Consider the following 136228-nt stretch of genomic DNA (forward strand, 5'->3'; position numbering starts at 1 on the left):
CTCCTGCGGCCCAGGCACTGCCCTTGGTCCTGCTCTCTCTCGGGGCCACCTGGGACAGGCTGCCAGAGGACACTGACGATAAGTGTGACTTGAGTGGGGCCCGGACACCACGTCCAACGACCTCGACCTTGGCAGTGCAGCCCTGCGGTGCGGCCCCCATCACCACGTCCCTGCCCTTCCCCCCTGGGGACAGCCTGCCAGGCTCTGCCCCAGCCCCCACCCCCAGGCTCAGAACAAGCTTCTAGGTGGCTGGGCCTGGCCTCCTCCCCTTCGTGCCAGCCGCCCCCCCAGCGCAGCTGTCCCCCCAGGCACCCGTTTGAGGTGCCCTCTGTACATTCCGGCGCCTGCAACGTCAGCCCGGGCCCAGAAGCGCCCAGGAATTCCCCAGCCTCCTCTGCAGGCATGAACTCACACACACAAGTACTCTGCACCGGGGCACAGACCTGCAGCAAACACCCGAGCCCCACAGACAGTGGGGCAGGGAGGCGGCCCCTTCCACAAATGACCAGCACCCAGGATGGGCAAGGACATCTTGTCAGCACACACGTGTGTGCAGGAGTGCCCTTGGCCAGCGTGGCTGCGGACAGCAGAGTCCTGGGCAAGGACGTCTTGTCAGCACACACGCGTGTGCCAGAGTGCCCTTGGCCAGCGTGGCTGCGGACAGCAGAGCTGGGAGCAGCTCCTGTCCTGCCTGGCGCTGCCACGGGGCCTCGGGTGGGTCCCTCGCTGGTGTCTCGGAGCTGGTGTGCTACAGGCTGTCTCTCCTGGGCAAACCGGGGAAAAGCGGTGATGCGGGGCGGATGCTGCGACGTGGCAGGGGGGTGGATGAGACAGCCCCAGGAGCTCAGCTAGGGGGCCAGGCCACGGTGCAGCCGACCCAGATCATGAAGCCACAGCCACCACTGGGAACAGCATTTGCAAATGCAGGGGGTCGGGACCCCTGCCCTCCTGAGTTGTCTTCTGACTGCGCCCCAGCCAGGAGTACTTTACGGGAAGCATTTAAGGCCTGGTTCCAGGAGGCCTGAGGGCCCAGGCCAGGGCAGGGGGACTGACCGGGTCTCTCTACTGATGGGGTCCAAGCACGGCCCTTTCTGTCCACGTGAATGTGGCTACCGCCCCTCCCACCTCCCAGAGCCCCTTGGGTGTTGCCAGCTCAGCCCCAGATGGAGCTGTCACACTCATCCCATTTCACAGGTGAGAAAACCAGGGCCCTGAGGGTCACCCAACACACCTGGCATGAGCCAGGAACCAGGGCCTCCAGACTCCAAAACTGGTGGCTCCCCGCTCACGGAGCCCACTTGGGGTTGGGGTCCCGGCAGGGGCGTAGGGTGGGCATTTGGAGAGATCTACAGCCTCCTGCAGCTGCACAGCTCCCTCTGTGGAACCAGAGCTGGCTGGAGACCCCAGCCCAAACCCAGCCGGCCTTGGACCTCCTCGTGGCCAGCAAACCAGGCTCCCAGAGGCCCCCTCCCTGCCAGGCCAGAGCCCACCCTCCAAGGCCCTTGGGACCCTGCCCCAGGCTGTGCAGCTACCACCCAGCCACAGGACGGGCTCCCACCCCAAATGGACGCCCCGGCCCCTCCAAAGCCGTGGCTACTCGGAGGCTGGACCCCCTCCTCCCAGCAGCTGCCTTGGTCCCCAACCAGGAAGGGAAACACATCCGAACCAGGTGGAGGTCCAGGTGCTGCCAGGGTGCCGCACGGCCTCACCTCACCCCACGCAGTAGCACGACTTACACAAAAGCCCTAAACTCTGCCACTGGCCCCACAGAGGTACTTCCTGCTCTCTGCCTCTGAAGATGACAGCCTGGACCCCCTGCTGCAAATCTGGCCCTTTGAGCTTTTCTACATGGAAAGCGCAGGGCTTGGGGGTGTCGCACAGAACCTGCCTTGCCTCCCGGCTCGCTTAGGCGTGTGTTCTGGGCTAAGGCGGGGCTGGGGCACACACAGTCCATGTGCAGCTCCGATGCGGCCCTCCCAGCTCATCCAGCCCCCCTGCCCCCGCCAGCCCCGGGGCCACCTCCAGGCCAGCCCCTCCCAGACACGGGTGCTCCCTTCAGGTCACTGCCCCCCACCCCACCCCCTCATCACCTACCACGTCAATGAGCTGCGCGATAGACAGGCCAAAGTGGACAAGAACTACATCCGAGATGTTGGCCACGGGCCGGGACCACTTGTTGTAGCCAGAGAAGAGCTTCTTCAGCAGCCGCTCCTCCGCGTGAGCCCGGGTCTCCACGTGGCTGCTCACTGCGGGGACCAGCAGGTGCGCGGCTCAGGGGCAGGGGATGGTGGCCATCCAGGATGCCCCCTTGGGCCTCCTGCCAGGCCGTGCTCAGCACCTGGGCTCTCTTCCAGCTTCCCACAGCACGTCCCTCCTACCTCAGGACCTTTGCACGTGCTGCCCTACTTCCAGCCGCAGTTTCTCCCCTACCCCCTGGGTCTGTAAGGGGGTCTGTAACTTCCTCGGGGAAGCCTTCCTAGCATGGTGCCCCTCACCATGAAAGTAGATAACTGGTATGATAAGTGCTGATTTGGAAGCGTCCCCGTCAGGCTGTGACTGTGGGAGGGAGGGACTGTATCTCTAGCCACTAGCAGAGTCCTGAGAACCTTGTCTCAAAGTACAAGGTGGGGGTAACCACAGGACAGGAGGGGGAAGAGGGCAGCGGGGGCAGACCCAGGAAGGGAGATGGAGAAAGGAGAGTGAGGGTCCAGCTACCGAGAGCCTGTTTCCTTTGGCTGTGGCATCCGCAAGCAATCACCCAAGAAAAAAAACGTACTTTGACGTGTACGGGGTACTTTAAGTGCAAACCCCGACAATGAACCTGGCACCCTGTGTTCTTGGACGGACACACAGCCTGCCCTCGATGATCAGGTCTGGAGTGAGCCTGGGGAGGGGACCCCTCATTCAGCCCTGCCCATCAGCCACTCTGTGGTCTGAGGGCTTCCCTGCCACTCCCGGGCGACTTCGCTGGGACCACTGCATGGGGGGGCGGGGGTTTGAGGAGGGGGACAGGAGACCCCTGCCGCTCTGCTCCTCTCAGCTCGGTCCTGCTCACCTGTGAGTCACGGATGGACATTAGGAGGGCATTCACAAGCACCCCTGGGATCAGTCCTAGACCCCCAGGACCCTTCACTCCCAACCCAGAGCCCCAGCCTGGTCCCTCTGACAGTAAGGTGTAGCCTACTCCTCACTGGGGAGGCCAGAGAATTACACTCCACTCACCCCTGAAATAGCAAGGTGGCTTCCCAGGGAGCGGGGAGCAGGGGGGCTAGAACTTCCCCTGTCCCAGTGGGCCTGGGGAAGCAGAAGAGGTTTGGGTGGGGCCCTGCCAAGGGCAGAGGCCACCCCTCTGATTCCCTAAACCCCGGTGCAGGGGGGAGGTGGGCAGGCACCATGCAGTCTGCAAGGAAATTTGGCACAATGGATAACTGGGGGTGGGGGAGGGGGGAGATGGACCGCGCCTCTCTCCATCCAAGTTGGAGCTTCTGGGTCCAGCTCTTGAAACAGCATTCCCCCTCACCCACCCAAACCCTGCCTGGCTCAGCCCTCGCCGCAGGACAGCCTTTTGCGTCTGGAGGGGGGTGGGGTGGGGGTAGCCTCCGCGGCTGCCCCGTTGCGCACCCCCGCGGCTTGGGACCACAGCCAGGAGCCTCCCTTTCTCTAGTTCCGGAGGTCCGAGGCCGCCCTGAACCGGGCGAAAGGGGGTCCTTCTAGCGCCCCGAAACTTACCAGGCAAGAGGGCGGCCCCCAGCAGCAGCAGCAGCAGCGGCGGCAGCAGCTGCGGCGGCGGCGCCCCCGGGCCCCCGAGCTCCATGGCGCACCGAGCGGGCTCTAGATGCGGGCGGCTCCCGGCCCCGCCGCGCCCCTGCTCCGAGCTCCGCGCGAGCCCAACTTCATGTCCCCCGCGCCGCGCGGGCAGCTCCGTCCGCCGGGCCTGCTTCGGCCGCTTCTGCCGCGGGGCGCGGCGGCGGCTACCGCGCCGGGAGCGCGGGGCTGTGGTCTCAGCGGCGCGGCCCCGCCCGGACCTGCCCGCCTCCAGCCGGCGAGGAGGAGGGGGGGAGAGAGAGGAGGGACCTGGAAGGAGGGCGAGGATCGGAGGGGGAAGGAGGGGGAACGGACCGCGAGCCGAGAGGGGGCGCGGAGGCTGCGCTCTGCCCGCGCAGGGCCAAAGTTTCCTTCGACCTCCTGCGGCTGGGGACGTGCCCGAGCCACGAGTGGGGGCCCGGTAGTCACTGCGTGCGTCTGGGGAATCCCTGCGCGGTCTGGTTCGCGGACCACGAGACACTGACCCCCTCCAAGTCCCCAGCCCAGCGCCTCCAACGCCTGCCTGGAGGGAGGACGCGCACCCAGGGTCTCCGGGCGCCAGGAGGGGAGCCCCGCACGGTCTGGTTAACTTCATCACCCCCGCCCCGCTCTGCAGTTTGGAAATCACAGGTCTTCCCCAACCAGGCGTTCAGGACAGAGTCCACCCCCATCGGCCTGTCCCTGGCGGACCGGGAAGCGTCCAGGGGAGCCTCGGCCCCGCGGCCCGCCCTTCGGGGTCGGAGAGGACCCTAACGCCCCCGCCCCGGGCGAATCCTCCTCTTGCTGCCTCCAGGTCCGGCCTGGGCCGGGGTCCGCCGCCCCCAGCTCTGCGCGGCCTGCGAATGGGTGGCCTGCGCCGGCGTGAGGGCAGCCCCCATCCCACGCGCGGTGGGCAGCGGCTGAGGGGCGGCCGCGGAGCGCCTCGGGCCCAGGTGCCTGGAGAACACACCCTTGGCGCCCCCGGACTAGTCTTGAACAATGTCGGCCGCAACCGAGATGCCCGGGCAGCGCGCTGGACGACCCGGCAGGGGCTCCGCCCTCAGGTGGGTCGAGGTGGCCGCTGGCAGAGCAGCAGGTGCTCGGAGGAGGGGCCGGGAGGGGCCGCTTTGTGCGGCGGAACCACAGTCTGCGGCGCACACACTCGTCGCCGCTCCGCAGAAACGCGAGCCCCGTAGCCATCCCTGTTCGCCGTGCGCCGGGGGCTCTGCGGGGGCGGTGGGGGGAGAACCCAGCCTCCAAACCGAGACTTCGGGTCCCGGGATGGAGGCAGAGAAGGAGGGGCTGGAGCTGCCCCCGCGCTCCTCCTGAGTCGGCGCCCCGCCCCTGAGGGGGCTGAATGCGGGTCACGAGCCCCTCGTCCCCGCCCCTCACAGGCGATGCTCGGCAAGTAGCAGGCTTGGTCCCGAGGCAGCAGTTTCCGTCAGCGAAGGCCCCGCCCCTCCGCATCCCCCGACCCCGCCCCTCCCAGCTGGTCTCCTCATCTCCCTTCCCCCTCCCCCATCGCCTCTGCCCCTCCCCCATCGCCTCTGCCCCTCCCCCAGCTCTCACGCACTCTGGTCCCAGGTTTAGCTCATCACACCTCACAGAATTGCTCTGAGGCCTCCAGGGCTCCCCTCTCGGGAGCTGTCTATAGGCTGGTGCCTATAAATAGAGCTTTCCAAAAGCTTGGCCCTGAGCAGTGGCCAGTGTCAACAGTGACGGTCGCCCTCACCCTGTCCATGGGCTTCCTAGATGCTGGCCCAAGCCACTGAGGCACGGCTCTCACAGCATCCCTATGAGGCAGGCTCTTAGGTTACCTGTGTGTCCCAGTGAGGAAATGCGCAGACAGAGGAGTTACCCCGCGTGCCAAGGTGATGCAGTCACTACCGGGGTTCCAAGCGGGCCCTCTAGCTTCAGGGTCTGCACCCTGGCCTCCCCGGCCTCAGGCATAGCATGTCCCAGGGCTGGCCTGTGCCCCTACAGACTGGAGCTCCCCAGGGTCTACCCTGCCCTCTGGGCGACCTCCTGGGCTGCCAGCCCCAGCACACAGCCCGCCCCGGACCAGCCCACAGACTCGCTGGGAGCCTGCTCTGGTTTGTGGCCTATTCCTGCTGGCAAGCCCCCTCTTACCCTTTCCTCCCTCTCAGCCCCCACCCCCAGTGCAAACCCTGGGTTCCTCTCACACCCTTAGGCCCCTTCCCCGAGCCAGCTCTGCACCAGGAACCAGAAGGTTCTCTAAGGTGAAGAGTTGCACTGAACCAGGAGCTGGGGAACAGGCCCGGCCGACGGTTGACTGCGCGCAGGGGGGTGAGGAGGGCCAACCCCGACCCCCGCCTCTCCTGGACGGCTCCCCACACACAGCAGAGCACTCGGCCACACGAGGCTCAGAACCTGCGAAGCCCCCCCTCACAGAGAAGGGACGGTGGGCGTGGGGGATGAGCCCTGGTGACTCCCGGCGGGGTCCCTTGTCTGCCCCTGCTCTGTGCTGTCCCAGGACAGAAGGTACCTTGCTCAGCGACCTCTCCCGGTGGTAGAGGCCAACCACGCTCCAGGCCTCTCTGAAGTCTCCTCTAACCATCTCAGCACCTCTGGGAAGCAGGGCTTCCCTCACTTGGCAGCGCAGGAAGGTGAGGTATGGACGGGGTTTCTCTGGCTCAAAAGGCGAGATTGTCTTGTCCCGTTCCCCTGTGGCAGTCTGCACGCCTTTCGGGATGGGCATGCTTCCTCAAGCCTCTGCCTTTAGGCTCATCTCTCGGGACTTGTGAAATCTGGGTGCTCCTGAGAATGTTAGGCTGAAGTCAAGAGGAGAGAGGGTGATCTGGCCCAATCTGTGAAGGCTTCCTGGAGGAAGGGGCACCCAGGAATGCAGCCCTGGGGACTGTGGACATCCACTCATAGCCATGCACAGGGAATCACCTGGGAGTCTGCTTAAGTTCCAGACTCTGGCACCCCACCCTCAGAGGCTGCTCAGCCTGGGCCGAGGCCCCCATCTCCATCTGCTGACAGCCATCCCCAGGCAACCCTGATTCAGGAGGCCTCGGACTTTAAGAGCTGATTTGGCCCAAGCACTTGGGCAGAAGATCTGGCCAGGCCCCCACCCAACCTGGCATCCTGGCCTGGGCCGGGTGCTGGCGTCGCCCGGTGGCTGAGACTGAACAGGGAGAGAGGCCTGGGCTCTCGGCAGGAGCCTGCAGCTGCTCACAGCCAGGTCAGCTCTGCATCCCTTCCCTGCACCGGGGCCAGCTCACGCAGTTGAGAAGGTGGGCCTTAATGGCCATTCCCACGGGTGAGCGCAGCCAGAGAGCCCAGCAGGCCCATCCCTCCTGGCGCTCGAGGCCAGACTGGGGTCAGCACGGTGCTTGGGGCCCCGGTGGACCCAGGGGGGCGTCGCATGCACACGTTCACACACATCTGTCCAACCTTGTTTGCCTTTCCCCACAGACTTGCTAATGCAGCAAGACGAATCGGGCCTAACTCATTACTTTGCACAGCCCTCCCTCCCCACCTGTGCCCGGCTGGGAAGCACTCATTGCAGGAAGCTAGTCATCATCTAGTCCTGTCGTAGGAGCTGAATTAGTGCTTACTCCAGGCCGCCAGGCCCCTCCCTCCCGCTGCTCCTGAAACTGCTGTTTCAGAGGAAAGGAAAACCCCCAGTTCATACACGACTGAAAACGACTTTGGGGAACAGGTGCCTCCGTGCCCCTGCGTCCTGGAGCCTTTGTGGCAGTAATGGTGCCCTCTGAGCTGATCCCGGGTGGGGGCCGAGAGGAGGAAGGGTGTGGAGCAGGCCCCCGAAGACCCCTCCCCGCACGCTCCCCCCGGCCGGTGCCAGGCTGCTGGCCAGTGTGAAAAGTCTTCTCTGCGGAAACGGCCTTCCCCTCTCCCTCTGCTGCCCTCTCCAGCCTCCACCCTGTCCCAAGGACATTGCCATGGTAACCAGTTGTTGGCATAAACGGGGACTGGAATTAAAGGTGGGTCTTAGGTTGGGTCCGGGGCTGAGGGAGGCAGGAGGGCAGGCCTGGGAGGCGACGGGGGTTGGGAGGGTGGGGGGAAGGGGGGCGTCAGCAGCAGACCCCACGTGAGCCCAAGGGCAGCGCTGTGAGCTCAGCGGGCCAGGAGGAGGTGTCCTGCCTGCACACCCGCACCCCTGGGGGACTTCCTCCTCCAGCCCTTCAGCCAGGTCCAGCCACAGGGGAGGGGTGGCTGATGGACCCCCTCCCAGGCCCGCCCTCCTGCTTCCCTCAGCCCCGGACCCAGCCACGCAGGCCCTTTAAGACCCAAACACCCTTGAGAGGGGCCACGTGAAAAGCCCGGTGCTCCCACATGGACTGTGGGGATAAGCTTCTAGCCCCCCCACTTCTCGCCCCCCACTTCTGCCCCGTGGCCATGCTTTGCCTCTCTTCCTAGTACCCTTCACCCCCTTGATGTCACATCTGTCGGCCCCTCCCCTGCCCCCACCCCCCACCAATAATGGAGGATTCAGGCTTTGCACACATGCCCGGCACGTAGTAGGGCTGGTAAACGTGTTGAACGCGTGGGTGGATGGATGAGTGGGTGAGTGGGTGCCTGGCAAGAGGGCATAAGGGAGGCTGGGTCCAGAGGGGGCCCCTGTTGCGTCACACATCAACCCCACCCTGGCTGAACCCCACACACTCAGGCTGAGAGGATCCAGGTGTTTGGGGCTGGTGCTGGGCATCTGGGCAGGTGCTACCCAGGAGGGAGGGATGGTGGCCACGTTGGGCCAGGCAGGAGTAAGGATGCTGGGATCTGGGGAGGGTTCAGAGACTGTCTGTTCCTTCCGCATCCTTTCCCCATCATCCATCAGGATTGGATCTGAAGTGAACCTACTGGCCTCACCGCCCTGGGGCCTCGCAAGCCACCCTGCCCTCCCTCAGGTCGGAGATCGCGCCCACCCCCCGAAGCAGCCCCCGCAGCCCGTCCTGCAGTGGGACCTCCCCACACACACACAGGGGACCACGCCCCACCAGAGCCCCACGTGGGCCCTGGCACCATCTCTCGGGGGCTGTTAGGAAGATCCTGGCCTGACCTGGGATCGAATCTCTCAGTGGGAGCCCTGGTCCAGCACACACTACGGTGAGGCCCCGAGGAAGGGGCACTGTGTCCAGCCCCCAGGTCACTCTGACTGCTACATGAAAACACATATCCATCCTCCTGGGCCAGAGGCCTCGCCGTCAAGTCCCCCAGGCCCCTGCAGCCTCCCAGCTCTCAGCACCACGGACAGCGACACCCCCCAACCCCTCTGCCCCCCACACACACCCCCCTCCAGCCTCAGTCGTGACCAAGTGCCTTCCCTGGGGCTCCTGGGAGAAAGCCCATATTTGAGTCTCTCTCTTTGCCCATTTCTTTCAGCAAAAGTTTTGAAAGCCATCAAGTGCAGGAAGAATGTGAGAATCGGGGCCATTTCTCCAAAGGGGACGTGCCGTCATCTTCCCCCACTCGCAGGTGGGTCCAACCAGGCCTCTTAGAGAGATGCCCTTGCTGACCAGCCAGAGGCCACATCGACGCTGGGACCAGGGGTGGGAGAGAGGGGAGAGGGCAGCTGAGAGGCCTCGAAATCATTGAACGTTCTCCTTGCAAGGAGGAGTGGACAGTAGCGCAGAGGACCGAGACACCGGCCAGTCCTCCTCCAGGTTCTGGATTTCAGCCACGAGCCCAAGCTGTGCTGTGCCAGGATCAGGACCTGCTGCCCCAGCAAGTTTCCTCGTTGCCTGTGTCCCTGATGTCCCACAGCCCTGGTGGAGGATTGTGCTGTGCAGAGCCAGACATGCTGACAGGTGCCCTTCCTGCCAGCGCTCTGCAGGGCCCCTTCTTCCTCGGAGCCAATCTGGCAGGGACTCCGCCCCACTCCCCCACCTTCAGGGGCCCCGCTGCCGTAGCCGGGATTCCTGTGAGCTGGACTTTGTCCTACGACACTTTGCAGCATCTTTTCAGATGGTATCGATCCACCTTTGGCCAGCCTCCAGTTTCACAGCTCCACGTGCCTCTGCCTCCCACCCCACCCCCACCTGCCTCTCTGCTAAGTAGTTAATTATCTATAAACACACTCCAGAGGAGGGCGAAGCACTCCTCAGGGTGAGGAAGCAGCTGGGGATGAATGGGACCCCTGGCCCTCGCGTCTGCCCCCAAGTGTTATGTTGGGCCAGCAGGCGTGGCGGGGGGGTGGGGGTTGGCGACCCCTGCCGGCTGGCACCTCTCTGAAGCTCCGTTTCCCCAGCTGTTAAGTGGGGATGGTAACAGTCCCCGCTCATGGGGCCGTCGTGAGGGTGGAGGGGTCGGGTCGGCCGGGCACTTGGTACCTGGCTCCGCATCTGGCTGGTGCTGAATGGCTGCTGCTGCCGCTGAAATGACCCTTAAATAGGAGCCGCCTGGCCGTCGCCCTTTTGCTCTCAAGGGAGGCCCCTGCGCCGACGGCTAAGAGCTGGAAGCCGGATGCAACTCAAGTGCCTTCAGAGGCCAGGCGGGGCCCACGGGCCAGGCCAGGTGTGGCGCAGACCCAGGGCCTTCTCCTTGCCACCTGTGGGCCCTGCTGTGGGCTGCAGAGCATCCCAGGGGCCCTATGCCCAAGGACCCCCATGCAGGGCTTCGTGCCCCACGGCCTAACCCAGGACCGGAACAGCAGGTGTCTGGACGCCTGCCGGCCCTGTCACCCCTGAGGCAGCAAGTCCAACTCTTACTGAAGAATTACGTTCTGACAGCCCGCGGCACAGAAAAGCCCTTTGTCCCCACCAGCCGGCCACCTGCTAATGAGTCCCAGCCTGGAGGATCACGGGCTCCCGCCTGTGGGGCAGAGGGTCACAGCATCCCTCAGAGGAGGGGGCGGGGGCGGGCCATACTGAATGGCTGAGGGCAGGCCCAGTGGGGCTTCGTGACCCTCCGAGGGGAGCCCTGAGTCTGGAAGGTTCTCCTCTTTCTCCTTCGCCTCTGAGTCACCTTGTCCTCTCTCGGGTCCTGAACCCGGCCCTGCAGTTCCAGACGGCGCTCTGCCTGGGGTGGGAGACCCCACAGCCTGCCAGGCTCCCCTGGGCCAGTGCGAGTGCCATGTCGGGGCTCCTCCTGCACGTGAGGCCTGGACCCCAAGCTGCCGCTCCTGTGTGGGTTCCCACCATGTCTAGTGCGACCCCACACGTGTGTCCCCAGGGTCCCCCCGGGACCTGCCCTCTGTGAGCACAGCGGGGTGTGTGCTCTGGGCCTAGCCCCAAATCGCTGGTTAAGGGTGTCCATCACCCCGTCCAGATCCTGAGCCCCTTGAGGCAGGCAGCTGCCAGGTCGTCCTGGAAGAGGCACTGGGCAGGCCACGGGCACGTCCTGCCCAGACCAGTCTTGTCCACTGCCCAGGGACCTCCAAGGCGTGGAGGAGCCCCTCCTGGGGGTGGAAATCGGAACTTGGTCCTCAGAAACTGGCCCCGCCAGCCCCGAGGGTGGGGAGAACGGCCGCGTTCATGCCTCCTGCTGGCCCCCGGGCTTGACCAGCCAGGCCAGGTGAGGGGTCTGTTCCTTGTGGACCTGGGGCAGAGCGAAGGCCCCTCCCCCGATTGTCACCTCCACCCCTGGGCATGTGCCCTGGTGGCCCCATGTGTGTGATCCAGGAGACCCAGACCCAGGCCTGATCCCGCCCCTCTGGCCACAGGCCTCGGGCAACCCCCCGTCAACTCAGTCTCCCCACCTGTAAAGCAGGGCTCTGCCCCTCGTTTCCCAGGCTGTTCTTAACCGAGGGAAGCTCCCTGCTACAGTGGGCACCAGGCTGGGGTGTCAGCGTGTCTGTCCCGGATGCCAGCCCTGAGGTTGGCCCCCTGCCCGCCAGCTGAGACCGCCTGCACTTCGTCATCATCCCAGGTTCCTTGGGAAGCAACACAGTTGGGGCCCCTTGGGCCAGGGTGGACCCCCCCTGCTGGACCTTCTGGGCCAGTTTCCTGGAGGCCTGAGTTCCCACAAGCACAGGCTGGCAAAGGCGGCTGGCCTCCCCCACCAGCGATGAAAATAGAGTCGGCAGCAGAGACCTGGCGGAGGGTCCCGGGAAGGCTGCACAGCTCCTGCAGGGTGGGGCCTCTCTGTGGCCTGCTGGCTGAGGCCCAGCACAGAAGTCAGGAGAGGAAGCCCATGCATCTCCAATCAAAGCGCAGGATCAGCTGCAGACCCGGAGGCCAACGACCCTGGAGGCCACAGGCCGCTTCCTGGGCGAGTTTGCACAGGGAGCTTGTGTGAAAGCTGCATGCCATCTTCCCAGGCAGCCTTCTGTGGCCTGGGCCTGGCCGGCTCTGCCCACTTCCACCCCCATCTCTGTGCCCAGCCGTCCTGCCCAGGAGGGGACTCAGCAGGAAAGGCAGACCACCCACATGCACAGCCTGCCCAAATCGGGGGGCGGGGGTGGCGGGTGGGCGCCCACAATGGGAGCTCAGGTCCCCAGGCCCGGCAGCTGACTGCAGGGCACGGAAGCTTCCTCGGCCAGTGACTGGATTTTTCAATCAGCACATTCCCCGGGCAGCGGACAGCGGGCAGCGGACGGGCGGGCGGGGCCCTTGTCTTCAGCATCCTCTGTGTCCTCTGTGTCCTCCAACCAGCACTGGGCCCCTGAGATTCCGAGGCCGCTCACGCGCCACGGCCCGCAGCTCAGGAACCATCAGCAAGCCGAGGCGCTGCTCCCTGCCTGCACCCACCGTGGACCCCATCCTCAGTGGGACCCCTGAGTGGATGAGATACCCCCAAACTAGGTTCTGGGGGCCCCGCTGGACCCCAGGCCACAGTCCACCCCGCAGAGCCCAGCACCACCTGCTCTGTCCAGGTTCATGGACACAGGGAGGTCCAGCTGGGCCCTCAGGCTCTCAGCCTCCGTCCCTTCCTGGAAGGGAACGCTGGACGTTCAGCCTCAGGGAGCTGGGATCCAGGCCAGGGGAGGTGCTGTGGAGGGAGGAGAGGGGCCTTATTGATTTGTCCTTATTGATCCCGTGCCGGTATCTGTCCTTGGTCCTGCCTGGGGGCGGGGGTGGGGGGGGGAGTGCTACTCCTTTGGGTTTCTGAGCCCATCATTTTAGGGACGGGGATTGAGGGGGGAGAAAGGGGGCCCCTTTGCAGGGGGGGGTGCTTTTCTATTTCCGGCATGTTCTAACGTTTGTTGTACCAGATGGATGGTCACTGCATCTGGGGTGGCATTATTATTCTGCCACTCACACGATGACAACGCTGAGGTCATCTGGCCAAGGAAAGGGCCCAGCCGCAGGACCCCCGCATCACAGCTCCACGCCCCCACTTCCCAGCCCGACCCCCGGTCCCCAGAGCCTTGTGCTGCCCCCACCCACCTTCCTCCTGGAGATGAGATGCGCCCGGAGCCTGAGGCTCTGCTCCTGTTGACAAAGACACGTCTGCAAACAGCTCCTGGCGGCAGAGAACCAGGAGAGAGGAGCTAGCCCAGCCGAGCCGCGGGGCCTCAGCTACTTGGGCAAGGCTAGAGCTCCCCTCTCAGGCTCCCATCCCTCCGACTTCCTGCTCCCCTCCCCGGTTTTTTCCTCTTCCTTCCAGCCCAGCGAGATGGGGTGGGGATGGGGGGCTGCCTCGACCACTCCCAGCCTGGGGCGGCCAGTATCTGTGCAGGCTGTCCCAGAGCCACCACCCCACCCCGCTCCAGCTCGCTCGCTCTCCAAAGCGATTGACATGTCCCTGGCCTGTTCTCAGGGAGGCCCTGGACCTCGTCCCAGTCCCGGGTGGAGACGATTACCCAGACGTCCGTTGCAGAGTTTAAGTGCGTTCTCTTGGCACTGGAAACACAGATTTGGTGGTGGCGAGCTGGGGGTGGTGGTGAGCTGGGGGTGGTGGCGAGCTGGGGGTGGTGGCAAGATGGGGGTGGTGGGGGCACCGTCCCTTCCTTGGCTCGGCCCCCCGGAAGGGCCGTTTCCTCCACCGAGTGGCCAGGGGCTCCTCACCAGGTGGAACCTGCTGTTGCGAGCCCTTCCTGCTGCCACGGCTGCAGGCTCCCTGCGGGGCAGTGGGCTGGGACACGGGTTGGCGGCAGACAGGATGGGAAGGGGGTGCTGGGGAGCCCGCCCTGACACTCCCCACCTTTGCGGAGGTGCCGCAGAGCGTTTGCAAGTTTGGAAGCTGCCATGGTGAGCGCTGGGTCTCACTCAGAGCACGGCTCGCATCTCTGTAAAATCAGCGTCACAGGCACCGCAGAGCTGGCTGCACAGCCGGACGGATGGCAGGACCCTCTGAACAGGCTGCCCACTGGCCTCCAGGAACCAAGGTGGGGCCATGGCCCTGCAAACACCCCGTTCGACCCAGCAAACACCTCCCCAGACGTGGGCGGCCCCGCAGGAAACCGGAACAGGCAGGCCCATCACCCCTGCGCTCGGACGGAGCTTCAATCCAGGAGGATCTCGAGGACAGAGGGACAGGGGAACCTGGGACCACGTTGCCCCCGTTCCCGGGCCCAAGGGGACCCCAGGGATCTGGCAGGGTCCTCTCTCGCCTCCATGTGTACAGTGCGAGGTTCTAGAAGGTTCTAGCTGGGCCCTTCCCTGCTCGCCTGCCTGTGCCCCCGCCAACACCTAGCTCCTTCTTGTCATTCGGGTCCTGGATGAAAGGCCACCTACCAGAAGGCCTCCTGACGTCCCTCTCAGAGGATGGGGTCCCTGCCGACCCTCCCCCGGGACGAGGCCTGATGTGTGGTTCAGGGCGGAGGACTGGGGACGAGGGGTCTGTGGCAGCAGGACCCCAGCGGGCAGCTTTGGCCATGGCTCAGGCTAGGTTGGGGGGCGGCCTGGGCCGCCCAGGTCACGACGCACACCTTGGGGCCCTTCCAGCCCAGGAGGGCGGCCAGACAGCCGTCGTCCAACCTCCTCCGGCCGTGGGCCCACCCGGCAGCCCCCACTGCCATGGCGGTCACCTTCACGAAGTGACCAGGAGAGCAGGCCTCGGGGTGAAGGGAGCCCGGGAGCCTCCCCTCCAGGCTGCCCCCAGCCAGGCCTCCTCCGTCTCCACTTCTCCCACCTGCCTCTCCCCTGGGGTCCCTGCGTCCCAGGCCCGGCTCAGACAGATGGGTGGGCGGGCGCTGCAGGCCGCTATGTTTCCAGCACAGGACGGAAGGCCGGTTCCTGGGCCTCAGCCCGCAGACCACTCAGGGGCCGGAGGTGGAGCCCTGGAGACGCAGATTTAAAGAAAACTCCCAGGGTGGCACTAAGGGAGAGTCGCTGGTGCCACAGCCGAGAGCACCGTCTCCAGGGCCCAGGTTCGAGTCCAGCCCTCAGCAAACGGTAACCGGCCTGAGCCGCCCTTTCCTCTTCGGCAGCTGGGGCTGAAAGGTGTACTTATCCCTAGAATCACCGTGCACACTGCAGCCGGGGCCCCGCACGGGGTCCTGCTGTCTAGCCAGCACCACCCACGATGGGAACTGACCTCGGGGAGGCTGGACACAGGAGAAGGGCTTTCCCAGGAAAGGCACAGCAGAGGGACCTGGCGTCCTGGCTGGCCTGGGGGGTGTTTCTGCAGGGCCCCAGCCCCCAGAGCTTACAAACCATCGCCTGAGCACAAAGGGGCCCCTCCCCGTTCTCCGCAGACCACCATGGCCCTGACCAGGTACCTTCGCGGGCCTGCCCCTTTAAGCAGAGGAGAGCTGCCAAGGACACTTGCCTTCTGAAAGAGGGAGGTGGGCGGGCTGAGGGCAGGTGGCGGCGGTGTAGAGGGTCTCCACCGGCCCCATTCACCCACCCTCAGCCACACTCACCCACCGGCAATCCTGCAGGATGACACCAGGCTGTTCCTGAGGAGGTGGGTTCTCCGCTTGCGACCTGTGGGCTGAGCTGCCGTGGTGAGACCCTCCACCCGAGGGGCGTCCCTGTCCTAACCGCAGCAGGATGGCCACCTGCTCGCCGGGCGCTTGCCAGGGACTCGCCTGGACCAGGGTGAGCTGTGCCCGGGCAGGACCCCTCCCCACTGATCTCTTCAACTCTGGGACAAGCTGGTGGGGGCTTTGATGGGGGCAGATAAGCACCTTGAGGCCCAGCCAGTGGACCCTGGCCCATGACTTCGGCCCACGTAGCCCCCTGCGGGGGAGGGGGTGGAGCCTGGCTCCTGGACGGCCCAGTTCTTCTGCGCTGGGCCTGGCTGGCAAACAACGATACCCATGTGTTATCTCCCACGGCTTCCACGGCCGGGGGCTGAGAGCGTCACCTGCAAGGAGCGTTGGCACTAGCTGTCAGCCAGAACAACCCCACGTGGGTCCCTGGTGGCCTTGGCTGGATTCCAGAAGTGAGGGTCCCCTGAGAGAGGAGCCCGTGGGGTGTGTGCTGTGGCCACCACTAGAAGACACCCTACCTGGTTCATTTGTCCTGTGAACACCCATGACTCCTGCACCTTCCCCACTCTTGGCGTTTTCAGTACCGCGGGAGCCACGGGGATGCCGCCGGGGGTCCCTGGGCTCCGAGAGTCCTGGTGGGGAGCACCCGGGGTGGGGATCCCGGCCAGTCCCTGGATGGGTGAGAGGCCCTCTTCCTCTCCGACAGGGACCCCATCCCCACGGAGGCCACAGCCTGGGGTGCCCATCGGCAGCACCCGGGGATGCCGCTCGGGTTCCCTCCAGCCTGGGGGTGAGTCGCCCCCTCACAGAAGGAGGGCACAGGTGTCTGGCGTTTCTGCCTCCCGTCCTGTTTCTGGAGGGCCAGGCAGGGACCCCGGGGGTCTGAGGCCCCTCGCCGCCCCCCAGCTGGCTCACTCTGCTGTCCTCAATTCTGAGGCTTGCCGGGAACCAACCTCTCAGACCCCATGGACCCACTTCTTCCGGAAGCCAGCCTGTCCCACCCTCAGGGTGGCTCTCTGAGAGCTCAGGGGAGCTGTGCCCACGGGCAGAGGCACTCAGCCCACTCCGCCGTGTCCCCGTGGGGACCTCCTGTCCCCCCATCTCCCCCGGCACCTCCGGCCAGGCTGCCCAGCTTCTCTGAGCCTCAGGTTCTTCTCCTAAATAGGGAGGGGGCTCTGAACACAGGCCAAGCGGCAAATGGAGGACAAACTCCCGGCAGGGGTACTTGTCCTGGGAGAGGAGGGCCGGGCGCTGGGCCGGGCTCCCAGGTCAGCCTTGGGGTGGGAGGCACTGGGCTCTCAACAGGGGGCTCCGTCAGGCCCACTCCCCCCTGCAAAGCCGTCATCAGCCCTACTCTGCACGCCCACCTTCATCTCTCTCCTTAGGTAGCCCTCTCCCTCCCTGCCCCAACCCCCATCAGAAGCCTGGGGAGAGGCAAGGCTGGGGGTCACAGGCCCCATCCCCCTGGGCCCTTGTCTACAAGACAGGCGAGCCTTCCCGCCCGGGGTTGGCAGGCACCCATTCTCCGGGTGCAGGCACAGCAGAATCTGGGAGAGCGGGCAGGGATGGGGCACGTGAGGCACGGATGCTGCAGGGAAGGTGCACCTCGGCTGGTCGGGTGCCGAGGGGATGCCCACGAGTGCGGGCGCTGCGGTGGGAAGAACAGAGCCTCGCCCAACCTAAGGCAGGTGATGGGGACTTGGGAGGAGCAGGTGTGATGGGGCTCTGCCAGGGAAGACAGCACCAGGACCAGGGCCCACCGGGGACCCTTATGGGGGAGTCTGCCCTGGAGCGTGGCCTGGGGCAGGGTGGGCAGCCATGTCCTGAGGTCAAGGTGGGGGCAGAGGCAGGATGGAGGATGGGGGCCCCAGGTGCCCCACAGCACCAGGTCTGTGCCTAGGTGGCCGGGGCCCCCAGGGTGGGGCGGACAGCAGGCAGTGGTGCGGGCAGCCAGGAGGATTCAGTCTCTGCGCCAGCCACAGGGAGGAAGTTAACAGAAACTGATTCCAATGCAAATGTCAAACCCACCCTGTGATGAAAAATTAGCAGCTCTGAATGTCAAGGAGGGAGTCCCAGCTCTAGCTGTCTGGCTCCGGTGGGCGGGGCGGATGGGGCTGAGCTGTTTTCTCCAGCTCCTGGGCTGGGGGCCAAGGGAAGAGGCGGCTGGATCGGGGCCACTGTTGGGTGCAGACTGGCCACTGGACTGTCAGAGCGCCCATTGTCCCCTCAGCATCCCCCAGTCCAGTAGGTCTCTGAGGGGCTCAGGGGCGTGGCCGTGCCTTCTCCCCTGCCTCTCCACAGTGCAGAGAACAAAGGATGCATTCAGTAGGTGCTCCATGGTTGCTCTTGGCCACGTGGGCTCTGGCTCTAGTGAGCATGAGTCCTGCACCCAGCTCCCTCTCCGTCCACTGGCCTGTGGCAGCCCCGGGCAGGTCCCACCCAGGGTCTCTCCAGGCAGGAGGGGAGGGTCCCAAACTGCCTCTGGGCTCACTGCTCCCAGCTCGGCCCGGTCTCAAGGCTGTGCATGAAGACTGACAGGCATGTCTGAGAAGAACAAGCCACGTGCCGGCACCACCAGCTGGACCTCCCTCTGCACGTGCAGAAATAAAATGCCAATTGCTTGAGCTAAATCGTTTCATCTTAAATTGAAAAAGAAATGATAGTTTTGCATCTTATAAACGCAGATGACGGCTGCTACGGGGCAGGGTTTCCTGAGGACCCAGCTGAGCCTGGATCTGGGGACTTTCCTGGAGTCTAAGCCCAGCGGGTCTGCAGGGACTCGGGTCTGCAGGCTCAAGGAGCTGGCACTGGAGAGACGGGAGGGCCTCAGGAGAAGGGGCCTATGGAGGAAGATGGAGGGACGGAGGGGCTGAACGCCACCCCCGGGATGCAAGTCCACGCGAGGGAGGGGCGCTGGTGCAGGGCAGCGCACAGGCCACGAGGAGGAAGCAGGAGCGGAGGTGGCCCCCGGAAGGACCAGAGGGTCGGAGAATGGGAGGAGGGAGGGGTGGGGGCGTGCCCGGAGAGAAGCACGACCGTTGCGTGCTGCGGGCACGGACAGAGCCCCCCGGGGAAGGCCCCAGTGTGGGGAGGAAGGGTTTGGACTTTTCCCTGCAGGCACTGGGGAGCCATGGAAGGCTTCAGAGCAGGACGGTGCCCAGGGCAAAGGGAGCAGAGTACAGAAGCATGGAGGGAGGGGCCCGGGGCTGGGCTGCAGGAGGGGGCGAGGCCAGCCAGGCAGAGGGGCCGCAGGGGAGAAAAGCAGGACTCGGTGAGGTAGGAACGCCTCTGCTCACACACACAGAAGCTTCCAGGCCTGCCCTCTGCCGGGAGAAGCGTGAATGTGCGGTTTCTGGGCCGGCAGCGGGGTGGGCGGGTTTGGACAGCTGGTTTCCCATAAACCCCCATGCTTGCGTTTGAGGTGCGGTCTGGGGACTCCTGAAACACCAGGCAGTGACTCGGGCTGGGTTCCTGCTCAGTGAACCCTCTGTCCTGCCTGCGAAAGCTCCAAATTCCACGGCGGGGCTGCCGGTGGAGAGCTGGACGGGGCAGTGCCACCTCCTCCCTCCCCGGTCTCGCCAGAGCCCAGAGCCCTGACCTGCAGGGCCAGCCTCGCGGATGTAGTAAAGTTTGCAGACAAGCCCAGTGCCCCTGCCTGCCTCTTGCGCTCCTGGCACGGGTCTGAGCTGAGCTGTGTTAGGAGAAGGTCAGGGAGATTTGCTCCATCAGCTTCCGGAAAGGGAGACGGTAACAACAGAGACCTTGCTCCGGGCAGCAGTTCCAGTAACAGGAGATGGCTTCCACTGGACACCGGCCAGCCCTGTGCCCGAGCTCCCGCCCTGCGTTTCAGCTCCTTGCAGCGATGGTCCCCAGCACTGGACATCATTGGCTGGGACCCCAGAAGGGTCGAGGGTCAAGGCTTGCCCCAGGGCCCGCTGCACCCAGAGCCCATCAGGATTGCTAACCTGGGGCTGGACTGGGCTCCGCCTTGAGACAAATGTGCCCTACGAGCCAGTGGGGGCAGCCTGTGACCACCCCACTGAGCTGTCTGACCTCTGACCTCACGCGCACAGTGGCACTTCTGTCCGTAACACCTGTGCTCCAGCAACTGTCATGAAAGGTCAGGCTTCACAGGTGGTATCCACAGTCTGGCTTTCAGACTCCATGAGCCCAAGGCCTGTGTCTGCCTCCTTCTGGTCGCTGCTCCTGGGGACCGACACTAACCTGTTTAGCGAATGAATGAATGAGTGAATGAATGAAGGGCACCACTCCCAGAGAAGCCTTTGGGCCTGTCCTGGGCGGAGCCGGGGCCAATTCCGAGAACATCCCCCTCGTGGCCTTGGGACCCCGTGGGCTGCAGGCTTGAGGGTCCAGGCGGGGCTGGGGCTGCAGCCACCCCAGCTGCGTGAGCCCGCGGCTTGCAGAGCAGTAGAGGGAGCTGGAGCACAGGCACTGAGCAAGTGGACGGACGCGGGGACCCAGGCCGAGGGGGCCTGGAGGGAGGAGCACCTCCTACTGGCCTGAGGCCTGAGGGCCCAGCTAGCGTCCCAGCCCCTTCCCCGCCAGCCCACCCTCCACAGGAGCCCGCACAGCGGGAGCCCTCCTCTCACCCCTCAGGCCCTTCCTGGGGCACCATAGAGTCCAGGGCCAGGCCTGGGGACGTCCGTCAAGCAGAAGCCGCCAGGCAGCCTTTCCAAGCGAGCACCGACCTCAGAATTGATGGGTCCCTGGGAGCTGCAGGGCTGCCCCAGGTGGGCTCCAGGTCCCCGTCCTCCGGGTGAGTGCTGCCACCTAGTGGCATCTGGACGCGGTGGCCCTGGGGCCCAGGAAGGGCCAGAGGGGGCGTCCTTCCTGGAGGGGCTTAGAGGTGGGCAGCAGCCGAGCACACCTGGGGGTTGGCATTCCCCGCCAGCCTCCCAACAGCCCGCCCCTGCCCACAGCACCTCTCCACCATGTGTCCTGTCACTCCGTGACCACAGCCCCTTCTGATCCCCCCGGGCGCGCGCTCAACATGCTGGATCCCCTGCCCCGTTCACCCTTGGCACTCAGAGGCGCCCCACGAGCTCATCAGCCATCTGGGAATGCACCACGGCAGGGGGGACATCATCTTCCTGCCCCCAGGCAGGTGGAAGGGGCAGGACATGGCAGGGGTGGTGGGGAGATTTCAGGATGGGAGAGGGGCGAGCAGACGAGACATGCCCAAGTGGCCCTGTGGCAGCAGGCGCCCATCACACCCCTGAGCCAGCACCTCTGGGAGGGAGAGCTCAGCCTCCCGGGTCTGCCATGACACCTCATCTCTGGAAGCCTCCGCCCTTTGGCTCTATCAGACGGGCAAGGACGTGGCAGGACCCTGGTTGGTGCTCCGGGTGGACAGAGGTGAGCCCAGCAGACGACCCCGCGCCTGCAGGCAGGAGCCCAGCTCTCACCCAAGGACACCCCAGCCCAGAACTTTCTGGAAGCCTTGCAGCCCAGATGCCTCCGGTGGGTGGCCTGGGCCTGCCAGGCCCCCCGTAACCCGCCCTGCTGCAGGCCAGTTTGCCTGGGAAGCGGCTGTGGGGCAGCAGTCCAGGCCCGCTCACTGCCTCTCGGGGTCCTGGCCTGCTGAGCGATTCTTCCTACTCAGCTGACCCCCGGGAGGCCCAGGGAGGGTCCAGTGGGGTGGAAAGTTCCAGAAGGCAGTGGGCAGCAGAGCTGAAAACACAGAGGCTCAGCTCACGGCCGCATCTCAGACCCACCTGCAGCCGGGCCCTCGCTGCAACCCTCCGGGTGGGAGATGGGATGGCCTCTGGAGAGAAGGTACGGGCGCATGACCGAGCAGGTGCCACGCCCAGCAGGAGGGGCTCTGAGGACATCGGAGTCCAGGCCGGGCACCAGCAGAGAGTTCTGGGTCTCCACCCACCATGCAGACCCACGTGCGCGGAGCCCACGCCCGAGAACAGGGCCCTGCACACGGGCACCCACCCACCATTTCCTGAGGGCCCCAATGGTGGAGAGAAGGGCCAGGTGGGGATCTCGACGGACTCAGGCCCCAGGCCCAGGTTCGTGGGCGTGGCTTTCTGCTGTGTAAGCCACTGGCTTATGGTCCTTCATTAAGGCAGCGACAGGACCTCGGCAGTGCCCAGCGCCCTCACCCTGGAGGGCAGAACCCTGCGTGAGCCCTGCCACAGGCCAGCAGCCCCGAGACGCAAGGAAAGAGAGCACACACTGTCCAGGTTGAATCACTGTGTTTTACTAAGTGCACAGGTCCACTGGGCATCCGAACTCGTCCCCGTGGCGGTAGAGCTTTCCAGAACTTTCCACATGTGTCCCTGCCGCCAGATCCCACACCTGCAGTCCCCGGGCAGACCCGCACTGGGCCCTCCTGGCGGCACAAGTGTCAACCTGACAGTGAGTGGAGTGAGAATCTCGGCTGGTCCATAGAAAACTAGAGTTCTTTCCCTGGGCGTCTGTCCCTAGAAAACGGACAGCGCACACATCACCTGTCACGGGAGGGGTGTGTGTGACACACCCAGGAGAAGAGGCCCGGCTGTGCTGCAGGGACTTGAGTGAGACGGTGCTCATCAGTACTGAAGGCATCATGACATATTCTTTGGAGCGTGAACGTGAACAGAAGTGCAAAGACAGCCAAAGCAACAGCGCAGGTCGGGGACTGCAGCCGCCTTGCGGCCAGAGGGCGGGCGATGGCTGTGAGGACGGCGTGGGATGGGGGCACAGGGACCCCCGGGCGGGCGGGTGGGCTGGGCCCCTGCAGGAGTGATGCCGTGAGGCCCGCCGCCCACTCTGCACTTGCTATGGACATGGTCCTGCAGATCCTGAATGGAGACAGGCAGCGGGGTTCTGTGTCGGTGCCTGGAGGATGCCAAGGGGGCAGGGGGTGACCCTGGTGAATTTTCATCAACGTGCATTAAGGCAACAACTTTATGAAACCCAGTCAGAGCTGCACGTGCGGCATTTGGCAAAGTCCACTCGCCCACCTGGAAACCCCAGGACCGAGGACAACCCCCCATGAGGGTCCCCTCCTCTCCTGGCACCTGATCTGCCCATCCCGAGGGTGTCTCTGGACAGGGCCATCCAGCCACACCTCTGTCGGACGGGGGCACCCATGCAAGTGTCCAAGACAAGAGACCACCCAACTCCTCCTCCGACCCAGAGGGCATCTCTTTCTCATGCTCTCTACCGGCTTCCTAAGCTCCCCTCCCCCCAGCATCCCCTCCTCTGGCGCCTGCCGCCAGCCCCCACCCCTTACAAGACAGCAGAATCCAGCCAACTGTGGGACCCACTCGGGGGGGCAGGTTCCAGGGGCTACAGTGTCCGGGCCTGGGTAGCAGCTCTCCCAGATCCCTTGGAGAGAAGGCAGGCATGAGCCCCTGATCCCAGCACACCGCCTCCTTCAGGAAGCTCTCCCTAGTTGTCTCTCCCACTTGGCACTTGGTGGCGAGCGGCCCTAGTGGAGCCTGCCCCTGGGGGCGGGAACGCAGGAGGCAGCTGTCCTGGGACAGCCATGCACGCTCCCCTGGGCACCACAAGCAGGCAGCCCAGCCCCCCTGCCCCACACCGAACGTCCGTGTATCCAAGCAGGCGGCCTGGAGGTCTGCTCAGGGGTCTCAGAGAGCAGGGCTGTCCACACCACTGCTGAGGGCAGCTGAGGACCACGCAGGACAGCGCCGGCCAGGGAGGGAGTGTTTGATCGGGAACCAGTGTGCACTGGGGGTTACGGGGTCACGAAGCCCCTCCTGCTGCGCAGAACTCCCTGGGTGCAGGTGCACCAAACCCTCCAGGTGGGTCCTCACTGCCAAACCAGCCCTCTTCACACCTTGTTTATTCAAGGGTCTGACGTGGGGGGCAGATCCGATCTTGACTTCGCAGTGGGAAATCCAGGCCAGATGCCTCCACGAGCGCTCAGCACCTTCTTTACATTTGGGGTGAGTGTGAAATAGTACAAACAAGGTTCCTACAAAGGCCTCCCCACAGCCTCCACCCTTCAGGCCTTTGGAAGCATCCAGAGATGTCCCAGGGCCTCGTTCTGTCCACAAACAGCATGGACGGGGGCGTCTGCCTCACGGGGCGGGGAGCAGAAGAAAACAGGACGCTTCCCCCGTCTCTCCCGTGTTTACGTCTCAGATCAGTGGCCACTGGGGGACAAGCCCAGGGAATGGAGAAGTTAAAACCAACCAACATGTGAAAGCCGTGAGCGGCCGCCTGGCCGGTGCCTCTGCTCTGGGCTGCACGTGGCGATTACAGGCCCACCGGGGGGCCCTCGTGATGCAGACTCACAGGCAAGTACCCCCAAAGGAAGGTGGGGCCGCTGTGGTCTCCCACGGGGAAGGGCCGGGCAGGCAGGCCCGGAAGGGAGCCCCCTGCCACCTGACTGAGGTCCCTCCATCCTCCAGGACAGCCACAGCTCACGCTGTCACGCAGACAGAAGAAGGGGGTGTTGGGCCAGAGAAAGGAGAGGGGGCCGGGGCCGGGCCACATGGCTGAGGAGGGCAGACGGAGGCGCCAGAGCCCCCGCGTCACAGCTGGACGCCCGTGGACGCCAGGACCTCTTGGTCTCTGGCTGACCCGACGTCCTGGACGGCCTCCAGGGCAGCTGAGGGGGTGGGGGGGGCGGGGGGGACCTGAATGGGCTCGAGTGGACCGTGTCCGGTGCTGCCCGGAGGCCTGGGACAGCTGGAACCGCGACCCAGGGATCAATGTCCCAGGACTGTCTGCAACTCCAGAGTCGTTAATTCCTCTGGCTTAAAGCAGGCAGAGCCACAGAGCCAGATGAGGTGTCTGCGCACGTGGGTGTGTGAGCGTGCGTGGGGGGGGTGAGCGTGCGCGCGTGCACGCATGGGTGTGTGGGTGGGTGTGAGTGTGCGCACATGGGTGGTGTGTGTGCGCACGTGTGTGTGCGCGTGTGGGAGCGTGCACGCGTGGGGGTGTCTGCGCACGTGGGTGTGAGCGTGCGTGGGGGGTGTGAGCGTGCGCCCATGGGTGTGTGAGCGTGCATGCGTGGGTGTGTGCGCACGTGGGTGTGTGAGCGTGCGTGCATGTCTGCGCACGTGGGTGTGTGAGTGCACACGTGGGTGTGTGAGTGCGTGCGTGAGGGGGTGTGAGCGTGTGCCCATGGGTGTGTGAGCGTGCGTGCGTGGGGGTGTGCACGTGCGGCGGGGCGTGAGAACGCATGTGCATGGCTCTGTGTGCCGGCATGTGCGGTTTGTGTGCGTGTGTGTGTGCTGCACGTTCACAGGCGTGAGTGTCAGCACAGGCGTGTGTCAGGGGCTGGGGGGCGGCGCGTGCTCTAGTAACTAAAATGCTTGTCCTGGGAAACGTTCGCCACACCTGCTGAGGAGCAGGGCTGGTCCTCGGCAGTCACACGCGCGCCCAAGAAGCACGCCGACTTCCCAAAGCGCCCGGCCTCTTTCCTTCTACACTTCTTGAAGGTGGGGACCCCGGGGCAGTGGATGGACGCTGGGAGGATCACGCACTGTTTGGGCCGGGGTCTGGGGGCCCCTGAGAAGGAGCCTCTACTCCATCATCTCCCAAAACTGCCCCCCCAAACCGTCCCTCAAGCAGAGACATGGGTCTCCTGTCTTCCAAGGGGCCGCGATTTCACAGAGGAGACATCACAGCCCCCTTGCTAAGTGCAGCACGTCTGACAGTCTAGCCTCAACCCCTCCTGCTGCAACCTCGGAGACCCTCCCAGCAGTGGCCTTGGTGCCTGCGTCTGGCTCAGCAGCTCTGGGGACAAGAGGTATGTCTGGGCCGGCACCTCCCGTCACCAGGGGCCCACGGCACAGGGAGCGTGTGGGACAGGACACAAAACTCTCTCCAGTGGCCAAGGGCCCCTCCCAGTAGGGCCGAGCACCCACGGCCACCGAGATCCGACAGGGGAGGGTCCCTGCTGCTGGCGGCCTGAACCTGACTCTCCCAGGGCCAGAGAGCAGGGGCTGGGCTGGGCAGGATGTGGACGTGCTTGGCCCAGGGGCCTGCAGCTGGGGCCTCCCTCTCCCACGGCAGGAGGGCGAAGGGGGGCTCAGACCTCACGCAGAGGAGCGGCCACTTGCCGGGGCCCCTTCACGCCAGCCACACCGAGTACCACACTGGGAGGGGCTTTTCTCACCACTGAGGGTCTGAGGTGGAGAAACACTGCCTTTGAGAACAAGAGAGGGGGCACAGAGCAGACACGCCGGGCGGAGGGGGCCAGTGGGGCCACATGGAAGGTTCCACGACCAACCCCTCCCGGGAGGCTGGAAGAGAGGGGTATCCTCGTGCTGCGGCCCTGAGCACACACCACAGTTTCCGACTCCGAGCCTGGATCCTCCTGCACTAGGCCCAGCCCACCCTCCAGCCGCCTGGCCAGCAGCCCCAGCAGAGAGGTGCACACGGGTGGGACCCTGGGTGTCCTGGCAAGAGCGGGAGCCATGCACAGAGGCTACTGCAGACACTGCTCCCCAGAGATCTCAGAGCGTCAGGACCCTGACAGCCAGGGGCACATGATGCTGCTTTCAAAGTCCTTCCCAGAGAGCAAGCGGATTCCCTCACTGACCAGGACGGACACAAGCACCCTGAGGAGACAGCGAGGCTCTCCCTGAACCGTGTGTTCCGGGGGAAGCCGCTATGCAGTGGGCTTAGCGGGCCCAGCCCTGGTGCACAGGTCACTGCCTCAGAGGGCGCTAGGGGCCCAGGCTTGCTGTCCTGTCACCCCAAATGCCAGAGGCTCCCGCGCACTGACAGCTGGGGGCCCAGGACAGGGTCCACTCCGCCTCCTGGGGCTGGAATCCCAGCTCAAAGCTGCTGCCCCACAGACCCAGGTGCCCGGGATAGGAATGATGGGGGCCACTGCTTCCCAGGATACAGGGTGGGGATGGGCATCTCTGACTCCAAGACAGCAAGAGGTCACAGCCAAGGGGCCGGTCAGTGGAGGAGAGCAGGTGGGGGACGGTCAGCTCCGCAGGGACAGGAGAGACGCCTATGAGACAGAGCTGCCTTCGCCTCTGGACGGCGGGGGTTGCCCTACTGAAGATTTCCCCGATGGCTGCGGCACTGTCCGGCCCGGGCCCCGTCAGGGGCTGATGGGAGACAGGCGAGGCAGGGTCCCCAAGGGAGGACAGCGTGCACATCTGCTCACCACAATCAGCCCGGCCCAGGACCCCAGAGCACAAGCCCAGTGTGGGGCAGTGCCCCAGCCTCCCAGCACCTCTCCCCACAGGCAGGTCCATATAGCAGTGCTGGCCACAGCCTGATGACCAGCACCCGGCCAGGGCAGAGGGGAGAGGACACGGGGGCACACCCGCCATCTTCCACATCCGGAAGGGAGCCCCCAAGAGCCCCCTTCCAGGAGCCTGTGGAGCAGGCCCCTCCCCACAAGAGCCAGGTTCGGGAGGTCTGAGGGTTGCTCTGCTCTGGGGTGGTCCCCAGCCTCGCCACCCTGCCCCCTGCAAGCCAGGGTACTGGACTTGGGACCGACTCCCATCACAGGACACTCAGAACCCACGGGAAGGAGGGCGACACTGACCAGAAGCTCTGGGTGGGCACCCAAGACAGATGGGGCAGGACAGGAAGGGGGGGCGGAGACAAGCCACGCCCGAGGGGCCAGCCACTGCCCACCGAGGCCTCAAGGCCACTGATCCTCACAAGACAGGCCTGCCCCTCGCTGCCACCCTCACCCGGCCCCGCTCCCAGCCCACGCCTCGACCCAGCCGCCAGGGACCCGTCCTCAGCCTTGACCCTGGCCTCTGTCACGCCCAGGCCAGCAGTCTGCAGAGTCTGCAGAGTGGGCACGGCCAGCCGGGCTGCCCCTCGCTGGAGAAGAATTTCTGCCGACCTTCAGTGCGAGAGCAAGGGCCGCGCCTGCCCAGCACCACACACGGGCACCCGCGCTGCGCTGCTCTAAGCAAAGGGCCCTGGAGGGTCCGCCTCGAGCCCGGGAGGCCAGGAGTCACGGGCAGGCCGGCGGGCGGCCTCACTTCCGTGGCCCGGCCCAGCCCACATCGCCGAAGGGGCCCTCGCCCGTGGCAGAGCGCGGCGGGGGCCCGCACGGGGTGCAGAGGTCCGAGTCCGTGTCCGACTCGCCCTCCGCAATGTAGGGCCTGACTTTGGCGCACGGCGCGGCGGCAGCGGCGTAGGAGCTGTTGAGGGCGTCCAGGTTCTCCTTGGACTGGGAGATGCTGAAGCCGCTGAAGGAGCGTTCCAGCTCCTCGTGGTCTACGGACGGGATGGAGATGGACGTGTCGCTGTCCCGCAGGGCGCCCTCGTGGGGCCTGCAGGCCGGGCCATCCTCCGACCTCAGGAGCTCCGTGCTGGCCCGGTGGCCCCCGCTGTAGGCGGACAGGGACCGCTCGTGGGCGGGTGGTGGCGGGATGCGCACCAGCGAGCCGTGGTCCCCCACGGGTGAGGTGCCGTGGCCCTGGCGCGGGTGGCACTGCTGCTGCCACGAGGTGGAGGGCGGGCACGGGGCAGGGGGCGCGGCTGGGGGTGCCGAGAAGTTCTTCTGGCCCGTGGAGCTGGTGGAGCGGATGAGCTTGATGATGCAGCCGTTCCTGCCGCCGTGGTCCCGGCTGTCCTCGGGGCTGTGGTATGGCGGCGCCGGCTCTGGCTCCTTGGCCCCGAAGTAGGCCTCGGTCTCCGTCGGGGGGACACCCATGCGCTGTGTGTAGATGTTCACCAGGAAATCCAGCTTCTTCTCCATGGACAGGACCTGCAGGAGGGGCTGCTAGGCCATGCTGGGCTGCTCCCCGGGGGGGGGCCCTGCTGCTCCCCGGGGGCGGGAAACTGGGCTGCTCTCTGGAGGGGGGGGGAACTGGGCTGCTCCCCAGAAGGGGGGGAACTGGGCTGCTCCCGGGGGGGGGAGAAACTGGGCTGCTCCCCGGGGGTGGGGGGAAACTGGGCTGCTCCCCAGAAGGGGGGGAACTGGGCTGCTCCCCGGGGGTGGGGGGAAACTGGGCTGCTCCCCAGAAGGGGGGGCGGCCCAGGATGTTTCCCACAGAGGTGCAGAGGCAATGGAGGGCAGACCCCCCACAGCAGCTCAGCCTCTGACCCCACCCGTCAGTGTGTGTGGCCTCAGGACTTCAAACACGGACCCTCCTGCTTGTCTGGGCCGCCCTGTGTCCGCTGTGGGTTCACCCCTCAGAGCAAACTCTACAGAGGGTAAGAACTGGCCATTCCTTTCCTCAGCTCCCGTCAGGGAAGTGCCCCAGGCCCGGGGGGTGCTCCTGGGGGCCCAGGGTCCAAACACAGCAGCCCTTCCTCCCCCCAAAGCTTGAGCTCTCCCCCGCAGCATCTGTGCCGACACCCCAGGACCCCCAGACTCTCCCACCTGCTTCTCCACCTTCCCCAGCCGTCCCATCATGCTGGGGTCCTCGGGCAGCTCTGCCTCAGCCGGACCCTTGCCTCGGTCTTTGTCTGCTATGGCCGGGCCACGCCCCACGATTTGGTCCACTCTGCCGGGAAGAGACCCCGTCCCCAGCGTGAGTTCAGGTGGGAGCGGCGGAGCCCGTGGCCCTCTCCTCCTGGGCCAGGCCGCAGCCACCAGATCCAGGCTCCGGGCTGAATCCAGAGCCGACCGGGGGGCAGCGAGGAACCAGGACAGATGGACCCCGGGCGCCTGGCCCTCGTCCTGCCCTCCGCTGCCCTCGGGGCCTGTCCCCCGACCGTTCCATTCCAGTGGGGCTGGCACATTAGCAAGGGGTAAAGAGAAGGGAGTTGGGGCCAAGCACCCCTCGGCTCCCCCGCCCCCACCCCCGAGCTCTGCTCCTGGATAACGTGCCGCCGAGGCCCCTGCCCACCCGGGGTCTGGAGGGGACGGAGTTAAACGTCTGCAGCGGGAACCACAGAAGCAGGGGGGCGTGAGGACTTCGCGCCGTGCGCCAGACGGGGGAGGGGACACAGACCAACACAGGGAACCACCAACGCACAACCAGAGGAGGGGACAGACAGAGCCGCCGGCGACCAGAGAGGGGGTCCGTGCGTGCCCGTGCGTGCGCACGTGTGTGCTTACCGTGCATGCCTGTGCGTGCACTTGTGTGAGAGTGCGTGGGCCTGTGTGTGCGCACGCATGTGGGAGAAGCAGGACGCAGCTGAGGTGACCCCAAACGAGGCCATCAGTCACGAATGCCAACAAGAGGGGAAGGAGGCCTCCTTCAGGGAGGGGGCCTTCTGCTTGACCCATGCGGCATCCCCTGTCCCCTGTGCTGAACGGGAAGGGCCACTGAGGGGCTCGGAAGGGACCTTGGGAGTGGCAGGGTGGGCGCCCGACACCCTGAGCCCCAGAAGTGCAGCCACATGGACGCTGGGCAAATGCACCAGGGCCAGGGTGCAGCTGGGCGGGACAGCCACCCAGGCACAGGCCACACAGCCCCGCCGCTTCTCTGGAGCCTCATGCACGAAGTGCGCCACCCAAGCTCCCGAGTGGGGAGGGGCGCCAGCTCCTACTCCGCAAGCAGCGTCACGGGAGCTGCCAGCCTGCTCGGCTGCCGTCCTCACCCACAGCACGGCCCTAACTGCATGTCGGGGCTCAGGGTGCTCTGTCCTTGCTGTCGCAGAAAGCAGGCGGGGATCAGGCTTTGCGTCGGCCGCGGGGCAGCCTCTCATGCTCCGCGGGGCGTCATGCTCGATCATGCGGTGGCAGGGCGGACGTGGGGCCCTCGGGCTCCCAGCAGACGCCAGTGGGGACAGAGCGGGAGGAGGGTTGTCTGGTGCTCCAGGCGTCCACACAGTCCAGGCACGGGCGCTCAGCGCCTTCACCCCTGCCACATGACGGGCCGCCTTCCCGGCCTCTCCCCTGGGAGCCTTGGCCCAGGGTCAGCCTGGATCTGCCCCCGGTGGGTCTTCCGTGGAGCCTGTGCCACCCCCTCCCCTGGGCCTCGGGCTTAACCCGTCCTTCTGGCTCCTCTGTGGGCATCTGGCTGCAGTGGTCCGGGAGGCCTGCAGGGCTCCAAGGGCTGGCAGGGCCTTCCCAGCCTGTGGCTCTGAACGCCCAGCCCCTGTGCCCTGCAGCAATGCCCAGGAGGGTGGGCTTCTGTCTCAGGGTACAGCTTCCTTGGGGCTGGAGGACACGGGCAGAGCGGGGGACGCGGCAAACACTGTCTGGGCTGCCCGGGGTCAGGCCTGCTCCCCAGGAAATTCCTTTCTCATGGGAGAGCCACCAGGCTGAGATGCCCAGCACACACTGACCCTCGGCCTCACGCACAGAAACCTGGGCACACAAGGGTCGGGTGCCCCCAGTCACTCCAATGGCCCAGCTGCCAGCATCCCTGCCGGCCTCTGGGACGCCCCTGGGCCCCTCTGCCTACTCGGCCGGGCGTGTCCGCCCTCACCCCACATCCTTGCCCTGGGCTCTGCTCTCCCAGACCTGCTGGGGGGCGGGTCGCAGCCATCATCTCCATGCTCTGGGGGAGCAGGAAGGCTCCCAAGTCTGAATTCATCACCAACGAGCCTGCTTCTGCTGACTCACCGCCTCACTGCCTGCCCCCCACTCTGCCCACTGGCTGGGATCGTCTTCTTCAATAACTCTGACCATGGTGAAAACCGGAAATAGAGCCCCCAGAGCTCTGGGGACTCCCCGGGAGCTGGGCTCCCGCCAGGACGTGCTCAGTCCACACAGCAGCCCAGGTCGACCCACCGGCAGGTGGTGGCAGGGGTCTGAGGTGGTGCTGGGGCAGGGCCCCACGTCTAAACGCACCTGATCCTTGGGGGGCTGCCGCCCTCTTCTGCCCAGGGAGCCCCCACCCCCAGCGGACGCCACACAGGGGTCGGTGGAAAGGAGCCCCCCAGACAGCCTCCCCAGGACCCCGCCAAGAGAAGCAGCTCAAGGGCACCCCAACCCAGCCCGCCAGGGCCTGCAGAGGACGTCGTTTTGTCAGGGACAGAGAAACAGCCCCTCCGTCCCGTCGAGCAGAGCGGGTGCTGCCGTCATGTGGCTGGAGCGAAGGGGGCTGGCCATTCCACAGAGACAAGCGGGAGGCTCGGCATCCTGACCTAGGTGAGTACTGGGGTGACTCTCTCGGAGGGGCCGTGGGTCCTTTGGTGGGGTACTTCTTGTGCCGGGGAGTTGAAGGGGGTGGGGGGCCCACAATCATATCTATCCTGGCGAGTAAACAAGAAAAGAGACACCAGGAAAATGCATCGTGAAGCAACATGAAAGGGGAGGCAGCCGGAAACTTGCAGAGACAGAATGAATGACCCGCTGAGAGCAGCCGTGACCTTTCTTACAAACGGGACGCAGGGACACTGCGCTCCCGTGACCTCAGATGTGGTCAAGCGAGCACTGGGTGAGGCCACGAGCTCGCGGCGCACCGTCTGCCCGGGCAAGGGTGCACGTCCAAGGACACTGGCAGCTGGCAGCAAAGTGCCAAAGGGCCCCGGGAAAGACACCAAGGCCCTGCCAGCAAGCGACAGACATCTGGTTCCTGCGGGGGTCTGTTTGTCTCGTCTGTTTTCCAGACAGAAGGGGAGGGAGAGGGGACGGCCTAGGACAGAAGAGCCTCGTGAAAAAAAACTGCTATCATGAGTGGCGGCGGGCCGGCCGTCAAGACCCAGGGTGGCCTCTCATGCACACGCGTGTGCTCACACCTGCACACACACGTGGACACATTCACGCTCGCACACATGTACACACCCTCAAGTCTGCACGCATGGGCACACGTGTACTTACTCATGTATACACGTGCACGCTCTCGCACATTATTTACATGTGCACAACTGCACGCGTGTTCGCGCAAACACACAGGTCTACTCAATGCTCAAGGAGGCCGCTGAGCAGATGGCCTCCCGGCCTGAGCCTGGGGACAGGGAGGGGTTGTGCCCTGGCCTCACCCCACGGGAGCAGCCAGAGGCCCAGAGGGGCCCCTCCCCTGGCATCCTGAGCAGGGCGGGGAGACGCCACCTGCCATGGGGCTGGGATCTGGGCTGACCCCCAGGACTGCCCCAACGACCCAGAACCCCCACGGCCAGGGCCTAGGCTTCAGGGCCAGAGAACCGGCAGCCACCTCATTGGAGGGACCCCAGGAGGGGCCTGACCGGCAGGAAGGCGGGGTCCATTCCGGGAGAGACCCACGACAGCCACGGGCCTCCTCCCAGGCACCAGACACACGTGTGTGCGCCCGCTCGTCTGTGTGTGGACGGTGCGTGCCTACGAGCACACACGTACTCGGTGTGTGTGTGTCGGTCCTATAGGACACACATGTGAGCACAAGGCTTAGAGCATGGCTATGTGTGTACACACGCGTGCTGGCACACGTGGGCATGTGGGAGTGGACATGGGTCTGTGTGTGTGCACGTCCTGGGTCCTTGCTGTGTCTGTATACACGTGTGTACAGCTGACTCCTGGGGTGAGCAAGCCAGCGCTCACATGGGGCCAGAGATGGCAGCGCCAGCGTGTGCCCGGCTGCGGCCCACCAGGCACATGTCCAGCCCCACCGCCTGCTCCGGCCGTGGGAATCCGTCTGTGCACTGGGGAGGGACGACCAGCCCTCCGTTCTGGAGGAAGAGGTGCCACGTGGCCTAGCTGCTGCCTGATGGGCCCACGGAAACCTGCACCTTCACCTCTCAACAGAACTAACTCCCCTCCCCAACACACACGGGCACACGTGGGCAACATACGTGCGTGGACACACGACACACATGGCACAGCACACACAGACACATGCGCGCACCCACACGTTTGCCAAAACATGTGTTGCACCCGCGTGCACGCATGCACATGCATGCACTTGTACACACACGTGTACACACACATGCACCCGAGGCCTGGACACGTGCATTCACGTGTGTGCATATGCACGCCCGTGTGTGTGCACAACACATACACGCTTGCCCATCGCAGCACGGGCAGGAGAGAAGAGAGAGACAACAGAAAGGTTAAAAACAGACCACGCCAGGACATGGGAGAAAGCCCACGCGGGGCCGGAGAGGAAGGGCCCAGATGTGGCAGCTAGCAGGGCCGGCCGCTGCGCCCACAGCGCGTCACCGCCCCACCTCTGGCAGGAGTGTGCGGCTGCGCCGCGCCCCTGTCCCTAACCCCACCCGGCTTTGGCCCGGAGGACTCCGCTCCATGCCCCCGGGGCCAGGCAGGCAGGGGAGGTGCTCTTGCCTGGACTGCAGGTTTTTGATGCGGGATAGCATGTCCAGGTGGCCAGCCGAGTACTGCTCAATCACGTCCATCACGTCGTAGGGCCGTAGGCTCTCCTTGAACTTGCGCTTGGACACCAGGAACCGCATGACACTGGAGGGGTGGTCGGCAGGCTGTGAGCCCTGGGCAGAGGTCACCGAAGGCAGCCCCCCAGCGCCCACCTGCCTTGGCCTGCCCAGCATCTCCGAGAACGTCTGCTGGATGACTCGGCCCTGTCATCTGGGCCACCCACCTGTCTCGTACCCCAGCCACACTTGGGCCCCGCTGCGCAGAGGACCCGTGTCCACCCAGAAACCCCTGTGCCGCGGCAGCTCCCAGCCGTCTACTAGCAGCCTTGGGCACCTGGCACCTGGGACGCAGGCGACGGCTGGGACGGCAAGTGCCTCGTGAGCCGCGGGGGCCAGACTGAAGGGGTGTCGGCCGCGAGGCATCCCTCCCGAGCGCATGCCCTCACACCAGCCCCCCAAGGCCCCGCGTCTGTGGACGACTCTGCGAGGGCGCCCGCTGGGTCCTCACCACACGGCCCTGATGCTGACTTTGAGGCCCGGGGTCAGATCCTCCGTCACAAACTCGCAGTTGCAGCTCTTGTTGTCGTCCACAATGTCCTCCCCTGGGAGACTTGCTTCTGGGTGGAAGGACACAGCCCGTGAGGGGCTGGGCCACCCCCGGGATGGAGGGGGGCTAGTGTTCCGGCCCCGCAGCACACGCGTGTCCGAGGGGGCCTCCGCCGGGCACACCCACACTCCAGCCCGCCCCCGTCCTGCTTTTCCAGCCTGCTTCCCTCCACTGTGCTCCTCAGGGAGCAGCCACCACAAGGGTGTAAGAGGGCACCCCTGTGCACAGACAGAAGGACAAAGTGGGATACGTCCACACAGAGTACGCGGGGAACGTCAGCCGTAAAAGCAGTGATGCGCCGGCACCAGCTCCACGGGTGGGCCTGGCAAACACGGAGCTCGGGGACCAGAGCCCGACGCAAGAGACAAGCCCGTGTGGCCCCATCGCATGGAGCTCCAGGACAGCAAACCCCGACTCGAGGGCTGCCCGACCTACCTTCCGAGTTCTGCCGGGAAGCGGCGCCCCTGGCGCGGAAGGCCTGCCGCGCGCGGCCGCGCTCCCCGAAGCTCCAGCTCTTGGGCACCTTGCTTGGGCTGTCCTCCAGGCTCTGGTCGGCGCTGGGCGACCGCCGGACGGTCTGGGCCTGAGGGGACCCCTTGCCCTTGGCAGCCACGCCGCGGGGGCTGGAGAAGACACGGTCTTTCAAACTGACCTTCTGACTGCTCCCGCGAGAACCGACAGACGGACAGACACACAGAAAGACAGCAAGAGAGGTCACTCTGCAAAGAACACTCGCTCCCGCTGGCTCCTGGTGGGTGGACGGGGTGCCCTGGCCGTGGGATGGAGCACGGGCCGGGGCGGGAGGGTCGCTAGGGCGAGCGGGGACAGGTCAGCTCCACCACAGGCTCTCCGGGGCCCGCTCAGCACTCAGCCTGGCCGGGGAGTGGTCAGTGGGCTCTGAAATCACCTTCAGCTACTGCCAGAAGGTGCCTGAGACCTCGCCACACTGTCAACCAGGCTCCCTCTTCAAATGCCCTGGGCAATGACAGCTCTTCCCTGGGCACCTCCTTAGGGCCCCCGGCCACTCCAGCGGTTACCGTGCCTGCCCTCCACCCCCGTAACTGCCCCAGGTCAGGAGGGTGAGGTCTGTAGCTGGCCCCCGGGCCCCTCGGCCGAACCCCAGGGAGCTGCCTGGCGAAACAGGTCGGGGGGCGGGGAGCACGGAGAGCAGCACGAGGGCCAGGGTCTGCCCACCTCCCCTCCACCCAGGGCGCACAGGCTCCACCCCCCACCAGGACACGGCCAGGAACGGAACGTCCACACTTCCGGAGGGATGCTACGGGTGCCGGCCGAGCCCCGGCCCGAGGCCGCAGACAGGGGGCGACCACGGCCGTACAGCCACAGCCCCGTGAGGGTCTTTGGGCCTCGTTGACCCCGTCTCTTGGTAACCATGGAGACGGGTCTGACACCCCACGTTTGTTGGTTCTAACACCCTCCAGGCAGCAGGCAGGAGACAAGGGCGGTCTCTGGTCAGGGTGAGGTCAGGCCCGGGGCCAGGCGGCCACTCATTTCCTCCCGTGGACAGTTTCCACCACCTGCCCAGGAGGAGAGTGAGGCCCCCATGAACCCACTCACGCCACCACACTCAGGGGCCACACTCAGAACCTCCCGAGGGGGCTTTGCGCCGCCCTGGGGCCTGGGACCAGCCCGCATGGGTGTCTGGCAGGGCCTCTGCTGTCGCTGGGAAGCTCCCACCACCAGTTAATCCCTCAGACAGCGCCAGCCCCACCACAGATGGCCCGGGTCAGCTGCTTCCATCGGCCCAAAGGGGACCCACAGCAGAGACACGTCGTCAGACGGCGCAGAAATGGCCCACCATGGACAAGAAGCAGCCCGTGGCCTGGTCCAGCCAGCCCGCACACTGTGGTCCAGGCCGGTGCCCCTGCCCCTGCCCACCAGCCCCCAGGCAGCCAAGACCATCTGTGCTGGTTCTCAGGCCCGAGGCATGGAGCCCACTCAGCGGGGCGGCTCCTCCAGAGACCCCATGAACACAGGAGCCGGGGTGTCTGCAAGCCTGTAACTGCTGTGCCCGGCACGAGGCCCAGACAGGGGTGGGGACCGAGAGGTAGCAGAGCCAGGCTATGGAGGCTGCTATGAAGATAACCCTCTCCTTCCTTTGTTCCCGAAGGAGACCACCAGCTGGTCCAGGGAGACCGTGAAACAAGGGCCCCACCAAGCCAGGACTGCTGGGGACCCCTGCTGGGCCTGCTGTCCCGTGCACCACAGGGGCCCCCAGAACTTGGGCCCATGCAGCTGACCGCGATGACAGAGCCCCAGGAAGGAGCCTTCCCTGGCCTTGGCCTGGCCCTGCCGTCCCTGGCTCTCAGACTGCTCAGACCAGGGAGGGGTGCCCTGCTGGAGGAGGCCACGGGTGGCTGTCTGGACTTCCACGGTCATCACAGCTCAGGGCTCACAGGCACGCAGCCCCCAGCCACCCCAGGCCTGCCTCAACTCCAGGTGCCCGAACGCCGACGGTCCTGCAGGTGTCGAGAGAGACCCTCCGTCACCTCACAAGCCGAGGACAGAAGCATGCGCGGGACGGGGCTCCGGCAGCCCGCCCCCAGGAGAGAGCACGGGCCAGCCCACCTTCCAAGTGGGGGGCACTGACACGGGGCCAGGGCCAAGCTCAGGAGGGTCTGGGGAGAAAGCGAGGCCCAGCCTCTCCTCCCCCTCCCCTGCCTGCTACCCTCCCCAGGGCAAAGTTCCCAACAAGTGGCGCCAGCCATCAACAGGGACAGTCAAGCGGGGGCCCCGCTGAGCTCGGCTGCACCCTGGTCTGCACGGCCGGCCAGGGCCCCGCTCAGCGGGGAGGGAGCCGGCATCCAGAGAGAGCCGCCTGGCCCACAGCTGGACTGGATGCCCAGGGAAGGCGGCGGGGGGGGGGGGGGGGGACGAAGTGACGTCTGTGAGACGCACACAGCAGGGCCAAGTGAGGCCTGGGCTCCTGGCCCGGCTACGGGCACCTCTGGCCTTTCTGGTTCCCAAGCAGCCTGATCACAGCCCCCGACCCGACCGGCCAGCCTGTGGCCAGAAGCACCCTGGACGCCAGCTCTGGGCAAGCAGGACAGCTTCTGCCGGGGCCCCAGATCTCCCCTCCTGGGGCTGCAAGAGCCTCCCCCACGGTGCCTTACGTCAGGAACACACAGGCAGCACGGGCAGGTGGGGGCAGGCGACCCTCCGGGCCCCTCTCGAGGGCGAGAAGGATTCAGAGCATGCACGGATGCAGATGTGCAAGCATGCCGCCGCCCTGGAGCCCTGACCCTGCTGCCCGGCTCCTCCCCATGCCCGCCGCTCGGCACCCCTGCTTCCGGGGCCATCACGGACCACATGCACACGATGACCGGTGAGTGCACCTGCAGGGCCGCACGGGTCAGGGAGGGGCGGGCAGGAGGGGGCCCCAGAGCAAGCAGGAGGACAGACGCTTCCACACCCCTGAGAGCAGATAGGGGACAGAGAGAGGAAACGTGCCGGCAGTCAGGGAGCCCATGGGGCAGAGATCGGGCGGCCTTTCACCGACCCGTTTCCAGCCTGCCCTAAACCAGGCCTGCACGTGGGAGGGGGAGCCATGGACCTCTGGCTTTCCGGTGTGTCTGGTGTGCCAGGACCGCGGGGAGCGGGCACACACACGACAGAGCTGCCTCCCGGCGGGTGGGCGGGCGGGCTCCGGGTTGAGGGCAGCGGCCCTCCCGTGCATAGTAGAGGTGCTAGATGGACGAGCCATGGAAAAAAGGCTCGCGGGAGAGCAGTCAGGCCCCTGAAGGCGCCCTTTCTGGTTTTCAGAGCCCCTGGCCGGCCCCCCTCCTGCTTGGAGCACGGCATCGTTTGGCATGGGGAGAAGGAAAGGGGTTACAGCTCCACAGCCACCATCACCCAGGCGGTCGGTCGTCTGGAGCCAGAGGGGGCCTAGGGCTCCACCAAGGGGCCGGGAGGCGAGCTGCCAATCAGAATCGGGGCCTGGGGGGCCGGGCGGGCGGCAGCCTCTCCCTGGCGCATCTAGAACCTCTAATAAGCAAAGTGCTTGGAGCGGGAGGGGGACAAGAGCCGTGCAGCAATGGTCGTCCGAGCGACGTGTCTGAGGTACCTAGCGTGTCCTGGGCAGCATCCACACAGGGACTCTGTGCACCGTCTGCCTTTACTGGAAATGAGGAGAGGACAGTTAGTCCCGGGGGTGCCGGCGACCCAACGCGACCAGAGGGAGCCTGGGCCGGGCGCGCGGGCAGGAGGCGCAGGGACACGAGGCACCAACCACCCGGGGCGGCTCTGTGCTCAAGCCGCACCCGCTACAGAGTTCGCGTCTCAGCGAGAAGAACGAGGGAGCCGCGCATAAAGTCCTCCGTCGGCCTGGAAAAAAAGTAGTCCCTATTTTTGGAGAGAAAAAAAAAAATCCCAGTTTTTTCCTCCAAAAATACCTTTTCCTTCCAGCGTCAGTTTGGGGCCACGTCTTTCAAAAGATGTATTATTTTTTTTTTTGCTATATTCATGCCAACAACAACAAAAATAATACATGGGCTGAGGCTGTGCTGGTTCTAGAAGGACAGGATTCCAGAAAGCTCACGTTTCAGAGGAAAAACGTGCAAGTTTGGCTTCACAAACCAACCCAGCCAGCGGCCCGATCAGAAGTGGCCTCGGTTTACCCAGAAGGCAGTGGCTGCCCCTCCCTGGAGGGGAGCTAAGGAGAAGGGGGCTTGGGGCTCCTGGACTTGAAAGGGCTGCCAAGGTCGGGCCTTGGGTGAAGTCCACCCCGTGCTGAGGGCAGAGACGGACCTGCGGGCGGCTCTTCAGGAAACGCTGCCCATGGTCACCCTGCCCAAGAACCTCCCCAAAGGCCCAAGACTCAGCTCTGCGCTAGAACCTGAAAACTTGTAATCAAAAATGAGAAGAACCAGCAAGAACTTCAGGAAACCCTTCACTTCCCCAGGGCCTCGCTCTCTGCCCCCACCTTTGCTTCTGAGACCCTGGTTCTCAAACTCTGTGCCTGAGGAACCCAGACGCGGCCAGCGGTCTTGACTCACAAACGTGTTCAGCGTCCCCACGTTCACGTAAACACCGACGGCCCCTGCCAGCGTCCAGACAAGGATCTCCCCACTGACGCCAGCAAGCCAAGGTCAAGTCTCCTCAAGGAGCCCTCGCTCGGCCACCCCGGCCTCGCCCTGCATGCAGTCCCCTGCGAGCGTGCGCGCTTCCCCAGTGGGACCTTCCCCAGTCACTTCGGGTTGTAGAACAAAACTAACTAGAGGTCGACCCCGGGTGGAGGGAGCTGGGGTCCAGCTGTCCACCGAGCGCACCCACACAGGGGCAGACCTCCCCAGGACTTGGACCCCCCGCCAGCAGGAGCCCCTCAAATTTAGGGCAAATGTTCTCTTCCAGAGTGCACCCCCGAGGCAGCCACAGTCCCACCAGGGCTTGTAGGACAGATAAGGACCCTAAAGACTGGATCCCCATGGCCAGCTCCCCCCAGGGGTCCCCAGGCCCGCCCCGCCCCGCCCCACCTGGAGGCTCCTCCCCAGGGAAAGAGGACCAAGCGGGGCGGGGTCTTCCAAGCCCCCACCTTGACCAGCTTCGCTGCGCTCGCCTACCCACAGCCCAGCACCGCCAAACCCACCGTTTCCTAGGCGACCGCCCCACGCCTGGCTCCCAAGCACACGAGACTGGGGAGAGGCTCTCTAACCGCAGTGACTATCTTTAATTGTAACGAAAACTTAAACAGCCTCACATGGCCAGCGGCTCCTGCATGAGACAGCGCGGCCTGAGAGTGGGACAGAGCAGGGGGAGGTGGGCTGCTGGTGGCCTGGCCCCCCCCGACCACTGCCCCTCTGCTTCGGGGGGGCGAGGAGCCCCAACTCCAGCCCGTTGCCTCTGGGTTCCAGGCTGGTGCTGGGGTTTCCTGCCCACAGCAGCCAAGTGGAGCTTCACCCCATCAGAACTGCCGGCAGGCAAGCCCGGGGGGCCCGGGCTCGAGAGGGTGGAAGAGGCGCCCACGGACACTCACCAAGACCAGACTGGACAGACACGCACCCGAACACGGCACACTGCCCCCCACGACGAAGAGGGGAGCCACAGGACAGGGGCAAAGCGGCTGGGGCACAGGGGCTCCCCCAGGCATGGGAGGGGCGGGGGCAGTCAGAAATGGGGTGGGTCAAAGGGCAGGTCAGAGCCACACCCAGAGCAGCACAGCCTGAGACCCCCACCTGCCCCGCCCCCAGCCCCACGCCTTGGTCTGACGCCCACACAGCCACGGGGCACGCCCCCATCCTGAGCCAGGACCGGGGCTCTCACGGCAGCTGAGGGAGGGTCCCTGCGTCCACCCCATCCACCTGTGCTTCACGGGACAGGGTCCCCTCACCAGGCAGCCCAGGGCCAGGCCCACCCTGCCGTGGGTCCTGTGGCAGGCTCATTTCCTGCAGACCTACTATGCACTGGGCGCTACAAAGGGGCTCACGGCTGCTCCAGTCAGGGAACAGAAATGCCACCTGTTTCCTGGCTAACAGGTGTGCATCCAGGAGAGGCAGGGCCTCTGTCCCAGGGCCTCGGCCCGGGGCCCCCAGGGGAAGCCGCTGGGTCACAGGCAGGGACACACGGACACGAGGGGAGGGAGGGAGGAGCAGGAAGCGGGGGGGCGGGGGGGGGAGCCACAGAACGTGCCGGAGAGCCGGGGGGCTCCCGCGTATCCTCACCTTGAGTCCTGCTTTCAGGGTCAGCCACCTCATCCCCAAAGACAGAGCAGACGTGAAAGGGGCCCGAGAAGGGCAGTGACATGATTAAAGGCACTTGGGGGGCAGGCAAGATTTTCCAGATTGGGGGAGGGAGGGCAGGAGAGGAGAGAGAGAGAGAGAGAGGCTGAGACGAAAATTGTCGGGAGAGGAGATAAAGCAGGGCGACGAGCACAGGAAGCCGCGTCAGGCCAGAGGGGCCGGACGGGTGGGCGAGCCGCGCTGAGGGCCAGAGAGGCGCCCACCCTGGCCGAGCCAAGGGCAGCTGCGCCGCCTCCCCGGCCTCAGGGCCCCGGGGCTCACGGAAAGGGCAGATGGCAGCACCGACGGGATCCCACAAAGCACGCGAGGCCCTGCTGCACGACCCTCCCAGCCCGCCCTGACCACAGCCCCGCGTCGGGCCCCCCTCGCTCCCAGCCTGCCCAGGAAAACAGAGGTCGCTTCCTGGGCTGAACCCGCTCTGGTCCAGGTCTGAGGGGTTCACCACTGCTGCTCTTTGGGCTGCTTCGGGGCAGAAGCGCTGCCGACCTTTCCGACCCCAGGCCCCAGCTGACATCCCCCTTTGGGGACGTGGGGGTGGGGACACGTGCCCCCTTCCGATGAATGCCGAGGGTGGGCTCAGCCCAACGCCTCCCCAGCTGGGCAGCCAGCCGAGCCGCCTTTGATCCAGGAGGGCACTAATGTGGGCAGGCAGCGTCTCTGGCCCACGGCCTTGGGGACAGGGCTCCCTCTGCAGGTGTAGACGGGGCGCCGGGGGACCCTGAGCTCAGAGGTACACAGCGATACGCGGACAGGCTGGAGGTCACCAACTTGAACGTTGTTAACTGATCTGGGTTTTTTTTTCCAACACTAGGAAAACAGTAGGGTGCTGTCATCCCTCCTCTGCCTCCAGCAGAAATCATCCCTGCGAGTCCCCATTCGGGGTCCCAGCCTCAAGCTCGCCTAAAGCAAACAGAACCGCAGGGGCCTGGACAGACCCAGGGAGGGGGAGACTGGTCCCCACCGAGGGCTTGTGAAGCAGGGCAGGAGACCCTGCCCCAAAGGGGACCCTCTCCCACTCCTCGAGAAACCTTCCACAAACCAAGACCTGACAGGGGTGATGCGAAGACCCCTCCTCAAAGCTGCCCCTCCTCCCACCGTCTGACCCTGACCTGCAGTGTCGGGGGGACACCCCGTGGGAGTGTCCACCTGGGTCGCCCTCGGCTCAGAACAGCCCAGGCCCTGTGCTGGAGCTGGTAGGACTGCTCCCCCGGAAGCCCCCCGCGTCCGGTCCGAGGGGCTACAGTCACGGGAGGGCAGGAGCTGCCCCTCAGCTGCCGAGCAGGCCCAGGGCCTGGGAGGGGGCGTGGACACAGGAAGCGTGATTTAAGGGCCCACATCACCAGCAGGCAGGGGGCCACCCTCAGCAGCACACAGGAGCATGCACAGCCCGGAGGCAGCCCGCGCTCCCCGAGGACACAGGGCAGGCGCCGAGGCAGCGGGAGCAGGTGGCACTGACCTTGGGGACGGCTCCGGCTGGGGCTCCTTCCTGCAAACAGAAGTGCAAGCCTGCTCGCGGGCAGCCCTCCGGGCCGACCCCGTGCACAGCCCAGCTGCCCCCCCAAGCTCCCACAGGCCGGGGGCTGCGTGTGAGGGGCAGGAACGGCCTGCCACCACGAGGGAATCCGGAAGGGGTCACGAGAAGTTCTGAGGCTGCGGCTGCTACCGCCCCGTGTTTATGGACACGCGCTTTCATCAGAACCACCGACGTTAACAAACTTTCAGAGAGGAAGTGTGGAGGAAGCTCCTCCACAATCGACGCTCAGGACAGCTGAGGTCCTTCACTTAATCACACCCACGAAGGCTTTTTCCAGATAAGGTCACGTTCACAGGTTCCAGGGCATGGATGTGTCTTTGCAGGGCAGGTGGGGGCGCACCATTCAACCCACTCCGGCCGCTCCGCCCACTGAGAGCCCTTCCTTGTCTGCAAACAGGCCTGGTCACGGGCACCCTCCCCTCCCCTCTCCTGCAGCCCAACCCATCTCCTCCGCACGCCCCTCCCGCATCAAGCACTCGAGGAGTCGCAGGGTTTGTGACTGGGAGGACCAGCAGGTGCCACCGCGTGTGTCCACCCGACGCTCCAGGGACATGCACGGTTGGACTCTTCTTCCCGCCTCAGGCCAGAGCACCAGCCTCCTGGCCCCACATGGAGCTCCCCTCTCTGTGCCCACCCCACACCCAGCCGCCCTCAGGATGGGAGCCGAGACCAGGGTCAGCAAAAGCGGAAAGCCACCGGCGTCACCGGGTCCCACGGCAGCCCGACCACCAGCATCCTGCCGCTGCCAGCCCCTTGCCAAGCCCCGAGACGCCGTGCTCCGAGCGCCAGCCCAGGCGCCCCCGCTCACCTGAAGGTGAGTCCAGATTTGCTCTTGAGGTTCCGAAGCAGCTCTAGCTGGTTCAGCGGCGGGATCAGTCTGTGGCAGGAGGACAGGTGAGTGGGCCCCCGCCCGCCGGAGCCCCAGGGGCCCTCAGCCCAGCTCTCACGAGCATCCACGTCTCACACGGGGACACGGGCTGTGGCCCGCCCGTCACAGGCAGAAAGAGGGGAGGGGTGCACGGCGGCGGCAGACCCCAGGGAGCCCGGGCCTCCACCTCTGGGGCTGGGGCACTGTCTTCATCCTCTGGGCTCACTCGCCCCGGGGGGCCTCAGCCCTGGGAGTGCACGGGGCCCGGGCCATCCCTAGAGAGGATGCCTGTGTGGGGCCCGTCCTGCACGGAGGACAGGGGCTCCCGCCCTCCCCCTTCCCAATCCCTGAACACCCCCAGGGGAAGCACAGTTGCAAACCCAGCCCCCAACACAGTGGCGCTCCCAGACCCCTCTCTACAGAGCCACTCGCTCTACCAAGGCTGAGTGGGGCCGAGGTCACAGGAAATGATGCGCTGGGCAGAGCCCACAGGGCTGCAAGCGGGCCTCCTGGGCGGCTGGCCCGGCCCCGCTCCGAGCCGCTCTTCCCAGAGGCAGTCACACCTGCCAGGACAGCCGCGCGCCTGGCCCTCCTGCCGGCCCAGCACTCGGTGCTGCGATCACCGGCCGGGAAGCCGAGGGCCGAACAGTCCCTCTGGGGTGCCAGGGAGGGTCTTGTACACCTGGGACACTCCTGGGGAAGCCCAGCTCTCCCACCTCCAGCTGCAGGAGACTCACCCGAGACTCAAGTCCCCACAAGGTCTGGGGACACTTCTGTCCCCAACCCCACCCCACTCCCAACTCTTCCAGTGGATCCTGGCCACCTTAGGCTCTCACAGCTTCCATGCCATCAGTGACGCTGCGTGTTTCCAGGCCCTGGTCTCTGCTTCCTGACCCAGCCCCGCCCGCAGTGACAACCCCGCCTGCTCTCTGACACCCCCACCTGCTCTGTCTGTGACACCCCACCTGCTGTGTGACACCCCACTTACACTTTCACATCCCACTGTCTCTGACACCCCACCTTGCTCTGTGACACCCCACCTGCTCTGTGACACCCCACCTGCTCTGTGACACCCCACCAGCTCTGTGACACCCCACCTGCTCTGTGACACCCCCACCAGCTCTGTGACACCCCACCAGCTCTGTGACACCCCACCTGCTCTGTGACACCCCACCAGCTCTGTGACACCCCACCTGCTCTGTGACACCCCCACCAGCTCTGTGACACCCCACCTGCTCTGTGACACCCCCACATACTCTGTGACACCCCCACCTTCTCTGTGACTCCCCCACCTGCTCTGTGACACCCCCACCAGCTCTGTGACACCCCACCTGCTCTGTGACACCCCACCAGCTCTGTGACACCCCCACCAGCTCTGTGACACCCCACCTGTCTGTGACATCCCACCTGCTCTGTGACACCCCACCAGCTCTGTGACACCCTACCTGCTCTGTGACACCCCATCTGCTCTGTGACACCCCCACCTGCTCTGTGACACCCCACCAGCTCTGTGACACCCCACCTGCTCTGTGACACCCCCACCAGCTCTGTGACACCCCACCTGCTCTGTGACACCCCCACCAGCTCTGTAACACCCCACCTGCTCTGTGACACCCCCACATACTCTGTGACACCCCCACCTTCTCTGTGACTCCCCCACCTGCTCTGTGACACCCCCACCAGCTCTGTGACACCCCACTGTCTGTGACATCCCACTGTCTATGACAACCCCACCTGCTCTGTGACACCCCCACATACTCTGTGACACCCCATTGTCTGTCACGCCCCACCTGCTCTGTGACACCCCACTGTTTGTGACATCCCACTGTCTGTGACACCCCACCTGCTGTGTGACACCCCACCTACTCTTTGACATCGCACTGTCTCTAACACACCACCTGCTCTATGACACCCCCACCTACGCTGTGACATCCCACTGTCTGTGACACCCCACCTGCTCTGTGACACCCCCACCAGCTCTGTGACACCCCACTGTCTGTGACATCCCACTGTCTGTGACGCCCCACCTGCTCTGTGACACCCCACTGTTTGTGACATCCCAATGTCTGTGACACCCCACCTGCTTTGTGACACCCCCACGTGCTCTGTGACACCCCACCTGCTCTGTGACACCCCCACCAGCTCTGTGACACCCCATCTGCTCTGTGACACCCTACCTGCTCTGTGACACCCCACCTGCTCTGTGACACCCCCACCAGCTCTGTGGCACCCCATCTGCTCTGTGACACCCCACCTGCTCTGTGACACCCCCACCAGCTCTGTGACACCCCACCTGCTCTGTGACACCCCCACCTGCTCTGTGACACCCCACCTGCTCTGTGACACCCCCTCCTGCTCTGTGACACCCCCACCTACTCTGTGACACCCCACCTGCTCTGTGACACCCCACCTGCTCTGTGACACCCCCACCTGCTCTGTGACACCCCCTCCTGCTCTGTGACACCCCCACCTACTCTGTGACACCCCCACCTGCTCTGTGACACCCCACCTGCTCTGTGACACCCCCACCTGCTCTGTGACACCCCACCTGCTCTGTGACACCCCCACCTGTTCTGTGACACCCCCACCAGCTCTGTGACACCCCACCTGCTCTGTGACACCCCAACTGCTCTGTGATACCCCCACCTGCTCTGTGACACCCCACCTGCTCTGTGACACCCCCACCTGCTCTGTGACACCCCCACCTGCTTTGTGACACCCCACCAGCTCTGTGACACCCCACCTGCTCTGTGACACCCCCACCTGCTCTGTGACACCCCACCTGCTCTGTGACACCCCCACCTGCTCTGTGACACCCCATCTGCTCTGTGACACCCCTACCTGCTCTGTGACACCCCACCTGCTCTGTGACACCCCCACCTGCTCTGTGACACCCCCACCTGCTTTGTGACACCCCCAACAGCTCTGTGACACCCCATCTGCTCTGTGACACCCCCATCAGCTCTGTGACACCCCACCTGCTCTGTGACACCCCCACCTGCTCTGTGACACCCCATCTGCTCTGTGACACCCCCATCAGCTCTGTGACACCCCCACCTGCTCTGTGACACCCCCACCTGCTCTGTGACACCCCATCTGCTCTGTGACACCCCCATCAGCTCTGTGACACCCCACCTGCTCTGTGACACCCCACCTGCTCTGTGACACCCCCACCTGCTCTGTGACACCCCAACAGCTCTGGGACACCCCACTGCCTGTGACACCCCACCTGCTCTGTGACACCCCCACCTGCTCTGTGACACCCCACCTGCTCTGTGACACCCCCACCTGCTCTGTGACACCCCATCTGCTCTGTGACACCCCCATCAGCTCTGTGACACCCCACCTGCTCTGTGACACCCCATCTGCTCTGTGACACCCCCACCTGTTCTGTGACACCCCAACAGCTCTGGGACACCCCACTGCCTGTGACACCCCACCTGCTCTGTGACACCCCCACCTGCTCTGTGACACCCCACCTGCTCTGTGACACCTCACCTGCTCTCTCACACCCCACCTGCTCTGTGACACCCCCACCTGCTCTGTGACACCCCACCTGCTCTGTGACACCCCCCCACCAACCCCCAAACCCAATTCTGAGCCTCCAGCCTTCTTGAGCCTGGGGACCCCTGTCCCTCCTGTGCACCTGTGTCCAAGCCATCCTGGGCACCGTCACCCGGTGCACAGCACCACCTCCCGCCACACACACAGCCCTGGCTCCAGCCCTCACTCCCTCCTGTCCCCTCCCACGTCCCCGGTGTCCTCCTCTCCCTGGGCCTCCCTGGATGCCCAGTCTCCTCGTGTGATGTGTCCTTGTCCTTCCCCTGCTCACACTGCCCGCTGTCTCCGAAACAGGAGGATCTGTGACCCCCCTGCACCCTTGGCCCTGACCCGCCCCCGCCCACCTGCCAGTCTGGCTTTGCTTTGGTCCCTCCCAACCCCTCCTCTACCCAGCCACGCCCCCTAGCGCCCATCCGAGTGCCCCCTCCGCCAGGCTCACCCCAGTCACTGTCATCTCCAGGGCCAGCAGGGACGGCCCTTCCCCTCTGTTCCCTCTGCCGCCCAAGCCCGGCCAGGCCTGGAACCTGGGAACACTAGCCCTCTCTCTCCCCTCCCCACTCCCCCTCCAGGTCTCTCCTGTCCTCATAGGTCCAGACCTAGCAGGAGGCCTGCGTGGTCAGGTCGGCTCACACCATGGGCGCAGCAGAGCCCCAGGACTGGACACCGGGACAGAGCTGCTCTCCCCACCCCCTTGGCCACCCACCACGGGGCCTGGAACAGAGACCCTGGGCAGCTGGCCCCACTCGGCCGCCACACACGCAGGTCCAGGGTAGGGGCACGCAGTTGGACGCCATGCCTTGGACACACAGAGGCAGAGGACAGAACACGGACGGGCAGGGCCGCGGACAGAGACGTGCAGGCACCACACACGTGAGGGCCACGCACACACAGCCCCAGTCGTGGAGGACGAGGGTGCAGTGGGCGATGGGGTGGGGGACACATTGGGGGGCGTCCCCAGGGGCGGCAGCGGCTAGCCTGGGGTCAGACACCTCCGGAGAACAAGGCCAGCCCCCAGGCCCGGGTGGGGATGGGGTGCTTCCACAGGCATCAGGGGATGGGGGGCTTCTGGAGAAGATGGACCCAGGGGGCCACCGGGTCTGGGAGGAGCCTGTCGGGCTCTGAAGCAGGGTCCCCCCAACTGCCCGGCAGCCTGGAGCCCCAGGGGTCCAGGGCCAGCAGACGGGGGAGGATATGCTGCTCCCACCACCACCCACTGCTGAGCAAAGCCCGTGGGGCCCGTGGCCAACGGTGAAAGGCAGGCACTGCTGGGGCGGAGATGCCGAGGGGTCAGGACCCTCCCGCCCCCAGAGCCTGGCCCTACACTGCCCAGCACGGCACCCTCTTCTCTCCTGGGAGCGGAGGGGTTAACTTCCTAACACGGTTCCCACGCAGGGCGCCACGGGAGGCGCAGCACGGTGCCACCACTCCGAGGGAAGCACAGGGCCTACAAAGGGACCTGGCCCCAGGCACAGGGGCCCTCGTGGAGCAGTGCAGCGCCCCCGTGTGGGCACGGGGCCCCAGACTGAAAGTGCAGCAGGAAGACAGCCGTGCGGGGCAGACACGGTCAGTGGGGCCACACGGATGGACCGCAGGTCCCCTCCGCCCAGGGCCTCACGTCTCCCTCTCGGGGCGGGGGGTGGATGCAGAGAGGGAGACCCCAAGCCCAGAGCTGCCTTCCAGGACCGGGGGCCGCTGGCTGGGGTGCCCCCGAGCAGGGATGGCTGATGCCCCATCTCCACCACCTCTGCACTGGGAGTAAGTGGGGCCCGTGGGGCGGGACCCCAGCCACTGAGACAAGGCAGGAAGCAGACAAGAGACGGAGGACACCTGGACAGACAGATCCAGCACGAGAAAGCAGCTGGTGGGGAGGGGCGGTCGGGAGAGGGAGCCGGGGAGCGAGGAGGGCGCATGTGGCTCCAGGCGGGGCCACAGGCTGGGCGGGGTGGGCTCGGGGGGGCCCCGGAACAGTCCCCAACAGAACAGAACCACACCACACGCTTTCCGCCCATGCAGTCCTACCTGGAGGCCCCGTAGGTTTGAGTTTGCGAGCTTTTTCAAGTGTTTTCACACACACACAAAGGGAAAGGAATGAAAGATTTTAAAAGAACGGGATAAGAAAAAGAAAATGAAAAAAAAATAGTCCAGGAAAGTGGGGGAAACAACAGAACAAAGAAAATTAGCACGAGGGTCAGTCCTGCCTCCGCCGGAGGGCTGAGAGCACAGTGCCTGCAGCAGTTCCGGGAAGCGGGTGGCGCCAGGCCCCCACCACCCCGAAGCTGAGTGTCCCCGAAAGTACCAGCAGGACGGTGCTGGAGGAGGGAGCGGGCAGATCCCGAGAGAGGCGGGTGGCAGGTGGGGACCCGCAGGAGGACCCTGCCCCAGGGGGAGGGCTCCGTGGGTGGACACCCCCAGGGGCAGGTAAGGGGACTCCTCGGGTTGAGAGGCCCCAGGGCTCAGCGTCAGCCCTGAGGTGGGAGGGCGGGCTGGCAGGGCAGCGCCCAGCCCAGGGGCACCTGACCTGCATGGACGCTGGCCAGCCCTCGCCCTTCTCACCTCAGACCTTGTTCTAAGCCGGAGCCTGGCACAGACAAACCCCGGGGGGCACAAGCCGTGCCTGGAAAGCCGCCTGCTGACCACGCGGGCCCCCAGGGAGGCCTCCCCGGCCCGGCCCCCTCCTCTCCCCCTCAGGGCGCCTGGGAGTGTCTGTGCTCTGCCCTGTCGGGACCTCGCTGTGGGGTCTGGGGTGCTCTCCTTCCTTGAGCAGAGACTCTTGCCCTCGCTGGGGGTCAGAGGGTCAAGGTTATCCTTTTGTTTCTAAACACGGGGCCCCCTGGAGGGGCTGCGGTCCCTGGAACCAGCTAGCATTTACCTCCGCAAGCTCTGGGGGGCTGTCGTCACAAGGTTTACACACTATGCACCTGACAGCAAGGACACTAAGCAGGGGGCGGAATGAAGGTGAAAAATAAAAGCCGCAAACTAGAAAACAGAACAAAATTAATCAAATAATCACACACGATTCCTTTTTGAAAAGTACATACATTTTAAAGAAAAAGAAACAAAAAATAATCAAAATGATGAACGACAACCAAAAAATGGGGTTTAAGAACAAAGGGGGCTGCACACAGGCAGTGCTGGGGAGGTGGGGGAGGTACCTGTACATGGGGACGGTCACCGTGCGCTCATAGTACTGCCACGTGGAGTGCAGGTCCGTGCGTGACAGGTTGGTGGCGTAGAACCTCCAGGCGGACTGCGGGGAGGACAGGACGTCAGCTGGGCACTAAGGGGTCCCACCGGCCTCTCCCAGGGCCTCGCCCCTGCGCATCCCCGTGCACGGGGCTCTGGACTGAGGCCCCGTGCTGCTCCCACCCCTTCAGGCCTCAGTAGCCTCTGCAGAATGGAGACGCGGCGGGGTGCTGGGCACAGGTCAAGCACCCGGCAAGTCTGCAGGGAGCTTCGGTTCTTTCCTTCCATCTGCCCTACCTGACGCTTGGAAGCCATCACCCGGCATCGTGGTCACCTTCCTTCCCTCCCCGGGGGACGGGGTGGAGGGCAGAGCCAGGGACAATCGTCCCCACTTTGAGGCCGAGCCCCTGCCAGGTGCGGGCCTGCCCTGTACACCGACCTTGACCCGGCCTGGGCTTCCACTCCTCACTCTGTTTGTTAACTGGGGTAAAATACACATTGAATAAAATTCACCACTTTAAAGCGTGCAATTAACTGACGCTGAGCCCATTCCTGATGCTGTGCAACCGTCCCCTCCAGCCAACCCCACATTTTTACCACCTCAAAAACAAGCGCCCCCAACCCACCAGTGTGACCCCCCGCTCCCTCCTGCCCCCAGCCCGCCACCCCCAATCTGCATCAGTCCCTGTGGGTTTCCCTACTGCAGACACTTCGTAGCGATGGAATCGTAGCGCGTGGCCTCCTGTGTCTGGCCTCCTTCATTTAGCACATTCTCAAGGCCCATCCCTGCTGGAGCCTGCATCCGAGCCTCGTTCTTTTTAAGGCTGAACAATAGTCAGGCGTATGGATGGACCACATCTGTGTATCCTTTCACCCACCAAGGGACATCTGAGCTGTCTCCACCTTTCAGCTCCTGTGAATAGTGCTGCTACAAACACCTGTGTGAAGCTTTTTGGCTGAACATCTGTTTTCAATTCTGTTGGGTGTATACCTAGGAGTGGGATTCCTGGGTCATGTGATATGTTTAACTTTTTGAGGAACCACCAAACTTTTCTACAGTGGCTGCACCATTTCACATCCCCCCAGCAATGTACGAGGATTCTGATTTCACCACATGCTCATCGACACTTTTTAATTTTAGCCCCTCTTGGTGGATGTGAAGCGCTTTTGATTCGCATTTCGTTCATGAAGAATGATGTTGAACATCTTTTTTTTTTTTTTTTTTGCGGTACGCGGACCTCTCACTGCTGTGGCCTCTCCCGTTGCGGAGCACAGGCTCCGGACGCGCAGGCTCAGCAGCCATGGCTCACGGGCCCAGCCGCTCCTCGGTATGTGGGGTCCTCCCGGACCAGGGCACGAACCCGTGTCCCCTGCATCGGCAGGCGGACTCTCAACCCCTGCGCCACCAGGGAAGCCCCTGAACATCTTTTAATGTTCTTATTAGCCATCTGTGTACCTGCTTTGGGGAGATGTCTACTTAAATCCTCTGCCCATTTCTTAATTGGGTTGTGTGTCTGTTTGTTGCTGGGCTGTATGAGTCCTTCATATATTTTGGATACCAGACCCGTATCAGATATATGATTTGCAAATATTTTCTCCCATTCTGTGGGTTGTCTTTTCACTCTCTAAAGAGACGCTATGAACAGTGTCCTTTAACGCATGGAAGTTTTTAATTTTGCTAAAGTCTTATTTATTTTTTCTTTTATTGCTTGTGCTTTTGGTGTCATATCTAAGAAACCAAAGTCATAGAGATTTACATCCATAATTTCAACTAAGAATTTTAGTTTTAGCTCTTACATTTAGGTTTTTAATCCATTTAGAGTTAATTTTGTATTGGTGTGAGGTAAGGGTCAAACTTCACTTCTTTAAAAATGGGTCTCCAGTATCCCAGAACCACCGTCAAAGAGACTGTCCTTTCCTCATTGGATAGATGTGGCACCCAACTATTGAGACTTGTTTTGGCCCAACCCATGGTCTATCCTGGGGAACGTTCCACATGCACTTGAGAAGGATGTGTCCTCTGTGGTTGGTGACACATGTCTAATGACAGATGTCTGCAGGTCTAGCTGCGTCGTGGTTTGTTCAAGTCCTCTGTCTCCTTAGGATCTTTTGTCTGGTTTTTCTACCCTTTTGTTTTTCTTACGTATTTATTTTTGGCTGCATTGGGTCTTCATTGCTGCCTGCGGGCTTTCTCTAGTTGCAGCGAACAGGAGCTACTCTTCATTGCAGTGGCTTCTCTTTGTTGTGGGGCACAGGCTCTAAGCGCATGGGCTTCAGTAGTTGTGGCACTCAGGCTCAGTAGCTGTGGCTCGTGGGCTCTAGAGCACAGGCTCAGTAGTTGTGATGCATGGGCTTAGTTGCTCCGTGGCATGTGGGATCTTCCCAGACCAGGGCTCAAACCCGTGTCCCCTGCCTTGGCATGTGAATTCTTAACCACTGTGCCACCAGGGAAATACCTTTCTACCCATTTTGAAAGTGAGGTATTGAATTCTCCAGGTATTACTGTAGAAATGTCTATTTCATCCTTTAATTCTGTCAGTTTTTGCTTCATATATTTTTAGGACTCTGTTGTTAGTATATAAATCTTTATGACTGTTTATCATCTTTATAAATTGACTCTTATCAATACATAACAGCCTTCTTTGTCTTGACTTGTCTATTTTGTCTGATACAAGTGTGGCCAACCCAGCTCTAGGTCACTGTTTACATGGAATATCTTTTTCCATTCTTTCACTTTCAGTGTATTGTCGTCTTTGGATCTAGTACAGTTGGATAGATTTTTATCCATTCCTCCAATCTCTACCTTTTAATTGGGGAGTTTAATCCATTTACATTTAAAGTAATTACTTATAAGGAAGGACTTGCTTCTGCTGATTTTTTGTTTCTCAATTCCTCCCTTATTGCCTTCTGTAGAGTTTCATTTTTTCCTAGTTATTATTGAGTCCCTTCTCTTTTCCTTTTCTGGTATTTTTTAGTTGTTTTCTTAAGGGCTACCCTGGGATTATGATTAATTCCATCTTAAATCTGTAACAATCTAGTTTGAATTAACACCAACTCAGCTTCAATAGTGAACAGAGACTCTGCTCTTGCGCAGTCCGCCCCTTTTATGTTGTAACTGTTACAAATTACACCCTCTACATTGTGTGCCCAGAAATACAGATTTATGATTATTGCTTTATGCCTTTGTCTTTTAATTCATATAAGGGAAAAAATGAGTTACAAATCAAAAATATAATACTACTCGCTTTCACATTTACCTGTGTAGTTAACTTTACCAGTGTCTGTGTGGCTTGAGTTACTGCCCAGGGTCCTTTCACTTCCGTCTGAAGAGCCCTCTCCAGCATTTCTTGTAGGGCAGGTCTATTAGCTACAAACTCCCTCAGCTTTTGTTTTTATGGGAATGCTGTTATTTCTCTTTTGAAGCATAATTTTGCCAGACCAGAATTCTGGGTCGACAGTTTTTCCTTTGCAGACTTTAAGCACGTCATCCCACTGGCCCCCATGGTTTCTGATGAGAAATCGGCAGTTACCCTCACTGAGGACCCTTGGGCACCAAGAGTCCTTTCTCTCCTGCTGCTTCCAAGACTCCCCCTGTCTGTGGGCTTCAACAGTTTGATCATAATGAGCCCTGGTGTGAAACTCTTTGACTTTATACTACTTGGATGTACAGATTCATGTCTTTCATCAAATCTGGGAAGTTTTCAGCCTTATTTTTTCAGGTATTCTTTTTGCCCAACCCCTCTTCTCTTTCTGGGGCTCCCATTATGCAAATATTGGTACATTAGATGGTATCCCACAGGTCTCATGGGCTCTGCTCATTTTTCTTCACTTGTTCTCTTTCTGCTCCTCAGACTGAGTAGCTTCAACTCACCTGTCTTCAAGTCTGCCAATTCTTCCTTCTGCCTGCTCAGATCTGCTGCTGAACCCTCTAGTGCATTTTTCATTTCAGTTATTGTACTCTTCAGCTCCAGAATTTCTATCTGTTTCCTTTGTATTATTTCTATCTCTATGGACAGTCTCTATTTGGTGAGACATCATTCTTCTGATTTCCTTTAGTTCATTTCCATGGATTCCTTTAGTCTTTTGTGCGTATTTAAACAGCTAATTGAAAGTCTTTGTCTAGTAAATCAAACATCAGGGCTTCTTCAGGGACAGTTTCTATTACTTTTTTTTTTTTTTCCCTGTGACTGGATCACACTTTCTTGTTTCTTTGCATGCCTCACAATTTTTTGTTGAAAACTAGACATTCTGAGTATTGTAATGTGGTACCTCTGGAAGTCAGATTCCTCCCCATCCCCGGAGTTTGTTGCTGCTGCTTGTTGTTGATTGTAGTAGTTTGTTAAGTGACTTTTCTAAGCTATTCCATAAACGCTGTATTCTTCGTTGTGTGTGGTCACTGAAGTGTGCTCCCTTAGTTCAGTGGTCAGATGGTGACTTGACAGACGTTCCCTTAAACCCAAAGAACCAAAGAGGAAGCAAATGCTCTCAGCCTCTGCACACCGGCCCTGTGTTGGGGCACTCCTCCAACATCTGAGAAGGTCACTTACAGCTCTGCCTTAGCCATCACTTCCTGCTTGCACGGAGTCTAAAGATCAGCCTGAAGTGAGCAATTAGTGTCTTCTCCCGTCACTTCTGAGCCTGCATCCAGCACTGGGCATGTGTGTGCCTCCTAGATCCCCCGGTGTATGGGGGTCCTTCCCAAGCCCTAATTCTTCCACGTCTCCTTCCCAAACCTCCGAGCTTCTCAGAGAGGAGGGGCAGAGGGTAGGTGCTGCGTGTTCAGGCCACGCTCCTTCCCTGTGCTACTCAAACCTCTGAACCACACATAGTGCTGTGACTTTATTGTCAATAGTGGGTGGCACTGGGGGGCATTTTTGTTCTTCTTCACACTCTTTTGCATTTAAAAGAAGTAGCCATTTGAAGTTCTTATGGTGAAAGACACAGGCATACATACATACACAAAAGTAGGCTGCACCCAGGGCAAGACCACATCTTTAAAAAAGAAATGCACTTGAGGGGCCAGAGCAGTGTCCAGCCAGCAGTAAAGGCCAGTCAACTCCAAAGGTCCACTGGGTCCCCTGGGCTCTGGGAGGGGCTGCAGGAATGCTGGGCCCATCGGGCAGCCCGTGCTAGGGCCCACACTCTCAGGATGGCTCATGGAGCACTACTGGAGGCCGAGTGGCCACTGTGACCCCCAGTGATGGGGTGGGCATTGTGAGCTGGGGCAGCACAGACATTGCTCTGGCACCTACCTGCGTGGGGAATCTCTGAACCCTGATTCCACAAGTGCAGGATGGGTGTCAGTGCTGTGAAGGGACACCTTGAGGGCACCTGTGACAGCCTGGCCCAGGACCCAGGGCCCACAGAACGCTGGCCAGCACCCGCCTTGCTGCTGCCTGTGCTGTAGCTGCCAGACAGCTGAGGGCATCTAGGCCGGTTCTCAGCACAGACTCGAATTCCCCAACAGGGAGACAGACGCCAAGCAGGGCTCCACTCCAACACCGTGGGCCCAGGCCAGGGGTTCTGCCGGTCTACATGGAGGTCCACGTGGCACTGCATGTGGGGGGCCACCTGGACTCACCTGGATCAGGCCTGCCGCAGGGTTCCGCCTCTTCTCAAAGTGCTTCTGACGATGCTGTTCTTGAACTTTCAGGGCAAAGCCAGACCCCAAAATGCCCTGCAAATCACTGGGGTCAGACGATGCCCCAGGGACCACAGCCCCACACAGTTCCTCAGGGTCAGACCATGTCCGGGGGACCGCACCCCCACCCCACCCTTGCCTGCACACTTCTGGCTCCACCTTCCTGCCTCCTCAGCCCCCAGTGCCAGGAAACAGGCTGGGGGGAAAGACTTGGATTTGGGGTAAAGGGAATTTCAGGCTTACAGGAGCCTGGCAGGGCCCACTCTGAACACATCTCGGCCCAGAGATTAATCCTCCTCCCCAATTTGTCCACACTGGAGTGAGTGGAGGGGTGTGGTCCGGGGTCCCAGAGAAGGGCCACCAGGAGAGCAGCATCGCCAGCCCCGCCCCCCACAGCTGCGGGTAGAGGGTTAACAGGGCCCTTGCCTCTTCTGAAGGAGACCTGACGGAGCTGTGTCACCATACAGCACCGCTCCTGGTCACAAGGACCCGACTGGCCAATCCCACAAGGCTGGGAGGTGCTGACGGTGACCCACAGACACGGGTCAGAAGGTACAGCCTGGGGCGGCACATCCACTCCTGGGGGCTGTGGACCTGCTGGGAGCCCTGCCCCTGCCCCACATGGCCCCGAGGGCAGCTGTGGTCACCAGGGGAGCCCAGACCCCGTCCCCAGCAAAGGCAGGAAGGGGCAGGACTCACAGCAGGAAGAGCGAAGAAGGAGACGCCAATGAGGGTAAAGGTTGCCGCCAGGAGCCTCCCGTTCCAGGTCTGGGGGTACTTGTCCCCGTAGCCAATGGTTGTCAGGGTGATCTGCAGACAGCAGGCCCCGTCGCTCAGCCAGGCCGGACAGTGGCCGCCTGGAGGCCCGCAACCCGAGCCAGACCCTCCTCCTGAGGCCTCAGGGCAGCTGGACAGAACCCCCGCCATGCCGCCCTCCCAGGGCCCGAGAGGCCAGGGTCACTGTTGGCTGCCCTTCCCCCCTCAACGATCACATCCACTCTCGGAACCTCTGCTCCTTCCCTGTGGGCTGGGAGTGGGGGTCAGCCAGGGGCCAAGAGGCTAGGAGAGAGCCAGGGGCCTGAGAGGTGACAGTGCCGGGGGACCTTCCAGGGACGCGGAGAGGGTCGTGTGGGCCCTTCGGAGGGTGGCTTGCAAGCTGAGGCCAGGAGAGCGGGAGGGGCCGGGGGTGGGGCTGGAGGAGGCGACAGGAGGGGCAAGACTGGAGAAGGAAAAGGCCCCTCCCCAGGGTGTGGCAGGCAGGGCTGCGTGTTTAGAATTGCTCTGCAGTGGGGAGCTGGCAAGGAGGAAGTGGGGCCCGGACGGGCCTTCCCAGGAGCCCAAATGAAGGGGCCGTTTTCAGGTAGCTCCCACAAAACCTGCCAAAGTGGAGGCTCAGGCCTGGTGTGCAGGACCACCAAGGCCACACACACAGGCAGGTTCGGAGGCTCAGGGCAGACCATGTGGCCGGCTGCGCTGGGAGGTGGGCCCAGGCGGGCCCTGAGAGGGGAGGTCTTAGCCAAACAGCGGGAGGGGCCGAGGTGTGAGCAGGAGAGGGGACTGGGCCTCGGCGGCCCTGGCCAGGCGGCGGACAGGAGCAGAGCTTGCTCCTCGGGGGACTCGGACAGCAGGGTCAACTGGCCCCCGCACCAGAGGCACAGACATCTCTCACCATCCACCCACCGTCCACCCTGGGAATCCATCCCCCGGGACTCTGGGGTCATGCAGAGAGTCCACCCAAAGCCCACTGTGCAGTCTGAGGAAAGTCTGCAAAACGGGGCTGAATAATCATGGCTTCGCCAGCAGGGACTTCTGTGCCGGTCACCTGTGAAATCACAGCCAAGGCATTCGGGCCTGCATAGAAGGTTCTGGGAAGGCGCCAGCGAGCTGGGCGTAGGTAACAGGGAGCTGGGTGGAGCGAGAAGGACACTCGCTTCTCACCAGAAACCTCCCGGTGATTGGGCTCCTCTATTCGACTGCTTTCAATAGAAACTAAACACATTTTAAAGACGTAAAATACTTAAAATCACGACCCCCCCCCCAAAAAAAAGCTTGGCAGTGCGAAAAGGAAAGGCTGTGAAAGGACACAAGCTGAGGGCGAGGGCAGCGAACCGGGCAAGACAGAGGCCGATGCGGGCCTGACTCAGGGCCAGGAGGTGGGGAGAAACCCAAGGGCTCTCGGGGCTCAAGGAGAGGCCCCCAGACCTGGCGCTGATGTAGGCACAGGGCGCGCAGGGCAGGACGGCGAGTCTGTGCCAGGGCACCCGCACCCGCCCCAGGACTGCACACCCATGTCCTCTCCACGCCGGCGAACACTGGAGCAGCGAGAGGGGAGACGCTTCCCCTCCTGCCCACCCACCAGCAGCCGGGCCTGTACCCCCCATGCCTGGCCCTACTCTTGGGGACCCCAGAGCTGGTCAGAAAGCCTCCCACGGGGCAAAGACTTCCTAAAAATTCCGTTATCCCCAGACAGAGAGAAGAAGAAAGTGTATCCCTAAAACAAAGAGTCTTGAAAACGAGACCAAAATCACAGAGTCAGGTGGAAGACACCTCCCAGGATGTAGGCAAAGGGAGGAGGAATCTAGACAGGACACATTCCACGGTCCAGCGGTCTCACCAGCGGCCTCGGACCCCCGGGAAGAAGGGAAGGAGGAAGCTGGAACTTTTGAAGCCGCAAAGGGCACCAGCCTCCTGGAAGGAAGCCCCCCACTCCACAGGGCCCACGTTCCAGAAGAGCGTCAGGGAGGGAGGGGCCCGGCCGCCAGCGGGAGCGTGGAATTGGGGCACCTTCAGACACGCACGTCTCACAAAAACTTCTTCCCTCAGAAGATTGTGACCTCCAAACCGAGGGCAGACTGGGGGTGGTGCTGGGAGACTCGGCACTCGGGGGCCCAGCATTTGGGGGGGCCCAGCCCTCAGGGGTCAGCGTTCACGGCCGGCGCTCGGGGGGCTGGCTTGAGCGCGCTGCAGTGGGGGGACTCCCCCAACGCCAGTGAGGCCCCTCCGAGGACCCCAGGCCCACAGAGCAGAAGAAAGGGGGGCTCGGGCAGGACGCTTTCCGAGAAGGACAGGGAGGCGGAGGGAGCTAATCGCACCCTAGCACAGAACAAAGTGAGCCTCTGAAGTCTAAAGTTCACAGGGGAGGGAACTCCCTGGAGGGTCAGTGGTTACAACTCAGCGCTCTCACTGCCGAGGGCCTGGGTTCAATCCCCGGTCGGAGGGCTAAGATCCCGAGAGCCGCGAGGCGCGGCCTAAAATAAAGTGAAAATAGAGCTCACAGAGGAAACCCCGTGTAGGTGGGGAATATGCAGATGGGTTCCCCCGTCTCCTGGGGGGGGGGCGCCAGAAGGGGGGGATGGGAGCGGGGGCACGTTTTCACTGTAACACTCATGCACTATTTGGCGTGTTTAAGATTTTGATTCAGTTCTTAAAGATGGGGAGGCCCCCCCGGAGGGCCTGGGCAGGGCAGACCGAGAGAGCGGCCAGGCCCGGGCTGTCCGCACAGAGGCCGGACGCACAGCGGCTGTGGGCTCTGATGCGCGGCTCCCGGTGCCCGGGCCTCAACTCCCCTCTCCTGCCGAGCCCCACCCCGGCCAGGCTCCCGCTTCCCACGTGGTCGCTAGAGGGACACAGACTCCGGGCCTCGTGGCAATTAACACAAGAACTACAAGTAAATTGCTTTCCGGCTTAAACGCCGGGAGAAAGCAGGCGTCCCTCTTGCCAGCGACTGGATTTGCAGCATCTGCCCCAGGTCACATGGTCCTCGTTTTCGGAACTGGGTCTGGGATCCCAGGAGACAATGGGCTCAAACCTCCCACGGGACCCTCCACCGACCCCCGGCCCAGTGCCCCTGGGCTGAGTGTCCAGTACCCCCAGGAAGGGCTCACAAAGGAGGGCACTCACCAGGCCCCACCAGAGCGCGTCCGCGTAGGTGTCAAAGTGATCGTTCTCCCCCTTCTCCGCCAAGTACACCAGAAACGAGGCCAGGATGAGACAGAGGAAGCCAATGTACCAGGCAGTGACCAGCTCCTGAAAGAGGCACATCACAGCCGCTGGGCCAGCGTCCAGCCCGACTCTCCCCCGGGAGCACGAGGCCCCGCCTGCCGGGAGGTTTGCTGGGCGCCGCATCCCCCGGGCTTCAGCGGGTGGGCACCCCTCCCGAGAGCCGGCCGCAGAGCCCCAGCAGCCCCGATCCTGGGGCAGGCAGGAGGGGGAGCGCGTTTTCCAGTTCCAGCCCCGGGTGGTCCCACACCTATATACCTCACCCCTGGAGGACGGTGGGTAGGGATGGCTCAGCGCCACATCCACCCAGGAAGGGAGTGTCCCCGGGCGGCCGTCAGCCCGTCAGGCTGGAGAATCTTGGGCTGCTGGGACCCTACCCCAACTTGCCTGAGCCTGGGGGAGACACCCCGACTGAATGCCCTCCCTGGGGGTCCAGCACCTCAGCACCCTGAGGGGCGACCACCCTCTCTGTCCTGCCAGCCAAACCCCAGCCTCTGGGCTCAGACAGGAAGGGTAGTGGGGAAGGGACTCTTGGGCCAATAAGCCCACCCACAAGAAGACAGCCTCTTGGCAGAGCCTGCCAGGGCGGGGTCTGGGCGGGCAGGGCCCCTGGCAACACAGGGACGGGATCTGGACGGGACATGGGGCTGCAGCCCCCTTGCGGGTCCCACGGCCAGCGGCCACCGCAAGCCTCAGCCTAAATGGGCAGGAGCCTGCGTGCTGGGGGGCAGGAGCCTGGGTGCCGGGGGGCAGGAGCCTGGGTGCTGGGGGGCAGGAGCCTGGGTGCCGGGGGGCAGGAGCCTGGGTGCTGGGGGGCAGGGGGTGCTGATCCGGCACAGCCCCCCAACCAAGGAGCGAGCCGGCTCCGGGGCCCAGAGGGACCAGACCTGGCAGACAAGCTGGAGAGAGGAGGAAGACGGTCAAGTCATGGGAAGACGCCCAGAAGAAACGAGGGGCTGGGTCCTGCCTGCTCACCTTGCTGTGCGCGTAGACCACGGAGCCCAGCAGCTTCCAGGTGCCGCCGCGCCGGTCCATACGGATCATGCGCAGGATCTGCAGGAAGCGCAGGCTGCGCAGCGCCGACGTGGCGAAGACGTTGCCCTGGGAGCCGGCGGCCAGCACGGCGATGGACGCAATGAGCACCATGACGTCTGCGGGGACAGCGGAGGAGCTTGGGCCGGCCCCCTGCCGCGCAAGGGCAGCCCCCCACCAGGGCCCCGGGAGGACGGACAGACGGAAGCACACAAAGTGCTGGCGTGGGCCTGGCTCCACTGTCCGCCCAGCCAAGCCCTGCCCTGGGCACGGCCGCCCGACACCTCATAACCATGGGCTCTGACACCAAGAGGGCAGGTGACGAGAAACTTCCAGAAGGAGCCGATCCTGCAGCCCTGCCTGCCCCCACCTGCAGCGGGCCTCACCGATCACACAGAAGGGCTTCCGCGCAAACTTGAGCCGCCCCCTCCAGCCGCGGTACCGGCAGCAGCAGCCCGCAGCCCAGATCCGCACGAAGTACTCCACGCCGAACACCACGATGGTCACGATTTCCTGCAGGGGAAGCCACAGCTGAGCCACTGCCGGCTCAGCTGGTGGGGGGGGGGGAAGGGGAGAGTGCTGTGTAGCTGGTGTGCGAGTGGGGACCCCGTCCTGTGTGGCTGGTGTGCGAGTGGGGACCCCGTCCTGTGCAGCTGGTGTGGGAGTGGGGACCCCGTCCTGTGTAGCTGGTGTGGGAGTGGGGACCCCGTCCTGTGCAGCCGGTGTGGGAGTGGGGACCCTGTCCTGTGCAGCCGGTGTGGGAGTGGCGACCCCGTCCTGTGTAGCTGGTGTGCGAGTGGCGACCCCGTCCTTTGCAGCTGGTGTGGGAGTGGGGACCCCGTCCTGTGTAGCTGGTATGGGAGTGGGGACCCCGTCCTGTGTAGCTGGTGTGGGAGTGGGGACCCCGTCCTGTGTAGCTGGTGTGCGAGTGGGGACCCCGTCCTGTGCAGCTGGTGTGCGAGCGGGGACCCCGTCCTGTGCAGCTGGTGTGCGAGCGGGGACCCCGTCCTGTGCAGCTGGTGTACGAGTGGCGACCCCGTCCTGTGTAGCTGGTGTGGGAGCGGGGACCCCATCCTGTGCAGCTGGTGTGCGAGCGGGGACCCCGTCCTGTGCAGCTGGTGTGCGAGCGGGGACCCCGTCCTGTGCAGCTGGTGTGCGAGCGGGGACCCCGTCCTGTGCAGCTGGTGTGCGAGCGGGGACCCCGTCCTGTGCAGCTGGTGTGCGAGTGGGGTCCCCGTCCTGTGCAGCTGGTGTGCGAGTGGGGACCCCGTCCTGTGTAGCTGGTGTGGGAGTGGGGACCCCGTCCTGTGCAGCTGGTGTGCGAGTGGGGACCCCGTCCTGTGCAGCTGGTGTGCGAGTGGGGACCCAGAGGGCAGAGCCGATGGAGGGTCTCAGGTAACTGCCAAGGGGGCGGGGCTCCCATGCCCGGGGGCGGGGCTCCCATGCCCAGGGGCGGGGCTCCCATGCCCAGGGCAGCCCCAGGACACAGCGCAGGGCAGGCAGGGGTGGAGGGCTCCCCAGAGGTGCGTCAGCTTCCCTGGGGCCCCATATACCTCCATCACCAACAGCAACACAGAAATTACCTGTGGTTGCCATGGCGCCTGCCCCACCGATCACGGGGTTGCTGTGAGCTTCCCAACCCCCAGCCCACGCCCACATCTGCCAGGGAACACCCCACACTATGGGGTGGAGGGGGCCCCCGGGGCCCTCAGGCTCTAGTGAGAACAGAAGGCGGGAAAGGGGGTGGGGACGGGGGCGCGCTATCAGGCACTGTGACGACACAGGGAGAGGCCAGCCTAGGCTGGAGGGTAACAAGGTGCCGGGGGTGTTCGGGGGAGGGGCGGGTGGGGGCTGAGGATGCGGCAGCATCACCAACGTGGGGGGGAAGCTGGGAGGGACCCAAGGGCTACCAGGAAGAGCAGGGGCCATGGGTGCCTGGAGGACGGGGGTCCCTGCCGGTGGGCGTCTGGGAGATCAGACCAACGGGACCGGGGACAGGCTGCCGCCCACGGGCTCCGCCGCCATCAGGCCCGTCTGCGCCGACCCGCGGGACCCACCAGGATGTAGAGCGCGCCCTCCGAGCTCTTCTCGTACTCCTTGATGGTGGAGAACACAGACAGCACGAGGCAGGAGAAGACCAGCAGGAACCTGGGGGCCGGAGCAGAAGGCGGTCAGCCAGGCCAGGCAGCCAGCCGGCGCGGAAGGCGCAGGGCAGGGGCACGCGGCAGCCCAGGGCTCCACGGTGATGCCTGGGCCCAGCTGCTCTGCAGGACGCCCACCACACTCCCCCCGCTGCCCCCACCAACGTCCCTCGCCAACGTCCAACGTCCCTCTCAGAGGGACCACAAACGGGGGACACTGCCTTCCGTGCCGCTGGGCAAACAAGAAATGAGTGAACCGCACAGCCCGTGCCCACACAGGGCACCCCGTACGCAGTCACCCCTCTCCTCATCCACAGCTGTTTCCTCACCAGGCCCCGAAGTAGACACTTCCTGTCTCCCGACTCACACCAGCCTCACACACACCGTCCCAGCGACCTTGGCCGCCGGACCTGTGTCTGCAGGCGGTGCTGGCGGGGGCACTAACGGAGCCGATGGGCAGGAGGTGTCCAGCCAGAGCAGACAGGGCGGGGCTGGGGTCCCAGGGAGCAGAGCCCCTGAGGGCTGAGGACAGCGTCCAGGCCTCCTGAGGCACAGAGCGCCTGGTACGGGAAGCTGGGCAGGGACCCCACACCACGGCCCTCCCACTTCATCACCACTGGGACACCCCCATCACCCCAAGGAGTCGAGACCACCATCCTCCGTGGTAGTAGTGGAGGAGGGGAGATGAGACCCTTCAGAGCCAAAGCCGCGTGGTCCAACCTCAGCCGGGCCACAGCAACAGTGACTCGGGCCCTACCCCGCCCAGCCCAGCCTGCGTCACGGGGCGGCGGCCCCGCCCATGTGCCCCAGAGGCCTGACCGCCAGGCCCAGAGAGGCGCAGACCCGCCTCCACATGCAGCCCCTCCCCAGAGCGTGGCCCCGAGGATGTCTCCGGACGTGACCCCAGCTCCAGGGCAGAGGCGCTACGGGGCGGATAACGGAGGCCGCTGGCGCAGACAAAATGCACGCGGGGAAACGGTCACGTTTCAAAACCTCAATTAATTTCCTTTGCTCATTAGCCAATTTATTCAATTAGCTGAGCCCTGGGGGAAAAAATGTCCAGATGCCTCATGTGCCTTATACTCGTAATTCTCTGCCTGCGGTGGGAAGGAGCCCACGTGCCCAGAGAGGATCTGCCAGGGTCAGAGGAGATCCCAGGGTGGTGAGTCAGGACCCCGGGGCCTGGGCAGTGGGAGAAACTGGCAGGATCCCCAGCTCAGCTCAGCACTGGACGCGGGAGCCGGGGGGACGCATAGCATGGTGGGCTTCCCTGTGGAGGTGTTCACAACGCTGCAGGATGAAGAGCTGGTGGGGCCAACAGGGAAGGGAAAGTGTTCCTGGCAGAGGGAAGGGCAAGTGGACTGGCGCCAGGAGGGGGTCGGGGGGGGTCGGGGGAGACAGTGTGTCCAGGACCCAGCAGCGGGCAAGTCTGACCAGACTGGAGATCGGGGCCCTGGGATGCCTGACGCCATCGTCACCTATCAGGGAGACTGAGTCCAGGGCTGCGCCCACAAAGGGCAGCTCCTCGTGCTTTATAAAAACATTCCTCTAAAGAAAAACAGGAAAGACCCAGGTCCCAAGGTGACCAGGCCCTCTCAGCCCAGCCTCCCCAGGGCGCTCTGACCAGCACCTCGGAACCTTCCAGAATGGCCAGGGTACGCTGCACGAAGCGCAGCCCTTCCTAGCAGGCAGCCGCCAGGCTGTCGGGAGCCCCACCAGCAGTTCAGGAGACAAAGCTGCGGCCCAAGCTGGGAACCTCCCCAGCGGCCCAGCCCCAGGAAGTGCCAGTGACATTCCAAGTTTTGTTTTTGATGTTTTGGGACAGATGGCCGCAGATGGCACCGCCTGGGGTGTGCAGGGGATGCAGCAGGATGGACACTCCAGAAAGAGGCCAGCACACCCACACGACAAGGAGGAAGGAGAGGCAGCAGCAGACTCCCACGCGCAGCGGGCACCCCAGCCATGCCTCCAGGTGCAGGCAGGGCCCCCGCAGATCAAGAAAGGGACAACTCCAAAGGGCAGTGATGTCCCCAACCCCCTGGCCACTCACAGGTAGCCGCGATGGGGAAAAGGCACTTACTTCCAGGTCCCCTCCTGTCTGCGGGTAACCCTGTGAGTGGCGACCACCCCTGCCCAGCACACAGCCGCATCCTGGGCCCGGAGACCTCTGAAGTCCACGCCCATCCAGCGAGGCTGGAGGGGGCTCCGCCTCTGGCCTCGTGGTCCCAGGCACGGCATCCTCCATTACAGGGGACACTTCCCTGGGGCCCAGCCCCGGGGAACCAGGGGGTGGGGGGGCCAGCCCTCCCGCAGGACGACGCAGGTGATCACCCCCAGCCCTGAGGCCCATCGCAGGGCCGCCCGCTGCGGTTATGCTGGGGCCCTGGGCACTGGAGCATCCTGGAGACCCTGGGGAGTCTGAGCCAGGCGGGGGCCTTCCTTCCCAAAGACCTCTCTTGCCTCGGTGACCCGGGTTCTGGCTCCTGGCAGGCTCATGGAAGCTGCCAGCTGTGGATCTAAGGGACTCCCCTTCTCCCCTCTCCTCCTCTGGAGAGGCATCGGGGAGGTGCAGGGTGGACGCCGCCGCACCACTGGGAGGCCCCGGGAGGCAAGCTGTGTGCTTAGCACCGACCCCCAGGCCCCAGAGGACGTGGTGGCTAGTAGCTGGGTCCGCTTCCTCCCCAGATGGGATCGGTGAGCAGTTCTACCCGCCCACAGGCTGGGAGTCCCATCCCCCTGCTGCAAGGTTCAGCTCAATGGCCAGCACCATCCTGTACATCTCCCCAGCACCGGACCAAGGCCCCAGGGCCCTGGGGGAGGGGAGTTCTCATGCCCTCCAGCCTGGGAACTGTCCAGGCTGCAGGAAAAGAAAGGAGGGGAGGCAGGAGGTGGCTCCAAAGGCAGAACATGGTGGCTAATTATGATAATGAATTCATCGTCAGGATGCTTCCCTGGCAGCGGTTGCCAAGGAGACGAGCAGCTCAAGCAGCTGGTCCCCAGCCCCAGATTCCAGAAGCTGTGCTGGGGGTCAGGCAGAGCGGCAGGCCAGCCAGGGACCTCAGACCTTGCTCACCTGGGCAGGGGGAGGTAGGCCACCTGGAGAGCGAGCACCAGAGCAGCCACATCCCAGATGCACAACCAGGCCTGCGCCACCCAGTTCACGAGTGGCCACGAGGTGGGGCGGGCCCCAGCACTGCAGGACCCACAGCAGCAGGAGAGGCCTCAGCCAGACATCAGGAGGCACTTCCACAGCCTGAGCTCTGGGCAGAGATGGACCCCTCTTTTGAAACAGGTGGAGGCACGGCAGGGTCCTCAGTGTAGGGATTCTGACGCATGGAGAGACAGGCAGGGCAGGCGGGAGGGACTGAGGGTGGTGGAGGCTTGGGCATTGGCCAGGGGAGCCCCCCAGTCAAGGCCTGACAACACCCCTCGAGGCGGTCAGCCCACCCACAGCCGTGCCTCAGGTCCTGGGTGCACACGTGTGCGTTCTGCCTGCCCTGCACTCTCGGGAGGGGGCAGCTGCCACCCCCAGAGGGAGACCCCACTGCTTTCGGCCCTCCCCTCCCCCCCCATCTCACTGCAGGGAATACTTCTTTTCCGGAAAACGTGACAAAGTCTCTGCCACCTCATTCCCACGTCTGGTTCCCACTGTTGGGAGGGCACCAGGGTGGGTGCCATGGTGCTGGCCCACAGCCCAGACTCCCTCGCTCCCTTCAAATACTAAGTTGGGAGATGACTGGGATTATTCATCTCATTTTACATATTTAGTGAAATACACCTTTTATAAGCGAATGGCAGGGTTGGGAGGAAAGGAAGTCGTGTTATCAGCACCCCACTTGCTCACCCCCAGCCCCTGGCTGGCAGAGCTGGGAGGAAAGGATGGGGAGGGGTCCCTGACATCAAGCACCACCCCCCAGGCTACAATTCAGCGATGCACCAGGCAGGGGACAACCCAGCAGATTGGAAGAAGATGCTCATCCGTTTTACAGATGAGAAAACGGAGGCTGTGATGCAGCTCACCGCGGCCACGCGGGGCCGAGCCTGAGCACCCCTTCCACTGGCGGGGTCTCCCCAGGATAACGTCCATCCCAATAAGGCCGGGTGGCCCGGGAGCCCAGGAGAGGACGGGGGAGGAGCCGCCAGCGTGAGGCCCAAGCTCCCGCACCGGGTCCCCGGGGAACCTCCCGCTGCCTCGTCCATCAGGACTGCAGTTGGCGCTGCAGCCCGGAATCTAATTTCACCCTTAATGAACTGCTCTGCCTCCAGTACCAGGGGCCACTGCCAGTCTCTGGGCGACAGGAAGCCTGGACTCCTGACGGCTGCTCCGGGCGCAAACAAGCCAGACGCGAGGAATCACTCTGAGATCCCGCCGCAGCCAGAGGGAGTGGGAGGCCGTGTGCAGACCCTACCCTGGAAACGAGCCCTGCCCACAGGGCCGCCCACCCAGGCCCACTGCGGTCCCGCCAGGCCCCCGTACACGGCAAGTAAGTGCTCAGTAAACGCCTCAGACCTGACAGGCCCCAACCCAGGAAGTCCCAGACCCTGGGAAGGTCCAGCTCCAGCCTTGGCATTTGAGGCCTCCCTTGAATTAAATTAAATTGAATAATTGCACATTCTGTGGATTTCACATCAATTAAAGAAAAAAACAGAAACAGACCAGGTTGTCAGGGACTGAAGCAGAGGGTAAGGCCCATCCGCCCGTCTGTGCCCAGGCAAGCCCTCCCCACCCGTGCCTCAGCTCCCCTCTGCGCCCTCCCCACCCGTGCCTCAGCTCCCCCCTGCGCCCTCCCCACCCATGCCTCAGCTCCCCTTCTGCGCCAGCACAGAGCCCAGGCAAGCCCTCCCCACCCGTCCCTCAGCTCCCCTCTGCGCCCTCCCCACCCGTGCCTCAGCTCCCCTCTGCGCCAGCACAGATTTGGGCGGGGGAGCCTACCCCTCTGCCCACACTGCTCCCCGCACCCCCTGCCGCCAGGGGACCTGACCCCGTCCTTCAAGGAAGGACACTGCTCTGAGGCTTCTTGGGGGGCAAGGAGGGCCCCAGCCTCCCCCTGGGACGCCTTAGCATCCACACGTGGGGAGCAGGCAGCCGCTGGCTGGTTGATTTCCTGTGCTGTGGGGCGGGGGTCCCCCTCCAGGTGTGTTTTCTTCCACGGTCCACACTGAGCTCTGTCCTTGTAAGTCCTGGTCTCCCCCGGCCCCGGCTCACTCTGGGGGTCCCCGTCTTGGGGTGCGTCCCCCGGGCCTGCCACACACACCCCCAGCACAGCCACCTTTGGGGTCCCTCGAGTGCCAGGCTCTGTCCAGGGAGCTGGCCTGACGAAACGGTCAGCATGGCTGACCCCCGGCCCTGCGGGTCCCACAGCCCCAACCACGCGGAAGCCTGCGCAGGAGCGGGGTGAGGAGGGGAGGGGTCCCCCGCGGGAGGCACTGCCGTGGACAGGCCTCTGAGGTCAGGGCCCAGGGCAAATACCATCTTTCGGGGGAGAGGTGCGCCCCCCGCCACGAGGGGTCAGTTTGGACCACCCCAGGCATCTGACATCCCCTTCGTGAGCACAGGAACCCATGCAGGCGCTCAGGGTACCCCCACACCAGGGCCCCTCACAGACCCGCCTCCCCAGGTCGACAGCACGGCCAGGCCTGCTCCCCCGGACTCTTCCTGAACACCCTCCAAGCGGCTCTCGGGCTGGCCCACTCCCCCCGTGCCCCACGGGTCATAGCTCAGTGGTCCCCTAAAAACACTCCTGGTGTTCTGCCGGCCTCCATCTGCACACCTCCAGCGACAGCCATGGGCAGGACCTCATTTTAACAAGCCCCCTCCCGGACCAGCCCTGGTTCTGACCCCGGGGGGCCACCAGGCACGTGCTTGCCTGGGTCCTTCTCCAGGCCAGAGGCGCCGTCTGCTCCCCAGCCGTAAGCCGAGGGCGTAGGGTGAGGGATCAGTGACAGGGAGGGCCACCTCATTCTCCCCCGACCCCAGGGGCACCAGGAGCCCTGATGACAGAGACAAAGCCCAACACTCGTCCAGCAGAGATTTGTCTGATTCCACGGGAAAATCCCCACCACACACGGTTAGCACGAAGGAGGACAACAGCCTGAATCCGATCTCCTTTAAGAAACGCAGAGACAGGCACAGATGCTCGGAAGGCAATCGGGAAAGACAAACGCTCCTCCTCAGCTTTTCTGCATCTTCTCCGTTTCCTACGGTGGACGTGTGTAATTTTCATAATCAGAAGAGGTAATGGACCATAACCAAGTGTTTCTCTAAGAGGCCGCCAGCCCCTCTCGCTCAGACCACGCAGTGCTGTCTGCCCACCACCTGGCCTGAAACACTGGATTTCCGTCCACACGATATTAATTCAGCTCTCAGCTAATCAAACCGCACAAAGCGGAGAGGACCGTCTTGGAGAACGTTGACCAAGGAGGAAAGAGCTCTGTGAGCACAAAAGGCTGAATCGGGAGGCGGAAGCAAGCGGCCACGCGCCTGCCCCAAGCGCCCCGTCCGCAGGCCAGCCAGTGATGGGCCAATCTCCCCACTTTCCATGTCCCGCACGGAGCTCACTTGGAGAGATGGCCGTGGGCTCGTGATCAGTACCGCGGCCAGCGCCCTGCACGGCGGTCCTGCCTCGGCTCACCCGGGTCACCCCCGCCAGAGGCTGAGCTCCAAATGCTCTCACTTCCTGTTCCTCCGGGTGAAAGTCGAACCCCGGGTCAGGCCCTGCCCTCCTACTGGAGGGCCCATCCCGGTGCTGCCACCACATCCCATCAAGGCTTGGCCTCCAGGGAGAACAGACTTCTAAACGCCAGTGGACCCAGCCAGGCCCGGCAGGACTGGCAGCCCTGCTCAGAGCCCTGCTCCCAGGAACAGAAATGGATCCGCAGTTGCTCACCCAGGCTCCTCCCACTTCCACATCCCACTCCCCCCCCACCCCCGCTTCCTCCCCCAAAGCCTGGAATCCCAGGAGAAACTGGCCTTTTCCTCAGACAAACCCTTCAAATATTTTTTTCCAAGCCTAAATGTAAAAGCAAACTCAAAAGTTCTAAGCTCTCTAGTCAGGTCAAGACTGAGGCTCCAGGGAAGGAAGGGGCGGACCAGACAGGACCTGGAGGAGGGAGGGGCCTGGGCGGGGGCACACACAGCAGACAGCCAGGAACAACCTGGGAGCTGAGACCTGTCCCCACAACAGACGATGAAGGAATCTCTGGAGACGCTGTTTCCAATGAGTCCGAGTAGGACTTTCTGGAACAAACGCGGTTCTGTACATTTACAAAATATTCCAGGGGGCTTCCCTGGTGGCACAGTGGCTGAGACTCCACGCTCCCAATGCAGGGGGCCCGGGCTCGGTCCCTGGCCAGGGAACTAGATCCCACATGCACGCTGCAACTAAGAGTTCGCAACTAAGGAGCCCACGTGCTGCGACTAAGACCCGGCACAACCAAATAAACAAATAAATATTAAAAAAAATTATCCCGGGTAATCTGAAGACATTAAAGACCTAATTTTACTCAAGCCGGGTAGCCAGCAGAGCCTAAGGACGCTCAGCTCTGAGTACATCCTGGAGATGAAGGTCAGACTCAGGGCTGGCGGCTGGAACACACCCACCCTCACGTCTCAACCAAGTGAAGCCAACACGGCCTCTGCGAGGAGCTGCCGGAAGAGGCCCGCCCGCTCCAGCGCACCCTCCCTTTGGGCGATCCGAGCTGCTGGGCAGTGGGACCAAGGCTCTGGGCCGCCGGTGGCCGAGAAGAGGCGAGAGCCCCCTCGTGGGCGGGCACCCGCCCCAGGCCAGGGGTCTCCCCACCGTCCTTGGGGCTGCTGGAGAAGGTGCAGCCCTCACCCAGCCTCTGCCGGGCTTGAGCACCGCTGGCCCCGCTCACCAGCGCGCGCTTGGGTCCGTCACTCAGCCCGGCTCACCTGCGCCCCACCCCATGGCGTCAGGACACCTGGTAGAAGTCCTGCCGCTGTCCCTGTTCTCCCTTCGGCAGGCACCATCCTGCCCGTTCCCCAGGGAACCCCCTTTGCATGACAGGACCCTCACTTGCCAAACCCAGGCCTTCACAGTAGGGAACTCTGGGGCCTGCGTGCCCCGGGGCTCTGGCTGGGCTGTGGATGAAACCATCCAAACGCACTAGGGCAAACTGAGGAATGTGGGCCCTGCAGCCCCACTGGGAGGCACGCAGGCCCCAGAGCTGCCCACCCAGGGGCTGCAAGACCCAGGCATCCCCAGCCCTGCTTCCTCCTGGATGAATTAAAAGCTTGGTGCAGCCCAGCTTCAGACAACAAAGACCAGCCCTCTCCCTAACTCCGGACCATTTGCAAAACAGCACCTGGACCACCTCCCCCCAACTCCGGCCATGGCTGTCTTAATTCACACGAGGAACAGACAGGCTTTAGAAATAGTCATCTCTCTGCCCTGACCCCTCCTGCACGCACCCTCCTCACCAAGAGGGGTTTTGGGGGTTCACCGCCACCCCACCAGCTGCCAGGGGAGCAAGCTGGGAGCGGTCATCGGGCCACGGCCGCCTGCAGAACAGTGGAAAGAGGGCCTAGGGGGCGGGGGCAGCTGCGTCAAACCCTCCCCTCAGCATGGAAGGCAGAGTCCCTGGGGGACAACCTTGGGGCTGCACGCCCCTCTTCTTTCTACCTCGGATCTCACCAAGCTGGCCCGGGCTTGCTGGCCGGGTGCCCCACAGCTGGGAGGGAACTGCATGGCACAGATGAGGCCCGTTTCCCGATGCCGCAGAGCTGTCAGCAAACCGCTGTTGGAAAGCACAGCCGGGCACCAGCCTTCAGAAGGGAGTGGCTGTGCTAGAAGGAGTCTCCCATGCTCTGGGGCAGCGCCAGGAGATGGGCTCAGCCTGGCGGCCCACGTGACACTAAGTCACCATACGACAGCTTAGGAGGGTATGCAGCTCATCAGGACGCAGCCCGTGCGGAAACCTGGGGTCCCCTTTACGGTCTGGGGGTCCATTGGTACAACCCGCTCGCAATGGTCCTTCTCAAGCCAAAACCGTTCTGGCCTCTATGCTCGGAGGTCCAGGGCGCTGGGACCATTCAGCCGTGGAAGGAAGACCTCTCCCAATACCCAGGCAGCTGTAGAACAGTGAGGTCCTTTAGGAAAACGGCCAGTCCTCCTGGACAAACACAGCTTCAGACGGGGGCCCCGTGTCTAATCACGCGGCCACGTTCACAGCGGCCCCAAACCCCTCCATCCAGGCGCAGTCACTGGCCGACGGGACTGGGAACACCCCCGGGCCGCGCTGAGGGCGGATGGCGCAGGGTGCTGTCCCGGACGCGCCCACCTCCCTCCGCCTGGTCTTCCTCCTTGCTGAGTGACAGACAAGGCGGCCAGGACCCCGTGAACGTCACACGCTCCGAGCACTGTGCTGAGTGATTCACAGGAGACAAGCACAGAATGGTGTCCCCACGTCACAGATGAGGGGACACAGGGCCCAAGGCAGGATTCCCCGCCAGGCCCACGCAGAGCCCACGGTCCCCACGGCTCACCACCCTCTGCCCACGCGCGCCCCCTGAACCACCACTGGTTATAACCTCACACCACACCTGACGGGGGCGTGGGGGTGACGAGGTGACGTCTGTGACTAAGGCACGTACCCGGCGATCTCCATGCAGGAAAGACCCTCCATTTACACTCGAGAACGTTTCAAATGACCCACCTACGAGGTAACCCAGGCAGCACGGTTTATAATGAGGCTACTGGACACAGGCCAATGTCTCTCACAAGCCTTGGCTCAGGAAGGTGCAGAAGGCTGCAGCCCAGGGCCGACCCAGCATCGTGAGCCCCAGAACTGGCCCCCAGCCCCACCCACCCCCGTCCCCCACAAGGAAAGGGTCACAAGCCCGCAGTGCCTGCAGCACGTCCCGCCCTGTCGTGCCGAGCGGAGGTGCGGCCCTCTGCGGGGTCCCCCACCGCCATCCTGGCCCTCAGCACCTTCCACGAAAGGCCCCAGAGAACTCTCAGTCCTCTGGAGCCTGTCCCTTCTCTGGGGCATTCAGAACGCAGCTCCTGGGGGTGGGGGCAGCCTGGCGGGCTCGCCAGGACGGACTCAGGACGCCTGTGAGCGGTGGCCAGGAGCAGACCCCGGGCCTCACCGTGGACACGCAGGCGCGCAGGGATTAACACAGCCTAGGATTCACTTACTGACCAAAACGGACCGGGAAGAACCCCCTGAGACGCTCTATCCACCACCAGGCTCGGGCTGCGCTCCTGGAAACAATCCGGTCTCTTCACAATCATTCCGGGTTTAGGTGTTTTCCGAGGCAGTGCCCACGTCGAAGCCCCCCGCCGAGTCTCCGTAGAGACTAGTTTCAATGTTTGACTTGTACTGGTTTCTAACAAAACAGATTTTTCTTTGTTCTGATCTGTGAAACTGTCCAGAACGGAGCTTCCTACCGACCCCATTACCTTGAGGACACAGACCGTTTGCGGGAATTCACGACAGTGTAATTAGACACCGTGATTAAGAAACACTTCATTAAAAAACACTTCATTGTCTTATTGTGGGTGAGAAATCCTACGATGAGGCCTGAGGTCTCCAGACAGCCGACTGGGGACAGTCTACTGAGCCCTGGTCTCCCTGGAAACCACAACCCTCCTACCGTTTTCACCTTTGGGGAAATTTCCGTAAGATTCTCCAACTCTTCAATCAATAGACATTTCCTCCCCAGGATTGCAGCGAGGTCTGGGAGCTGAAAGAAGCTGAGAATACAGCCATTCAGACCCCAGTCTCCTCTCAGAAGCAGACACCCAAGGCCACTTGCCCTGGGGCCCCCACGCCCCCTAAGTGCAGTCACACCGAGGAAAAAAGAGAGGCCAGCACGTGGGCCCACACTTGCCCACCCGAGGGCGGACAGGTGAGAGGGGGCAGCGGGCGGCCTGCACGTGACCAAATGTGGAACCTCACGTGGGTTATCCGAGGCCACGCAGGGGACTGCAGCTGGGCCCTGAGGCCCCAGGCCCCCATCCCGCTGCCCCCAGCCACAGGCCCCGAAATGTCAGCGGCCCCCCGAGACCCACCTGGACGCCATCCAAGGACGGAGGGGGCTCGTTGGACTAGCCCGAGAGAAGGCAGCTCACAAGAGTGAGCCGCTCAGGCGAGCCCCGGCCTCCAAGGGCCAGTCCCTGCCCTGCAGTCACCAGCATTTTCCATCCCACCTATTTCAAACACAGTCTCACCTGGCAACTCCAAGTGGCTTTTGGATGTTGGAAAAGTCAACCGATCTGCACCCCAAGTTCCCATCACTGGGCCGAGACCCCTTCTGTCCAGCGTGAGTGGGGCAACTCAGGAACTCGACCGTCTCAGCCTCGGTTTCCTCACCAGTGAAAATGGGGCCACAAAGTGAGGAACCCCTGAGACCAGCGGACAGCGGGCCGGCCCAGAAGACGTGCGGTTCCCCTCCCCTCCTAACTTGAGCCTTGGGGAGATCCCCCCACCCCCTCACCATGATGGAGCAGCTGCCGCTCCCACCCGTGAGGGGAGGGGGCAGCGCACCCAGCCCAGGCTCTCAAAGGGCCCCCAAGGGCTTGCCTTAAGTAGCCCCTGGGGCCCCACTGGCCTGGACACGCATCCCTGAAGTGTTTTGGGGCCTTTTCTGTGGCTCACACCCCCTCTGAGAAACTCATGAAAACCCTAGACCGTAGCTAGAAAATCCTCTCGTGTAAAGACGCCCTGCTCTAGGGGTGCACAGACCCTCGGAGCCCCGAGACCTGCCTGGGGGTGTGAAGGGCAGGCAATGGTGAGCTGAGATGCACCCCTTCCCCACCCCATACGGCCCAGCTCCTCGCAACAGGGCCCCCGCTCACTGCGGACGACACCAGCCTGCCCGCCCAGAATCCCGGCCAGGTCTGGGTGAACAGCCACGCGGGGCGGGGACCTGCCCAACCGGGGACTGCTCTCCCTCTCCAGCCGGAGCAGAGGAAGGGACACTGCAGGGGCCTCGGGGCTGGGAGGGGGAGCCCGGGCGGGCTCCCCTCAGCCTGGTCCAGGATCCTCCTGACTCAGGGAAGCCTCCCGCCCCCACAGGCAGCAGCAGTGATGGTGATGGCTCCAGGCCCAGAGGCACGTCCATGGAGACAGCCCGTCCGCAAAGGGCAGGGGCACCCGGCCTGATGCCCACCAAGCCCGGGGGCCAGAGGGCGGCCACCTCCCTCCCCACCTCTGACACCCAGAGGGCTCAGCACACCTCTGCCTTCCAGAAGCCAGGCCTTGGTGGAAGGTGGCCCAGGAGGGCAGCTGCCCCAGCCCTGCGACCACTCCCGGCCCCCACTGCCCCTCCCAGGCCCAGCTCAGGAGGGGCTTGAACTGGTTTAACCAACAAACCGAACAGACGAGGGCCAGTCCCTGCTGGGGGGCGGGGGTGCACAGGGGAGGCCGCACCACTGGGGACCAGCAGATGGGGGCAGTGAAGGCCTCCCGAGTCCAGTGGGCTGGGCCCAAGGATGGGCTGGGCCTGGGGACAGCTAGTGAATTCCAGGCCCGGGGAGCCGGGGGGTGACCGATGAGCAGCAACAGCGGGACAGAGATGTCGCCGTTCAGGAGCACCCCCGGGCCGGCGCCGGGAGGGTGGAGACCCCACGCGGTGGCCTCCACAATGCCTTGGGGGCAAGGGCAGCTCTGCCCCGTTCACTGCCCCTGGACCCTCACACACTGCAGGCCCACCTGTCCTGACTCGGGCACTCCCGAGGCGGGGGCAACGCAGACCCACACCCAAGAGCAGCTGCCTGGCCCCCAGTCCCCACACTCTGTTCCCAGTTCTGAAGGCTGCAGCTTCCAGGACGCAGGACGCACGGAGGGGCCGGCCACTTCGGGCCTGGGCAGGGAGAGGCCACACAGAGGGGACCCCGGGAAGTGCTGCTGGCGGGGACCTTCGTGCCCAAAGCACAGCAAACCCTCCAGCAGCCGCACCACAGGTCAGACAGGAGTGGGGGCACCGCTGGGCTGTGCCCATACACCAGAGGTCACCTCGGGCCAGGACCTGGCTGACCAGAGCTGGCCCCCACCCGGCAGGGAGAGGAGGCACGGGGCTCTTCCAAGGAGGAAGAGCGCACCTGGGCATGTCCGCCCCGGGAAGAGCCAGGTCACCTCCCTGGGGCAGGCGGGGGCTGACTCAGTGCCAGGGGAGCCTCTGCCTCTTGGGACTCCCGGGGTGGCTCAGCGCTGGGGCTGGGGACAGTGGCCAGGAGGCCTCCAGGGCTGTGGTGACCCTCAGGACACCTATCCCTCCAGCAGCTTGGCATTTCCTCCCAGGGTCTTCTCCCCCACCCACAGAGGGTCCGTCCAGAGCACACACTCACAGGTCACAGGCACACTCACGGGCACACACCCCCTCATCCCAGGTGGGCACTTGGTCGGAGACGATTTCCCAGAATCCACCCCTCACTCCCATCCCCAAATGCCTCTTTCTCACAAAATGGCCGAGTCCCTGGCCCAGTCTAGCTGGGATGGGAGAGAGTGCCTGTAGGCTCAGAGGCCGTGCTCGCCACCAGCACAGGCGCGCGTGCACACACACACACACAAACGCCACACGCTCGAACACCCGTGTGCACACAATGCCGGCCTGTGGCCACCAGCCCTGGCGCAGGAGCCAGGAGTTCCCTGAACAACGGGCCCAGGGACACCGACAGCCCTCCCAGGGCCAGGGCTGGCGGCCCCAGGATGGTGGCACCCCACTTCCTGGGGGTCCACTCTGCAGTAAAGGGGGTCTGGAGCCCAGAACGCGCGCCGGGGCGTCAGGCATGCACCTGCTCCTCCAGCGAGCAGCGGCAGGGGCTCAAGGCTGTGCTGGGTGGAGGGGAGGGTGGGGCGACGCAGGCCAGGCCAGGGGTGGGTGCAGGCACCACGGGGCAGGAACAGCCAGCTAACTACCCTCAGCCCACGGCTGGGGGCGGAGAGGAAGGACGGGACCCCTCCGCCACCGCAGCACCCCAGAAGCGCACCCTGGAAGGAGGGCCAACCCCTCCCCCATCCCCCTGCTTTGAGGGAACCCATCTAGAGGGGGCCCTCTAGGAGTCCAGGTCCAGTGACAGGACGGGCAGCGCCGCCCTCCCTCCCTGGTCGGCCCTTTGTTCGGTGCAGTGGCCGTGGGGAGGGGCCTCTCAGGGCTGAGGAGGGGAGGCTGGGGCGCTGCACATCTCCCCATCCTGCGGGGGAGGGACTGATGCAACCCAACCAGGCCGCTGGCGGGCGCGGGAGGGGGACAGGCGCCCCCACCCCGACCCCGGAACTCCTTCCAACCAGACGTCTCCAAAATTGCTCTCCAACCTCTGTCCTTCTCTTGAACCAAGGGACCCCAGGCACACGGTGTGACCGACGCGGGCGCTCGGACACACACGGAGGCCCTCGTAGCCCGCAGCTGTGCGCCCACGGGCCACCAGCGGCCGATCGCCCGGGTGCCTCGCGACCCGCGCCCGCCGCGCGGGTGGGCACTCACACGTAGGCGTGGTAGATGAAAGCCCAGCCGCGCGGCCGCTCCAACACGTTGTAGAGGAAATTCTGCAGCTTGCGGTAGAAGGCGTTGCGCTTGGGGGGCTTCCCGGCGCCCGCGCCGCCCGCGCGCGGCTTACTCAGGATGCTGCCGCGCTTGGGGGCCTCGGAGCCGGCGATGAGCAGCGCGCCGTCTCGGGTGGAGTCGGGCGCGCCGGGGTCCAGCCCCACGAAGCCCACCTTGAGCTTCTTCTCCCCGCTCGGGCCGGGGTACACGCCGCCGTTGCGAGACTTCTGCACCATGGTGCCGGGCGGCGCCCGGGCGGGCGCGGGCTCAGCGGGGGCGGCGCGCGGGGGGCGGCGCGGGCCCGAGCCCAGTTCCCCGGCCCTGGAGCCGCATGGCCAGGCGGCGGCGGCGGCGGCGGCGGCTCCGCGCTCCTGCCGGGCCCGGGCCGCGCGCGGGGACGCTGCGGCCCCCTCGCTCCGCGCGCGCCTGGGCGCCTGGCCCGCGGCCGCGCCGGCTCCGCCCGCCGCCTCGCCCCGCCCCCCCCCCACCTCCGTTAACTCCTGCGCCGCCGCCCCGGCCGCGGGAGGGAAGGGGAGGAGAGGAGGGGGAAGAAAGAGGAGGGAGGGTCAGGCTGCGCCACCCCGCCGACCTCTTCCCGCCCCTCCGGCCACGTGTGCCCCGACGAGGGGATCCGGCCCCCTAGTCCCCTCTGGGGTGGGCAGGACCGGGCAAGCACACGCCTGAGCAGAGACCCCAGCTCTCCCTGGGATCCCCAGGCGGTGCGGTGCCGGGGCCTGGCCCCAGGTGAATTCTTACCAGCTGGGCCCGGACTGGACCCCTTGGAGCCGGGGAGGCCAGGCTCTGTGTTAGAAGGCCCAGCTCCCCGGGACCTTATGCTCCTGGCCTCTAGATGGGCCAGGCATGAGGACGCTTTAGACCCCAGGCCCTTGGTTGTGCAGGGAGGCCTCTGTGGAGACTTCCTTCCTAAGAGGTAGCGTGAACTGGGCCTTGGAGAGGACGTCCCCGCGGGGGAGACAGCTGGGGAAAGGTGGGGGTTTGCAGAGGCTTCTCGGCAGGAAGGAGGGTCAGGAAGCTCAGACCTGAGAGACACCCTGGGGAGCCTTGAAGTCCCCCAAGGGGCCTGGGATTTGTTCTGCAGACCCCAAAGAGGCCCGAGGCAGGGGCAGGGGGTTGGAGAGTGGGCCCCAGGGCAAGACCTAGGCCTCGGGAGAGCAGGCTCTGGACGCAGATGGCAGCATGTCCCCTTGGCGGGGAGTGGGCAGAGTTGGCCTCCCCTGTGGCTGTGGGTGTCCTGGGGGGTCACTCAGGAACCTGCTGCTGGAAGACCAGAGGGCTCATTCCTCAGCTCCCGAGGGGCCCCTGCACACTCGATGCTGTCAGCTCCTCACGATGCCCCCCCTGGACCCCCCCCATCTGCACACCTAGGATGGTGTTGGCTTCAGGGGCCCCTCCTGACTACACCCAGACCCCTCCCACATTCACCTGGCATCGTGGGATGTACCAAGCGAAAGGCCCTGTTTAGTAGCTGGTGATGCCCTCACCGGTAACGGCTGCTAACACAGGACCCCTGGCGCCAGGTCAGCTGTGTCCTTTGCCCTTTGGGTTCCAAAGGCATTGGCGTGGTTTTGGTTTTCTTCAGTTGGGCAGAAAGCATAATGGACAGTGCAGGCACAGGGCTAAGTCATCTAGAATGTTGGGGAGACCACAGCGCATGCCACACCCACACCTGTGCACACAGGTGCATCCCAGGGGCCACACTCCTGACCCCCACCTCCCTGCCTCCAGGCCTGCTCACTAGCTACAATCTTCAGCGTTAGGTGGGTTCTCCCCCGCTGAGCCCAGGCCGAGGGAGGAGACGGAGGCCCTGGATTGCGAACGGGAAGAAGGGGCCACTGCGTCCCGCGCGCACTGGGTCTGCACGGGGGTGACGTCTGGGGGACACACATGCTCAGTCCTCAGAAACTGGGCGAAACACCTGGGACTCAGACGTGCAGACACCACGAGGGCTGGGCCACCCCCTCCTGCTGAGGGGAGGCCTCCCAGACCCTGGGGTGCCACCTGGGCTGGGCATGGTCCCTCCCTGGGGGAGCCCCTCCCCAGGGTTGGATGGAGAGCAACGTGAGCCCACGGTTAGCGTGGCTCACCGAGGATGAAGGTGTCACCTGTGCAGGGGCATTGAGACAGCAGCAAGGTTTGGGCTCGGCGTTCCAGGGCACTGAGCAGGAAGAAAGGACGGCACGTCCCTGAGGTCCGAGGGGCTCCTGGCTGCCTTCATGACCCCCTGGGGGAGGCGGTGCTGAGAGGGAGCCCCCACCCGGCTGGAAGGGGACTGGGCTCGGTTGCATGCATCCCCCACCTCCCCGAGCCCCTGCTCGCTTGTCTACGGTGGCGTTGGCACCAAGAGCTTCACCGCATCTCTTGGAGGTTCCGGAAGGCGAACACCGCGTCAAGGTTTGAAAACCTCTGCTTCCTCTGTTTAGGGTGTCCTTTCCGTGATCATTTGTGTTTTCAATTTTGTGTCTTGCACACCACGGGCTGTGCACTGTTAGCAGTCTGGTCCCCAGCGCCCCCACCCCTGCCACCTACGCAAAGCAGGTCGTTGCAAAGTCAGTCGGGGTGAATTTCATGCAAGTGACAGAAATTCCATTTATTTAAAAATAGATGGGAAAAGCTTTCAGGCTCAAGCCATCTTTGCCAAGACTGCACTGACGGGATCCAGAGAAGGGGAGTGGAAAAATTCGGATGCACGCGATGCCCAGCCCCAGTTTGGGGAGAAAGCTTCCACTGGGACTCTGGGGCGGCCGCTGCCCACGCCAGGCGCTGTCCTTTCAGCACCACCCCAGAACCTTCTGAGCCCAGCCCAGTCTTCTTTTGCCCTCTCCCCTGGCCTCCTCCTCCTGTCCGCCACATCACCCGCTACACTGAGCTGTCACATCAGAGGCCAGCTCAGAGTCTCACCCCCTGCCCCCCAGTACTCCTGTGTGTTCCCTTCCTGTGGGGGAGCTCACCACGCAGGGCTGTGACCTTGCTTCCTGGCCCGGCTCCCCTGCCTTTGGGTGCATCTCACTCACCGTCGTGTCCCCCAGAGCCTGGCACAGATGAGGCCCACGCTGTGAGGTCAGGGCATGTCACAGCGGCTGGTGTCGGAGGCCATATGGAAGCATCTGGATCATCCCCTCTTTGGGAAACTTCATGGTGACCCTTCCCACGGCTCAGACCACGGGCTCAGCATTTCCCGGGAAGCCGCTTCTCCACAAGCCCAGGGGTTGTGACTCTAGCTTCGCAACAGACAGACAGTGGAACCAGAAGACTTCAGAGCACAGGGGAGTGAGTGGAGAGGACGCAGGCTTCCCCTGGCCATCCGTCCCGTCCGTCTGTCTGAGGGCCACCAGCGGCAAGGTCCCGCAGGCCGTCCCCGGGGGAGGCAGCTCTGGCACCCTGCTGTGGGATCCCTTTTTGTTCAGCCCCGTCTGATGCTTTGTTGACACCTGTGGTCACCAAAAAGATACTTACATCCCAGTGTTCAGCCATGCTCAAGTTCATGGCCAGTGACCACGTGGACATGGGGGGCAGACCCTGAAAAGCAGAGTTTCCTGTTTCACCACCACCCCATTTCCTCCCGGTAGAAAAGAAGCAAGCTGCTTCCCCAACCACACCGCCTCCAGAAAAACAGATGGTCCCCCAGAGGCCCAGAGGGAAAACTCCACCAGGCTGAGAAACAAGACAATTTGGGGAAATGAGAAGAGACAGGTTCTCAATCACATAACCTGGGTCAGGGCTGTTGTCGTCTTAGTGCTATGATTTGGGCAACAGGAAGCACCTACCCAGACAGAGAGTCCCACCCCCTCCAAGGAATTTTCCGTTATTAGGAGGAAGGGCTGTATTATTTATCCAGCTCATGGAGGGAAAAAAGAAGTGAGGAAAAATTCAAGATATGAAAGCATTGATTTTTTTTTAAACATCTTGCACTAAAGTCAATATAAATTTAATTTATAGGGTTTTCTTTTAAAGGCTCAGAACCCTCAACAAGCTTCCCGAGCCCCAGCTAATTGCACGCGGGAGCTGACCTGCATTTCTCAGCCGCCAATAACACCTTGACACTAGGAGTCCATGGTCGCCTGTGGCAGCGGAGACAGGCTGGGCAGCAGAGGTGGCCCTGGAGGCGTCCAGATGGGTGGGAACCATCGTGTGGGTTCTGGGCTCTCAAGGGGGCCCCCCTTGGCCATCTGCCCTCAGGCCCCACCCCCACTCTCTGCGGGGGACCCGTTTCCAGGAGCAAGGGGTGCGGGGGGTTTGTTTGGGAGGCTGTGCCTTTTGTCATCTCTGAGGTGTGATCCAGGCCCCACCAGCGCTCTCTCTCTCCGAGTCAATGCTCCCATGACCCACTTTCCTCGCCGTGGCCTCTTTACCTGTGTGACCTGGCCCGGCGGTCGCAGACCCCCACCTCTCTACCCCACGTCCCTTCCTCCCAGCTCCCCGCCCTGGGCACACGACAGCTTCAAGGACCCTCAAGCAGGTAAAGGGGGCTTTGAATATACTCTTCCCTCTGGCAGGAATGCTGTTCCCTCCATTAGCACCTGAAGGTCCCTGTGGTTCTCAGGGAGGCCCTGCTTGTGGATCTCCCCTGAGGTGTGACTCCAGCCCCAGCTCTCAGGTTCCCCATCACAGTCTGAAACTGTGTTACTTATTGGCTCACCACCTGTTCATCCCCCAACCCCACTAGACAGGGAGCTCAAGAGGAGGATGGTGCCACACTCAGCCCCGTGTACGCCCATGGGCCCGTGCACACACATATAGCCTCATGCACATGCACACAGCCCCGTGCACACTCTCACGGCCCCTGGCCCAGCCCACAGAAGCTGCTCGTCAACATTCCCTGACTGAGTGAACACATTTTTCTAGAGCTAGATGTTGCTTGGAGCCTCTAGCCAGGATGTGTCCCTGATGACCGGCCTGGGGCTTGTGTGGCTTAGGGTCTGCCCAGGTAGACCACAGGCAGATGTGAGCTGGAGTGCGATGCCGTGGAGACAGGCTGCCCACCAGCAGAGCGGTCAGCCACCCTGCCCACACACGGGCGTGGGCATCTGGGTCCTGGCTGCCAGCCCACCGCCAGCCCCGGCTCGCTTGAGTGCCCGGCTTGCTTGGCCAGATGTCCAGTAGGCTTTGGACAGAGCTGTCCAGGCTGGGGCAGGGCCCGTGGGTTGTCAGAGTCCCCCCCACCCCCGGCCCCCTCACCCAGGACAAGGTCACCACACACTAAGCCAGGGAGGTGGGACAGAAAGGCTGGACTCTTGGACCAGCAAAACCAGGACACATCAGCCTAGACAGAGCTGGAGCCCTCAGCCAGCACCACGGGCTCAGGCAGGGTGGCCCCTGACAAATCACTCCACCAGCAAACGCGGCTCCACCCCACAGCGTTGCCAGAGGCAGGGTGCTGCCGGCTGCGGAGCGTAGCCCTGGGGCGGCCCCGCGGGCTCATCCGAGCTGGTCAAGTGACTTTGCAGAGCCCAGGGGTCCTCGTTGGTCGAGTGAAGAGAAATGGCTCCCGCCTCATGGGGCTGCCGGGGGTGCTGAAAGGAGGCGACCCCGAAAACACCACCCAGCACAGAACAGCATCCATGAAACAGCAGGGAGATGTATGGTGACCCCAGTCCTGGCTTAGAAGCACCCTCTTCCTTGGTTTCTTACAGACCCTCCCCCATGGGAGAGTCCCCCAGCTCAGACACGCTGACCCCCTCCCTTCTTGGCATCCACCCACAGAGATGAGATCCACTTAGGCCAGTCATTCTTACCCAGGGCAGCTTTGTTCCCCAAGGGACATCTGTAACGTCTGGAGACATTTTTGGGTGTCATCATGGGCACAGGTGCTATTGGCATCTAATGGGTAGAGGCACAGAACAGGCTCCTCACCCCCACAACAGAGAATTATCTATCCCTGGATGTCAATAGTGATGAGGTTAAGACACCATGATTTAGGTTAACAAGGTCTTCTCTCAAGTTGCAAATATTTCCGAGGAGTTAGCCATTCACCCCTTAGTATAAAATAGTGCCAACAAATGGATTTTCTCCCTAAAGCTCCTAATAATACCCAAGCCAAGGGATGAGAATTTTCATGGCAGGAGTCCACAGTGTTGGGAAGGAGAGCAACTCTCCCCGACCCCAGGAAGGGCTTTGGGCAGGGCAAGCATCTGTGTGAGGGGCACACTTGCCAAGAGGCAACAGGACGGCTCATCATCAGAGTTCGACAAAGTAGCCCTGGGTTTTCCATGTTGCTATTCTCTAGCCTGGTGACAGGATCTACCTTTACACCATGCAGAAGAGTGCAGCCTTTGCTTCTTTTCACGGCTCTGTCTGTGTGTAACTGGGCAAGGTGCTGGCCCTCTCTGGCCCTCGTAAATGATGCCACAGGGTTGTTGCAACCATTCACGGAGTTAAGGTTTGCATAGCACTTAGAACAATGTCTGGCGTGAGTAAGCATTATATAAGCTTTAAAGTAAAAATAAATGAATCGATTCCAGGGCTGGCTCTGCAATCCTGCATTTCCAACATGTACCACCTTCCTCAACACTTGGGGGGAGGACCCTGGGTTCCCGGAGACACACAGTAAAGAAGGGATGAGAGGACACCAGAGGCACCTAGCATCCCAGAGGCCTCACCCCCACGCCAGCGGAGGCAGCTGCAGGCTTCCAAGAGAGCCGGGGCTCAGGGGAGCGCCATCTAATACAGACCCCAGCCCTAAAGGTGGGCAGAGCACCCATCCAGGTCCTGCCCACTCTGAGGGGCAAGAGGTTTGCTCAGAGGCCAGAGATGGAAGGGGACATTTCACAAACTACCACCGTGGGGTTCAGAAGCATGATCCCCACCCCCTTCCCCGCCCCTCTTCCCTCCTTTGTTCTGTCCTCCAGCTCCCCTTTTGGCTCAGCTTTGCCGCCGCCCCCCACTTTCTGGGCAGCTGAACCCCTGACACCAGGACCCCAGCCATCTCGAAAGACCCAGCTTCAAACAGCAGCTGGCACGGCCTTGTCACCAGAGCCCAGGGTGAGCCCTCTGGGCCAGGGAGCTGGGCCCATCCGTCACGCGGGGCTGGCACAAGCCCAACCACGGCCCCTATGCCCCCCAGAGCTGCCAGCATCCCTGACAAGAAGATGGCTTCGGAGCCTGGGGCCACTTCACCGAGCATCTTCACAGAGACGGTCCAAAGAGAATGATCTGGTCCCTGCCCCACTGACCCTTCCAGGTCCACCCACTCCGCCCGGGGCGGACACGGAACAGGCAGGGCCTGGGAGCTCTCGCCTCCCCCACCCCTGCTTCCGGCCGCACTCGGCCCCACAGCCCAGGCCCAGCCCCCAGTGTGCGGCTGGTTGGACCTCTGCGCTGGTAGCTGGTTCGGCCGGGCTCCCAGCCACGAGCCCACGTCTGAGCAGCCCTCGCCCTCCCCAGCCGACCCCCGAAGAGAGACGCCAGGAAAGGAAGCAGCTCCTCTGGACACCAAGCTCTGTTCCTCCCCAACCCACCCAGACCCACCCCAGTGAAGTCATGAGCAGCCAGCGCAGCCCCCAGCCGGCTTCCCCCCGCACGGGCGCGGGACCGGGAAAGCTCCCCAGCGCCGCTTGAGTCCAGCCACCCACGGCGCCCTGGGCTCAATCCTGACTCCAGCCAGCCAGCCAGCAGTGCAGCTACAGCCGGGACACAGCTTGTGCGGGCGCACACACACTCACACTCGTGCACACGTGTGCATGCACACGCGTGCTCCCTCAAGCACGCACGAGATGCACGCATGCGCACTCACCTGCACACATTCGCTGCCCTGGCTCCCGTGGGCTCCAGGACCCCCACCATGTTCTCCCCACACTCCACACAGCCACACGCAGATGTGCACAGCTCCACACCCAGGTCACACTCACACAGGTGTGCACGGCTGGGTACACACACCAGAGGCACTCGTATAACCTGGCACACACACGGTCCCACTCCGAGACGCACCAGGGCACCCAGGAGGAGACACACCCACAGCCCCCCACAAGGGCGGTCACTCCCTGGCGAGAAGCCCTGGGGTCTGAGGCCGCCATCCAGACACAGGACTGTCACCACCAGGGTCACCCAGGTCCCTGGGGGAGGGAGGGAAGGTGCTTCCTGTCTTGAGGGCAGGGCGCCAGGATCCCTGGAGAGACAAGGGCGGGAGACAGACCAGATTTGGCCGGCTCAGCAGGACCCTGCAGCCCCGAGGACCCATGAATTTTTCGGAGGTACCCAAAGTGCAGATTGAAGCTGCCAGTTGGGTCCTGGCAGATCTTGCTTTCAATTATTCCCCAGCCCAGCAGAGGGTGGAAGACCCGGCCCCGGGCCTCAGCTTCAGGGGGCAATCGCCCACCCCTGTGGCCCCCACGTCCTGCGTGGCAGTCCAGGCATCCAAGCCCAGTGTGAGCGCTGGTCTGTGCCCCCCGCTCGGGTCCTGGCCCTGAGGCTGTACCCCCGCCTGCACCCCAGGGTGCCCTGTCCGGGCTGTGGTGCCACCCACCCTGTCCACCCACCCTCCGCCTCTGAAGCTGACGCCCCGACCCCAAGACCCAGTGGACCCCGCCCCCTACCCTGCTTCCCTGCCCCACCCACCACCAGACCAAAGGGAGGGGCCCCCACGCCCTCCGCTCACCGCGCAGCCTCAGCCCGGACTCCGATGGCCGTGCCGGGAGCTGGACAGCAGCGGAGGCGGGCCAGGAGGCAGCTGCGCAAGCCCTGCGAGCACCTGACCGCAGGGGGTTCCTCCACCCACCATCTGCTTTGTCCCGCTGGCGGTGGGTGGAGCGGGGCAGGAACCAGCGCCCTCACCGCCTGCACTACTGCCCAGATCAGAGGCTCTCAGAGTTAGGTCCAGGCACCCCGGGGACTGAGAGCCCTCCAGAAGGCCCTCAAGATCAGACTGTTCTCCCAGTAACGCCAAGGCCTTGGCTTTGTCCCGCCCGTCCCCCCTTGTACAGTGGGGTTTTCAGAGCCATGCGATGTGTGACGACTGCGCTGTGTGACCTTGAGTTTTAAATATTTCTGCTTTCCTTTCCGGTGCACCAAGTCTATGGCTACCACCTCAGTGGTGTCTGACCTGCGAGGGTTTGAGAACCGACACCCAGAGTGTGACGCTGGGCCTCTGCCATCCCACCCAGCCCTCCCCTCCGGCTGCCAGTCCCGAGGTGTGGCCAGTGCCCACCCTCCCCCTGAAGCCCCTCCCGCTGAGTGTGTTTGGCTCCCGGAACAGCCCAGAGACCCAGGCCCCTGCCCACTCCATCTCTGCAGGGGGCTGCTGGTTGGGGAGCCCCCCCCCCCCCCCCCCCGCTCCGAGGTCAGCAGAAAAATCCTGGGAGAGGTGCTGCATGTGCTGCCCCCACGTGGACACCTGGAGGTACTGCATGTCCCCGAGAGTGAGGTCCGGATTTCTCTTCCTCTGCCCTGGGGAACCCCACCCTGATCAAGGCACAGGGATGCAGAGAGGTCCAGTGCCCTGCCAGGCAACAGACTAGGAGCTGCACCTTCCTGGGGCTGCCTTAATCACTCCATCCCCGAAGGGGGCCCAAGGCCCCCTCCGAGACCCTCTGAGAAGCCCCACCCTCCACTGTGGCAGGGACCCCCATCTTCCTCAGACTCCGGTGGGAGTGGAGAAGTGCTCCCACCTCTGTCCTCACACTGTCCTGAGAGTCCATGAGCCTGGAATGATCTGTGTCCCACACCCCAGGAACACACTCACCTGCGGGGGGCGGGAAGTATGGCTGAAATCCCCCCACCCTTGGCATCTGGACCACAACAGCCGCTTGGACCAGAGGGTGAGGGTCCCCTCAGGGACCACGCTGGGGGGCTTCCTTTGACCCCCGCCGGGGGCTGGATTCATTCTTACCCTGTCTCATGCTGACAGGTTTCTCTGGCTTGACCCCAATTCTAACTGGGCCAAGTGTAAAAGGACAGCTTCCTGGGACAGACAGCTGGCAGGGTCACAGCATGTTGGCCCGGGGGGCCCAGGACGAGCCACAGCTCAGAAGAGTGGCAGGGGGCACCCAGTTTCCTTGGGTAGGGCCACCAGATAAAACACACCAACAAGTGTGAATCTCAGGTAAGCAGTAAATACTTTTTCAGTGTACATAGTGTATGGGACATATTTATGTTAAAAAATTATCCACTGTTTATCTGAAATCCAGATTTGCCTGGGGTTCTGTGTCTCTGTTTGCCTACTCAAGCTGCCTTCCTTGGAGGCCTCTGAGGGTCAGCCCAGACCCTTCGCATGGGGGTCTACAGGCTGCCAGCACCGGGGAAGTGGGTCCCAGTCCACACTCGGCTTGGCTAGTCTGGTGCCCTTCTTCTGGTCCTACTCTCCCTTCATGCCCCCTCCGGGGGCCCATCCCCACTTTGGGACTGGGTGGGGAGACACCACCATCCCTCCGTGGACACCCCTGAACCCCAGCACCCATCTGTCCTGGCTGGCCCCTCACTCGGTGGCATAATTCCCATCACCACCCAGGGTGGTGGGCTGGATATGCTCCCAAAGAGTTCAGGCCTCAGGCCCTGGAACCTGTGATGTGACAAGTGTCAAGAAAGTGTTTTGCAGAGGTGACTAAATCAAGGATCTTGAGTGGAGATGATCCTGGATTATCCAGGGGGGTCTTCAGTGACCTCCCTTATAAGCAGTTGACAGAGGAGATTTGACCCAGAGGAGAGGAGACCATGTGACCATGGAGGCAGAGACTGGGGGCATGTGGCCACAAGCCAAGGGACTTCGGCAGCCACCAGGAGCTGCAAGAGGCACGGACCGGACCCTCCCCCACAGCCTCTGGCCACGCTGGATCTTGTCCCAGGGGTACTAGACTGTGGGAGGGTCCATTTCTGTCGTTTTAAGCTTCCAGCTTGAGGCCCATTTGTTGCTGCAGCCCCAGGGGACTCATACACTAGGGGACCCTGTGGTTGGCCTGCTGCTCACCCTGGAGGGGACGCCCCACAGCCCAGTTCCCGCTGCAGGCGGGCAAGTCTGCACTGCGCCCGCAGTCAGGGATCCGCTCAGCCCCGCCCTGAGCTCCATCTGCAGCACCAACACCCGGCTCGGGCTAGGCGCTGCTTTCTGGAAGCAGGGAGAGCTGGGCAGCGAGCCCTCCCTCCCCCCTCCACCGTGCTTGCTGACCAAGGTCAGGGCTTGTTCTGGGGTTCCAGGGGCTGGGGTTCCTGGCTGTGCCGGGGGCCCCACTGAGGAGCAGGACGGCAGTGACGCTGCGTCCAGCCACAAGTGACCAGCCTAGGACTGGGAGTTGGGGGCGTTAAGAGTGGGCTTCCAAGAGCGTGGGAGCTTGAAAACCCGTGTGAACAACAATGTGTGTGTGACAGCCAGTCGTGGGGGAGGAGCCCTCAGTTCATCCCATTCTCAGAGAGACCCCCAACACGTTCAACCCCGCTTCTGCGGATCCAAAGTGACTCATTCTTTGTCCTGGGTGCCCCCACTGGGGGAACGCCAAAGCCCCCTCACCAGCTGGACTCTGGATCCAGTGCCCCACCGTCCCCCTGGGTAGCACAGGTGGACACCTGGCCAGGTCGCCCACAGGGGTGGTGGGTGCTGGGCGGGACGCCAGGTGGGACGGGGCTGGCAACTTGGTGGGGGGCCAGGAGGGGTCCTAACGAACGCCCTCCCGCAGGGCGAGCCGCCCACCCCCCAACAGCAGGCGCACACGGCTCCGGGGTCGCTCAGTTTATTGGTAAAACGGGCACTGAGCGTGGCAAAGGCTGGACACGGAAGCCGGGGCGGCGGCGGGGGCGCTTTTCCTCTTAAAGAACTTCCACTGGACCTTGATGGCGAGCATCCAGTCGCTGACGGAGAGCCTCTTACAAGCGGAGGTGCAGACATGCGCCTGGCGAGGGGGCGGGGCGCCGGGACCGCGCCGGGGGCGGGGCCGGGGGTAGGGGCGGGGGCGGGGCGCGGCGCCGCCGGGGAGGGTCGCGCCGCGGGCGCCCGCGCTTCACTTGCCCGCCTTCTGCGCCTTCTGCGCCGATTTGGTGACCTTACCGGCGCCGCCACTCTTCTTCTCCACATTCTTGATGACGCCCACGGCCACCGTCTGCCGCATGTCGCGCACGGCGAAGCGGCCTGCGGGGAGGGGGCGTGAGGCGCGGGCCGGGATACAGCGCGCAGGCGCACTCGCGCCCCCAGCATCCTCCCCAGCCCCTGGCCCTGGGGCGGGACCCTAGCGCTGGGCACCGAGCTCTCCGCGCCTGTTTCGGGGCCGGGGGGGGGGGGGAGGGGGGCAGTGGAGTACGAGGCTCCTGTCTCCTTAGGTGGCAGGAATAACACACATAGGACTCCGCCAAGGCGTCGCTGTGGGAATTCAACGGTATGTGAACAGTACTTAGGGCAGGCTGGCGCGGAGTACAGTACGCCCTTTTAGCTATCTTAAAGATGGCCAGCAACCTTGCATAAGGCAGCTCTCTGATATAGGTCTGTGGGTCGTCCTTGGGGTATCTGTGCGGCCGGCCAGCTGGAGGCAGGCGGCCAGTCCTAACTCTGCCACCAGACAAGCTGTGGGCCTTGGGTGAGTCTGCAGAGCAGGGTACCATCCCAGGCCCACCCAGTGGGGCCACCTGTGCTCCATGAGACAAAGACCAAGGCCGGGGGCCTACTGCTAAGCTCTAAGCTGCAGCGCGAAAGTGCAGGACCCTCCGTCCACCCCACCCCCACAGTGGTCCTCTGCCCTTGGCCTGGGTTGGCCACGACCCCGGGGCTGCCCCTCCCTCACCCCCCAGCTCACCGAGAGGTGGGTACTGGGAGAAGCTCTCCACACACATGGGCTTCCCCGGGACCATCTCCACGATGGCCGCATCGCCGGACTTCAGGGACTTGGGGTTGTCCTCCAACTTCTTTCCAGAGCGCCGGTCAATCTTCTCCTTCAGCTCAGCAAACTTGCAGGCGATGTGGGCTGTGTGGCAGTCAATGACCGGCGAGTAGCCAGCGCTGATCTGCCCAGGGTGGTTCAGAATGATGACCTGTGGACAGAGGTGCATGAGGCCATCAGGCACACGCAGGTGGGCACAGGGGGAGGGCACAGAGCTGGAGGAGGCTCCGCCCACCCCCAGGTCCCTGGGGCCCAGAGTGCCGACCACGGAGGAAGGTCAGTCTAGGGGGGACCCAGGCCCCCGGACCTGGACCCCGAGGTCCTCTTCAAGCATCTAAAAAGCCACAAGAGATAAACAACGACGAGGGCATGGTTTGAAAGGGCCAGCGGCCAGAGCAAAGACGGGGGGTGACAAGACAGGACTTAGATTATCATATTTCAACTGTATCTCAGTAAAGCGAATTTTAAAAGTCCTAGTCACATAAAGAGGTGACCGAAGAGGACACAGTGCAAATGTGGAGAATAAAGTATCACAGGCCTGTCCCAGGCAATAAACTGATAAAAGCATTTTCAGGACCAAAGTGGGACCTCAGTGAGGCCAGGAGCACCGAGGCCGGGGTGCACCCCGCCTGCTCTTCCCACCTGCGCCCTCGGCCAGCTTCAGCCCTGCCCGGCCTCAGTGGCCCACTCTGCGAAGCAGGGGTCTCAGTCCTCCCCAGCGCCAGGCAGCCCCCTCACCTGAGGACAGCCCTGGTACTGGGGGGGGGGGGGCCCTGCCGGCCACCGGGCTGCCCACCTGGGACGTGAACTGGGCGGCCTCCTGGGGCGGGTCGGACTTGCTGTCCCCACACACATTGCCCCTGCGGATGTCCTTGACCGACACGTTCTTCACGTTAAAGCCTACGTTGTCCCCGGGCAGGGCCTCGCTCAGCGCCTCGTGGTGCATCTCCACTGACTTCACCTCCGTGGTGATGTTCACAGGAGCAAAGGTCACCACCATGCCCGGCCGGAGGATGCCCGTCTCCACTCGGCCCACGGGCACGGTGCCAATGCCTGGGCCGAGAGGAAGGGGGCCGTGAGGGCAGGCTGGCGTCAGGGGTGCCTTGTCCTCCCTGGCCGGTGGGGGGTGGCCACGTGGCGGGAGGGAGGGGACAGGGAGACCCCGGGCAAGGCGGACGCTGAGACGTTCAGACAGAAGTGGAGGCTTCCGCGCCCCGCCAGCGGAAGAAGGGACTGAGGAAGAGAGTTCCCAGAGCACAGGGAGAATGGGCAAGGAGGGGTCCCACCCTGTGAGGCAGAAGCCCTGAGCGGATTGAGGACCAGCCCACCCAAGGTGGCCTGCCTGGCGCTGGCGCTGCTGTCCTGAGGGTCACTCCCAAAGGGGCGTGGGTGCCCCTGCACTTCTCAGGATCTGCTTATACTGTGTGGCTGCCCAGTTGGGGGTCTGGTGCTCCCCAGAGTGGGGGACGGGGGGCGGTGGGGGCTCCAGCCGGTCTCCCTGGCTGTGACAGAGGCTCGTGTGGCATTGCGGAGGCTGAGGCTGGTGGCTGTTCTCTGTGCTGGGTGAGTGTGACACCCCCATCCTGCACACAGCCCCTGCATCTCTGCCACAGCCTCCTGGCTGGGAGTCCCCCATCGCTGCCGCCTCGTGGGCCTCATACTTGTTTATGGTTCTATATCACTTCATGACCAGCTTTTCTCACTCCTGGAGTGGATCGTGTCTCCCACAAGACAGGAATCTCCAGGTGGAGAGTAATATGTGACTCTCCCTGTGCCACCAGCTCCTGGTATAGGGCTGGGCACTTATCTGGAGGGAGGAAGACCCTGGCAAGCTCGGGACAGACTGATGGACTGGTGGGGGAGGTGGGTGGATAAATGCACTGATGGGTGGATGGATGAATGCACTGATGAAGAAATGGATAATAGATGGGTCAGGGGTGGGGGTGGATAGATGGACAGATAGATGCATGGATGGAGATGGGCGGATGGGTGGCCCCCCGGAAAGTGTGCAGCATGGGGGAAGGGGCTGAAATAACCCGGCCCGGATGCTCCTGGTCAGGGGCCCATTCTCAGGAGGGGGTCTGAGGGCAGAGCTGGCCAGCTGCAGGGTGGGTGCTGCAGCGGGCGGTGGCCACGGAGCCCTCACTCACCGCCGATCTTGTACACATCCTGCAGCGGCAGGCGCAGGGGCTTGTCTGTGGGGCGTGTGGGGGGCAGGATGGTGTCCAGGGCCTCCAGCAGGGACACGCCACTGGCGTTCCCTTCCTTCCGCTCCACTTTCCAGCCCTTGAACCACGGCATCTGCGCAGGAGGAAGAAAGCACCGTCCTAGAGCCCACGTGCCCCCGTGCCACCCACCCCACAGCCGTGGCCTCTGGGCCCACGGTTGGCTCACCCCTCCCTACGTGAGACCCCACGAGGGGAGCTCAATCCACGACATACAAGCCGGCAGCCCGGCCAGAAGGGGCGGCCCCCAACCACGGGTGCAGGGCTGAGTTTCCCCTGGCTCTCCTGAGATACCCCCCGTGCCCACCTCCCTCAGTGTGGGCAGCTGCAGCCTGGCCAGGACTAGTGACCCCTGCTGGGCCAGGGGTGGCCTCTGGCTTGACCGGGTGAGGCACTTGGTCTCGGGCTCCACAAATTCAAAACAACCAGGTCCTACTCATCACCTCCTACCGAGTCAGAGTCCCCAGGATATGGGCTTCCAGGAGCCACCAGCTTCCCAGCTGGCCCCAGAGAGCCAGCCCTCGGCCCTTTGCTGTCCCGGCCTGCCCTGGACCTCGGGGAGGGGCCTGGGAGGCCCCGTGGCCTTGGTCCCTGGGGGGAGGTGCAACCCTGCCACGCAGATCTCTGGAGACAGAGACGGGGCAAGTGGGCCTGGGCCCTGGCAGCCGCTGCCCCCGCAGTGTCAGCCTGGGGGGCGAGGGGGGCGTGTCCCTGGCCAGAGAAGGGGCTGCAGTGGCTTCTGCCAGCCTCACGGGGAGGCTGAGCTGAGGGCAGAGCGTCCGGCCCCCAAGGAGTCTGGGGCTTCCAGCAGCGCGGACACCCACAGCGGGCTGGCACCGCACTTCCTCCTGCTGGCTGTCTGTGCCCGCCCTGACCCAGGGCCCTCAGGGGGAGGTCCGAGCAGCCCCACCGCTGCTGGGCACTCACGTTGGGCGAGGGTTCCAGCATGTTGTCGCCGTGCCAGCCCGAGATGGGCACGAAGGGCACGGTGGCTGGGTTGTAGCCGATCTTCTTGATATAGGCGCTGACCTCCTTGACGATCTCGTCGTAGCGCTTCTCGCTGTAGGCGGGCTCCGTGGAGTCCATCTTGTTGACCCCCACGATAAGCTGCTTCACGCCCAGCGTGTAGGCCAGCAGTGCGTGCTCCCGGGTCTGCCCGTTCTTGGAGATGCCCGCCTCAAACTCGCCCACTCCCGCCGCTACGATCAACACGGCGCAGTCCGCCTGCCCGGCAGGTCGGGCAAGGTGAGCCCAGACCTCGCCCAGCACCCAAGCCCAGGCGCCTCTGGGCAGCAGACAGGGGCCTGGGCCATCGCCTGGGCATGGAACCTGGGGGTCCCAACCTTAGGGGCAGTGTCTGTCTGTCTGTCTGTCTGTGCGAATGCCCTGGCAATGTCGGACTGTCCGGGGGCATTTCTGCCCACATTTCCGTGTCCCCATCCTGGCCTCTGTGTCTCCTGTGAAGGCGGCCCTGACAGTGGCTGGCTGTCCTTACAGGCACCCTTGCCAGGCTGAGATGCCAGGACACTTAGTTCTTTTGGGGGGGGCGCGTGGTGACAAAGGTGACGGGTCTCATGCCCTGGCGAGGAAGCAGAGGAGACCCAGCTACCGCTCACCGATTCCAGGGCCCCCCAGGCTCTCCTGAACGGTGCCCCCGCCCCACCTCCCGTCCCCCAGGCCCCCGAGGCCCCGCCTACCTGGGATGTGCCTGTGATCATGTTCTTGATGAAGTCGCGGTGGCCCGGGGCGTCGATGATGGTGATGTAGTACTTGGTGGTCTCGAATTTCCAGAGGGAGATGTCGATGGTGATGCCGCGCTCCCGCTCGGCTTTCAGCTTGTCCAGCACCCAGGCGTACTTGAAGGAGCCCTTCCCCATCTGGAGGGGTGGGGACGTGGTTCAGGACGGGACCGGGACTCGGGTCCCCCTGGGGCGCGGGAGCAGCATGTCACAGCAGAGAGACCCCTCGCTACTGCTGGAACCCTGGGGCTCTGGACCCACCTCCGGAACCGGGGACACCAGGACCTCATCCATGCCCTGCCCGGGCCGGCCTCCTGCCGCCTAAACGGGCGCCACCAGCAGGGGGCGCAAGGGCCTGGGAGCAGCCTGAGAGCCGCCCTGGTTTCAAGCCCTCCCCTGGCTGAGGGCTCCCCTTTATCTGAAGCCAGGGTTCCCCCCACCGCACCCCCCAGATCCCTGTGTCAGCTGATGACCCCACTGGGCTTCAGGCTGTCCAACCAAAAAGCCCCTCTGTGATTTTTTTTTTTTTTTTTTTTTTAGGGAAAAAGAAAGAAAGAAATCAGATGAGGTGGTAAGGAAGGGCCAGGCTTTCCAGTTCTTTCTACAGCCGCTAAAGCTCCCCAGTGGCTCTGAGGCTCCTCCTCCACTCCCCGCCCCACCTGACCAGGGAAAGCAAGGCCGGGCTGCCCTCTCCCAACACCTGTGCCAAGTGCCCAGTGAGACCCCCATGCCCAGGGTCAGGGCTGCGGTCAGGGTGGCAGCTGTGGTCACTGCCCAGCTGGTCAAAGCTCCCTGCCAGGGCCATGCACGGACAGGGCTCTGCCCTCCAGGGAGGCTGCCCAGCCAGGGTCCAGCTAGACCCGAACCAGACACCCTGCGAACACCCTCAGCCCCCCTCAACACCAGCCCCGCAGGGAAGAAGAGACACAGCTTTGGGGCCCAGGAGCATCCCCACAGCCCCATGAGCAGGGTTCAGCCCAGGCCAGCAGCTGCCCCCTCCTGAGCCCTGGCACCGGCCATCCAGGTGAGACCCCTCACAGCTCCCCAACAGGAGCTTCTCCCAGAGCTCAGGGGTGGAGGTAGGAGGCACAGAGAGCAGACCCCCACTCCATGGACACTTCCCACCCATGGGTCTCGGACGCTTGAGAGGATCAGCTTCGAGAAATGAGGGGTCAGCCATCAGGGCCCCTCTCCTCCTCGCCAGGTGACAAAGACTCCCCCCAAAAAAGGGTGCCACCCTGGACAAGCAGCCTGCCCCGGCCCGGCAGGAGAAAATGGAGCTGATGGGCTGGGTGCCCATCAATCAGCTATTAATAGCTGCTCTGAGTCCTGGCCCAGCCCTGGGACAAGCGAGGACAGCGCCACCTCCAGCCCCAGACCTCAGCCCCGGGGACACGGGAACCCAACCCTGGGGGCTCAGAGACAGTGACCTATCCTGGGAGAAATGCACCTCCAGCCCCTCCCCCGCCGGGGTCTGGTCCAGCAGGTCATCCCACCTCCCCCCGACCAGGCACCTCCTCAGAGAGAGGCTCCCCCAGCTGCCCCCATGCCTTTCCCATCCGGATGCTGCGACACACACATCTCCCACATGGGGTCCTTGGGGCTCACGCCCCTCTTGCCCCAGAGGAGTTCATCTGAGCTATGTGCCCCAGGGTCAGGGAAGCATCAGCCCGGCTGCCCTGTGAGAACCCAACCTCATGGTGGAGGCAAAGGTGGGAGCCCCCCTCAGGGCTCACCTCGGCCGCCTCCTTTTCAAACTTCTCGATGGTCCTCTTGTCGATGCCCCCGCATTTGTAGATGAGGTGGCCGGTCGTGGTGGACTTGCCGGAGTCCACGTGGCCGATGACCACGATGTTGATGTGGGTCTTCTCCTTGCCCATCCTGCCCGGGGTGTGGGGAGGGGCTGGCGCGACCTGGGGTGTTCTGGCTCAGGGCAAGGGGCACGCTGAGCAGTGACTCTGTGGGTCGAGGTGGGGAGCAAAGGTGATGGGGGGCCTCAGAGAGAAGCCCAGCAAAGCCCTGCCCTGCACAGGTTGGGAGCACACCCTGAGCACAGTCCGGGCCCCCAGGGCCGGAGCCAGGTCTCCGTGTTTAGCTGAGCAGAGCCCGGGGGCAAAAGCCCAAACAGTCCAGTAGCCGTACACGTCTGAGTGCTGTGCCTACAGAGCCCCCCCACCCTGAGAGAGGCTAACCCCATCCGGAGACACCGAGGAGCACCAGCCTGGTGAGCCCCGTGACCAGTCAGGAGCCTGGTGATGAGTCACCCTGCCCCGCTCTCCAGTGCCCTGTCCCCGGTGCTTGCTCCCAACCCACGGCCTTGGGCTGGGACACCGCACCCACCCGATCCCAGCCCCCACCCCCCACCCCGCAGAGCTGCCACGGTGGAGAGACGGTCACTGCTTCCCACTCCCCTCCTCGAGCAGGGACGGCGCCATCTTCCCCTCATCCCTGCCCGGCAGGCTGGCACCGGAGAGACAGCCTGGCCCAGAGCTCAAGCAGGGCGATGCGGTGCCCAGATCAGGGACCCAGAATAGCTCGGGCCCCCCCCAGGGTCTGGACGGGGGCAGGCAGTAGGGCAGGGAGGTGGGGGTCCCTGCTGTGTCCAGCTCGGGCCCTCCCCGGGGTCTGGACGGGGACAGGCAGTCGGGCAGGGAGGTGGGGGTCCCTGCTGGGTCCAGCTCGGGCCCTCCCCGGGGTCTGGACGGAAGCAGACAGGAGGGCAGGGAGGTGGGGGTCCCTGCTGTGTCCAGAGCAGGGAGAATCTGGCCCCAGCAGCCAAGCTCAGCAGATGCCAGACAGAGATGCCCTCAGCCTGGTGGGGGCAGAGGGCCATACCCTCCCCCTTCCCTCTGGTCACAGGGTCACAGCCCCTGCCTCATCCTGGAGGTCAATGGAGAAACCTAGGCAGCCCGTGGGGGGGCAGGTGGCTGGGGAAGGAAAAGCGGGAGAAAGCGGCGGACCCCAGGGTGCGGACACCGCCCGCCCGGGCGGAGGCGGGGTGGCAAGGACCCCTCAGGTCTCACAGCCTCCCCTCCCCCTCTACGTCGGGGGGGGCACCCCCAGCGCCCACCCTCACCAGCCCCCAGCACTGACGACCCTTCCCGAACCCCACCGGGCCACCCCCACGGCGATCCCAAGGTCACGGCTGCAGGTTGATCGCCACCGCCCAGGAGACTCGGCCCCGCCACGGCAGCCCCGTAAACAAACGCTACCGCGGCGCCCCCACCCCACCCAGGGCCGCCCGGGGGACTGACCCCGGTGCTGGGTCCGGAGTCCCCGGGCGGGCAGCCGATCTCCTCGGGGAGCAGCGCAGCCTCGCCAGGCGCCGGGCCGACCAGTCTCTGCGCCTGGGACTGGTCCCCGGGGAAGGGACCCTCTGCGGAAAGCTGGGGGCGGGGGTGGGGACCCGGAGGCCCAGCGTCCTTACCCGGAGCCGAGGTCTCAGCCAGAGGGACTGGCGGCGCCGGCGCCGGCGGTTTTATCTCTCCAGGAGGGGGGTCCACCTATTGACGGAGCAGGCGCAGTGCACTGCACCCCTGCAGTACGGCAATGCGGCACCGGCGCGGGCGGGGCCGGGGGCGGGGATGCGAGGGATGCAGGGATGCAGGGACAGCGGGCCCGCGGGCGCACGCGAGCGCGACAGGGACGCGAGAGGAGCATGTGGCGAGGGAGGGAGCTACAAAGGCGGAGACGAGACGCACCCGGAGGGAGCGCGGGCGGGGAGAGCCAAACAGGCGGGGGCGGCGAGAGCCGGATGCGGAGAGGGAGCCGAAAGGAGGGAGGCGCAGAGATGGAGAGAGGCCCGGAGAGAAACAGCTAGCGGCAGAGGGCAGATACCGCAAGGCTGAAACGCCAGGCTCGGGCACGCGAGGGGAGAGCAGCGCCGCGCCGAGCACAAAAAGACATTTGGATCAAAAAGGAGGTCCCAGGGAAGGGCCAGTCCTCGAGGATGGGGCCGGTGGGGGCAGGGGAGGAGCAGGGCAGGCCTGGGGGGTGGCTGAGGTCGGCGTCTGGGCGGCTGTCCTGCCGGCACCTGATTTACGTGGTGCTGTGTTCTGAGGCATCTCTCCAGGGTGGCCCAGGGGGTGCAGGCCCCCTGGTGGGACCCCAGAATCTGCTTCTTTCCAAGCCCCCTGCCCCCCATGTGCCTGCCACACAGGTTTGCCCCAGCAGGTCCCCAAAGCCAGGCTTCTGCACCCCGGCCCCGTGGTGTGGCACAGAAACTGTGGCCTCCAGGGTCCCCTCAGCTCGGCCAAGTGGCCTGAGGCTCCGTCAGCAGATCCAGTCAGCTCACCCTCCCTCCGAAGCCCTGGAAAGAACTGTTTTCCACCCTGGGCCCCTTTTGGTACAGGGAACACTTGAAGTCCGCCCCCAGAGCCCACTGAAATCTTTGAGGGCTGCCCTGGTCTGCACACATGGGCCGGGTTCCCAGGGACACAGAGTTTGCCAAGGAAAGAAATCGGCTCCCAGAGAGAGTCCCAAGCTGTGGCCCTGAGGCCTCCCCTCGATCTGTAGGAAGTGCGATGTCCCTGAGGATCCTGGGCAGACCAGGGCAATGACCAAAATGGGTTTCAGGGTGGGGGGGATGGGTTAGTGAAGACCAGGGTCATGGCCTCTTCCAGGACCTCCAACCTTGTCAGCTCACCCATTACCGCATCTCCCCACGGCCGTGTCTCCAGCTGCCTCAGAGCCCGAGGACACTCAGGTTAGGGTCAGGGTCTTGGAGAAGTTGGGGCAGGGTCTCAAAAAATGTGGGGGGGGGGAGCAGAGGCCCAGGGATCAGCACCTCCTGATGGGGCAGTGCCCACGGGGAGTCCCCAGAGGTGGGACCCCCAGGAGGTAAGGAAGTAAAGATGGGCCGGGGCAGTGGTTGGGTGCCAAGCAGGTCTCCCTGCCCCGTGGGGAAGGTCTCTCCGGGAGGGGAGTGTGTCCGCCCACAGACCGGGCACTGTGTCCGCCCACAGACCGGGCGAGAGGGGCTGGCAAGTGACCCGGCACTTCCTCGTCTGCTGATGCCATCAAACAGGAGCCAGGAATTAAAAATAAACGCCTGTGCGGAAAGCACGGCCCCCCCGCCCTGCCCAGCTGGCCTCTGTGTTTAATGCGTCGCCTCCTGCCGAAGCTTAGGCAGGATCTGGGAGATGCCGTGACTGACGGAGGCTGGGATGGGACGGACCGAGTGGGCAGGAGGCCCGGGTCCCTGTGGACGCCACCCCAACTTCCCCCAGGGATCTCCAGCTGCCTGAAGCCTCAGAGGGTGTTTATCAGACGCCCGCACAGACCTGAGGCTCACCTCTCTGCTCTGGGCTCACCCGCTGCTGTCGCCTGGCAGGAACCAAACTGCACTGGGCTGCCTGCACCAGGGGCTGGGAGGCCGTGCTCCCCAGAGCAATGGCCGCTGGTAGTGGAAGCCAGCGTCCCCCCCCAAGGACCTGCTCGCTGACCTGGGGCAGGGGTCTCCAGTGGTTCCCCCAAGAGGCCTCCGCGTCCCCAGGACATGCCCATCCGTCCTCAGCCGGACCACCTGCAGGGCCCTGGGAGCCCGAGCACCATGGTGTCTGGAGACACTGGGCTCACACAGTGGAGACACGGAGGGAGGTATGGTGCTACATAACCCCGACCAGCAGCGCAGGGCTTCACCATCGCGCGGCCAGCTAACTGGTGAACAGCTGCTAACCACCGCGTGGCCAGCTAACTGGTGAACAGCTGCTAACCACCGCGTGGCCCAGCTAACTGGTGAACAGCTGCTAACCACCGCGTGGCCAGCTAACTGGTGAACAGCTGCTAACCACCGCGTGGCCAGCTAACTGGTGAACAGCTGCTAACCACCGCGTGGCCAGCTAACTGGTGAACAGCTGCTAACCACCGCGTGGCCCAGCTAACTGGTGAACAGCTGCTAACCACTGAATAGTGTTTAATGACTACTACTAACTACTGATTCGTACTTAATAACCGCTGAACAGCACTAAATAACTACGAGTCACTGACTGGTGCTGAATAACTAGGAAATCCTAAGCAACGCTAAACACTATGCAATGCAGTAAACAGCCTCCATCACCAAGCCTTGCGTGGCGGGGCTCCCAGGCAGCCTGAGGACCCATGGACCAAGAGGCAGCGGGGCACAGAGAAGCAAAGCACAGTGCCCAAGGTCACACAGCAAGGGGGGCAGAGCTTGCGGAAGGCTTGGAAGGCCTGAGCTGGGGCAGCGGTACTTCTGGACAAGCCCGCCCAGGTCCCAGCTGTGCTCTTCCCCTCTCCCAGGTCGGGCTCCGCCCCTGTAGCCCTTTTCCCACACCTGAGCCACTGGTCACAGCGGCCCCCGTAGCAGCCAAGGGTATGGGTGGGGGGACGAGCAAAGAAGGGGCTCCTGCTAATGAGGCTGGTACAGCCTCCCAGGGCACTTTCTGGGGAGCGGGCAGAGGGAGGAGTACAGGCCCCACCTTCTCAGCCCCTGTAGCTCCCAGGCCCAGACACGAGCTGTTTGGGGCGGGGCGACACAGACAGCCCCCTCTTTGGCGGGCAGGGATTTTCACGAGCCTGGGGAAAGAAGATCCAGCTAAAATTAACCGTTATCAAGCTGTCAGCCCTGGAAATAAACCCGCCTCCCATTGGCTGCGGGTGATGTCACTGCCGGGTTAATAATAACCTGCGAATGCAGAGCTTTCCACCTGTGCGTGTGCCTTCCTGGGGGGCCACGGCCCCAGCAGGTAGGGGCCAGCAACCCGGGTGAGGGTCACAGGGGCCCAGACAGCGGCCTGAGGGGGGGGCGGGGGGGAGGGAGGGCTGCAGGTGTCTCAGAATGACATCGACCCCTGGCCTCGGGCCACAGGCTGCCCTCTGTCCCTGGGGCATCGGTGTGCATCCTTACATGTGGGGTCAGTCGCACCTGTCTCCCAGCCTACCTGGGCAGCAGGCCCCTGGACGGCCTCAAGGACACATTCCCCTGCCCCCGGCTCTCCAGGCTGGGCACCCAGGGGACTGAGCTGCCCTTGAGGCCGCAAGTTAAGTGGTCTCCATGGTGAAGAGGTGCTCTTGGCTACCAGATCCCCTCAGAAGAGCAAGGTCACGGCCCCTAATTAGAGAACGGAGCGGGGCCGGGCCACGTACACACCAGCAAGACCCCAAGGCCAGCCAAGGCCCCACCAGCCTGCCAGCCCTGTGCTCGGGTTCTGGGCCATGTGAAAGTAAGTCGGGGCCACTTACTGGACAATCCAGGCCCCCAAACACACCTCCTGCCAAACCCAGCGTGTCTGGGAGGGTTTGCGAGGCTGAGGCTGACCTGAGTCAGCCAGGGAAGCCTAGAGAGGGGGACACAGCCCCTCAGAGAGGAGGACGGTAGCTGGCCTGCCCTGCCCCCACCCATGCCCACCCATGCTGGGGCCACTGGAGCCGTCGGGCCACCGGTACCTGCCACGCAGCAGGGAGCCGTCACCATGGTGAAGGAGCTGCGGCTCGCAGGCTCCTCCCCACAGGCTCTCACTCCCCAGGCACCCGGGGCGGGGGGCGGGCACCCATGCTTAGAGGGCAGCGGCAGCCCTGCCTGCGCTAGCCCAGCTCCGCCTGCTTCCGGCGAGCAGAGAGGGGGTCTGGCGGGCTGGGCCCTGCAGGGTCAGGGGCTCCAGCCTGGCGCCAGGAAGAGGGAGTGGCCAGGCCCCCCATTTGGCCCATTGCAGGCTGGGAGGCCAACCAGAGATGCGGAGGGACCAGCCTCTCGCGCCAAGAAGGGGCAGCCCTGCAGTGGGGCTGGGGACACGGGGGAGAACAAGGGGAGGGCTACAGGCTCACCAACCCCCGCCACGGTCAGCCTTCTCTGGGCCCAGGAGAAAGAAGGGAGCAGGTGGGCATTTGCTGCATCACCTAGCTTCTCCTGCACCTTGCTCGGTTCCCCTGGGCCCCTGGAGTGGGGGAGGGAGAGGCCTCAGTGCTAAGCCAGCCTCCCCACCCCCAGGTTCAGAAATTTCCCTGGGGAACAGGAAGAGCCTTAGCAACTCTGCAGCCTGCCTTTTCTGCTCTTTGAACAGAGCTCCCCTCAGCTGGGCAGTTGGGAGTAACCTGCCTCAGGAGCTGGCGACCTCAGGGGCTCTTGGGATGAACTGATGCAGGAGGCTTTGGGTGGGGAAAGGACCGGGCACCAAGGGAGACAGGGCTCCAGCCTGCCCTTGAACAACTTAGAGAAACATGCACAAATTACAAACGTGCTTGACCACCAGATCAAGAAATAGAGCGCTGCATCACGCCCTCAAAGCCAACCGCTACCTGGGCCTCTCCCGCTATACATCGCTTTGCGTGAATGGAATGTGCACTTTGTGTTCCTTTTTCCGGCTTCTCTCACCTGCCGTCATGTTTGTGACACGCGCCCTTGCTGCTGCATTTGGGAGGTGTTTGGTTTTTTTTCACTGCTGTGTAGTATTCCATTTCCAGTTTTGAGCTACTGAAAACCCCAGCTTCGGCCTCCGAGCTTGCGGGGACCACCGTGCTCTGCTTGGAGCCCTGCTTCAGGGCTGTGGTCAGACTGTCCCCGGGGAGCCAGGAGGGTGGGCCCTTGAGAGCTCACAGCCCTGAGGGTCCAGTGTCCACTGACTGGAGCAGCTGCTGCCGGACTTCGTCCAGTTTCACAGTCATTTCTGGACACAGGCTGGCCTTCCCGCCACTTCTCTGCGGTTGGAAGCAGGAGTTGAGTCCACACATGTCAACTTCTTTTCTGAAACAATTTCGAACTTACACAAGAGTTGCAAGAAGGGGACCAAGAACGCTGCCTTATGCCCTGCGTCCACATCACTAATTCTTCATACCTGCCCTGTCTGCTGTATTGTTCTCTGTCTCTCTCTGTGTCCGCTTATATTATTGTCTCTGAAACATTTGAGAAAAGGTTGCATAAATCATTGCCTCGACCCCTTAATACTTCAGTGTACGTTTCCAGTTGATACAATCCCTCAATCTGCAGTCCAGCTTCTAATTGTGTCACTTGTCCCAGTGATATCGTTCGTAGCTGTATTTTTCCCAATCCAGGATCACACGTTGGCTTTGGTGGTCAAGGCTCTTAGTTTCCTTAATCTGAAACAGATCCTCGGCCATTTGTGTCTTTCATGACACAGACGTTTTTAAAGAGTGGAGACAAGCTGTTTTGCAGGATGTCCCTCTGCTGGGGGTTTTTCTCATGTTTCTGCATGAAAAGATTCACATTTTATTTTTCCGGCAGGAATTCCACAGGAGCAATGCACGTCAGACAGGCAGGTGCCTGACGTCAGCTTACCCATCAGTGGTGGCGTTATCCCCGACCAACTGGTGGAGGTGGCGTCCACCAGCTTTCCCTGCCGTGAAGTTACTCTTTTTCCGTTTGTAATGATTAAATACTTAATGAGGATGTACTTTGGATTCGATAAGTATCCTTTTCCTCATTAAAATCCCTCTCAACTTAGCACTCATGGAGAATTCTTAACTGAATCAATTTTACTGTGATGATTGTGTTTTTAAGTTATTCATATATTTTTATTTTTGAGTTATACAGAAAATTGACTTTTTGAAAGATGTAGAGTTCTGTGAATGTTAGCACAGGTACAGACTCCTGTAGCCACATCAATTGGGACACAGAATCCCCCAAGACCCTAAAAATCTCCCCTGTGCTCACCCTTTATACTCACCTCTTCCTCCTACTCAGAGTCACGGATCTCTTCCCCATCACCATAGCTTTGTCTTCTTGAGAATGTCATGTAAATGGAAGCTACAGTGTGTTATCTTTTGGGTCCGGCTTTCCTTTTTTTAAAGTGTTTTTTTTTTTTCTCATTTATTTATTTATTTATTTTTGGCCGCGTTGGGTCTTTGTTGCTGCGCACGGGCTTTCTTTAGTTGCAGCAAGCGGGGGCTACTCTTCGTTGTGGTGCGCAGGCTTCTCATCGCAGTGGCTTCTCTTTGTTGCAGAGCACGGGCTCTAGGCACGCAGGCTTCAGTAGTTGTGGCACACGGGCTCAGTAGTTGTGGCTCACAGGCTCTAGAGCAAAGGCTCAGTAGTTGCGGCACACGGGCTTGGTTGCTCCGTGGCATGTGGGATCTTCTCGGACCAGGGCCCAAACCCATGTCCCCTGCACTGGCAGGCAGATGCTTTTTTTTTTTTTTTTTAACATATTTATTGGAGTATAATTGCCTTACAATGGTGTGTTAGTTGCTGCTGTATAACAAAGTGAATCAGCTATACATACACATATATCCCCATATCTCCTCCTTCTTGCGGCAGGCGGATTCTTAACCACTGCGCCACCAGGGAGGTCCCAGGTCCGGCTTCTTTCATTCAGCATAATGCTTTGAGAGTCACCCAGATGATTACGTGTTTCAGTGGTTCATTCCTTTTTAACAATGAATGGTATTCCATGTGTGGATGGACCGCAATTTGCTTATCCTTCACCCACTAGGTGATGTTTGGGTTGTTTCCAGTCTTGGCAGTTATGAATAAAGCCACCATAGGCATTTGTGTACAGGTTTTTGAGAACGTAAGTTTGAATTTCTCTTGGACAAATGCCCAGAAGTGGGATTGCTTGATCATTTGTCAGGCGTGTGACTCACTTTTTAAGAAACGGCCACACTGGTCTCCAGAGTACTGGTACCATTTCACGGCCACACTGGTCTCCAGAGTACTGGTACCATTTCGCTGCCACACTGGTCTCCAGAGTACTGGTACCATTTCGCAGCCACACTGGTCTCCAGAGTACTGGTACCATTTCGCGGCCACACTGGTCTCCAGAGTACTGGTACCATTTCGCGGCCACACTGGTCTCCAGAGTACTGGTACCATTTCGCTGCCACACTGGTCTCCGGAGTACTGGTACCATTTCGCTGCCACACTGGTCTCCGGAGTACTGGTACCATTTCGCTGCCACAGCAGCTTGTGAGAGTTCCAGTTGCTCCACGCCCTCAACAGCACTTGTTCTTGTCAGTCTCTTGTTGGAAATTTTGTTTTAGCTCTTCTAATGGGCGTGCGATGCTATCCCATCCTGGTTTTAATTCCATTTCTCTTATAACTGATGACGTTGAAGAACTTTCCCTGTGCTGAATGGTGCATTCTCTTTAGTGAAGTTCCATTCAGGTCTCTTATCCTTTGAAAAACAAACAGCTTTATTGAGGTGTCATTTACGTGCCATGAAGTCCCTCCGTGTAAAGTACATAGAAAGCGCAATGCAGTGGCTTCTAGTGGATTTGGAGCTGTGCAACCAACATCGTAATCTAATTTCTGAACATTTTTATCACCCCAGAAAGAAACCCCGCGCTATTAGGTAGTCACGCCCCTACCCCAAAGCAAGCCTCTGGCAACCACGAATCTACTTCCTGTCTCTGTGGGCTTGCCTGTTCTGGGCATTTCATATAAATGGAATCCTACAGGATGTGGTCATTTGTGACTGGACACTTTCACTTAGAGTGTTTTCAGGCTCCTCCACATTGTAGCATGTGTCAATAGTACCTCATTCCTTAGTTACACCATATTCGGCCATCATTCGTCAGTTGATGGGCATCTGGGTCGTTCCCACTTTTTACCTAATAGGAATGATGCTGCCATGAACATTCCTGTCTAAGCTCTGTGTGTGCATATATGTTTTCACTTATCCTGAGTGGATATCTAGGCATAGAATTGCTGGGTCATATGGTGACTGTATTTCCCACAGCACCATTTTACATCCCCACCAGCAATGCAGGCGCGTTCCAGCATCTCCACGTCCTCACCAGCATTTGTTACGGGTCTGTCTTTTTGATTACAGTTATTCTATGGGTCTGAAGTGGTGTCTCATTGCGGTTTTGACCTGCAGTTCCCGAAAGACTAACGATGTTGAGCATCTTTTCATGTGCTTATCAGCCATGTGTATATCTTCTTTGGAAAAATGTCTATTCAGAGCCTTGGCCCAATCTTTCAGTGGGTTGTTTATTTTCTTAGTGTGGAGTTTTGAGAGCTCTTTATGTATTCTGAATACAAGGCCTTCATCAGATATTTGACTTGCAAATATTTTCTCCCTGTCTGCAGCTTGTCTTTTTATTCACTTAACGGTCATTCGTAGCACAAAAGTTTTTCATTTTGATGAAGTCCAATGCACCCAATTTTTTCTTGTGTGGAATGATCCATTGACATTGGCAAACCCCAGATCACAAAGATTTTCTCCCCTATTTTCTCCTAAAAGTGTTATAGTTTTATGTTTCACACTTACATACAATATCCATCTTGAGTTAATTTTCATATAAGGTGTGAGATTTAGGTCAAGATTCATTTTTCTTGCATATGGATGTCCAGTTCTTCCAGCATCGTTTGTCTAGAGATTATACTTTCTCCATTGAATTGCTTTTGCACCTTTTTCAAAGCACCATTGGACCTATGTGTGGAGCTATTTCTGGACTCTGTTCTGTTACACTGACTTTTGTGTCTATCTCCACACCAAGACCACACTGAATCAATTATTGCAGTTTTATAGCAATTGCTAAAATCAGGAAGTGTGTGAAAAGAATAATCTCTTTAACAAATGGTGTTGTGATAATTCTACATCCATTTGCAAAAGAATGAAGTTGGATCCCTACCTCACACCATATACAAAAATTAACACAAAATGGACCAAAGGCCCAATAAATCTATAAAACGGTTAGAAGGAAACATAGCTGTAGATCTTCATGACCTTGGACTTGGCAATAGATTTTTAGATATGACACCAAAAACACAAGCAAAAAAGAAGAAACAGGTAAACTGAACTTCATCAAAATTTCAAACTTTCATGCAACAAAAGATACTACCAAGGAAGTGAAAACACAACCTACAGAATCGGAGAAAACATTTTCAAATCATAATGAGTAAGGGTCTAGTGTTCAGAATATATAAGGGACACTTACAACTACGTAATAAAAAGACAAATAACCCAATTTTTAAATGACCAAAGGATATGAATAAACATTTATCCAGAGAAGATACACAGATTGTCAATAGGCACATGAAAAAATGCTCAACATCATTAGTCATTACGGACCTAAAAACAGACCATCAAAATATATGAAGCAAAACTGTCTGAACTGAAGGAAGAAATAGAGAGTTCTACACTAATGGAGACTTCAATACTCCCCTCTCAATAAAGGACAGAGCAACCAGAGAGAAGATAAGGAAATAGGGGACTGAAATAACGTGCTAAACCAGCTAGATGTAACAGACATATGCAGAACACCCCACCCGACAAGAGAACACACATTCTTCTCAAGTGCACATGGGACAATCTCTACAATAGACCATGTGTTAAGCCCGCAAATTAAATCTCAGTAGATTTTTAAAGATAGATATCATACAAAGTGTCTTCTTCAACCACCATGGGAAATGTTAGAAATCAATAGTTAGAAATCAATAACAGAAGTAAAATTCACAAATTTGTAGAAATTAAACAACACACTCAAACAACCAATGGATCAAAGAAGAAATCACAAAGAAAATTAGAAAATGCTTAGAGATGACTGATAATGAAAATACAACATATCAAAACTTATGAGACATAGAAAATAATAATGCTAAGGGTAAAATTTATAGCTATACACACTTACATTAAAAAACAAGAAAGAGCTCAGACTTCCCTTGTGGCGCAGTGGTTAAGAATCTGCCTGCTAATGCAGGGGACACGGGTTTGAGCCCTGGTCCGGGAAGATCCCACATGCTGCGGAGCAGCTAAGCCCGTGCACCACAACTACTGAGCCTGAGCTCTAGAGCCCACGAGCCACAACTACTGAAGCCCATGTCCCTACAGCCCGTGCTCCGCAACAAGAGAAGCCCACGCACCACCACAAAGAGTAGCTCCCACTCAACACAACTAGAGAAAAGCCCGTGCGCAGCAATGAAGACACAACGCAGCCAAAAATTTTAAAATATAAATAAATAAATAAATAATTTTTTAAAGTTTAAAAAAAATAAACAAGAAAGATCTCACATCCTCAACCTAACTTTACACCCTAAGGAACTAGAAGAAGGACAAACTAAACCCAAAGCTGGAAGAAGGAAGGAAGTAGTAAGATTAGAGAAGAGCTCAATGTGATATAGAATAAAAGCAGTAGAGAAAATCAGTGAAGCCATAAGGTGGTTCTTTGAAAAAAATCAACAAAATGTCCTTTAGCTACATAGGCAAAGAAAACAAAGAGAGAAGATTCAAATTACTGCAATCAGAGCTAAGTCCTCGTATACATGGTCAAATGATGTTTGACTAGAGTGCCAAGACTACAGGGAAAAAAGAGTCTTTTCAACCAATGGTGCTGGAAAACTGGCTACCCACCTGCGAAAGAATGAAGCTGGACCCTTACCTACACTATATACAAAAATTAACTCAAAATGAATGGAGGACCTAAAGGTAAGACCTAAAGCTATAAAACTCTTAGAAGAAAACAGGAAAAAAACCTCCATGACACTGCGTTTGGCAACTATTTCTTGAATATAACACCAAGAGCACAGGTAACAGAAGAAAAAAAAATAGACAAATTGGACTTCATGAAAAAATTTTTAAATTTGCACCTCAAAAGAAACTATAAACAGTAAAAACGCAGCCCACAGAATGGAGGAAAATAGTTGCAAAGCAGATATCTGATGAGGAATTGTTATCCAGAATATATATATAAAACTCCTAAAATTCGGGCTTCCCTGGTGGCGCAGTGGTTGAGAGTCCGCCTGCCGATGCAGGGGACACGGGTTCGTGCCCCGATCCGGAAAGATCCCACATGCCGCGGAGCAGCTGGGCCCGTGAGCCATGGCCACTGAGCCTGCACGTCCGGAGCCTGTGCTCTGCAACGGGAGAGGCCACAACAGTGAGAGGCCCACGTACCGAAAAAAAAAAAAAAAATCCTAAAATTCAACAAGAAAACAAACAGCCTAATTCAAAAATGAGAAAAATACTTGAACAGACATTTCTCCAAAGAAGATATACAAATGGCCAAGAAGCACATGAAATGCGGCTCAACATCACTGATCATTAGGGAAATTCAAATCAAAACTACAATGAGATACCACATTGAGAGAATGTAGAGAAATATGAACACTTGTGCACTGTTGTTAAGAATGTAAAATGGTACAGCCACCATGCAAAACGCTATGGTAGTTCCCAGAAATATTAAAAATAGAATTACCATATGATCCAGCAACTCTACTTCTGGTATATACCCTAGAGAACTGAAAGCAGGGTCTCAAAGAGATATTTGTACACCCATATTCACAGCAGAATTATTCAAAATAGTTAAAATGCGGAAGTGGATCCAAGTGTCCGTAAGCAGATGAATGGATAAGCAAAATGTGGCCTATTGCATGCAGTGGAATATCATTCCGCCTGGAAAAGGAAAGCAATTCTGAAACAAGCTACACCACGGGTAAAGCTCGAGGACAGTATGTACCGGGTAGCCAGTCACAGAAAGACAAATACTGTGTGATCCCACCTACACGAGACACTTAGTCAAAATCATACAAAGAGAAAGTCAAATGATGTTTCTGGGAGGAGGGGAAATGGGGAGTGCTCGCTTAACGGGGGCAGAGTTCCAATTCTACAAGACGAAAGAGCTTTAGAGACAGTTGGAGCTGATGGCTGAACAGCGTCATGAATGTATTTATTACCACCGAACCACACCCTTCAGAATGGTTAAGATGGGAATTCCCTGGCAGTCCAGTGGTTAGGACTCTGCTTTCACAGCCGAGGCCCAGGTTCGATCCTTGGTCGGGCAACTAAGGTCCTGCAAGCCGGCAGCACGGCCCAAGGAAAACAAAAATGGTTAAACTGTTATGTGTATTTTACTGCAATAAAAAAAAATTTGGAAAAAAAAAGAAAGTACTGATGCGTGCTACAATATGGATAAATTTTTTTTTTTTTTTGAGGTACGCGGGCCTCTCACTGTTGCGACCCCTCCCGTTGCGGGACACAGGCTCCGGACGCGCAGGCTCAGTGGCCATGGCTCACGGGCCCAGCTGCTCCGCGGCATGTGGGATCTTCCCGGACCGGGACACAAACCCGCGTCCCCCAAATCGGCAGGCGGACTCTCAACCACTGCGCCACCAGGGAAGCCCGATATGGGTGAACTTTGAAAACAGTATGCTGAGTGAAAGAAGCCACACACAACAGACCAGACCACATGCTGTGTGATTCCGTTTATATGAAACGTCCAGAATAGGCAAAATCATAGAGACAGAAAGCAGATTAATGGGGCTGAGGGAGGGGCGTTGCTTAATGGATACAGGGTTTCATTTTGGGCTGGGGATGAAATGTTTTGGAACTAGATAGAGGTGATGGTTACACAGCTTTGTCAATGTATTCAATGGTTGCCACTAAATTGCCCACTTTAAAATGGTTAGTTTTAGTTTATGGGAATTTTACCTCAATAAAAAGATTTGGGTATTGCAATTTCTCTATATTCTTATTTTTCAAAAATGTTTTAGTTATCATAGATCATTTGTGTTTCTGTGTTAATTTTAGGATCTACATCTTTTTAAAAATTTTGCTGAGATTTTTATTGGAATTGCACTAAATCTATATGTCAGTTTGGAGGGAACCGATGTCTTTACTGTGTTGGGTCTTCATTTACTTAGGCCTTCTTTGATTTCTTTCATTAGCTTTAATTTTTGGCCTACAAATCCTATACGTGTTTTATTAGGTTTATAGCTAAGTGTTTCATGTCAGAGTGTCACTATTATAAATGGTATTTAAAAAATTTTCTGCTTGTAAAATCCCTAGTATGTAGGACTATGATTTTTGCCCACTGACTTTGTATCTTGCTAATCTCATTCACTCAGTTAGGCTTTTTATAGATTCCTTGATGACAGACCACCACGTTGTCTGTGAAGAGGGACAGTTTTAGTTCTCACTTGTAATCAGTCTGCCTTTTGTTTCTTTTTCTTGCCTCATTGTATGGGCCATGACTTCCAGTAGACGCTGAATATTCATCGCGAGAGTGGACATCTTTGCTCCCTACCCAGTCCTGGTGGGAGGGCCCTGTCTTTCTCCATCAAGCACGGTGTTTGTTGGCCGTACTTGCTGGGAGTTCGCTGGTGTAAGCAATGCTCTTTACAAGATTGAAGACGTCCTTTTCTATTCCTCGTTTGCATGGTTTTGATCATGAATGTGTTTGTCAAAGCTCATTCCCCGTCATTTGACACGAGCGCTCACACTTGTGTGTTGGTGCACTTTTACAGCAGCCTCTTTAAAGCCTTTGTCAGTCATTACAGCACCTACCACCCCAGAGTCAGTGTTTGCTGGCTGTGTGCTGTTTCTCAGGCCAGCTGAGGTTCTCCTGATGCTTTGCCCTGGGTAATTTTATTTACTTTTAATTTTTTTGGCCGCACCGTGAGGCTTGCAGGATCTTAGTACCAGGGATTGAACCCAGGCCCTCAGCAATGAAAGCTTGGAGTCCTAACCCCTGGACCACCAGGGAAATCCCTCGCCGAGTAATTTTAGATCTCCCCCTGAGGTTCGGTATTCTTGATGAATAAACGCTGATTTGTTGTACGCCGCGGGTGGAACTCCAGGGCACCGAAGTGCTTGCTTCTGACGGTTCTTCCCAGGTTTGTATTTGCTTTCTGGGGAGAGAGTCTTTCTGACCTCCTCACTCCTTCACGCTGGAAACCTGTAATGTCTTTTACTACACAATTCACCATTTCATCAACTATATTTCTTGAACACCCACAACAGGGCTGATTCTTTCTTAGCCACTGGGGACTGAACAGGTGCAAGGTCAGCCCTCCTAGATTTTACTTAACCAGCAAAAAAACCAATTAGGTTATTTCCAGTAGTGAAAAGTGCTATAAATAGTGACTTTCACTAAGCACCTGCTATGCGCCAGGTCCTGGCACTTCCCGTTTTACCGACAAGGACACTGGGAAACAGCGAAGTGCCCCCACATAGTAGGCATTCATTAAACATTAGTCAGTAGTTTTATTTCTTCTGCAGATGGTGACCTCACCTACAGAGGCCCAGCTCCTGCTAGAGAGCCCGGCAGTCACTGCCACCAGAGAAGAGGTCTTCTGACCAGAAGGCAAGGGGCGGCCCGTGCCGTGGTCCTGGTGGGGAGCCCCATTCTCCAGGAGCAGGTGGAGGAGCCCCGAGGGCCCCACCCTGCTCGGACTTTCCAGAGCCCTCACCTCACCCCCAAACGCCTGCGGCCAGAGCAACCACGCGGGCACTGTGACAGCAACGGCCCCTGGGTTAGAGCAGCACCTGGCCCCTCCCGTCCGGTCTTCACGGAACACCTGTCAGGAAGGTGCCGTCACCACCCCAATCCTGGCGGGAGGGGATGGGGCTCGGGAACAGCCGGGACCCGAACCCCAGGCCCAAGCCTTGCCCCCCCAGCCTTGGGAGCCCATGGCCATCAGCTGTCCTGCCCCTTCCACAGTGCAGACGTCCTGCGTGTGGCCATCTCCAGCCCTCCCGACGATTTTTCTGTCACTGCTTCCCGGGTGGCTGGAGGCTCATGTGTTGCGTCCTGACCCCGCGCCCAGCCTGCCCACCCTGAGCCCTGCAGGAGCCTCCAAGCACACGGGCCATCACCCCCTGGGGCCAGCGGAAGGGAAGGGCTGACCTCTCCTGAGCTTGGCCCTTGTCCCAGACCCCGTCACCACCCACCCTAAAGACGGAGCAGCCCCTGCCCAGGCCTCGCGGGTCACCATTGGCCGCTGGGGTTTGGGAACTTGCACGAGCCTGTGTTTCCCCAAGGCTGGAGCCGCACCCGGGGGTGGCCAGCAAGACGAGGGCCCTGAGGTGGACCCAGCGCCTCTGAGGACACCAGACGGGGGTGCAGGCCCTCTGGGGGTCATCCCGTGCCATCTACGCATGGGCTGGGGTAGACCAGATGGAGGCCGAGACCCCTCACCTCTTTCCCCGTTCTAACCAGGACGTGCCCCCATCTGCTCCGGGTCCCCGACGCCAGCTGTGGGGAGTGACTGGCAGAGCCCCACCTTCCTGGCTTAGTAAATGCAGCCTTTACACGTTCGCTTTTAAAAAAACAAACAAAACAAACCCTCTTTTTGGATTATCTGATCTTGAAGTCGCTGGTGAGGTTGGGAGTGAGGCGGACAGGGGCAGGCTGGCCCAGCAGGCTGCCGGAGGGTGGCCTGGGGAGGTGGGAGACGCCGCTACCAGGACTCCTTCAGGGAAGGCCTCCCCGCCCGGCCAGGAGCGGTCAGCACACGGCCCCCACCGCCCCTCCTTCAGGGTCGGCCTGGGCCGCAGAGCCGCCACACCCCCAGGCTCACTTCCCCCGCTGGCTGCCTGGGGCCTGACGCAGGTCACCCTGACAGTCTCTCCTCGCTCCAGGGCTCCCCATGGGACCGCCGCAGCCCCACTGGGCAGCCACCTGAGCTGACACCACCTCTCGCCCAGTCCTGCGTCCTCCCGGCTCCCCCCACAGTTGCAGGTCACCAACACACATCCTGCACCCCAACCTCTGCCTGTTCCCAAGACACTTCTACAGGAGGGAATCCCAGACGGGAAGTGGCCACAGCGGCTCACAGCTGCGTGCCCGGCCGGCCCGGGGTCCCAAACCCCGGCGGCCAAGGGTGACCCCAGGGCACGGCTGGCCTCGCCCTCAGCCCCGGAGGCACAGGCTTCACAGGCTCTGCCCAGCGAGGGGGTCACGTGGCCTGGTCAGGCTAAGGAGGGCCCTGCTGGCCGAAGCCAGAGAACCTGGGTGGAGAGAATGGAACAGAGTTGAGGGCCACCAAGCTCTGAATGTGGAAGAGGGAGCAACAGCCCCCAGGAAGTCTCAGCTCCGAGCTGGGCAGGGGGCAGCCAGAGAACCCCTCCCGGTACTTGTCCCCCCTCCCCGAACCCTCCTCCCCAGCTGCCCAGGCCTGAGCCAGGCCCAGGGAGCCCCAGGGAGGCAGCAGCTTGGGCCCCACGGGGAACGATGGGGGTGTGGCTGTGTCGGGGCCGTCCCAGGGGCCCGGCACTGTTTGTGAGCCGGGTGGAGGAGAGGCTGCGGAGGCCCCGGGGGCGGGATGGCCCAGGCTGTGAGGTCGGCACAGTGACAAAGGTGCCACATGCTCTCCCCCACCCCATCCCCTGGGGAGCCCCTGGGACATCTCATCTTCTGCTCCCCTCCAGGAGGTAGAACCTGACTTCAACCTCCCCATACCCACAGCCCAGTGCACCACGGCTCTCTCCAGCCCCAGGGCCTTTGCACCTCCCTGCACTAGTGCTGAGACAGCACGTCCTCAGCCTCTGGGGACTGAGCCTGGAGAGGGCAGGGGCTACTGCTCACCGCCCCTGGCACACCTGGTCTTGCACTGCCTGCCTCACCGGTGGGTTACCCATGGCTCTGGATGGCTGGAAGCCACAGCAGCAAGGCCAGCACCAGCCTCCCTCCCCGAGCCCCTCCCAGCAGAAGCCCTGGTGGCCCTCCTGCCCCTAAGCTGACCCTGTTCTCCAGAGCAGCCCCCAAGTCTCAGCTCTCTCTGCTCAGACCCTGCCATGGGATGGCTCTACCCCAGGGGTCCCAATCCATCTGGCCTCCCACTTCTCACACTGCTGCTCCCCCCTCCCCCGGGAGTACTCGGCGTGCCTCCTGGGCCCCCGGAATGGCACCAACCCTCATTCCCCCAGCTGTGTCCCCTCCTGAGTGACCACCAGGTTCAGGATTTGGACAGGTCACCTCGCCAAACCCTACCCCCCTCCTGACCATATGAGCTGTCCATGGCCCTGGGCAGGCCCCTCATGCTGGCCTCCCCAGCTTTGGGTCCTGGCACCCCAGTCCTGTTGGAGGCATGCATGAGGGGCACCCTACGAGATGCCCACACACTCAGCCGCTGACCACAGGGACACGGGAGTTCACAGAAAGGGCAGAGAGCCCTGTGGCTGAGGGTCCTTCAGAGCAAGACAAGCCTGCGTCTTGCTGGAACATTCCATCCTCCTGGTGTCAACTGCACTGACCAATCTGCCCTGTCAGTGAGCCCTCAGGCCTGGCTGTCTCTCCCACTGCAGGTCCTGCCACTGGCCCCCCACCCCGTCCAAGGCCAGCAGCCCCCCTGCTCTTGCCCGGCAGCTCTGAGCACTGGGCCCTCCCCAGCTCCCCCTCAGCTGAAGCCTGACAACCCCTCTCCTGTCCCCCCTCACCGAGTGGGGACCCTCCTTCTAGGCCTGCCCCTCTGCTGGAAGGGGCGCCTACCTGACTCACCACCACTCCCCATGCCCGGCCGAGCCATTTGCACACAGTAGGTGCTCAGCCAACCCAAGCACTGGGTGAACAGAACAGCACACGGTCCAGTCAGGGCCCCCGTCTCACTCAGAGACCCCTGTCAGCGCCCCTGCCTGGCTCCTGTGTCCCTACCACAAACCCACGAAGGCGGTGCCCTTGTCCTCAGTTTCCCCAGCACGCAGCCAGAGCTGGCACCCGCCACCTTCGCAAACCACACAACACCCAATCCAATCATGCTTCGAGCTCACGGGGGGCTGCCCCCCACTTGGGGACGGCCCCGATGCTGCCAGCTTCCAACCGGTGGTGTGTCTCAGGGGAGGGCAGGAGGGGTAGACACGTGCAACCGGGCAAGTCGGTGGGCTGGGGTGAGGGCGCTCTGCTGCCCATCCCAGGCAAACACGTGGTCAGGGGCTGGCAGCAGAGCTGAGACCAGAGGGGAGAGGCTGCCCCACACAGTGGGCAGCTCTGTGAGGCCCTGAGCAGAGCTGATGGCCAGAGCCCACATGGACCCAAGTGGCCAATAACCCAGCAACAGGGCCCTGGTACATTTGATCCACGACCAGGCTCAGGGTTTGGTGAGCATGGGAGGAGTGGGGGATGGCAAATGACCCTTAAGAATTAAATTTGATTTTCAGTAAAGTCACCATCCAGAATTAACGCCCTGGAGGAGGGCAGGAAGACGGCCAGGCCGTGCCTGTGGTGACCCTGGGAAGCAAAGGTCTCTGGCTGTGAAGGGAGTTTGGGGTGAGGGCTTGGGGGGCCACGCGTCCCTCCTTCAGGGTCTTGTCTCACGGCTATGAGCAATCCAGCTGACCCTCGCTGTGAACCACGGTTATCTTGGAAGCCCATGAAAGATGTGGCTGGATGGGTGGCAGGGAGAGACGCTGGAACCGTCCTTTTCCCAGTGACCAGCAGGGGCCCAGTCCATGGGGACACCAGGAAGAGACGGGGAAGGCCGAGAAGGAATGAGAGTCACCTGGGCCAGGTAGCTGCACCTCCTCCAGGGTCCCCTGGCCACACTGCAACCCAAGCCAGGTCGCAGTTAGGAGGTCAGCAGCTTTGACCCCCACACAGCCCAATAAAGGGTTACATCCAGGGGCAGCAAGGCCGCTCCCCTCCTGGGGCCTCAGTTTCTCCATCTCCTGAGTGAGAAGTTGGACTGAGGCTCAGGAATCCTGGAGGGGTCCTTGAGGGGGTGTGAGGATATAGAGGGCCCAGCCCAGGGGGTTATGGGATCTTCCTGATGGCCCCCCACCGAAGCCACCACAGATCTCCTGAGACCCTCCCAGCCAGCAGGGGCGAGACTGCCCAGCCAGGGCCTAGTGCCAAAGAGCCAGGGAGAGGACAGGGGGACTTCCCCTCCCTACAGAGGGAGGCTGGGGGTCGGGGTGGGGTGGGGGGAAGGCCGATTTCCACATTGGAAAGGAAGTCCTCCTCCCAGTTGAAGAGCCAGGGTGTGGCAGGGCCCAGACCCTGCACGGAACATTCTGGGGCTGCCCATAACTGGGGGCCTCGCCTCCAGCTACTGCTGACATCCCCAAACAGAGGTCTTTACCCCACCCACTGACATAAGCTTCCCCCTCTGCCTGCCCTCCTTTCCTCTCTCCCTCCTCCCCCACCCATGCCTTGCAAGCAGCTGGACGCAAGCTGGCGCTGAGAACGGGGAGCGGGTTCCAGAGCCCCCAGAGCTGTGAGGGAGACATGGGTGGGCTCCCCAGCTTCCCACCTGCAATGAGGTCCCTGAAGGGCTGGAAAGCTAGAGGCACACAGCTCCTTCTGGGTGGCACCCAGGCCGACAGCTGGGGGAGGGCACCCGCTGGCGGGGGCCCACGTCTGGTTGAGCAGATGTCCCCCCAGTATGGGTGAGAGTGGGGAGTGCCCCATCCTGAGCAGAGAAGGCCAGAGCAGAGGGGCACTGTGAGGGCTGGGCCTGTGGGGCTCAGCCCAGGACTGGGGTCAGCGGCAGAAACAGACCGGAAGTGCAGGGGCCACCGTCCGGCACCCCCCCCCCCCCGGCCTCCACCGAGCTGGAAAGGTGGAGACAGGCTGGACCAGCAGCAGGCCTGGGTCCAAAAGGTTGGCCAGGGCCCGGGAAAGTGGGACGAGAGGTGGGAGGGAGACAGGCCCTGCTCTAGGACTGCGACAGCGGTTATTTAACCACCCCAAGCCCAGGCCAGGCCGGGATGCGCTGCCCGGGAAACCCAGGTCAGACGGACGCTGCAGGGCTCGACTTCCTCCAAGGTCGGCCAGCTAGGGCCAGGCCACGGGGGCGGGGCAGGGCGGGGCGGGGCGGGGCCAAGGTGAGCTTGGGGCGGGGCCTAGTAGGCCTCGCAGGGGTCCTGGGCGGGACTGGAGCCTATCAGGGGCGTGGCCTCGCCGGGGCTGGGGCGGGGCCGGGATCGGGGCGGGGCTCGCAGGGCGCGGGGCGGGGCCGCCATATAAGGAGGCGCGTCCGCGCGTGCGCGCCCGGCGCGTCTGGGTCGTGGAGTCGTCGGTTGCGGTCTCCTGTGCCGATGGGCTCAGTGGCCTAGCGCCCCGGTTCCCGCCGTCCGTGATCGAGCGCCGAGGCCCGCGAGGGGTCGCCGCCGAGGTGAGGGCCCGGGCGGCGCGTGGGTGGGGTCTAGCGGCCCGAATAGGAGCGACGGCTGGCGGGGCGGACCGCCCGGCATCCGGGAGGACCGAAGGGCGCGGGTGGGGAGGAGGCGGCGGGCAGGGCCCGGGGCGCGGAGCTGGGAGCGCGCCGGCTGCAGGCAGGGCCGCTTCCCGGAGCCCCAGGCCGGCGGCCCGCGCACAAAGCGCCTTTGTTGTCCCGCGCGGCCTGTTCGGGCTGGTTAGAGCCGCCCGCGCGGAGAGGGCGGTCCCGGAGTTCCGGAGCCCCGCCTCGGCTCGGTAAACAAACCTGGCGTCCGCCCCTCCCGAGAACCCACGCGGCTGACCCTGGGGTCCGGGTGGGGAGTGCCCTTCGCGAGAGGCAGCGGTGACCGAAGGGGCACCCCGACCCCCGCGTGCGCAGGTTTCCACCAGCCCATAAGCAAGAGCATGGCAGCCATCCCCTCCAGCGGCTCGCTCGTGGCCACCCACGACTACTACCGGCGTAAGTAAGCCCCTTGCCCGCCCCCCACCAAGTCTGACCCGGGCTCCCCCACCCAGCTTGTGGTGTCAGCTCCAGTTCCTTGAGAATCCGTATCCGAGTGGGGAGTGAGCGGCTAAGGACACCTGGCACTGCCTGTGCTGACAGGCAAAGCCCTGTGCTGCAGGCAAAGCCAGCCCTTGGTCCGGTGGGCTGGGGGCTCAGTGCCCTGTGGAGCTGACCTGGCCTCTTCTCTCCAGGCCGCCTGGGCTCCACTTCCAGTAACAGCTCCTGCGGAAGTGCCGAGTACCCCGGGGAAGGCATCCCCCGCCACCCCGGTGAGCGCAGGTCCACCCCTGGCTGTCCCCAGGGACTGACTGGAGGGGGTGGGCAACAGCACCGTGACCTCACTTTGCTTCTCTCAGGTCTCCCCAGAGCTGACCCGGGACACTGGTGGGCCAGCTTCTTTTTCGGGAAGTCCACCCTCCCGTTCATGGCCACAGTGTTGGAGTCCCCAGAGCAGTGAGTCCACCTTCCTGGGGGCCAGTGGGGGGGGGAGGTGGTAGCAGCCTCTGACCACGTGCTCTCCTCCAGCTCAGAACCAGCCCAGGCCTCCACCGGCATGATCACCTGTGACCTGGCTCGGGAAGCCGTGGGGAAGCAGCAGCCTGGCGGCCAGCCTGGCCAAACCAACTCCAGGCCCCCGTCCTGAGTGGCCACCACCAGCTGCCGGGCGGGCTTCTCATTAGAGCCCCCCTCCTTCCCCTCCCTGAGAGTGATCGGCTGCAGCCAACACAAGCACTTGGGTTTTTAACAGCAAAACAGCAAAACACCAAAAAGGAAGTTGAGAGAACTCCACTCTTTACTATCCAAGCCACATGAGAGCCTTCCCGGCGCCCTCTAACCTGTGCCTTGCACCGAGTAGAAAATAAACAAGCAGCCAGCAGCCACGTGGTGTGTGTGTGAGCTCCATGCCACCCCCACCCCCGCGGGAGAAGTCACCAACCCCTCAAACTTCTCACTTCCTGGGCCCTCCTGGGGTCCCTCCCTAGCGGGCCACCTCTGAGATCTGGCTCCGGTTCACGTGGGCAGACAGCTCCGGTGAGTGTGGAGCCTTGTATCTGAGAAGAGGTGGGGTGCCTTGCTATCCTGGGGAGCCGGGGAGAGCAGGCAGTCCCAGGGCAGCCACTGAGGTCGGGGTCCTCTGAGTAAGCCCGCCTCGGCCCCTGCTGCCGCGGCAGGAGACAGGGTCTCTGGCTTGGGTCCGGAGCCCTCAGACGCGGGGCCCGGCGCCCTCGAGGAGGCCGTCCTCAACCTGGTGTGGAGCAGCTCACGCGCCCTGCTCTCTCCCACATGCCTTCCAGTAAGGGCGGTGTCTCCTGTAGCCTCTTGTAAGGCACACTCTGGGCAGGGCCCCCGGCAGCCAAAACTTTAAGGGTGAGGGGAAGGGGGTGTGGGAGGCTCTACGGGGCCCCACCCGGGGCAGCCCAGCTTTGGGCAGAGTCCTGCTTGGGAGCTCTGTGCGTGGCTGGGGGTGCCCCCATCCTCTGCTGGCCTCCGGGGGGGGGCAGGTGTGGGGGGGGCTGGTGGCATCCACATGCCTCTGGCCGCCAGAGACTGACCGGGGCCTGGGGGTCAGGAGAGGGCAGTTCAGTGAGGGAGCGGACAGAGGCTTGGTGTGAGGGCGGGGGCCTAGAGGGGTGGTCTCCACTGGTTAGCGGGCTGGGCTCAGCTGGCCACCCCGCCCCAGCTCCGCTCTTAAGTCACGGGAGTCGGGAGTCCATCCCAAGGCATTTGGGTGGCTCGTGGCCCCCAAAGGCTGCACCTTCTGTCCTGCCCACCCTCAGTGTGTCCAGGCACAGTTAGCCTGACCCACCCAGTCCTTTCGGTCACAGTGTCCAGACGTGGCCCCCCAGACCCCCCGGGGGCAGCTGCCGTTTGCCGAGGCAGCTGGATAGGAACAGCGGCTGGCCCCGGGGAGAGGCGTCAGTGCCCCTGTCTCCACAGAGGACTGGGGGGTCCACACCCCCTTATATCCAGGTCTCAGGCAAGGCCAGAGGGCAAAGGGAGTGCAGCCAAAGCCTAGGTCCCCACCACGCACGGCCAGGGAAGCTCAGCCCTGGTCCTGACAGCTGGTGGGCTTTGGGTCAGGACCAGGGACAGGTCCACTCCCTTAGAAGGAGGGGCGACCTGGCTCCTGGAGCCCCAGGGCAGGCGTTGGCTGTGGAGGTCCCAGCACTTTCCAGGAGCTGGTGTCAGGCGAAGGGGCAGTCCCAGCTCCTGGCTGCACTGGGCAACAGGTGGGCCCAGGGCTGCCCGAGCCCCTTCTCGGGAGTGTCCGGTTGATTCTGGGAGCTGTTGGTACCTTCAGTAAATCCTCAGTAAATCTGGGTCAGCCCATTCCCATGATCCGAGGTTGCTCAGGCCCCTCACGAGGGCTGGCCTGGCCTTCAGGCAGTGGCAAGGAGGCGGCCGACTCAGAGCAGGTTCTCGTACCTTCTGAGGCTGGAGAGCTTTTCCCGCAGCCCTTTGAAGTGGGGCCTCTGCTCGGGGTCCCTGTGCCAGCACGAGAGCATCAGCTTGTGTGTGTGGTGGGTGGGCACTCCAGGGGGCAGGGCATGCGGTAGCCCGCCTCTACCCTCAGGAAGGTATGGACATGCCTGTGGCGGGCAGGACAAGAGGGACTGTGGAGGCAGGGAGGCCAGTGCCGCCCCCCCTCCCGCAGGAAGCCTTGGGCTGTGCCCTCGCCCTCTGCATCCCTGTCACTCACTTCTAACGCCCTCCCTCTGGACGGTGACGCCTGGAAGGCATCAGGCACCCAGTGAATGGTGCAGGGGCCGTGTCCAGGTGACGGCTCCCTCCCGCCCTGCCCGCAGTTGGCAACACTGGGTGCCCAGTACCTGGACAGGGCATCTGACCCCTGCTGGAAATCTCATGGAGGAGAACCCCGAAGGACCAGGTGTCAGATTTGATGGAGTAATGCCCTCGGGAGAGTGCCTCGGGGGCAGTCCACTTGTAAGGGATGCTGTGGTCATGGAAGAGGTAGACGTTCTGCGATCAGACACGCTGGGGGCGGGCCTGGGGGCCGCCTGCACCCTCCCTCCCCACAGCATGGACAGGCTCGGGGAGCCCAGTGCTTGGTGGGCAAGTGTGCAGTCGGGACCCACACTGCGTCAGGGCTCCCTGGGACCCGTGCTGCCGGAGCTGAGCAGGCAGAACCCGCCCCAACAGGCCCTGCCCCAGAGGACCATAGTCGCAAAACCCAGCAGAGAGCTTCCCAGGACAAGGGGCAGAGTTTCTCTAGAAGTGAGCTGCAAGGAGACACCGGGAGGGGCGGTGGGTTAGCAGCCAAGCTGGCGTGACGCTGGGGCCCGCTCAAGGAGCACACTGGAATGGCTGACACTTAGCTCTGGGGCATCACGATTAAAGGAACCCCTCAATTTCTCAGCGTGTGACTGAGAGTCCCGGAGGTGCTGGTATCGCCTGCCTGCTGGGCCAGGCTGAGCATGGAAGCAGGACACTGGCCAAGGGCGAGTGAGGGTTGGGCCCGCTCCCCGCACGCCCTGCCACCTGCGCACCATGCCCTGCTGCGCTGCCCCCAGCCGCTGGGCGCCCGAGCTGGCCCCGTGTAGCTGTCCTCCTGGACTCAGCCAAGTGCCTGCACTGCCCTCCCAGGAGCCTCCTGATCCCGTTAAGACCCAGCTCCGGGGGCTTCCCTGGTGGTGCAGTGGTTAAGAATCTGCCTGCCAATGCAGGGGACACGGGTTCAATCACTGGTCCGGGAAGATCCCACATGCCGCGGAGCAACTAAGCCCATGTGCCGCAATTACTGAGCCTGCACTCTAGAGCCCGCGAGCCACAACTACTGAGCCCACGTGCCACAACTACTGAAGCCTGCGCGCCTAGAGCCTGTGCTCTGCAACAAGAGAAGCCACCACAATGAGAAGCCCGCGCACCGCGATGAAGAGTAGCCCCCACTCGCCCCAACTAGAGGAAGCTTGCCTGCAGCAACGAAGACCCAATGCAGCCAAAAATAAAATAATTTTAAAAAAAAGAAGACCCAGCTCGGGTTCCACAGCCCACATCTCACCTGAGGGCGGGAGGCCCACGGGAACCTCCAGCTCCCGGCACCCTCTGCTCTCCGCCCTCCCCTGGCCCTACCTTGATGAGCCTGCCCAGCCCCAGGTCCCCGATTTTGCAGATGTTGTTTTCCCCCACGAGGATGTTCCTGGCGGCCAGATCGCCGTGGATGTAATTATGCAATTCCAGGTAGCACATGCCCTCGGCCACCTGTGCTGCAATGCCCACCAGCTCCGAGATGGGCAGGGTTTTCTCATCGGAGTCTGCAGAGGCCAGGGGAGGCCAGCGTGAGTGGGGCCAGCCAGGGCCAAGTCCTCTCTGCAGACTCCTGCGCTCAGGGGTGGGGCTGGGACAAAGGGCAGATGGCCTGGTTTAAAATTGGAACTGTGGACCCACTGCAGCCCTTGTGGAGGGCTATCAGGTATCAGAGCTACCACAGTCCATACATACCCTTTGGAATTTCCTTTGGGAATCCACACTGAAGCAATAGGAACGCAAAGACGTATGTACAAAGATGTTCATCACAGCATTATTTACACGGTTAAAAACCTCAAAAGGTTTCAACAGGCACCTGAGTGGACGTGGCACATCCACGTGGTGGTGCACAGACCGTCAGGATTTCATTTCTGATGAACAATTAGTGATACAGGAAACTGCTTGCAATGATCAAGTGAAAAGCACTGCAAATGTTGCCGTATTAAAATATACCCCCCAGGGTGAGATAGGGAGGGTGGGAGGGAGACGCAAGAAGGAGGAGATATGGGGATATATGTATGCATATGGCTGATTCACTTTGTTATACAGCAGAAACTAACACAGCACTGTGAAGCAATTATACTCCAATAAAGATGTTAAAAATAAATAAAATAAAATATACCCCCAGATACACACATATGCATACTGGGTGTCATTTATCCCACGGTGCACGTTTCTTCCTATTTCAGCGTCTCTGAGTTTGGGCTGCATCTGCATACAACGGCGCCTCCACGAATTGGCTGCGACCGTCTGGTTTGGGTGTTTAATGAAACACCGGGGCTTGTCACAGATGAGGTCTGTGCAGCAACGGGATACGTGGTGTGTGAGCGCGTGTGTGCGAGTGTGGGTGCGTAAGCAGACAAGCACCAGAAGGAGGGACAGCGCCTTCTAGGAAGAGAGAACGGCAGTGAGAACCAGGCCTGTGTGTTCCAGAAGTGGGGGGGGGAGGCAGGCCACGCCAAGCGTTCGATTAAAATGGCCTCAGTTCACCGCAGGTGTAGGAATGATGAGTGGCTTTTCTTGTCTTCGTTCTTATCTGTATTTTGTCAAATTCCTGCAATGAACGGATGGTACATTCATCACAAGATATTTTAAATCCTTTCTTAAAACAGAGAAGGCTGATGAGCAATCCCAGGCTGTCTGGTGAATGGCATGCAGGCGGGGGGGGGGGGGCGGGGGGGGCGGGTTTTCTTTTTCTTTCTGTGCCTGTTTCCCGTTCCCTCCAGCGGCACGAGGCATTCTGGTCCCCCCACCCCGCAGCAGCTCCAGCAGGCTCCCCTTGGGCAGGAGCTCTGTGATGCTGTACCCAGGGTCCCCCACAGTGCCAGGATGGGCTTGTCCGCGGCTTCTTCATGGCCTGGATCTCCGACTGGAACGTGTGCCGACGCAGAAGCTCGGCTGTCGGGGCAGGCGGGCGGCCTTGCTGGGTGCAGCCCTCGAAGGAGCTGAGCCCCTGTCCCACCCATCACCCCCGCCCGCACGCAGCAGCGGCGCAGGAAATGCGGGCGCCCTCCCCGACGCCCCAGCTCCCAAGCCAGGATGCCAGGGCAGACACAGCCTGGCCCCCGCTGTTCACACAAGGGTCCGCTGTGCCCACCAGCTGCTCTCCCCACACCCCAGGGACCACAGACACCCCTATGTGGTTTACGCCTGCCCGAGCCAGCTGTGGAGCTGGGACACCCCCTCCCAAGTGTGTTCCCTCGCACCCCTGGGCCCCTGGTTCCTGAAGTGGGCGATCCCAACCTCTGGTGGGTCCCAAGAAGATTTTAGATGAACCTTTTCAGATTTCTAGTGATCTACTTATTTTAATGGATTTCCTTCCATTTATATGAAGAATTTAAAATTCCCTTTTAAGATAAATGCATTTAGATAACAGCATGAAAGGAGAATGCCACCCGGACACTGCGGTAGGTGCCACAGGCGATCCAAGTTAGGGCGGCAAGTGGTTGGCAGGGCGTCAGGGCCCAGGGCTGCTGGGCTGCCCCACCCCCGTGAGTAAAGCCAGAAGTCCCTGGCCTGGAGCCCGCTCACCTCGGACGATCACCTTGATGGCCACTCGGACCTTGTCCTTCCAGAGCCCTTTGAAGACCTCCCCAAAGTAGCCGGAAGCCCAGCTTCCTGCAGAGCGTGAACTCTTCCCGCGGCCTCTCCCAATCGTCACAGTGGGGCAGGGGCTCCAGCTCATGCTGCAGGGACACGGGGCGGGGGGCCCCCATCCTCGGGAAGTCAGCCCCTGGTCTATCCTCAAATGTAGGGCCACGTCCTGCTTGGGAGGGTCCCAGTGTCCGGCATGTGGCCAGGCTCTCCCAGGGACTGCCCCAAGCCTGGCTGACCCCTGCTGTGTCCTGCAAACAAACGCCACCACCACCCCTCCCCCGCACCTGCTCTGGGCCAGCGACACTGGCCTGACTGCCACCCACACAAAACTCCCGTCTGGCAGCTCGCCTGGGCACGTGGCCCGAGCTCCCACCAGTCCAGAGACTCAGGACGCAGCAGGAGCACAGCTGACCTCTAGCTGGCCCAAGGGTGAGAGTGACTGGGCAAAGGAGGACACGTCCCCTGCCCACCGTCCCCCCGCGCCCGGCTCTGTACAACCACGGTTCCCACGTAGCCAGAGTCCCTGGGCTGAGTGTTCCCAGGGGTCCCCCAGCCAGTCAGGGAGTCAGGACCCACACCCACCTCCACCCGAGGGTTTGTGTCCCTGTTGGGGGCAGGGGCCTACCTTTCGGCGGGGCGAGGTCAGCCACAGGCCGTGGGACAGGCTCTGGGCCTCGTGGTGGTCCACGAGCTTGGGTAGGCTGGGGAAGGACACAGCCTCGTTGAGGTGCAACTGGCCGTCCTGCCGCCAGATCTTGTAGTGGCGAACGGTCTGCTGGTCCCGCACCGGACGGAGGGGACGCTTGTGAACAGGCGCTGAGAGAGGCCCACTGGCAGGGGTGGGGCCAGAGATGGCAGAGGTCCAGGACATGCCTGACCCAGAGCAGGAGGGGAGACTGCTCTGCCGCCCAGCCCCTATCTGTGGGTGGGCCGCAGGGCTGCAGGCGGCTTCCTCTCACCACTTCCCAGGTGCCAGCCTCCCTCTCAACCTTCAGATAGCACCCCCTTTCCAAATAATCCAGCTCTTGCGTTTCAGACCCCTAAATAACGACACAACAGCTACAACTTACAGAGTTAGCGCCCAGGGCGCCCACGCACCCCCTCCCAGGCCTGGACCCAGAGGACATCTGATGGGCGCTTAGCCCGGCAAAGCCTCCTCCCAAGAGTGAGGTTACCGGGAGTGGTGGGCGTGCCCTGGGGGGAGGGGAGCTCAGGGACAGACACCCTATCCTGGAAGGGTCCCCACCACTGACCTGCAAGGGGGTGGAGGCAAGTGGCGTCCCTTGGCTTGAAGAGGCATCCCGGCCGGGGCTCAGGCCATGACGTTCCCAGGGAAGGGAGCGAAGCCTCTGGACGGTCTGAGCTGAAACCTGGGGGCGGGCCCGGGGGCTGAGACTCGTTGGTTCCTTCAGTCGGGTCCTGGGGCGGGGAGCGAGCCCCGCGCGACCTGCCCGCAGCCCCTCAGGTTGAGGGCGCCCGACCCCCACGCCCTGGGCTCTCCGCCCACCCCGCCCCCACCCCCCGGGGGGCGGGACGTCACAAAGGCCCGCGGTCCCCATGGCAACCCGCGGAACGCCGCGGCGCAAGGCTGGGCACCCCGGCTCAGCGCACAGTCGGCAGCACTGCTCCGCCCGCTGCAGGACGAAAGGCAAGTGGGCGCGGGGAGGCGGGCTGGGGGGATGCAGGACTAGGGTGGTGTGGTGGAGGTGGGCAGGCGGGCGCGGGTGGGGGTCGGTTGGGGAGAAGTGGGCCTGGGGCCAGGGGTGGGGGTTGTAGGGGGTCTTGGAGGCGAGGAGGGTGTAGGTCTGGGGTAGGAGGGCCAGGACAGAGGCTTCTTTGGAGGAGTTCACCAGCAGCCCCTCTGCCTTTTCCACCTGAGAGACGGTGGGCATCTGGAAACACCTCGGACCCGGACCTGTAGCCAGGTCTGGAGCTAGAGTTCCCTCCAGAAGCAGCTTGAATCTGCCCCAGGCTCCGGCCACCGCAGGACTTAGGGCAGGAGTCCTGGGTCCTGGCCTCAGTTGCACCTCAGCCCAGATACCCTGTCTGCAGTGTTCAGGACCGGGGTCTGCCACCTCTGCCCCAGGAAGGTCAAGGCCTGGCATTTGGTGGGGGAGACCAACTTGGGTCCCAACCTCACTCTGCCCCTTAGCAGAGCAGCCTTGGGCGAGTCACTCAGCCTCTCAACTCCCATTTGGATTTCATCCAGCCCTTGAAGCCACTGAGTCTGTCTCACTGCCCTTGGGGGTGGCTGGGACCTGGGACAGCAGCCGGGGATGCTGGTCCCTTCTGCAAGGAGCCCCAGCCTTGTGGTCAGGGCCTGCCAGCCTGGGAGCACAGCTATGCCCAGCTGTGGGGTGCAGTGGCCCCTCCCACAGACACCCAGAGCTGGGAACCCAGGTTGGGGACGGGTGCAGAAGGGCACTCAGGCTCTGGGGTCTACGGTGGGCTAGAAGCCTGGACTGAGAGCAAGCTACGAACTGTTCTACTTCAGGCACCCCATCTGTGAGGCAGGATAACCATTCAGGGGCTTTTCTCATGGACTCAGTGAGCTCATGGAGGTCCTGAGGCCCCAGGACACAGCAGGGCTCGGTAACCAGGAACTGGCATGTTTACTTCTCAGAGCTGAGGCCGGCAGCCACCCTGCCTCCTGGGCTTGGCCCCAGTCATCTGCTCTGCACCTGTAGTGGGGTGTGGAAGGTGTGCAGGACAGTGGTGTCCCCAGCTGGGGTCTGGTGCTGTTCAGACAGGATCACACCGAATCCTGTCTACAGCTCCAGGGAGCAGCGTGACCCCCTTTCAGACGCGGCCGCAAAGCTGGGCAGTGGCTGGGCTTTCCGCACGGGCCGCCCTGGCCCAGAGCCCCCGTCTCAGCCCTGCCCTGTGTCATCACAAACAACCATCAGTAGAGTGTGTCGTGTTGGCCCCGCGGTGTCCGCTTTTATCTAGACCTGCAGCCTGCTCACCTGGCCCTCCAAGCAGCCTCTTTCCAGAGAGACGAGCCCTCCCCACAAAGTCCTCCCCGCGCCCCCCAGCAGGCTAGAGGGCCCAGCATGGGGGCCAGTGGGCCTGGAGTAACCCCCACACAAACACTGCCCCGAGTGAGCCCCTGGGTGGGCGGCAGAGGCCGGTCTGACCGTCCCGCTCACACCGGGCCCTCCACCCGCTGCTCCCAGACCGTGAACTTGCAGGTGACAGGCCTGGACCCAGACAGAATGAAGCTGGACAGCCCTCAGTGCCTCCTGGACCAGGAGGAGGTGGGGGAGGCCGGAGATCGGCAGCTGCTAGAGCCCGAGACGTGGCGGACCTACGCGGAGCGCCGCAACGCTCTGCGCAAGTTCCTGACCGTGGACCTGAGCCCCCAGCTGCTTAAGCGCCACCACGCCCGCGTGGAGCTCCTCAGGAAGTGCTCCTACTACATCGAGATCCTCCCCAAGCACCTGGCGCTGGGCGACCAGAACCCGCGGGTGCTGCCCACCACGTTCCAGTTCATCGAGCCCCAGAAGTTCCAGCGCATGAAGAAGGTGGGCGCGACCCAGGCCAAGATCCAGCTCCTGCTGCTAGGGGAGCTGCTGGAGCAGCTGGGCCACGGCCGCTCTGAGCTGGACGCCCTGCTCGAGTCACCGGACCCTCAGCCCTTCCTGGCGGGCTGGGGGCTCGTGGAGCAGCGGCTGGCAGACCTGTCGGCCGTCATGGACAGCTTCCTGGCCACGATGGTGCCAGGGCGTCTGCACATCAAACACCGCCTGGTGTCTGACATCAACGCCACCAAGATCCCCAACCTCCAGGTCACGCTGAGCGCCAAGACGCCCGTCACGTTCGACCGCGAGGAGTCAGTGGCCCACCAGGACTGGGCCAGCCTGCGCTGGTCTGTCACGCTCCAGCCGGCCGCGCCAGAGCAGTTTGAGCTGCGCTACAAGCTGCTGGACCCACAGACACAGCAGGAGCGCGTGCAGTATAGCATCATCCCCGTGGCCGCCTACGCCTTCGACGTCCCAAACCTGCTGCCCAACCGCTCCTACGAGTTCACCATCAAGAGGGTGGAGGGCTACACGCTGGTGTACGAGCCCTGGCTGGACAGCCTCACCCTGCAGACAGGGCCGAGGGCCCTTGAAGGGCCCGCCCCCCGGAGGCTGGGCAAGCTAGGCCCGGCCCTGACCACACCTTCCTAGAAATGGTTTTTTAATACTTACGCACTAATAAAGAGGAGTATAAACACGCATAGGCAATTGAAGAAACAAACCTACTTACTTATTAAAGGAGGTGGCAGCCACATGAGCGTTTTTCCTGACTCAGCCCAGCCCACCCACAAGTCCCTGCCCCCCCAGCTCCTGCTTCCTTTTCCAGGGGGTGCCCCAGGCTGGCCTTTCCAGGACACTGACCCCTGGAGCAAGAAGCCTCAGCCCTGGCACGTAGCTGCCACTGCCAATGAGGAGAGCTGCCCCAAGGCTCTGCCAGGTGGCAGCCCCAGCCCCTCCCCCATCCCCCTCACAACAACCAGCTGTGACACCTGGGCACAGGCTCAGGCCACCTTTCCTGCCTCTTACGCTGGGACTCCTCCAGGGAGGGCAATACCCCCAAGTCCTGCGCGGACCCCAGTGGGGGCAGTCACTACCTGCAGGCACAGATAGGCCCCAGTACTGTCAGCCCAGCTTCATCGAGGCCAGGGGCCCAAGGCCAAAAGGACATTTTGTTATTATTTTTTAATGAAAATAAAAGTACTATCTTCTCCCCAAAAGGAGCTGAAGAACCCCCATTGCGAGGTGGGTTAGGGTCCTAGCAAGGGAGCCTGGTAGGGTAACCCCCCCAGACCCACACAAATGCATACCTCCTGTTGGCGGGGGGGGCCTCCCTGCAGCCCATCGCCCCTCCCCACCCGCTCCTGGTGTCCAGCCCCAGACGGGCGACCTAGAGAGTCTGTCCTTGCCCGCCAGTGTGCCCCCAGCTCGGCCAGCAGCCCGCTCACTTCCTGAAGGCGACGCAGTCATCGGCGTCTACCTGCTCCAGCAGCTTGGCCCTTCAGGTTCAGGAGGGACAGCACCGTGTACCTTGGCTACGGCCGAGGAGGACTGTCCACGGGAAAAGGCCAGAGCCGCCCTCAGTACACTGCCAACCAGCTTTCCGTACGCACACCGTGATGGTCACTAGGACAGCAGGCCCCTGAGAAGATAAGGTGTGGCCAGGGCCAGGGGTCAGGAACAGGGCCCCTCCCCCACTGAGAAGCGGTTTGGTGAGGCGGGGACCTTAACTGGGTCAGAAAGGCCCCGCACCACGCACCCCAGCTATGGCCAGTGTCCTCTGCAGGGCTGGTATGGTCTCAGCCTGCAGCTCCCCTCCCAGGCCTCTCCAGCCACCTGCGTGCTGCTGTATGCCACCCAGGGGGTCCAGCCACACTGTCATGCTATCTGTGGCATCGCGTGGCTATGAGGGGCTCCCTCCTGGATGTCCTGCAGATGGAGTTGTCCCACGGCTCCCAGGGGTCCCGGGCGGAGCCATTGTGCTTTTGCTCCAAGGAAATGTCCGGAGCAGCAGAGACTGGGGCATGGCAGAGAGAAGTCTGGGGAGGGGAGAAGGGCAGGAGAGGCGAGGGGACCAGAGATGTGGGTTTGTGCTGGGTCACACTGATCCAGAGACCCGCACGCTGGGGTGAGGGCTCGCCAAGGGAGCTGCCCGTGGGTGCTGGGGCCTGGCACGCCGTCCGAGGAACTTCGGAGTCCGCGCTTCCCTCCCCTGGCCCCGCCTCGCGACCTCCCCGGGTAAGGCGGTGCCACCGCAGGTACCCGGCTGCGGAGGGCTCCGAAGCGCCCTCCCGGTGTGGCCATGGAGGCCGGGGCACAGGTCCGCGTCCGCCCCACCCCATCGTGCCCGCGGCTTTATGCCTCGCTGGCCTCTCTCTCATCTGGACTCGTTCGCTGCCTGGCACACACGGCCGCAGGCTTCAAATCGCGCCCGAGACTTAAAAGCTTGGCCCTCACTGCGACGAGGCCCCGCCCTCCGCCCTGCCCTCGGCCCCACCTTGCAGCTGTCTGACCGCGGTCCAGCCGGGGCTTCAACACCTCTTCCTCCTGGAAGCCCTCCCTGACTCCAGGTTGATGACAGCCTGGCTCCCTGCCTCGGGGCATCTGCTCCTTCTCTGTTCTGGCGCTTTTCCGGGAGACCCTAGAATTCCGCATGCCTTTGTGGCTGCCCTAGAAGAGAAGTGCCCTTTGGAGCAGGGCCCCCCGGGCTGTCGCCACTGCACAGAGGCCATGGGGAAGTGGAATTGCACTGAGAGCGGTTTCCAAGGTCAGAGCTGCCTCGGGAAGGGCTGGGGTCGGGGGCAGAGGTTTCCACAGAAGGCAGGACAAAAATGCACCCTGAGGGGCAGGTGAAGGTCCTCAATCCTGCAAAGAAATGCACACCCGGTCAGGTTGTCCCAAAGGCCCTGACCTGGGAGCAGGCCTGAGGGTGTGAGGGGGCTGCAGAAATCTGGGTGGAGCACATGACAGCCACCTGGGGCACCTCCATCAGAGCCCTGCACCCCCGCAGGGGTCTTGTCATCTGGTTCCCCTCTCAGGGCACCAGCCCCTGAAGGACACAGAGCTGTGGGTCTGAGTCAGACGGGGCAGTGGTGGCAGAGAAAAGGCCACCTTTTCCAGGGAGGCCTCCTTGAGTGTGGGCTGAGGACCCTGTTCCAGTAAAAGACACTGGCTTTTGGTGTATTTTTTTTTAAATGGGACTTCCCTGGTGGCGCAGTGGTTAAGAATCCACCTGCCAATGCAGGTGACACGGGTTCGATCCCTGGTCCGGGAAGATCCCACATGCCGCAGAGCAGCTAAGCCCGTGCGCCACAGCTACTGAGCCTGCGTGCCACAACTACTGAAGCCCACGTGCCTAGAGCCCGTGCTCCGCAACAAGAGAAGCCACCGCAATGAGAAGCCCGCGCACCGCAATGAAGAGTAGCCCCTGCTCGCCGCAACTAGAGAAAAGCCTGAGCACCGCAATGAAGACCGAACGCAGCCAAAAATAAACAAATAAATAAACTAAAAAAAAAAAAAAAAATGAAGTGAGCCCCACAGACGGCACCCCGTGTGGTTAGGGACGGCCAGAGACCCAGGAGCAGCCCTGACACGACTCCCTTCCTGACCCCAAACCTTCCCAGGGACACCAGGTCTCGTGCTGGTCCAGGACCCCCCTACCCCCAAGATGCTCCCTGTCACCAAATGTCCCAGCACCGCAGATCAGCAGGGAGGGTGGGATCACAGACCCTACCTCCTTTCTCCCAAGTTTGCGCACCAGGTGCGGCCTGGCCTGCTCCCAGCCCTGGAGAAGCCAAGACAAGGAGGTGGTGACTGTGTTTGGCCGCGCCAGCTCCGTGATCCCTGCTCAGTCAGGCGGGTGCAGGCGGCGGGGAGGTGGCCGGCAATGAGCACTGAAAGCACGTGGGATCCTGCTGAGAGGGGCTCCCCCAGGCAGCAGCAGCAGAGGGCTCTCCCTCATTGTCCTGGCAGCCTGAGGGTGGTGGGCGGATGGGGTCTCCAGGAAGACACGATGGCCCCTCGGGACCTGCAGGAGGCAGGCAGCACCAGGCTGCGCTGGGTCTCACAGGTGTCCGCTCCAGAGTGGGCAGCAGCAGTGCGGGAGGAGCTGGTCTCCTGCCAGTGGGGGGAGGGTCCGTGGAGACCCCCACCGAGTGCCCCTCCTCCCCGGGGAGCGGCCCCAGCCCTCCCCCACCTAGCAGCTCTTACCGATGATGCAGAGCGCCTCCTGGGCCCAGGAACTTTTCAGCCAGCTCCTCGTGCCACGGGTCCAGGCCGCTCTCCAGGCAGGCGCAGACGGTGCTCACCAGGGCGTCACGCCGCTCGCTCCCTGGTGGGGGCTGGGGGGCGTGGTGAGGCCCCTGCTGCCGCCAGCCTCACCCTGTCTCTGGGTGGCGGAGCACACGGTCACGCCGGTGACACCAGCTTCCTCGAGTCTCTTTCTGATCTCCGACACCTGGGCATGGTAGGGCTCGAGGATGGCGATGTCCTCGGGGTCCACTGTCCCTCTCAGGGTCAGCTGTTTGGTGATGCAGACCTGAGGGACCAGGGGGTGCGGGTGAAGCCAGCCCTGGTGCCTGTCACGCCCTGGGCTCCTTTGACGCCTCTGCCTCCCCCGCCAGGGAGCCCTCCCTGTGCGAAGGAGAACAGGGAAGGCCCGGCTGTGACACCACAGCTGCCGCCTGCTCTTGTTGGCCTTGGAATCCTTGCCCCCTTGGTCCGTCAACACCAGCAGGCTGTCCTCAGGGCTCCGCACATCGCCAAAGATGACAGAGCAGCTCTCCTTGTTCAAGTGGCCCGGGATGCTGGGCGGCTGCCTCAGGCCCTGCCACGTCTTTAATTTCTTTTTGTAGAACTCCACAGAAGGGAAAGCACAGACGCCCTCGTGCTGTAAGGCAAGTACGTGAGCCAGGGTCCAGCTGCTCACCATGCAGTACCGCGTGTCCAGTGGGAGGGCGCCCCTGTGCTACCTCTCGAACAGAGACCCGTCCAGGCCCAGGTTTTGCAGCTGCTCATTCTTGACCACAGGCCGCAGCTGCCGTGGTCCCCAAGAAGAACCACCTGGAGAGACAGGCAGGCACGGTCCTGACCCCCACGGCCGTGACCGCCCCACCATGAAGCTGCACCCCGGGCGGGAGGCCACACCCGGTGGCATCTGCCCAAGCACCGAGCTCACTGCTCGCCTCACTTTAGCCTGTGAGAAGCTCACCAGCAGGATGAGGGTCTTGGGCTCAGTGGCCGTGCCCGCCTCATCCACGAGGATCTGCCGGACGCCCAGGTCCTTGAGGCCGGCGGAGGCTGCACGCGACATGGGGCACGTGGCCCGAGAAGCAGGCCCCTGGCTGATCTACGTGCTCCAGTCAAAGGCTGAGGCCAGCCGCCACGGTCCACAGCTGCAGGGCCGGCGCCAGGAGCCCACACTGCAGGGTGGCACTGAGCCGCAGCTGCAGCATATCCCCGTTGCCCAGCTCCTTCTGGCGCGCCTGACCCGGCTCCCGAGGCCTGGGCTCCGTGGCGCCCTGCTCCTGAACCGGGCAGCTTCCTCAGGCAAGCGCTGCTCCTTCGCTAGCTTACATGGCAGCATCCACGGGACGTGTGTGGGCATCAAGCAGGGTGCCAGGCAGCAGGGGGCACGGCCCAGCCACCTGCGCCGAGTAAATGCGGCACCGCCGCCACATGAGCCGCAGCCCCGGGCAGCTCCCCAGGCCATGGGCGTGCTCGGCCAGCTGCGGGCAGTGGTAGTGGGCGGGGCAGGGGTCCGGTCCCACAGGGCCCTGAGCCTGTAGCGGTTGGGTGCAAGCTGCCACCTCACAGGTGTGACCTTTGCTGTGGACTCGTCATCCACCAGGAATGCGGCCACCAGGCTGGTGAGCTAGACCCTGTACTCCCTGCCCATGACGTGGGCCGCGCGGAAGCCGAGCGCGCTGTCCTCGTCCGCTGCTTGTAATGGCAGCTGTCCTGCAGACGGCGCTGACACAGCACCTGGGCGAAGTGGCACGCGGCTGCCATGCAGGCGTCCACGGAGTCCAGGCAGGCCTCCTCTTAGGACGGCTGGTGGTCAGAGCGGATCACGGAGGGCGCAAAGGGCAGACTCTTGAGCCGGTCGCTGTCCTTCTCCACCGTCAGGAACAGGGAGGTGGCCAAGTGGTCCCGGCCCAGCAGGAGGCTCAGCGCTTCCCGGCAGAGGCTGGTGGCAGCACGTGCACCGGCTCCCGGTCAGGGGCGTAGAGTGCGCCGCCCCGCCTACCGGCCTCCACGTCTACTGCCCCATCCCTGGGCACACAGCTGGCCACGTCGACGATGTGCACGGCCACCTCGTACGTGGGGCCCAGGCCCCGGACGCTAAGGGCGCGTCGTCCAGGTTGCAGGTGCCCTGGGCGTCCACGGTGAAGATCAGGAAACTCCGGCACTCCTCCCAGCAGCTGGGCACCCGGCTTAGCTCCGCGTGGTAATTCTGCAGCGCCTCGGAGACCAAGGCTGGGTCGGATGAGGCTCCCCACTTCAGCCCATGTTCCAGCTCTGGAATTCGGAGACTCTGCTCCCAGGTGGTGGCCTTGGACAGCACCTTCAGGACGCCGCCCAGCAGGTAGTAGAAGCACTGCTGCCACAGGCCTACGCGCTCAGAAGAGCCAGCGGTGCCGGGCCTCCGCCGAGACCTGCTCCTACCCCACGTGCTGCACATGGCCCTGCAGGAGGCGGTAGACGGGCACCCGCAGCGGGTCCTTCAGCCCAGGCACAAAGGTCTTGGTCACAGAGCCATCGCTGGGGGTCACGACGCGGGGTCCCACTCGTCCACGCGGCACACAAAGGCCAGCTGGCGGCAGCCCCTCCAGAACACGCTCACCACGTGGCCCAGCGGCTCTGTGAAACCCTCACTGAGGACCTTCACCCGCACCTCGTCGCCCGCGAAGGCCATCCCGTGGTGCAGGCGGCCCTTGACCTGGATGGGGCCGCGGTGCTCATCGCCTGGTGGGATGGCGGTCCCCCGCTCGAAGGTCTCCTGCTGCAAAGTGCAGCGGTGGTACCGCGTGCGATGCCTGAGAAGCAGTTCTGCAGTGTGGCCCGTGGCAGGTTCACATACTGCTGCATCGGCCAGGGGGACAAGGGCCTGGCGAAGGTGTCCAGCAGCCCGTCCTCCCAGACGGCCACGGTCACACTCCGGGTCCCATCCAGGAGCTCCTGCAGGGTGGAGCTGTCGGCGCAGGGCTCCCCCGCCCCTCCTCTGGGATGGGGTCCCCGGCCCCCGCTGCCACAGAGCTCTCTGCTCGTTGGGCCCAGCGCTGCCTCTGGACCAGGCTCTGCTCCACCTGCCCCAGAGACAGGCCCCCGGGGCGGACCGAGGAAGCTCGTCCAGAGCTGGCTGCAGGCCCCGAGGGAGCGGAGGGCCATGGCGTCACCCACGGCCACCACCTGGGACTGGGCATGGGTGACGCTGTTGAGCATGGGAGCGTCCGTGAAGAACTCCAGGGCAGGTGCCCCCGGGCTCAGCAGAGGCTCCGGTGGGCGTGTACCATGGTCAGCACCACCACCCAGAAGGGTGGGTGCCCTGGGAGGGGGATGGGAGGGGGAGGGTGCCCACTTCCCCAGCACCAAGCACCCACCTGGCAGGATCTCCAAGCTGCACACAGAGACCTGGCCCAGGTTCCTCTTCCTCAGCTCCTGCCTCAGCGTGCTCACCTGGGCACACACGGCCAGGTCAGCAGGCCCGGGTGAGCTCTCAATGTGCGGTGAGGGGCCCCAAAAGGA

The 136228-nt window shown here is 62.4% G+C and overlaps 7 protein-coding genes across 15 annotated transcripts in view; 2 read left to right on the forward strand and 5 right to left on the reverse strand.

Moving 5' to 3' along the window:
• CHRNA4 (cholinergic receptor nicotinic alpha 4 subunit) overlaps positions 1-3814 on the reverse strand; it is a 12715-nt gene extending 8901 nt beyond the window's left edge. Inside the window, exons 1-2 of the mRNA XM_022597597.3 lie at positions 3730-3814; positions 2095-2246 (exon numbers count right to left, since the gene is read on the reverse strand). Coding sequence (XP_022453305.2) covers positions 2095-2246; positions 3730-3814 — 237 coding nt within the window. The remainder of the gene's footprint in view (positions 1-2094; positions 2247-3729) is intronic.
• Positions 3815-27536: 23722 nt separating this feature from the next.
• On the reverse strand, positions 27537-77772 carry KCNQ2 (potassium voltage-gated channel subfamily Q member 2). 8 transcript variants are annotated; one of them, XM_089897187.1, is made up of 18 exons: positions 77477-77772; positions 62944-63034; positions 61273-61399; positions 60830-61005; positions 59756-59881; positions 56555-56665; positions 55796-55891; positions 50184-50278; positions 49051-49080; positions 43411-43479; positions 42525-42554; positions 38398-38451; positions 34752-34975; positions 34218-34326; positions 33663-33794; positions 31550-31657; positions 28890-29013; positions 27537-28271 (listed from the first exon to the last, which is right to left on the reverse strand). In XM_089897187.1, the coding sequence occupies exons 1-18, from the start codon at positions 77770-77772 to the stop codon at positions 27537-27539; spliced, it is 2733 nt and encodes a 910-aa protein (XP_089753313.1). The 8 variants fall into 8 exon arrangements, with proteins under 8 accessions (XP_089753313.1, XP_089753314.1, XP_022453204.1 ...); XM_089897188.1 differs by lacking the exon at positions 38398-38451; XM_022597496.2 differs by lacking the exon at positions 31550-31657.
• Positions 77773-89101: 11329 nt separating this feature from the next.
• On the reverse strand, positions 89102-96264 carry EEF1A2 (eukaryotic translation elongation factor 1 alpha 2). Its single transcript, XM_022597627.2, has 7 exons — positions 96046-96264; positions 94268-94447; positions 93498-93794; positions 92496-92646; positions 91142-91398; positions 90262-90496; positions 89102-89603 (listed from the first exon to the last, which is right to left on the reverse strand). Exons 1-7 carry the CDS (start codon positions 96187-96189, stop codon positions 89476-89478), a joined length of 1392 nt encoding a protein of 463 aa, XP_022453335.1. The 5' UTR covers positions 96190-96264; the 3' UTR covers positions 89102-89475.
• A 21651-nt stretch (positions 96265-117915) lies between these two features.
• Positions 117916-119478, forward strand: PPDPF (pancreatic progenitor cell differentiation and proliferation factor). Of its 2 annotated transcripts, none has more exons than XM_089897191.1 (5): positions 117916-118052; positions 118419-118556; positions 118793-118870; positions 118958-119054; positions 119127-119478. In XM_089897191.1, exons 2-5 carry the CDS (start codon positions 118502-118504, stop codon positions 119242-119244), a joined length of 348 nt encoding a protein of 115 aa, XP_089753317.1. In that variant the 5' UTR covers positions 117916-118052; positions 118419-118501; the 3' UTR covers positions 119245-119478. The 2 variants fall into 2 exon arrangements, with proteins under 2 accessions (XP_089753317.1, XP_022453332.1); XM_022597624.3 differs by having other exon boundaries at positions 117921-118052; positions 118476-118556.
• Positions 119479-120981: 1503 nt separating this feature from the next.
• On the reverse strand, positions 120982-126010 carry PTK6 (protein tyrosine kinase 6). The gene is given in 9 exon segments (XM_022597625.3): positions 120982-121120; positions 121123-121192; positions 121426-121583; positions 122694-122875; positions 124121-124205; positions 124207-124265; positions 124899-124974; positions 124976-125053; positions 125590-126010. Coding segments are annotated over 9 exon segments (1065 nt in total). The 5' UTR covers positions 125836-126010; the 3' UTR covers positions 120982-121009.
• Positions 126011-128017: 2007 nt separating this feature from the next.
• Positions 128018-129136, forward strand: FNDC11 (fibronectin type III domain containing 11). The gene has a single exon (XM_022597727.2). The coding sequence runs from the start codon at positions 128018-128020 to the stop codon at positions 129134-129136; it is 1119 nt and encodes a 372-aa protein (XP_022453435.2).
• A 790-nt stretch (positions 129137-129926) lies between these two features.
• The window catches only part of HELZ2 (helicase with zinc finger 2), a 10617-nt gene continuing 4315 nt past the window's right edge, over positions 129927-136228 (reverse strand). Inside the window, 25 exon segments of the mRNA XM_089895447.1 lie at positions 129927-129981; positions 130980-131152; positions 132216-132325; positions 132692-132750; positions 132752-132812; positions 132863-133019; positions 133153-133172; positions 133175-133370; positions 133410-133522; positions 133525-133543; positions 133671-133780; positions 133812-134015; positions 134018-134055; positions 134057-134179; positions 134251-134419; positions 134422-134670; positions 134673-134832; positions 134835-135105; positions 135107-135260; positions 135263-135511; positions 135514-135696; positions 135699-135823; positions 135825-135973; positions 135976-136028; positions 136084-136114. Coding sequence (XP_089751573.1) covers positions 129927-129981; positions 130980-131152; positions 132216-132325; positions 132692-132750; positions 132752-132812; positions 132863-133019; positions 133153-133172; positions 133175-133370; positions 133410-133522; positions 133525-133543; positions 133671-133780; positions 133812-134015; positions 134018-134055; positions 134057-134179; positions 134251-134419; positions 134422-134670; positions 134673-134832; positions 134835-135105; positions 135107-135260; positions 135263-135511; positions 135514-135696; positions 135699-135823; positions 135825-135973; positions 135976-136028; positions 136084-136114 — 3231 coding nt within the window.

The sequence above is a fragment of the Delphinapterus leucas genome, chromosome 15 (genome assembly GCF_059928025.1).
Source record: "Delphinapterus leucas isolate spDelLeu-1000000601 "Yukka" chromosome 15, BTC_Dleu_Yukka2, whole genome shotgun sequence".
Taxonomy (NCBI): domain Eukaryota; kingdom Metazoa; phylum Chordata; class Mammalia; order Artiodactyla; family Monodontidae; genus Delphinapterus; species Delphinapterus leucas.

Excerpts from the sequence above, each read along its gene's own strand:
- KCNQ2 (XM_089897187.1), bottom strand. The coding sequence starts at position 77,772 with ATGGTGCAGAAGTCTCGCAACGGCGGCGTGTACCCCGGCCCGAGCGGG. Across the intron at positions 63,035-77,476 it reads TTCATCTACCACGCCTACGT|GTTCCTGCTGGTCTTCTCCT; the intron begins GTGAGTGCCCAC and ends TCCGGCCCCCAG. Across the intron at positions 49,081-50,183 it reads GTGACCGTCCCCATGTACAG|CTCGCAAACTCAAACCTACG; the intron begins GTACCTCCCCCA and ends CACTTGAAAAAG.
- EEF1A2 (XM_022597627.2), bottom strand. The coding sequence starts at position 96,189 with ATGGGCAAGGAGAAGACCCACATCAACATCGTGGTCATCGGCCACGTG. Across the intron at positions 94,448-96,045 it reads TTGAAAAGGAGGCGGCCGAG|ATGGGGAAGGGCTCCTTCAA; the intron begins GTGAGCCCTGAG and ends CCACCCCTCCAG. Across the intron at positions 93,795-94,267 it reads TGATCACAGGCACATCCCAG|GCGGACTGCGCCGTGTTGAT; the intron begins GTAGGCGGGGCC and ends CCTGCCGGGCAG.
- PPDPF (XM_089897191.1), top strand. The coding sequence starts at position 118,502 with ATGGCAGCCATCCCCTCCAGCGGCTCGCTCGTGGCCACCCACGACTAC. Across the intron at positions 118,871-118,957 it reads AGGCATCCCCCGCCACCCCG|GTCTCCCCAGAGCTGACCCG; the intron begins GTGAGCGCAGGT and ends TGCTTCTCTCAG. Across the intron at positions 119,055-119,126 it reads GTGTTGGAGTCCCCAGAGCA|CTCAGAACCAGCCCAGGCCT; the intron begins GTGAGTCCACCT and ends GCTCTCCTCCAG.
- FNDC11 (XM_022597727.2), top strand. The coding sequence starts at position 128,018 with ATGGGGGCCAGTGGGCCTGGAGTAACCCCCACACAAACACTGCCCCGA.